Source organism: Oncorhynchus mykiss, chromosome 5, assembly GCF_013265735.2.
Source record: "Oncorhynchus mykiss isolate Arlee chromosome 5, USDA_OmykA_1.1, whole genome shotgun sequence".
Lineage (NCBI taxonomy): Eukaryota > Metazoa > Chordata > Actinopteri > Salmoniformes > Salmonidae > Oncorhynchus > Oncorhynchus mykiss.
In genome coordinates, this window is record NC_048569.1 from 28719181 (window position 1) to 28863359 (window position 144179).

At 42.5% G+C, this 144179-nt stretch overlaps 6 protein-coding genes across 15 annotated transcripts; 5 read left to right on the forward strand and 1 right to left on the reverse strand.

Annotated features, from left to right (window-relative positions):
• The first annotated feature begins 1096 nt into the window (after window positions 1-1096).
• On the forward strand, window positions 1097-13862 carry pip5k1ba (phosphatidylinositol-4-phosphate 5-kinase, type I, beta a). Of its 2 annotated transcripts, none has more exons than XM_021602345.2 (14): window positions 1097-1263; window positions 4838-4895; window positions 6355-6485; window positions 6856-6973; window positions 7175-7327; window positions 9420-9716; window positions 10420-10613; window positions 10759-10839; window positions 10925-10973; window positions 11048-11132; window positions 11238-11375; window positions 11487-11607; window positions 11810-11897; window positions 12855-13862. In XM_021602345.2, the coding sequence occupies exons 2-14, from the start codon at window positions 4839-4841 to the stop codon at window positions 12855-12857; spliced, it is 1515 nt and encodes a 504-aa protein (XP_021458020.1). In that variant the 5' UTR covers window positions 1097-1263; window position 4838; the 3' UTR covers window positions 12858-13862. The 2 variants fall into 2 exon arrangements, with proteins under 2 accessions (XP_021458020.1, XP_021458019.1); XM_021602344.2 differs by having other exon boundaries at window positions 12860-13862.
• Window positions 13863-18280: 4418 nt separating this feature from the next.
• Window positions 18281-61551, forward strand: LOC110523554 (tight junction protein ZO-2). Of its 6 annotated transcripts, none has more exons than XM_021602350.2 (24): window positions 18281-18467; window positions 26775-26913; window positions 38343-38396; window positions 42399-42523; window positions 42642-42744; window positions 42915-43626; window positions 43763-43866; window positions 44040-44193; window positions 44883-44994; window positions 45171-45313; window positions 48148-48232; window positions 48409-48559; window positions 48745-48853; window positions 48973-49192; window positions 49300-49484; window positions 49729-49824; window positions 51777-51856; window positions 52036-52246; window positions 54691-54791; window positions 58734-58958; window positions 59499-59600; window positions 59710-60000; window positions 60219-60304; window positions 60475-61551. In XM_021602350.2, the coding sequence occupies exons 3-24, from the start codon at window positions 38352-38354 to the stop codon at window positions 60638-60640; spliced, it is 3606 nt and encodes a 1201-aa protein (XP_021458025.2). In that variant the 5' UTR covers window positions 18281-18467; window positions 26775-26913; window positions 38343-38351; the 3' UTR covers window positions 60641-61551. The 6 variants fall into 6 exon arrangements, with proteins under 6 accessions (XP_021458025.2, XP_036833103.1, XP_036833102.1 ...); XM_021602346.2 differs by lacking the exons at window positions 18281-18467; window positions 26775-26913 and adding exons at window positions 33331-33459; window positions 34394-35869; XM_021602348.2 differs by lacking the exons at window positions 18281-18467; window positions 26775-26913 and adding exons at window positions 33331-33459; window positions 34394-35869 and having other exon boundaries at window positions 60481-61551.
• On the reverse strand, window positions 61282-72870 carry apba1b (amyloid beta (A4) precursor protein-binding, family A, member 1b). 4 transcript variants are annotated; one of them, XM_021602352.2, is made up of 13 exons: window positions 72438-72870; window positions 66672-68655; window positions 66121-66312; window positions 65371-65410; window positions 65052-65197; window positions 64527-64559; window positions 64314-64397; window positions 63865-64077; window positions 63534-63713; window positions 63045-63257; window positions 62645-62764; window positions 62399-62539; window positions 61282-62222 (listed from the first exon to the last, which is right to left on the reverse strand). In XM_021602352.2, the coding sequence occupies exons 2-13, from the start codon at window positions 68580-68582 to the stop codon at window positions 62151-62153; spliced, it is 3345 nt and encodes a 1114-aa protein (XP_021458027.2). In that variant the 5' UTR covers window positions 68583-68655; window positions 72438-72870; the 3' UTR covers window positions 61282-62150. The 4 variants fall into 4 exon arrangements, with proteins under 4 accessions (XP_021458027.2, XP_021458026.2, XP_036833106.1 ...); XM_021602351.2 differs by having other exon boundaries at window positions 63865-64080; XM_036977211.1 differs by lacking the exon at window positions 62645-62764 and having other exon boundaries at window positions 63865-64080.
• Window positions 72871-77267: 4397 nt separating this feature from the next.
• On the forward strand, window positions 77268-85531 carry LOC110523556 (MAM domain-containing protein 2). Its single transcript, XM_021602354.2, has 14 exons — window positions 77268-77577; window positions 77684-77794; window positions 79719-80014; window positions 80575-80659; window positions 81063-81197; window positions 81577-81860; window positions 82019-82112; window positions 82286-82432; window positions 82690-82955; window positions 84011-84107; window positions 84210-84365; window positions 84477-84730; window positions 84903-84987; window positions 85099-85531. Exons 1-14 carry the CDS (start codon window positions 77547-77549, stop codon window positions 85149-85151), a joined length of 2094 nt encoding a protein of 697 aa, XP_021458029.2. The 5' UTR covers window positions 77268-77546; the 3' UTR covers window positions 85152-85531.
• Window positions 85532-86045: 514 nt separating this feature from the next.
• smc5 (structural maintenance of chromosomes 5) lies at window positions 86046-110248 on the forward strand. Its single transcript, XM_021602355.2, has 24 exons — window positions 86046-86298; window positions 96505-96646; window positions 96824-96876; window positions 96968-97130; window positions 97251-97385; window positions 97516-97656; window positions 98133-98294; window positions 98703-98774; window positions 98894-99149; window positions 99288-99442; window positions 100225-100338; window positions 100514-100608; window positions 100690-100822; window positions 100971-101144; window positions 101446-101615; window positions 103343-103466; window positions 103579-103701; window positions 103786-103914; window positions 104015-104110; window positions 104190-104294; window positions 104609-104728; window positions 108915-109094; window positions 109194-109289; window positions 109359-110248. Exons 1-24 carry the CDS (start codon window positions 86144-86146, stop codon window positions 109488-109490), a joined length of 3225 nt encoding a protein of 1074 aa, XP_021458030.2. The 5' UTR covers window positions 86046-86143; the 3' UTR covers window positions 109491-110248.
• Window positions 110249-110534: 286 nt separating this feature from the next.
• On the forward strand, window positions 110535-118009 carry zfand5b (zinc finger, AN1-type domain 5b). Its single transcript, XM_021602357.2, has 6 exons — window positions 110535-110697; window positions 115258-115430; window positions 115565-115670; window positions 115851-115948; window positions 116089-116217; window positions 116390-118009. The coding sequence occupies exons 2-6, from the start codon at window positions 115277-115279 to the stop codon at window positions 116536-116538; spliced, it is 636 nt and encodes a 211-aa protein (XP_021458032.1). The 5' UTR covers window positions 110535-110697; window positions 115258-115276; the 3' UTR covers window positions 116539-118009.
• Window positions 118010-144179: the final 26170 nt, after the last annotated feature.

Sequence of the window (144179 nt, forward strand, 5' to 3'; positions counted from 1 at the left end):
CTATTAGCACTTTGTCTCCTGATAATTATTCCCTTATAGTAAATAACATCTGGATTGCATGTTCACTGTTTCCGTCTGCAGCCGAATGCCACAGAAAGAAGGGGTGGTAAGAGACTGAATCGTTCTATCCTCTATAAATCAGGTTTTATGAGTTGACATTGTGTAATTTCTGTGTTACTCTTACTTCACAACAATTCAAAGAGCGGTTTGTTGGTCTGTCCCCCAGTGACACAAAGCAGCTCTTCAGCACTGCTGTGTGTGTGGGAAGCAATGTTCTCTCTCTCTCAGGTGTAACATTTAAAAGGTTTTCATACAATCTTTTGAGCTTTAAAATGCTCGAAATCAGAAATATCCAAACTGTCAAGTCCTTTAAGTACAGTCTTTTATTCTCTCACCAGATCTTAAATTTACAACACCTACTATGACACACTTCTTAGGCGTCAGTATGCAAATTAAATACTGTAGTATTTACTATAGTTAAAAAGTGTCGTGTTTTTGCAGATTGTATTGTTTTTGCAGACATTACTTTAGTATTTACTACAGTGTTGTTTTGCAGATTATACTGTAGTATTTACTACAGTATTCTACAACATTCTATATAGTAAGTACTACACATGTTAGAGATTTACAGTGTGTAGTATAGTATTCTATAGTATACTACAGAATTTTATAGTAAGTAGCCAACTGTCATATTATATTGTAAAATGTATACTTTCTCACGTGGGGATGCTGAGCGTCAGAGTATAGTAGGCCTAGGTTATTATGATTCTGAACCAATTGCACCCCCTACTGACTAGGCTACACCTATACAACTCACAGTTCTGAACAAAAAATGATAATGGTTTATGGCTAATTATAGGCTACAGTCATCTCCCTGTCATAACCAACACAAAAAAATATATAGTAGTCTAATATTTAACACTTTTGTTTTGTGCATTTACTAAATAACAACTCATAATATGCCTATTGGTTGCAGGCTATTTGACTTCAATTCCATGGGAGTACCGGAATGCATTTAACTATAGGTTAAGTGTTTCAATTGATTTGTTCATTAGAGAACAGCTTCGAATATGTAGGCACCAACCTCCGGGTTGTAGGCCTAGGCTACTTAAAGGTACGTGACAGTAGGCGGAGAATGGCACGGAAGCACCGAGGATGCTCGCACGTCACTGATTACCACAAGCCTTCAGACGAGCCAGAAACGATGAAGCCTGGTTGCAAAGTTACTTGTCTTTTCATTTAAACACGGCGATAATATTCAAGGTAAGGACAAACATATTTTATAAGCGAAAAGACTGTGTTGTCTTGTCAACAATTACTTTTGCCAACTTGTCACCACCTGAAGATGTCGGTCATATTGTTGGTGCCGCCACCTGCCGACGTTTTGGGCGTCAATGGAATACGTTAACTTTTTTTTGTTTCATAAAACAACTTTTCTTGACAGTCGAAGTTCGCACTCAATCACTTCTCTTTGGCAGTTGTTGGTAAAGCCTATTCAAGCAGTCTTAGTAGGATTTTACTTGATCTTTGTAACGCAAACTATTGATGATGACACAAGACGCTGACTTGCTAACTTGCCGCGTTCAAAACAACTGAACTCGGAAATCTCCGAATGCCGACTTCAGTTTGCTCAAGACAACTGAACTCTGAAAAAACGAGCTCCGACTGGTAAAAGTCGAACATGGCCCTCTTTCTAGAGCTCCGACCTGAAGATCACTGACGTAATGATTTCACCTCGTTTTCTTTCAGAGTTCCCAGTTGTCTTGAAAGCACCATTGGCCGTAACAACAGGAGGAAATACATCTGGTTTGTCACTTCCCCATAACCTGACAGAAGGAACTAACTACACGTTGTAGAAGAACATAGGCTACCTACAATTGTTCACCTGTTCATGCATCATTATGACAGTTATGAATATGATTAGCCTGTGATAAAAGTATACACAATTCAGTAACCGGAGTTGTTGACCTGCACATGATATCATGTAATAACAGAACATGATGCCTGTACTATTTTGGCTCTGACTGCATTTCAGCATTCAGGCATAAGATACACAGTAAACCAGATATTTCTATGAACTTCTACTTGATTAGAATAGTCCCCATGGACCGCTCTTAATAGGCTTGCTTTCAGAGATTTCTTTGTTCAAATTTGGCAGGGTTCCTCCCTCTGATTAATCTGCTCTCCTGCCACCTATCCTACAATTCTTCCAGTCCATTGTTTGCTTAGGTGATCTCGTGCCTTATTTGCGTAATTTATTTTGTCCTCGCCCTCTCCACACACCAAATATTAACTTTGGAAAATGTTTATTGCATCCCCTCTCCGTCACTCATAAAGAGACATTGTCCCACGTGGCTGACTTGGTAGAGCATGGTGCTTGCAATGCCAGGGTTGTGGGTTTGATTCCCATGTGGGACCAGTATGAAAATGTATGCACTCAATACTGTAAGTCGCTCTGGATAAGAGCTTCTGCTGAATGTGTGTACCATATTTGTCTACAGCATGGTCAACGAATCTTCAGCTCACATAACAGAGAACCCTAGTACTAGCATTACACATCAACTCCTGAATGGCATTCAATCTAGCCTGACCAAGCACCACTTTTCTTTGCATCATTGTTTTTGATGGGGAGAGCCTTTCACGACTGGTCAACTCTGGACACTCAACTTATTCTAAGTAGAATAGCAATGACTACTCAAAAGTTGCTTGTGTTTACTCACGTTATGTTGTACATAATGTAATCCAGAGACAGGGTTATGAAGAGTAATTTGAGGGCAGAACAGGAAAACTACCACACTATAACTGATGCCCTTACCATAACCCCAACACTCAAATCCTAAATCTGACTATAGGTTCCACTGTAGTCCTGCTTCTGCATTGACATGATTTGGTTCTGGCGCATTATTTTATGCATTTAACAAGTTAACCAGTTTGAACTGAAACCCCATCATAATGAAGTGTTACCATTCACAGTACGTGAGCCCAGTACAGTGACAAACAAGCAGGGAACGTGAGCTATAATAAACCCATACCCACTAGGCAAAGGCATCTATTCAACATCGGTTTAGCGTAATTTCATTGAAATGACATCGCAACAACATTGATTCAACCAGTGTGTGCCCAGTGGGTATGAAACCGTCTGCTTTAGCTCTGATCACAATGATTGAGAATACAATGATTGTATTCTCAATCTCATCAGACCTCTCCAAAGAATAAAACACTGCGAACACAGTTTTGCACTTTGAAGCAGGTCCATTAGATGCATATTTGATGATGGGCCCCAGTCAACTTTATGAACATGGAGATGCTTGCCTGAGGCAGTCACTTATGTCAGCTCCTTGAGAATGTGAGTGGTTCATGGGTTGGTATGAGGCTAGCAGATGAATTGCATTCACATTGAAAACATGATAAAGCAGCACAATAAAATAAAAATTGTCATTTTTCTCAACACAATGTGGGTGTGTAAAATAATTATTTTCCAAGATAGGTGCGTATGGCTCTCAATCTGGGTAGTGCTGTGTTGTGAGGAACTGTGGGGCAGAAAGGGTCTATAACTCTACTCTGCTGACTGGACCCCTCAACACAACCCTTGATCCCAATTAAGGAGGGTTGAAAAACCAGTGGAAGCTAAATCTCCCCCAGGGACATTCCAAGAAGTCTGAAATTCAAAGCTCTTTCAATTAGGCTACCTCTGCCCAAAGAACCAAAACAACAAGTAGCTCCAGAGGTAAAGTTGCTTAGTGAAGTGGACATTGTTATATGGGCCTAATCATGATTTTAAGGTTATAGTTGTCAACATATAGGCAGAGACTTTAAATAATGAATTTCAGAATTCTTGGAATGTTCCTGGGGGAGATTTAGCCTCCACTGGTTTTTCAATCCTCCTTAATTGGGATCAAGGGTTGTGTTGAAGGGTCCAGTCAGCAGAGTAGAGTTATAGACCCTTTCTGCCCCACAGTTCCTCACAGCACAGCACAGCACTACCCAGAGAGGTGTGTATGTCTCTCTCTCATTCTAGACTACAAGATGCCATAGGTATTGGACATTATCAGAAACTATGGAACATACGCAGAAGAGTTTGGAGTATACTGTGTGGCTGGGAATGGAAGATTGTTTGTTATGGAAAAAGCCTTTTTCAGAGCTGAATAATATTCTCACAGTGAAGCCTCAGATGGATTTAGTTCTGGTGTACTTCTTTTGACTATTGATGTTGGCGTTAGGAGATATTTCAGATTTTTGGTCACCTGAATACTCTTGACTTTGTTTATATTTGCTACAGTACAATGTGTTTTCAGCAAGCTGATTGCAGAAACCTTCATTTTGTCAATGGTGTTTAGAAGATAAACTTCATGGCGAGTGGGATAGTAGATACAAACATCTGTATGGTGGTATACAGTGCTCAGAATGTTCTGGACTTGACTATCTCCTCTAGGAAGTGTGTAACTGGGATATGCAGTAATTGCAAAATATTTGCTGTAGATTCAACCCTCATATCACACAATTTTATTGTGTCATGGAATAGGAACTCTCCTGTTTCTTGTTTTTATGCTTAACAAAAGAACCAGAATGATTGCCTAGGGAGTTTTTCCTAGCCACTGTGCAATTGCCTCTTAGGTGGCATTGCTTGCGCTTTTAGAATTTTAGTCTGGATATCTGGAAAGCAATTTGACAACTTCTGAATAAAATAATTCGATTTTTATCATACATTTGATTGATGGTTAATAATGATATACCAGAACCATGATTATAATACATCTATTAGTACATCATGTTAAAGGGTGAAAAGGTGTATACTTGAACTTGCTTCTAAATTAATTGATGTTCTTTCTATCCAAAGGATGGCAACAACAACCACTGAAAGTGGAGGAACCAGTGGGTCAAAAGATTACAAAAAGGTATGGAGTCTTTGGGACCTGATAGTTTATTTATACTGCATAGCACATGTACAAATCCTGTATAAAGACCTTCTGAGAATGAACATGGTCCTATTGGTGAACTGAGCTCCAAGAAGAATAACTGCTATTCCTCTGAAATATTGGTCAATTCTTTGTCCTCACGAGACTAGAGTTGGTGGAGTGTTATAACGGTGCTCAGTCTGTTTGTGCTTGAAATCAAATGTTATTTGTCACGTGCTTTGTAAACAGCGTGTCAACTAACTGTGAAATGCTTACTTCGGGCCCTTCCCAACAGTGCAGAGAAATAATATTAAAGTTAATAACGAGGAATAAATGGACAATGAGTAACTAACTTTGTTATATACACAGGGTACCAGTACCAAGTCGATCTGCAGAGGTAGATATGTATAGTACAAGGGTAGGGATAAAGTGGCTAGGAAACAGGATAGATAATAAGCAGCAGTGTATGTGATGAGTCAGAACAGTTGGTGCAATGGGGGGGTCAATGCAGATAGTCCAGTCCAGGTAGCTATTTAGATAACTATTTAGCAATCGTATGGCTAGATGCTGTCCAGGGTCCTGTTGGATCCAGAGCAGCCAATGACGTGACTAGGTAGATCATCCACTGTGAGGATTTTTTTTTGGAATTTCCATCAGTTCAGGATTAACAACTCCGTGGCCTTGTGGTTAATGTCCACCCTGAGATTGGAAGTTGGGTTATAATGGTTAAGGTTCCAGAGGAAACATCATTTCTGTACATCTGATATGTCGGGACCACCTTCAGCTTTAACTGATTTGGGCTTTTCCATCCTATACCAATGTAGGTAGCCAAACACCTTTTGTAGCGTGAAGCAGCTTGAAGTACAAGTACACCCCCTGGACAGTACGCTAATCTATCGCAGGGCCTTACTTACTCCATCCCCCTAACGCGGAGTGCCAAGCAGATATGCAACAGGTCCCATTTTTACAGTCTTTGGTATGACTCTGCCAGGGATCATACTTCCAATCACATGGTGGACACTAACCACAAAGCCACTGAGTTGGTGATCCTGAACTGATGGAAAGGCAGAAACAATCTTCAGGGCAGTCAGCGTGCCTTGTGTGACTGAATGTAATCATGTTATCCGCCGCTCTAGAACCAACAAAACCCTGAACAGCTAGAGAACCACACAACTTTACCAAGTTTGTATTTTTATCTGTTTTAAAACAGAAACGGAAAAAAGTTCCAAAATAAATCTGCAACGGCAGCCATAAGACTGCTACATAGTCCAGGTAGCTATTTGGTTAACTATCTACATTAACTCTCCCTTCCATTGCACCAACTCTTTTGACTCATCACACACTCTGCTGCTACTGCTTATTATCTATCCTGGTTTATATGTACTGTATCTACCTCAATTACCTCTGCACATTGGACTTTTCACTGGTACCCTGTGAGAACATGTCTGTGTGGTCCCAGCCCACAGCGGCTGCCCTGAAAGGAGCCATCCAGCTGGGCATTGGGTACGCAGTGGGGAACCTGACATCCAAGCCTGACAGAGATGTACTCATGCAGGACTTCTACATGGTGGAGAGTGTCTTCCTACCCAGGTATAGTACACAGCACACAGCACACAGCACACATCACTAGTTAGTGACACTAATACAGCACAAACCCTCCCTGTAAAAGAAGCATATCTAAACCGCATTGGTCAAATTTTCCCATTGACACAGAAGTCCCTTTCACTACAAGTGTTAACTACAACATTTAGCGTGACCCTCTAAGCGTCACTGAAAGACGCACATCTGTTGTGGCATCTGTTAGGCACTGCGTGTCACCCAACTGATGCTTAGTGTACACTTCAATAACTTCCTTGCATCACTCAGTCAATATTCTCTGTTGCAAATATACATATTTTCAGTCCTAAATTAGTGTTTGTATATAGGTGTTGTACTAACACTAATCTGTTTGTGTCGTCAGTGAGGGGAGCAACATGACACCAGCACACCACTTCCCAGACTTCCGTCTCAAAACCTACGCCCCTCTCGCCTTCCGCTACTTCCGAGAGCTCTTTGGCATCAAAGCAGATGACTACCTGGTTAGTGTGGAAAGCCCTTCACAGAAAACACTCCTACATACCATGTTCACTGATAATGCAGCATACAATCGTGTAGTAATTCACCCTGTTGTCCATGATGTATCAATAAGAGCACAATTTAGTTTTGTTTGTTTGATACATCCTTGTTGCATTCCTGTCTATATGAATGTGTGATAATAGCTCATCCTGTATGAATTCCAGTACTCCATCTGTAACGAACCTCTGATTGAGCTGTCCAACCCCGGGGCCAGCAGTTCCTGGTTCTACCTGACCAGCGACGATGAGTTCATCATTAAGACTGTGCAACATAAAGAAGCTGAATTCCTGCAGAAACTCCTTCCTGGTTACTACATGGTGAGCCTCTCCCTTTACACAAACACCATTCCTGGCTCCATAAATGGGGCAATTCTTTATCTTTAGTACTTTCAGAAAATTCCAATTCATAGATTGTAAAGTATAATTTAAAGAGACATTTCGGAACATCTTTTTTAAACCTCCCTCTTTGGGCAATTTGTAGTTCATGCATGCATAATATGAGAATTACTGTCTTACTTCAATTAGCCATGAAATCCCTAGTTTGAAAGCAACTGTTTTCTGGAAGTTGTGTGGTGCTATTTTGAGTACTGCAAGTTTGGCCCACATGGGCCAGCTCCTTAGCAATTCGATTTCCAGCCAATGAGCTTCAGCCCCTCGCCATTTGAGTGACAGCTAGCAAGATGCACATCGAGCAGTCGCACAGTGAAAGGAGGCTGGCTCAGGCCTGCCGAGTGTTATCCAAAGAGGTTGCAGGGCAGGCTCAATGGCTTAGTGACACAGCAAATAGCAAGAGCAGTGACGTACTGCACATAGTGCCTTCAGAAAGTATTCAGACCCCTTTTCCACATGTTGTTAGGTTACAGCCTTATTCTAAAATGAATTAAATAAAAAAACATCTACACCACACAATCTACACAATACCCCATAATGACAAAGCAAAAACAGGTTTTGAATTTTTTGCTAATTTATTAAAATAAACAGATCACATTTACATAAGTATTCAGACCCTTTACTCAGTACTTTGAAACATCTTTGGCAGTGATTACAGCCTTGAGTCTTCTTGGGTATGACGCAACAAGCTTGGCACACCTGTATTTGGGGAGTTTCTCCCTTCTCTGCAGATCCCCTCAAGCTCTGTTTGGTTGGATGGGGAGCGTTGTGCAGCAACTATTTTCAGGTCTCTCCCGAGATGTTCGATCGGGTTCAAGTCCGGGCTCTGGCTGGGCCACTCAAGGACATTGAAACTTGTCCCTAAGCCAATCCTGCATTGTTTTTGCTCTGTACTGTTGGAAGATGAACCATCGCCCCATTCTGAGGTCCTGAGCGCTCTGGAGCAGGTTTTCAACAAGGATCTCTAGTTTGCTCTGTTCATCTTTGCTTCAATCCTGACTAGTCTCCCAGTCTTTGCCACTGAAAGATGCTTTGCATTCAGGCCACAAAGTTCAATCTTGGTTACATCAGACCAGAGAGTCTTGTTTTTATGGTCTGAGATTCCTCAGGTGCCTTTTGGCAAACTCCAAATGGACTGACTCCTCTGCCTTTTATTGAGGAGTGGCTTCCGTCTGGCCACTCTACCATAAAGGCCTGATTGGTGGAGTGCTGCAGAGATGGTTGTCCTTCTGGTTCTCCCATCTCCACAGAGGAACTCTGTCAGAGTGACCATCGGGATCTTGGTCACCTCCCTGACCGAGGCCCTTCTCCACTGATTGCTCAGTTTGGCCGGCAGCCTGCTCTAGGAAGAGTCTTGGTGGTTCCAAACGTCTTCCATTGAGTGATTAAATAGGCTGTGTTCTTGGGGACCTACAATGCTGTATACATTTTTTTGGTACCCTTCCCCAGATCTGTGCCTCAACACAATCCTGTCTCGGAGCTCTAAGGACAATTCCTTCGACCTCATGGCTTGGTTTTTGCTCAGACACTGTCAACTGTGGGACCTTATATAGACAGGTGTGTGCCTTTCCAAATCATGTCCAATCAATTGAATTTATCACAGGTGGACTCCAAGCTGTAGAAACTTCTAAAGGATGATCAATGGAAACAGGATTCACCTGAGCTCAATTTGCAGTCTCATAGTAAAGGGTCTGAATACTTATGTAAATAAGGTATTCATATGCAAAAAATGTCTAAACTGTTTTCGCTTTGTCATTATGGGGTATTGTGTGTAGATTGCTGATGTTATTTTTATTTAATTCATTTTAGAATAAGTCTGTAACAAAATGTGGAAAAAGTAAAGGGGTCTGAATACTTTCTGAAGGCACTGTATATGAGAGACCTGTTTTTGCTCGTTACTTTCAGAACTACTTGCTAAAGATTATGCAAATCTTCCAGAAAGTCTATTTTATTTAAGTGTTAGTAACACACTTGATCATATTCTCAAATATGACCGTTTATCTGTTTTTCCCTCTGTCAGAATCTGAATCAGAACCCGAGGACACTGCTACCTAAGTTCTATGGCCTTTACTGCATCCAGTGTGCCGGGGTCAACATCCGTCTGGTGGTGATGAACAACGTGTTGCCCAGGGCCCTTAAGATGCACTACAAATATGACCTGAAAGGCTCCACCTACAAACGACACGCCTCGCGCAAGGAGCGTGCCAAGTCCTCGCCCACTTTCAAGGACCTGGACTTCCAGGAGATGCTCGAGGGCCTGCACTTTGATGGCGACACGTACAGTGCCTTGATGAAGACTCTGCAGAGGGATTGCAGGGTGAGGCCACTCACAGTAGATTCCCTTACATATTGGTATTGCATATTCAAAACAAGAAGGCTAGTCAAATTGGTGTGACAGGAAAATAGTAGTTCCTTCAGTAGCATTTGGTTGGCTATATCGCTGATGTCACTGAACTTTGAACCCTCATTGTCGATTAATATTATGAAAGGATGACGGGCCTCTCCTCCACCTTAAGCTCTTCTGAATGATCTCATTAGTACTGTATGTTTGATTACTGGGAAAGCACAGTAGACCCCTCAACAGGGATTACTTTCAAGAACAGCCCAGAGCAGAACACCTGACTCATTACAAGGCTTAGGGACTGGACTGCGGCAGAATAACAGTCACCCAACCCAATGTGGTATGTAGGCAGCAACACAGTATAAGCCTACAGTAAATGTGCACTGAAAAGGCCTTTGTTTAGAGGAGTTACAGCTTCACATCAGTGTTTGGTCAGAAGACTGGAGGTTTGAGTATGTTTGGTTTGATAATCCAGCTCTTCCTTTTACAGCTTTCAGCATGGGTGGTTTTCAAAGGTCACGTGGAGATGCCAATTAAGAGGATTGTTTATTAAGTGGGAACAAAATGTGGTCATGTTTGTGCTTTGTTCACATGTAGGACCAGGAGTCCTTGACCAGAAGCATGTTGCGGCCCTTTTATGTTCCTGACATATTAATGTGTGTGGTTATGTCTCGGTCAGGTCCTGGAGAGCTTTAAGATCATGGACTACAGTCTCCTGCTAGGGGTGCATGTTCTGGACAAGAGTCTGGAAAGGGGGGCCAGGGGGGACAGTAAGCGCCTCAACAGCCAGAGGGTCCTCTACTCCACCGCCCTGGAGTCCATCCAAGGGGAAGGCGATGGCAAGGTTGCAGAGCCAGTGGCAGACGATGACACGTGAGCGAAGATTCCCCTTAAGGCCCTTAAACCAATGACATATCACTGAATACACAATGAGTCATTGTAAACGTTAGTACATTGCATTATTCACAACATGATTCAGTCATACACTGCATAACAAATGTGTTTTTGATATTATCAGAATGGGTGGAATTCCAGCAAAACACAAAGATGAGAAGTTGTTGATCTTCTTGGGGATCATTGATATCCTACAGTCCTACAGGTAAGAGCTTTTCGTGGAACCACTGTTGGCACTGCCATCAAGAAAAACACATCTATGTCACGTAACATCTGAGCTTCTTTTCAAGGTTAATTAAGAAAATGGAGCACTCCTGGAAGGCCCTTGTACACGATGGGGTAGGTTAGTATGCATGTGTGATTGTGTTCATATTCCATTTGTCATAGTGGCCTGACACCTGTTTGTGTTTCAGGACACCGTGTCAGTTCACAGGCCCGGTTTCTATGCAGACAGATTTCTTAATTTCATGGGTGGCACTGTATTCAAAAAGATCCATCGTAAGTGACTGACTCACACACGCACTCAACTGGTTGCCTAATGTCCTTTATCATATTTTCTCATTCATTTGCTTAGTCATTTCACTAATGCTCCCTTTCCCTCAGCTCTAAGAGGAGCATCCTCTAAGAGGAAGAGGAGCTCCATCCATGCGATGAGGTCAGCCTCCCAAGAGGTGCTGTCCCCCCAAAAGGAGGAGAAGGATGAGAGGAAGGCCCAAAGCATGGAGTGCCTGGACAGACCATGTAGTCACCCTTTATAAACTACACAATCTATTGGGCCTGTACACAAACACACTTCTCACATCATGCAATCTCTGCTTTATCTGTTCTTTATTTCTCTGTTTTGTTCAACAGTAAGTTCCTCCAAGCACCCTGACCTAGTCACTCTCCCTAAAAGTATAAAGCAGGCTGTTTCCTTCTCCTCCTCCGCTCTTCAGACTATCAAGAAAGACCTTGAGGAGCACCTGGAGAATAGGTACAATGTCAACTGTTCATATAATGTTTACACTTCAACACCCTGATTGTACACTGCCCCACTTTATATACACCTCATCCCTTCCTTAACCACCTTAGCACCCATACACAGTACCTTTCAAGGCTCATCCCTTGCTGGAATCAACTGTTTTTTCTGTAAGACCGTGATGGAGTTATTGTTTCTCTTCCCACTGTCTTCCCAGTGCCTCTTGTATGACTGTGGCCCTGGATGACACTGTCCCCTTTCCCCCTACCCAGGGCAGCCCAGACTCTGTACATGATGTCTACTTGGTGGGTGTACAAGATACAATATGTATTTAGTTAGTCAGAAATTGCTTAATAGAATATGTATTTTTCCATTCTCTATAACCACCGCTTGTTTTCTCTATCATAAATATTCCATGCCCTTTGAAGTCACTCATAGGGCCCAGTCGGTATTAGATACTACGTCATGACCTTGTTTACCTACGCGGTTACCTAGGTTATCGCATTGGCTCACAGCAAAAACACAATTTTCTTGTCTGTTTTAGTCAATTACAAAACTACATTTAAGAAAAATACAACATGTCTAAAGATTATTTTTCAACATTTTGCCTGCTCCCTAGCGTTCTCACTACTTAGAGAAAATGTAATATTGTAAGGCTTCCCTCATGCCCCTTTTCATGACGATGCTATCAGCCACTTGAGTGAGTGCTAGCTTACTACCGACCGGAACATTAAGCTAGCCAAGACCAACAACAAACAAACAGACTATACAACTTTGCGGCATGCTTTGTCAAGTTCTTACCCAAAATCTCATCTGACGCAAGCTAAATTGCATTTCGCTACACTCGCATTAACATCTGCTAACCATGTGTATGTGACAAATAAAATTTGATTTGATTAGCTATCTGAAAATACATGATCAATTGATGTTTACTGATCATGAAAAGCATGCAGTGACTTGCTGTATAACTCTGATAGAGGTAAATCTGCTCAATTGGAATAACAAATGTGTAGTTCAATAGGTAGCTAAAACCAAAAATTAAACGGCACATGGTTGTCAATGGTTTTAGCGAAGCTGGGGGTCTCCTATAACCTATTCCTGAAAATATATATATATATTTTTTTTTTGTGTCACTGACATCAGCATCACTTTTGTTCTTCTCTGCCCAATCCTGTGTGAAATCACTACCAAACAAATAATCAATGAAGTCATCCAACAATGCTCCTCTGTTACATCACTGATACTCAACCTCTGCATTCTAGTGAAGACTGGTGGCAGAAGATGACAAGTCCCATCCAACAGCACCACAAAATAGACGATGACCTCTAAGCATCAACTGCACAACAAATGCTATCATGACAGCACTCCTCTACAAACTGTATTGCCTTTTAATGTTGTGACCTGCACTATGAAGCTGCTTTCTCCTGCTACAGTACACTTTGCTGCTACTGTAACATCAGAGACAGCCCTAAGGTTTTGAGATGGAGACTAAGGCTGTTACAAAGGCAGCCCAATTCTAATATTTTTTTCACTAATTGGTCTTTTGACCAATCAGGTCAGCTCTGAACAATATCTGATGTGATTGCTCGAAAAACGAATTAGTAGAAAAAATATCAGAGTTGGTCTTTTTGTGTAAACGCAGCCCTTGAGGAGCATGTCAAATCACTTCTATTCATTGCTTCTCTAACAGAGATCTGTATTTGTATGCACATCCATGTGATTATTTTCTATTGACATCACTAATAATATAGTTCAATTCTCTGAGGCTGGATCCCTGGAAGATACATTTCATCAGGTTTTTATTTGAAGCATACTAAAAAAAAGTATATACATGCACAGAGACACTTTTTTTTTTGCAGAAATGAAGATAAATAATCTAAAGTAGGACCAGAAAATATTGCATTGGGCAAATGCTTCATTTACATGACATACCTCTGAGTCCTCAAATCAACCCATCAAGTCACTTCACAATCAGTGCAGCAGACCTTGGACACCAGGGGACACAAAGTAGAGGACATACAGGAGTTGCCAATCAATGTTCAATGACTTGGTCAAGATTTTAAAACAATGCCATGGTGAAGGAATACCATCCAAGGCGTATGTCATGTAGCTAACGCTTTGTGAATATACCATATCAATTGTCTTCCTTTCATGATCACACAGTTCATTATATATTTCATGTAGCTGTTGTCCTATTAATGATCAGTCATGATTATACATTTTCTTTGTAAAATTATGTATTTAAGATAATTAAATGTACAGTTGGCCTAGTGTATGTTATATTTATAGAAAATACTAATTGGCTCAGTTTATACAGGAAGCTTAATTTTGTTTCTGATGCTAAATTATTGACAAAATACCTAATCTGATTGATGAAAAGACCAGTTATTGGGCAAGAATCTGAATTGGACAGCCTGTCTGGATGATGCCAAAATAAAATCAGATTTTATGCAATAACGTGTTTTCATCTCTAAATTCTTCAGCCCTAAAAGGGCAGCGTAATCATTTCCATAAATGATCCGTAGGTGGCATAATGTGAATAGAATTACTAATCTTTCATTCATCTTCCAGGATTGTTATGAGTAGATGCAAATGCTATCAAAATTCCATATAGAAGAGGCTTTTTCAGTAAAAACTGAACGTAGAAAGTAACTTGAGTTTTTAAAAGGAGAACTGCTTTTGCAGTAAATCGATCAACTGTTTACAGCCTCAATCTGATTACTTATTTGAAATAATCATAAATCTTTGATTGGAAAACTGTTGGTGGAAGTCAATTGAGTGTTGTGCAATATCACCCATAGGGTAGTATTTTCCAAATGGTGAGTGAGATGGTGGTCAAGACCCCTGGTGATTCACACCCAAGTCCTCCTGGGTCACGGCTTAAGACTGGGCTGTTGTGGCTTAAAACATTGTTTTGATTATCTGGAGATGTATAGGCAAATTCAAAAGGTTTTAGGTGGATCACAGTTTGGAGCCCACTAAACCTACACATCAGGTAATCTCGCTATTACTCTCCTATGGATATTGTCGGACATAGTGCTGTCAATGTACCCTGTTTAAATACAATCAAGCCATGCATGCAGTGGTGTCATGCCCAAAGGGGGGCACAAGGGTACATGCCCCCTCAGATTTTCAATGTTAAATTAATTACTAAACTACAGTATATTTAAGGCCATGTTTTATCATAATTATTGATAGAAATTTGTGCAGTATTTTGTGGTTGGGTAGTAAATAGGATGCTATGATATATGCCTGTATTATGATCCCATGGACTGTTGCAATTTGGATGCTGTATCCTAAATATGTTAGTGCAGTAGTAGCGGTGTGTGAGTAAAGTCAATGGGGAAGCCAAGCCAAGAAAAAAGCCAAATTACGTAAGTTTACAAGTCGGAAGTTTACATACACTTAGGTTGGAGTCATTAACTCGCTTTTCAACCTTGTTAACAATGTTTTTGGCAAGTCGGTTAGGACATCTAGTTGTGCATGACACAAGTAATTTTTCCAACAATTGTTTACAGACATTATTTCACTTACAATTCACTGTATCACAATTCCAGTGGGTCAGAAGTTTACATACACTAAGTTGACTGCCTTTTCTGGAATTTTCCAAGCTCTTTTAGTTATGGTTTTAGAAGTTTCCGATAGGCTGATTGACATCATTTGAGTCAATTGGAGGTGTACCTGTGGATGTATTTCAAGGCCTACCTTCAAACTCAGTGCCTCTTTGCTTGACATCATGAGAAAATCAAAAGAAATCAGCCAAGACCTCAGAAAAAAAATGGTCTACCTCCACAAGTCTGGTTCATCCTTGGGAGCAATTTCTAAATGCCTAAAAGTACCACGTTCATCTGTACAAACAGTAGTACTCAAGTATAAACACCATGGGACCACGCAGCCATCATACCACTCAAGAAGGAGACGTGTTCTGTCTCCTAGAGGTGAAGAAGCCACTGCTTCTTCCTTGCTGAAAATTATGTGGATATATTGAAGCAACATCTCAAGACATCAGTCAGGAAGTTAAAGCTTGGTTGTAAATGGGTCTTCCAAATGGACAATGACCCCAAGCATACTTCCAAAGTTGTGGCAAAATGGCTTAAGGACAACAAAGTCAAGGTATTGGAGTGGCCATCACAAAGCGCTGACCTCAATCCTATAGAAATTTGTGGGCAGAACTGAAAAAGCGTGTGTGAGCAAGGAGGCCTACAAACCTGACTCAGTTACACCACCAGCTCTGTCAAGCGGAATGGGCCAAAATTCACCCAACTTATTGTGGGAAGCTTGTGGAAGGCTACCCAAAACATTTGACCCAAGTTAAACAATTTAAAGGCAATGCTCCCAAATACTAATTGAGTGTATGTAAACTTCTGACCCACTGGGAATGTGATGAAAGAAATAAAATCAGAAATAAATCACTCTACTATTTTTCTGACATTTCACATTCCCAAGGTCGAGACAATAAGATGGTGTCAGAATAAATTTAACCACACCTTTGTTTAATCACAAAACTGCAGAGCAACATTGTCCGGTGGAGTCTACAAAGCATATTGCAATTAAGAAACAGTTACATGACCTAAGGCATGGTCAATCAAGTTAATATTTACAACATTTTGGACTACAAAACAACTATTGATTTAGAACACCGTAGAGTTAACGCAAGAAACCAATAAAAATAAGCTGCCTCCACTATTCCAGCACCATTTAAACATCAAATCACCTATGCTTACTCTAATACAGGGACAAAATATTCCAAAAACTATTTAGTCCAACGTATGCTAAATATCGTGTGGCTGTCCATGGTACTGATTTATGTGCGTGTAAGTAGAAAACACATGTAGAAAAAGTAGAAAAAACACTCCCCCTACTCGTCGAGAAACACCAATGCCATCCTGCTCTCTGTCATGTTGCCGAAACGGTCTATGACTCTGTCATACAGTACAAGCTTTTAGTTTTTGTTGTCCTAGGCTACCTGGCTAAAATGCTTGCTCGCTAGCCTAACTTCCTTTCATGGGCAACGATTAGCCAGCTAGTTAACATTAGCCTACTACATCTATCTACATTTTGAACTTCCATCCTTTCTGGTCAGAGGCTATGAATATGGTTGGATCAGAATCACTGTTATAATCTTTGGCCAGTATGGAGAATTAAGTAAAAGTCCAAATCCCCATTTCCACCCATGGCTAATTTAGGAAAGGGCTCATTTTAGCTAGCTAGCCACCGGGGGACAACAACACAACAAGATGCAACAATTCAACTATCTTTTTCTGTCAATGAAGAGTGGCTTGATGTGAAGCCAAATCAAAACTTTTTTGACACTTTTCACAGTTGATCACTCAGTTTAGCTCAACACTGATTGGCTATTATTGTATAATTATTTATTATCAAGGGAGGCCAAATGCTCACTGGCTTCCCTTACATTCAATGCTACGGACGGCAATAATATAATTATATTTTTGTCCAGACAGCATCAAATAGATGGGCTACACATATTGAAGACAGTGGGGTGCTGTTTTAGGGGTGCTGTTTTGTTCGCTTGGATGCTTTCTCTGGTGAGATACATTCAGCCTCTTGCTAAAAGAGGCAAAATTGTATATTTTTTTCCTGGTAAATTGTTTGGGGAAGCCTGGCTTCTCTTAGCATCCTTGAATACACACCATTGTAGTACAGTATATTGAGATGTGTGATTTACAAAAGTCAGAATGACACCCTTAACAAAATGACAATTTAACAGGTAAAGAGGTATGCTTAGATAACATATGCAGAAAATATACACTTTTTTTGTATATAGAATTACAGTAGGCACAATGTTTATGGCTCTAGATTGCAGGAAAAAGCTGTTTCATCCTTACATACTTTGTGTCCCCTCTAAAATAATGGGTGCATTACAACCCCGAGTGCATGATTTTTATATGCAAAAAAACAAAAGCTGACATCTTGGGAACATAGCGTGCTGTATGCATTGTTTCAACTTTCCTGTGCATTACTTGATTCTCAACAACCCAAGTCAATGACTCGAGTAACAAAATAATAGTACAAGTCCTAACACATCCAGCTCAGGATGTGATTCAATTGAAGCCCTTATAACAATTGTCATGCTCATTTAGCACACTGAACTGGGTGCTATTTAAGCCATACATAGGTCTTCTGTCTGATAGACATTGGATATGCCACAGGGTCCTCCTCTTACATGACAAGTCAAACCAACTAGGCAGGTATTCAAATTGTAGCCTATTGATAAAAGGTAGGGGTTGGAGTGTGCTCATGGTTAAGTATAATTGGTTGTAGAGGATGTTTCCTTTCATGTTCCACTTCCCAGGTATGATTCATACAGTTTAAGTGTGGATTACTTTGAATTCAAAGGAGTGAGTAGTAGAGATGAGCGAATAGGCTTTCCCCCACCTCACAAATATGTATGAGCTGACATTCAGTTTCTGTACAATTCACTGGAGAGTGGACATCAAACGGAAAGTGGGCCATAAGTAAACATTTGTGGTGTGACTCATGACCTTAGTCGAAACTAGGGTGAAATCTTTACTCCAAACACAAAAACAAGCGTTTATATTGGTCATGTTCAGCAAACAGGGCGGGACCTACCTGAATCTGTCAAATAGAAACGTTAGTTTTCGTTTGGTGTAAGGATTACACCCCTGAACTCACCCACCTACGCTCATGTGGAAGTTTACGGCAGCGTGTGCGACTCACCTTCAGTTTCAACGCCACGCCCATACCTGCAGAAACCAGGAAATATACAGCTTTGATGGAAGACGAACTGCTTATTTTGTTACTTCAAAACTCACATTCTGTTGGTGGACTATCATATTCGGTATTTAATTGTGCATTTCCATAATAAACTATAAAATATCCAGAACTTCCAGTAGGTAAGTCAAACTTCGAAACTGACATGTCCTTTTGTAACCTAGCCTACTGTCTGCTTGCTTCTTTTGCCTTATTTGGGCATTGACCATTCTTTGCAGTAGCCTCTGTTGCTCTTATTTAGTAGACCTCTCATGCGCTTAATTCATAAGAAAAACAAAGTTTCTGAAAATAGAGTACAGTTATAACTGACCAGGCTTGGGCGGCTTCAAAGTTTGTCCTTTGTAGCCCACAGCGAAGTGCTATTCTGTTACAATAACGTTACGATTTGTCCTACATTCTGAGGTCTCAATGTTGTTGACCCTTCCCGCTCTAATAGTTGATGTATTTATCCACTCTGGCTTTTCTGTTTGGGCAACCAAAACCTATTTAATCTTTAAATAATGTATAACTTATGACCTTTTGGGGTTCACAACAAAGCTGTGAAACATTTTTGTTGTTGTTGACATAGTCAAATAACTCAAGCATAGATTGATAACTTTAAAAAAAAAATAACTACAGGACATGAGTAACTTTGGTAAAAAATATTGCCACTGCTATAGGTGGCGCTGTTTATAGGCAGACTTGCTTAAACCCTCAACTTGAAACTTTTGTATTTCAGTGTCTTTCCTCATGCGGAACAAATTTGCCAAATAATTTCCCCATAAGGTCTGTCAGGAAAGATTTTCCTCCATCTTGGAAAACGTTTGAAAACCTTATCATTAACCATTAGCCTAAATAACAACAAATTAGGTATTGATAAATCAAAAATCTGATTTCAGACATTACCATGATGAACCATGTTAAGTGTAGCATTGATATCTTAAAAAAACAAGGAAACTATCAACAATTCACTTTTTTGCCAATGTAAAACCTAATGCTTAATAAAAAATAAAAAAAGTATTCATATTTTTTGTTGGAGTAAAATTCACTCCAAATGTGTCAGATTCACTCCAGATGTGGTTTTTGGGCTCATCACAATAGTCCCTAAAGATTTTCCAAAAAATAAAGTTGATGCATTCAAAGATGGCAATGCTGTGCAGCGATGCTCCCCATCCATCCTGGCAAACATTTCTAAAAAACTGTTTTTGCTTTGTCCATTCTGAGTTATGTGTAGATTTATGAAGGGAGACATGTCAAAGGAAAAATTATGACCCCCCCTTAGAATCCCGAACTATCCCTAGCATTGTTGCTAATTAGGCCATGTTGGCCTATGTGAAAGCATTTTAGACCATGGTCTAAGCAAAAGTCATAAGCACAAGTATAGGCCCATGATTTCATTCTGGTACCATCATTCTGTTACCGGGTGTTGATTCACTTCACTTACTGTAGTTCAATAACCAAAATAGATTTTTTTCTAACTCAGTATCATTATAGCTGATGCCCCATTCTTTCTGCAGACATCTTTTAATTTTAATTCGGGGGTAATGTATTGTGTCATTTAGGAGTCACTTTTATTGTAAATAAGAAAATATGTTTCTAAAGCCTTCTATATTGATGTGGATACTACCATGATTACGGTAATATCTTGAATGAATCATGAATAATAATGAGTGGCAAAGTTCCAAGACATGCTAACCTTACCTTTATTGGTAATGGTTAGAGGTTAGCATGTCTTTGGGTTATGATCTTTGACCCTTTGACTTTCTCATTCATCATTATTGATGAGTTAAGGATTATCCAAATCATGTTAGCATCCACATTAATGTAAACATTTTTAGAAACCTTCTGTTCTTATTTACAATAAGTGACTCCAAAATTACACAATACATTATTTACCTTAAATATCTATTGGGCAGAAAATAATCAGAAACGCAACCAAAACAAACTGCAAATGCATTCAAGTTTGTAGTCAAAAGCTTGATGTAGTCATTACGTGCTAGGAGTATGGGACCAAACCAACTTTTAACTATTTTATTTCTAAGAATCATTGCGGGTGTCAGTAATGTTGACTACATTTTTTTTTTTTATCCGCAAAAAGGATGTCTTTATTGAACACACTGTGTAAACCTAAACAGTGCAGGTTGGGAAAAGTATGTGATCCCTTGGATTTAATAACAGGTTGACCCTCCTTTGGCAGCAATACACTCAACCAAATGTTTTCTGTAGTTGCGGATCAGACCTGCACAACAGTCAGGAGGAATTTTGGACCATTCCTCTTTATAAAACTGTTTTAGTTCCACAATATTCTTGGGATATCTGGTGTGAACTGTCTCTTGAGGTCATGCCACAGCATCTCAAATCGGGATGAGGTCAGGACTCTGACTGGGCCACTCCAGAAGGCGCATTTTCAGCTGTTGAAGCCATTTTATTGTTTATTTACTTCTGTGTTTTGGGTCGTTATCCTGTTGCATCACATAACTTCTGGTGCGCTTCAATAGGAGGACAAATAGCCTTACATTCTCCTGAAAAATGTCTTGATAAACTTGGGAATTCATTTTTCCGTTGAGGATAGCAAGCTCTCTAGACCGTGAGGCAGCAAAGAAGCCCCAAACCATGATGCTCCCTCCACCATAGTTTACAGTTGGGTTGAGGTTTTGATGTTGTGCTGTGCCTTTTTTTTCTCCACACATAGTGTTGTTTTGTGTTCCTTCCAAACAACACAACTTTAGTTTCATCTGTCCACAGAATATTTTGTCAGTAGTGCTGTGGAACATGCAGGTGTTCTTTTGCAAACTTAAAAAATGCAGCAACGCGCTTTTTTTGGACAGCAGGGGCTTCTTCCATGGTGTCCCCTCATGAACACCATTCTTGTTTAGTGTTTTACGTGCTGTAGACTCATCAACAGAGATGTTAGCATGTTCCAGAGATTTCTGTATGTCTTTAGCTGACACTAGGATTCTTCTTAACCTCATTGAGCATTATGCGCTGCGCTCTTGCAGTCATCTTTGCAGGACGGCCACTACTTGGGAGCAACAGTGCTGAACTTTCTCCATTTATAGAAAATTTGTCTTACCATGGACAGACTTTTTTTTAGAGATACTTTTGTAACCCTTTCCAACTTTATGCAAGGCAACAATTCTTCTTGTTTGAGGCATGGTTCACATTAGCAATGGTTCTTGTGAATAGTAAAGTCAAATTGAGTGTTTTTTTATTGGGCAGGGCAGCTCTAACCAACATCTCCAATCTCGTCTCAATGATTGTACTCCAGATTAGCTGACTCCTGAATCCAATTAGCTTTTGGAGAAGTAATTCGCTTAGGGGTGCACATACTTTTTCCAACCTACACTGTGAATGTTTTTATGATGTACTCAATATAGACAAACTGTGTTTGTCTATTGTTGTGACTTAGATGAAGACCAGATCAAATTTGGTCAAATTCATGCAGAAATCCAGGTAATTCCAAAGGATTCATATACTTTTTCTTTGCACTGTGTGTATATGTAGGTACACAGTACCAGTCAAAAGTTTGGATACACCTACTTGATAGAATGCAAAGGGTGGCTACTTTGAAGAATGTCAAATCTAAAATATATTTTGATTTCTTTAACTTTTTTTGGGGTTACTACATGATATCATGTGTTATTTCATAGTTTTGATATCTTCACTATTCTTTTATAATATGTAAAATAAAAACCCTTGAATGAGTAGGTGTCAACTTTTGACTGGTAATGTATAGAAGACAGAAGTTTTAAGGGGGGAAATGTCCACCAAAGCTGTTTCCAGAGAATTGAATGTTCATTTATCTAACATAATTCTTTGAGAATTTGGCAGAGCGTCCAAGACAACATGTAACCACTCCAGCCCAGGACCTCCATCTGGCTTCTTCACCTGCGGGATCATCTGAGACCAGCCACCTGGACAGCTGATGAAACTGTGGGTTTGCACAACCGAAGAATTTCTGCACAAACTGTCAAAAACTGTCCTGGGAAGCTCATCTGCGTGCTCGTCGTCCTCACCAGTCTCTTGACCTACTTCAGTAGACATGCTCCCCTTCGATGGCCACTGGCACACTGGAGAAGTGTGCTCTTCACAGATGAAACCGGGAAGATGGCAGACAGTGTGTATGGTGTCGTCTGGGTGTGCAGTTTGATGTCAACGTTGTGAAGAAGAGTGCCCCATGGTGGAGGTGTGGTTATGGTATGGGCAGGCATAAGCTATGGACAAAGAAAACAATTGCATTTTATCAATGGCAATTTGAATGCACAGAGATACCGTGACGAGATCCTGAGGCCCATTGTTGTGCCATTAATCTGCCGCCATCACCTCATGTTTCAGCATGATAATGCACGGCCCCATGTCACAAGGCTCTGTACACAATTCCTGGAAGCAGAAAATGACCCAGTTCTTCCATGGCCTGCATACTCACCAGACATGTCACCCATTGAGCATGTTTGGAATGCTCTGGAACAATGTGTATGCCAGCGTGCTTCTGCCAATATCCAGCAACTTTGCACAGACATTGAAGAGGAGTGAGACAACATTCCACAGCCCGATCAACTCTATGCGAAGGAGCTGCATCGCGCTGCATTAGGCAAATGGTGGTCACACCAAATACTGACTGGTTTTCTGATCCATGCCCCTACACTTTTTAAGGTACAGCATCTCTGACCAACAGGTGCATATATGTATTCCCAGTCATGTGAAATCCATAGATTAGGGCTTGATTAATTTATTTCAGTTGACTGATTTCCTTCTATAAACCATACCTCAGTAAAATCTTTGACATTGTTGCATGCTGCGTCTTATATTTTTGTTCAGTATTTTCATACTGAAGTTGGAATAATATTGTGAAATGTATGATATTTTTTTTTTAATGGAAGACATTTTTTAAAGGACAGCCTGAAGATTCAGACTGTTTTGGTGGGATTTAATTTTGGCCTGCCTACTAAATTTGTTAATAGACCAATAAGAAAGATACAGTATTTCCAAACCTGCCAATAACAGCTAGTGTTCAGTTTCCCCCTCCCCACTCAGACCATTCCCAAACAGTCCTACCAAACAGTCTGTTCTTGCTTGAGAAATTGCTCTTTGCTAAGAAGCTATTTCTGAACATTTTAATTTAAAACAATCACCGTAAGGTACTTAATTGTTACCCAGAAATTATTTGATATTGAGATTTAAAAATATAACCATATCCGCATTGGAGTAGGGTCCTAGAAAATCTGCGTTGTGGCAAAAGAGGATGGAATCATGGAATCCAGATATTTAAACGGAATTCAACAGTATTCAAAAATGTATTGAACTTATTAGGAAATCAAATAAATGTATTAAACTTATTTGTGAGTGACATGGCTCTTCGTCTGGCATACTGTATGCATTCCATAGGGACAATGCATAATCAAGTGAAAGCCGATTGAGAAAAACACAACAATAATACTGAAAGTGGTAATTGGTGAGAGACAAGGTCGCAATAAAAACAGACTACTTACGTAAAGCCATAAAGAACATGCAGAATAGGCACTGTGACTAAAACGTTAACTAGTATAAATAAATGTAGCAACCCAAACACCCATCACCACAAGAGACTTTGCATCACAATCCTCTAGTCAAATTGCATCACTTTGCAGCTTAGGAGATGCTGTTTTGATTTGAGGGAAATGTTATTTGATGTAAAAACATATTCTCATTCCCCCTGTTGTGGTGTCACTGCTTTTCAGATGCCCATAAAGGCTTATCTTAAACCAGTTTAATGCTGAATTCAGTGATTACATCACGTAGAAGACATATTGTGATATTTGGGACAGCATGGTGGAGGGGTGAGTGTGTGTGTGTGTTGTAATGTGCCATGACACGGGTCCAGCTGGTGAGATTTACAGTAAAAGACTGAACGAGGCCACAGGATTAATGCTTTTGTTCTGCTGACATCCACGCTCAACAAGAGAGAAGTGAGACACTTGTGTGCATGTGCCACTGACTACATGGATTAATACTAGAAATGTATTTTATGAGATGTTTTTGATTCTATGGGACCATGCCTTATTTATTAAGATGTTGTTCTGGGAGGTAGTGAGGGTTTTAGATTATAATCCTAGTCATCAATCAGCACAGTGGAAGCATCCTACATGCTCTTTGTCCCTATGTCCCTAATGCCCTTTAGGCGGTGCCTGCTGCCTGGATGATGCACAATGCATAGCCATTAAAGTTATTCCATTCTGTAGTGTTTTTGTTACCTAACTGGGTATAAATAGTCTGTTATTTATGGGTTTGCTGCTGGTTTGGGGCCCTTAGAGTTTTAAGGGATTTCTGTGCCCTGCTCTTTCACAGTAAAATCTCCTGCTCTCATGGCCCAGCCATATAGAGAGCAGTAATCCAGACATGCGAACTGCTGGGATATAATTCCTATCCAGAGGTTTGTATTGGCTGGCAGCTCTCCAGCTGCATTTATTTATTTCCCCCCTCACGGGACATGGCTGCATGCTGTCAGAGGGTGAGAGGTAATGTGGATGTTGAAGTGAATGGTCTGCTAGATGGAGAATATTTTTTTGGGGGATGGAAGAGGGTATGGTGTGATGATGGAAAGTTGAGTGTGTGAGATGATGATGGAGGCTCTGGGTTTTAATGGGGACTAAACCTACATAGGGATTTTGGGAAAATGGGGTGGTGTACATACATGATCTGTCAGGGCTTCGTACCACAATTATCCCGACGGCAGCAGCAGTGTTTTCATTAGTGTAATGTTTAGAGATCTCCAGAGTTATGTAACAGTGACGCGCTGTCATCCCCTCTGGGCCTGCCCACCGCCAGTAGCATGACTGTTGTCCATTTAGTTTCTCTGAGGGGAAAAAAAACATCTGTCAGAGCCGACGGTAGGGGACACAGGGCTCGTGATTGAGAACGTAGTAGCAAGTAGGCAGGGCTCAGTGGGTTCAGTGTAGTGTGTATGATGGCAGTGAGCACAGTGGTGGCAGAGAGGATTAGAAGTCAGGGCTGATTTTCAGAATATTGCGGAGGGAAGTGAGATGGTAGTGGAGCCGTTGTGAGTAGCATGGGGTTTATGTAATGCAGTTGCAAGTGGAGAAACAGCCGAGGGTTCAAATATGAAGTTTAAGAAGTTCATTACCATCATGCAGGCGGCCATGGGGATCGTCCCCCTCAACAAACGAGAGCTCCTACCACCTGGGAGGAAACTTTGGAGACCCCCAGGGTGAGTTAAGCTGAGGTGTGCATATGAGCTTGTATGCATGAAATGAATGTTTGTCTGTCTGTATGTAGCTGTTGGTCTATTCAAGTACAAGCATCTACTGTACCTCTACAATATTTGAATCCTATGCACAAGTATTCAAAATGTTGCCAATATCGCTAGGCGACTCAAACATTATTTGGAATGTATGTTTCTGCTTTGCTCACCAGATGGTACTAGCCTACATGCTACAGCATGAGCATGTTTGTTGCCATTATTTACTGCTCAGGTCATAGATGCTGCATTTTGATTGTGACTCTGCTATTGGAGCACAGCAGATGAATGAATGTAGCAGAGGTCCTTCCTGTGAGTAGCATGGCTCTCCTTTGCTGGACCAATCCAGCACACAATCACTATTGAACCATTCTTTAGTCCATGGCCGCTACTGTATTTATCGTTGCAAATAAAATTTGCAATGTATTGCCACTCAAGCGGTTACTAAGTTGTCAAGGAAGGTTATTTTGTTTGCGTGTGTATATTTATGTGACCCCCCCCCCCCCCCACACTCACTGAGGTTGATGTTGTGGATCAATTATTCAGTGTACACAACATTGCTCTTAGTAATTCTCCCAAGGTACAGGAATTCCACTTTGTACATGAATGTGTTCTCAGTTTGAAGATGTCCTAATTGTGTGGGTCTCATGCTGACAGAAGCTTGTCAAGAAGCTTGACAAGATGTGTCTTGTCTATCACTTCCCTGCTCAGCTATAACACGGCTAGGGCAGGGGAATGGGGAGTTCGTTGGGAAGGATAAGTCAAACAACACAAGCTGAGCATTTGGTCAAAGATCACAGCAAGGTCAATCACTTTATTTATTACTATTCTGACATGAGGTCAAATGGCTGCAGAGCAAATGTTTGGCTCAAGCGCAAACAGATTACAGCTGTGTTGAGGCCTTAAGTTTGTGTGTGCGCATGCCTGTGCATCAGACTGCCTTTGCATGTGTGAGTGTTTGTTTGTGTGGTTGTGACCAGGGCAAGGCTTTGTTTTGTTATGGATTGGTATTTGAACCAATAACTTTCACTGTGTTAATGTTTCACTTCAATGGCCCGTCAGCGTTTTAATTCTCTAATGTGGAATGAAATTCATTTCATACAGTTTCTACTCATTTCAGCTGACATTTTACCAATAACAATAATTTATATGAAGTTGAACTCTATTCCTAATGTCGAGTAATGGTTATCTAAAGCCCTGCTGTCTTTCCCAATAGGGACACACCCAGTACTGACCAGTCCAACACTGATCTGTTCAGGTCCAGCTGCTCCTGGGATAGGTTCTACTGGACCAAGGAAGCCCAGTACCTGTGTCTCCGTCGACTCTCTACACCCAGCTACTCTGCTATTCTGAGGGTACCTCATCCTTTCTGCCTACTTTGTATTCTTTACCCATCCTATTCTGCCCTAACACTGTGAGCGTGTGTGGTTGGACATATGATTAACAGTGGGGCAAAAAAGTATTTAGTCAGCCACCAATTGTGCAAGTTCTCCCACTTAAAAAGATGAGAGGCCTGTAATTTTCATCATAGGTACACTTCAAAAAAAAAAAAAAAATCCAGAAAATCACTTTGTAGGATTTTTAATGAATTTATTTGCAAATTATGGTGGAAAATAAGTATTTGGTCACCTACAAACAAGCACGATTTCTGGCTCTCATAGACCTGTAACTTCTTCTTTAAGAGGCTCATCTGTCCTCTACTCGTTACCTGTATTAATGGCACCTGTTTGAACTTGTTATCAGTATAAAAGACACCTGTCCACAACCTCAAACAGTCACACTCCAAACTCCACTATGGCCAAGACCAAAGAGCTGTCAAAGGACACCAGAAACTAAATTGTAGACCTGCACCAGTCTGAGAAGACTGAATCTGCAATAGGTAAGCAGCTTGGTTTGAAGAAATCAACTGTGGGAGCAATTATTATGAAATAGAAGACATACAAGACCACTGATAATCTCCCTCTGGGGCTCCACGCAAGATCTAACCCCGTGGGGTCAAAATGATCACAAGAACTGTGAACAAAAATCCCAAAACCACACAGGGGGACTTAGTGAATGACCTGCACAGAGCTGGGACCAAAGTAACAAAGCCTACCATCAGTAACACACTACGCCGCCAGGGACTCAAATCCTGCAGTGCCAGACGTGTCCCCCTGCTTAAGCCAGTACATGTCCAGGCCCGTCTGAAGTTTGCTAGAGAGCATTTGGATGATCCAGAAGAAGATTGGGAGAATGTTATATGGTCAGATGAAACCAAAATATAACTTTTTGGTAAAAACTCAAATCGTCGTGTTTGGAGGACCAAGAATGCTGAGTTGCATCCAAAGAACACCATACCTACTGTGAAGCATGGGGGTGGAAACATCATGCTTTGGGGCTGTTTTTCTGCAAAGGGACCAGGACGAATGATCCGTGTAAAGGAAAGAATGAATGGAGCCATATATTTTGAGATTTTGAGTGAAAACCTCCTTCCATCAGCAAGGGCATTGAAGATGAAACGTGGCTGGGTCTTTCAGCATGACAATGATCCCAAACACACCGCCCGGGCAACGAAGGAGTGGCTTCGTAAGAAGCATTTCAATGTCCTGGAGTGGCCTAGCCAGTCTCCAGATCGCAACCCCATAGAAAATCTTTGGAGGGAGTTGAAAGTCTGTGTTGCCCAGCAACAGCCCCAAAACATCACTGCTCTAGAGGAGATCTGCATGGAGGAATGGGCCAAAATACCAGTAACAGTGTGTGAAAACCTTGTGAAGACTTACAGAAAACATTTGACCTCTGTCATTGCCAACAAAGGGTATATAACAAAGTATTGAGAAACTTTTGTTATTGACCAAATACTTATTTTCCACCATAATTTTGCAAATAAATTCATTAAAAATCCTACAATGTGATTTTTCTGGATTTTTTTTCTCTCATTTTGTCTGTCATAGTTGAAGTGTACCTATGATGAAAATTACAGGCCTCTCATCTTTTTAAGTGGGAGAACTTGCACAATTGGTGGCTGACTAAATACTTTTTTTTGCCCCACTGTATATGGTGCCATGTGATCTAGTCTAAACAGGAAATCCAGAATGGTTTTGCGTCAGTTGGAAAAGCTCTGAAGGATATCTATTGCCTTAGATCTTCCTTCAGTTATTCATGTTCCCCATTCACAAAGTGTATGTATCCAAGGCCTTTGTCCCATTGCCCTATTTGGTAGTTGCTGGTTCTCTCCCCTCCCCCAATGCAAATTTAACCAGGAAGACAGGACTCATCCATAGAAGCGGTTCAAAGAGAACTCCGTGTGAGAGATTCAGGCCAACCATCACAACACGTATTGTTGTGCTACACTGAATAAAAATATAAACGCAACATGTAAAGTGTTGGTCCCATGTTTCATGAGCTGAAATATACGTCCAAGAGATGTTCCATACACACAAAAAGCTTATTTCTCTCAAATTGTGTGCCTAAATTTGTTTACATCCCTGTTAGTGAGCATTTCTCCTTTGCCAATATAATCCATCCACCTGACAGGTGTAACGTATCAAGAAGCTGATTAAACAGCGTGATCATTTCACAGGTGCACCAACTGGGGAGCCAGGCCCAGCCAATCAGAATGAGTTTTTTCCCCCACAAAAGGGCTTTATTATAGACAGAAAAACTCCTCAGCATCCCTCCCACCTCTCATCAGACAATCCTGCAGGTGAAGAAGCTGGATGTGGAGGTTCTGGGCTGGCGTGGTTACACGTGGTCTGTGGTTGTTAAGCTGGTTGGACGTAATGCCAAATTCTCTAAAATAGAAGTTGGAGGCAGCTTATGGTAGAGAAATTAACACAATTCTCTGGCAACAGCTCTGGTGGACTTTCCTGCAGTCAACATGCCAATTGCACGCTCCCTCAACTTGAGACATCTGTGGCATTGTGGTGTGTGACAAAACAGCACATTTTAGTGGCCTTTTGTTGTCCCCAGCACACACACAAGGTGCACCTGTGTAATGATCATGCTGTTTAATCAATTTCTTGACATATGCCACACCTGTCGGGTGGATGGATTATCTTGGCAAAGGAGAAAAGCTTACTTGGTAAAATATCCCTTACACAGCCTGGAGGTGTGTTGGGTCATTGTCCTGTTGAAAAACAAATGATAGACCCACTAGTCCGAACCAGATCGTATGGCGTATTGCTGCAGAATGCATTGGGAGCCGTGCTGGTTAAGTGTGCCTTGAATTCTAACTAAATCAGTGTCACCAGCAAAGCACCCCCACACATTAAACACCTTCTCCATGGTTTATCACACACACAGAGATCATCCGTTCACCCACACTGCCTCTCACAAAGACACGGCGGTTGGAACCAAATATCCAATTTGGACTCCAGACCAAAGGACAAATTTCCACCGGTCTAATGTCCATTGCTTGTGTTTCTAGGCCCAAGCAAGTCTCTTTTTATTGCTGTCTTTTTTAGTAGTATTTTCTTTGCAGCAATTCAACCATGAAGGTCTGATGTATCTGTTACTTGAACTCTGCGACGCATTTATTTGGCCTGCAATTTCTGAGGCTGGTAACTCTAATGAACTAATGTAACTCCTGGGTCTTCCTTTCCTGTGGCGGTCCTCATAGCGCCTGATGATTTTTGCGACTGCACTTGAAGAAATGTTCAAAGTTCTTTATTTTTCAGATTGACTGACCTTCATGTATTAAAGTAATGATGGACTGTCATTTCTCTTTGCTTATTCGAGCTGTTCTTGCCATAATATGGACTTAGTTCTATTTGGTAAAAGACCATCATCTGTATACGATCCCTACACAACTGATTGGCTCAAACGCATTAAGGAAAGAAATTCCACAAATTAACTTTTAACGAGGCACACCTGTAAATTCAAATACTTTCCAGGTGACTACCTCCATGAAGCTGGTTTAGAGAATGCCGAGTGTGCAAAGCTGTCATCAAGGCAAAGGGTGGCTACTTTGAAGAATCTCAAATATAAAATAGACTTTTATTTGTTTAGCACTTTTTTGGTTACTACATGATGATTCCATATGTGTTATTTCATAGTTTGTATGCCTTCACTGTTATTCTACAATGTAGAAAATAGCAAAAAACAAAGAGAAACCATGGAATGATTAGGTGTTCCCAAACTTTTGTGTGTGTGTGATGCAGAAATCGCTCCGCCATTTCCTGGTTGCTAAAATTTGAATAGTTCACCTAATTTCAGTTTGTGACAAAACAAGCAGCAAGTATAGTGTAGAGCAGCCAAACTCAACTGGCGGTCCAGTCCTGGCCCAGAGAATAGTCAATCCGGATGGGATAACATATTGCATTTTGTTATATAAAAGTCAATACATTATTTTTTGACAGCATTAAAAAAAATCTACCGGGCGCAGCGGCCTCTTCAACCTCTCACTCTCTCTCTGTTGCCAACTCTCCAGTAAGGAAAGTAGCTATTGACTGTCCTAAAAGTTGCTTGAAGTTGCTAAATGACGCCATCACCTAATTTGCATAATTGGCCATGTGCATGAAATTGTGATGGACGCTGTTAGGCGAGAGGAATAATGTTGTGGGAGAGACAAAAAATGAGTAAAAAAACACCCTAAATATGTTTAGAACTACAAATGAACTTTCTTCTGTTGATTCTTGTTCTTTTTTTATGTCACAATTCCACCCCTCCTCCTTTATCTGGGCTTGGGACCGGCAAAAGTGACCCAAAAGAGACACTTTGGCGGAGTTACTTAGTTTATTTTATTTTTTATTTTTCTTAATTTGGTTTTTAACCTTATGGTCCACTTAGGAGCCTACAACAAGTCACAGTAAAACATGACATTTTTTTATATATTTTTTGTATACAATCTAAATGGACCAAAAAGAGACAATAGAAAAAAATGGCAATGGCAATGTGAGAAAATGATGGTAAGTAACTAGTCTGGCCCTGATTCAGGTTAATTTTTAAATTTTTTATGTAAGCCAGAGTGGGATCAGCCAGCGGCGGCTTCTCCCATGCGCGATTCATTTGCAGTCTGGACGCGGAGGGGTGAACATCTCCTGCTCTGACTGCAGCTGGGAGGGACTGCTGCGTGAGGACTGGGCCGCCTGTGAGTGCTTTGGGACGGGGGTGGGGCCCACTGCAGCACCCGCTGCTTGTTGAGAAGAGTAAGAACGATACGTGCTTTCAAGTCAGTCTCCAATAACACCAGAAAAAGTCGCTAGATTTGTCGCTAGTCGCTTTTCTGAAAATGTGCCCGCTAGTGGTCTGAATAGTCGCTAAATATAGAGACAGTCGCTAAGTTGGCAACACTGCTCTCTCGATTGAAGCAACGCCCACCTCTACTAGTGCCGACTAATCCAATCGCGTGGCCACGTTTTACACAATCACATGAATTCAAATATCCTTTGTGTAACCTTGGGACAAGCAGGCAGAAAGAAGCAGATTTGACCGCAGTTCAACTGTAAATATGACATAAGGAGCTTTGTTACCAGTATCTTTGTTTAATATGGCTTGTTAAATAAAAAATTAAGTTAAACCATATTCAAAGACGAGTGGACGGAATAGTATTCATTCATTCTCCCTGCAACTAGCACAAAACCAATGTGTCCGTAGCTCTTGTGAAAAGTGTCAATGTTAACAGATTACCAGAGTAATTTACTCAAATCCCACACCAAAGTCCTTGTCCCTGACAGCCCAACAACATGCAATGGAGTGTTCACTGAGGATAGCTTGGGTTTTGGGAGAAAAACAACTTTTCCAGATGCTGAGATGGTAAAAGAATGCATGTGTGAAGTTGCTGACACTTTGCTTGAAGGTAAACTAAAAGATGAGCTCATGGAAAAGATCAAACTGATCCCAATGTCAGATTCCACAACAATGCGGAGAACAGAAATTTTACCTGAAGATTTAATTTAACAACTTGAGGCCATTCAGAGTTAAATGCATGGTGCATTCTGAATGCCCTCCTGTCGTGTAATCTGACAGTGGGATCTGTTTGATCTTTTCCATGAGTTTATCTTTTAGTTTACCTTCAAGCAAATGTTTTTGCATAGACAAATATGCAACCACTTTTGTTCTTCGGCATGTTTACATTCTAAATGAGTTGCAATTCAAATTCTTAGTCTCATTTAATGTACAGACCTGTTTGTTGCTATGCTGTACCACAGCGCCAATAAAGGACGATATCCATCAAGACCTTTGCCACCAAGGAAATTTGTCACTGGACCTTCTGAAATAGGAGTTGAGTACCCCTGGTGTAAAGCATCATTGTACTATCTAAACCATTGTGAAATTACTTTTCCATAACTACAAATATTGTATTTTCAGCTGTTTGACGCTTGTGTACAAAACTGATAGTAAAAAACAAAACTTAAACATGCGAACATTGAAGAGATGCCACTTCTTAGACTTGCTTTCTGTAATGACAGATCTATACCTCATATTTCTATGTGAATGTGGTTGCTTTCAGTAATCTGGAAGGATCCATTTTGCCAGAAAATGTACAGCATTCCAAGCAAAAATTAATGCGTGTTTACATTTTTTTTTGTAAAAGTAAAATGCACATTTGAGCATTGCATCAGTTATTTGATTCTTTGTTCAAGCAATGGACTGCAATTGCTCTACATATTTGTCGAGATGAAAATATCGAGACCACTTAGATTACCCCATCTTGAATTGGTACATCCTAATACGGTCTTCCCTTGCAGCGCTCTCAGACTCACTCAATTTGCTGGGTTGTTTTACTGATAATTTAAAAAAAACATGGGAAAAAATGTTAAATATGATATTGGATAGGCTGCATGTTACTTTTAACAATAGTCGTTGTCGAATTTCCTTTGTTTGAATCACAAGAAAAGTGGTCTCTGGTTTGAAAGTGCATGATGCCCGTAAATGGAGGGAGACTCTTCAGTCTTAGCAGATATGAGACACATTATTTCAAAGTAAGTAAAACTAGCGATTCTAAGGTCCATTATAAATGATTCCTTATTGTTTAATGATCTTGTTGCGATGTTAATTTCGCTGACACACACTAGAGAACAAATGTTTTACAAAGTTTCAAGTCTGTCACGGGACCCTTACTGGAACGTTTCCACCTGCTGCTGCTAACGTTACATAGTATCACGAAGGAATGAGTTCACTCGTCGCAACCATCAAAAGACTGCCTGTCAACTTTTGCATGCCAAGCCATGTTGTGATATTCCGTATGAAATGAAGATATTACTTAATATGGTGTTTGAAGTCATTGCACAATGGGAAATCAAAGGAATAATTTAGTAAAAAAATAATTAATGATTGCGTCTGAGCAAGGGTGGCAATATTTGGGAGTAAATATCCCCCCCCCAAAAAAATAAATCCTACTAGTGGTTTTAATGGATTGCTGTTGGTAGAAGTTACCTACCCTGAGGTGATATACAGCGTAGTTATGATCCTTTTTTAATGTTCCCGTGTATTTAATAGACAGTGCGTAGTCACTCCATGTAATGTGGCTGTACTGCAAGTAGAGGGCGTACTACAACCAAACAATCTAGAGTGGATTAGACTGATGGCTAGGATGGCTACCCTTCAGATAAAACCACAGTACTTCTCGGCCATAATGGGAACTATAGATTTTCATTGCCCGACTTCTAGCTGTCGTGTGTAGATTCGTTTTTTTTAGTATGGTTGGTTCCCTTGCTTGTGCTCTCTTTGCAGTTATGTGTCTGTGTTTATGATTGACAGCGCTGCATGCACTTTTTTGTTTTTGTCTGAGTGAGATTAAAGGATCTGTTCTTCTAAGCCACATCCTATGAGGGTAGCTCAGTGTTATTTCAGCCATTTCAATGTAGAAATGCTCATTCTCATCAGAGAAACTGTGTTCTCGTGTAATTCTCTCAGGAAGCCAAGACTCAGCCAGCTGACCTGCCAGTGAACTAAATGACATCACACAGCAGAAAAAGCCAATTTGACTCACTGTGCCACTGGGCTTGCCTGTACCCTGTTCTCATCACTGTTCAGGAGAGACAGATGTACAGTAGGAGCAAGCATATTATACACACTTGGTTCTCTCTCTGCCTCAATACTCAATACCACTGTCCTACCACTAGGATGTAGCACCACTCTCACCGACAGCTGGTCAGGAAGGATTTGTTAGGAGTGGTTTTAAGATGCTGTACTGTGGGAGATGGAATACGTGTGTGGTAAATGTTGGTATTTTTGGTGAGCTCCTGTCCTGTAAAATGTTCCCTCGCTGATCCAGAAGCTGGATACATTTTTCATAATGCTGGCTACTTCAAATATTTGGGAATGCACTGTTGCACTGCCCAACATTCCATCTCTCTGCCTGGAGGTATACATACTACAGACCCCCAGACTCCCACGCTCTGGTCTGCTAACTAGTATCCACACTGATTCCAATTATCTTGTCTCTTTTTTTTATCATGGTGGATTTTGCAATATCCTCCATCACGTGTGTGGCTATATCCTAATTCCTCACACTCAATCACAAGTGATTTACAATGTAGTTCTACTAGTCTGTAGAATACCTGTGTGTCAATCAATATATGCTCATTCTATATTGAGTCATAGCAATAGTCAAGGGGTTTATTCACTAGGAACCAAACACAGAGGACTAGCCTGTACTTTCCCAATAGGAAACGTTAATTTTCGCTGCAAAAGGTTTTCTGTTGCACAACGTTTTGCCACAGTTTGCTAGTGTGCACTAATGAATACACCCCAGTCCTCCCTTACCACTCCTTATCTGTCCTGTGAGTCCAAACTTCTAAAAGTGGATTATGATCTGTCCCATCCTCTGTCAGCCAGAGTGATGCCCCCATTTCCAAAAGCCTGGGCTGGAGATGTCAGCAGCACAGGGATTCGGCTCCACTTAATTTTAAGTAAAAAAAAAAAAAAAGTTATTCAAACCTGCGCTCTCAGATTGGCTGTGTGTGCCCCCGTGTGTTTTTTAAAGTATGTGGTAAAAGCGTTTGTTTTTCTGTATGTGTGAGTATTTGGGTTAAATGCTTACACACACAATTGCATACTCATTTGTATGTGTGTGCGATTTAGGTCGGTGCATTATTTTGTGTGTGTATTTTAATCATCAGCATGGTTGTGCGATTGTGTAAACACAGTCTGTGGATGGTGGGATTTGCGCTGAATGTAGGCCAGCAGAATCCAGCTTATGTCAAAGCTAGGCAGGCCAAAGCAGGGTGTTGCAGTTACCGCTGGTGCTGCTGTGGAAATGGAGGAGGTAGAGTCGTAGCAGCGCATCAGAGGAGGTAGAGGAGCAGAGGAGAAACCATGAAGACGGTCCTTCACCAGCACAGGAAATGGATCCACACCTACAAGGCCACTCCCATCCTCAAGGGGCTTGTGAGTGACTCCAGCTTGGCTCTAGATAGTTAGACAGGTGGTCTTTGGGTGGAAAGGTAAGAAGGTAGACAGGCAGTTGTGACAAGTGTTTTATGAAGGGTGTAGTAGTTTCAGTGAGTGAAGTTGGTAAAAATGTGCGTCAGTGGTTATTTTGGTAGAGTTCTGTTTTCAACTGGTGGTATGGGGTCTGTGTTGTAAGGCTGACGGTGTGTGGAATAAGTAGTCCATGTGTGATGCTGGTTAGTAGACTGATAACTCACACAATTCTTCCACTGCTCTGTCGTTTGCTACATACAGTGCCTTGCGAAAGTATTCGGCCCCCTTTAACTTTGCGACCTTTTGCCACATTTCAGGCTTCAAACATAAATATATAAAACTGTATTTTTTTGTGAAGAATCAACAACAAGTGGGACACAATCATGAAGTGGAACGACATTTATTGGATATTTCAAACTTTTTTAACAAATCAAAAACTGAAAAATTGGACGTGCAAAATTATTCAGCCCCCTTAAGTTAATACTTTGTAGAGCCACCTTTTGCTGCGATTACAGCTGTAAGTCGCTTGGGGTATGTCTCTATCAGTTTTGCACATCGAGAGACTGAAATGTTTTCCCATTCCTCCTTGCAAAACAGCTCGAGCTCAGTGAGGTTGGATGGAGAGCCTTTGTGAACAGCAGTTTTCAGTTCTTTCCACAGATTCTCGATTGGATTCAGGTCTGGACTTTGACTTGGCCATTCTAACACCTGGATATGTTTATTTTTGAACCATTCCATTGTAGATTTTGCTTTATGTTTTGGATCATTGTCTTGTTGGAAGACAAATCTCCGTCCCAGTCTCAGGTCTTTTGCAGACTCCATCAGGTTTTCTTCCAGAATGGTCCTGTATTTGGCTCCATCCATCTTCCCATCAATTTTAACCATCTTCCCTGTCCTTGCTGAAGAAAAGCAGGCCCAAACCATGATGCTGCCACCACCATGTTTGACAGTGTTCAGGGTGATGAGCTGTGTTGCTTTTACGCCAAACATAACGTTTTGCATTGTTGCCAAAAAGTTCAATTTTGGTTTCATCTGACCAGAGCACCTTCTTCCACATGTTTGGTGTGTCTCCCAGGTGGCTTGTGGCAAACTTTAAATGACACTTTTATGGATATCTTTAAGAAATGGCTTTCTTCTTGCCACTCTTCCATAAAGGCCAGATTTGTGCAATATACAACTGATTGTTGTCCTATGGACAGAGTCTCCCACCTCAGCTGTAGATCTCTGCAGTTCATCCAGAGTGATCATGGGCCTCTTGGCTGCATCTCTGATCAGTCTTCTCCTTGTATGAGCTGAAAGTTTAGAGGGACGGCCAGGTCTTGGTAGATTTGCAGTGGTCTGATACTCCTTCCATTTCAATATTATCGCTTGCACAGTGCTCCTTGGGATGCTTGGGAAATCTTTTTGTATCCAAATCCGGCTTTCTTCACAACAGTATCTCGGACCTGCCTGGTGTGTTCCTTGTTCTTCATGATGCTCTCTGCGCTTTTAACGGACCTCTGAGACTATCACAGTGAAGGTGTATTTATACGGAGACTTGATTACACACAGGTGGATTGTATTTATCATCATTAGTCATTTAGGTCAACATTGGATCATTCAGAAATCCTCACTGAACTTCTGGAGAGAGTTTGCTGCACTGAAAGTAAAGGGGCTGAATAATTTTGCACGCCCAATTTTTCAGTTTTTGATTTGTTAAAAAAGTTTGAAATATCCAATAAATGTTCTACTTCATGATTGTGTCCCACTTGTTGTTGATTCTTCACAAAAAAATACAGTTTTATATCTTTATGTTTGAAGCCTGAAATGTGGCAAAAGGTCGCAAAGTTAAAGGGGGCCGAATACTTTCGCAAGGCACTGTATTTTAGTCAGAGACTGCCATCATTGAAGTTGTTTGTGGCATGGGGGGGGGGGGGGGCCTTGTACAAAAGTAATCAGTGATCGGATTGTCTCTAACCAAGTATCAAAGCCAATGACACATTTTCAAACTGCCACTTTACCCACGTGTGTTCTGGCTCTGGCCCAACCCCTCGGTTTCGGGACCAATCGGACGGCTCCTTATGTGTTCACATTCTGTGACGGGTCGGGGAGGTATTCCGATCTAGACTCATTATGGAGAAGGAACTCTTCCGTGGGCGTGGCGTAGCGTTTGGCGGGTGCAAGGAGTCTGGTTAGCCAGGCAAAGTGATTAGTTGGTGTGTACTGTACTATGTGCTCAGAGAGCATGTGTTGGAAACATAAGAGTTTGTTTGTGCCAGGTATAGTACTGTTATCTTTTGTGTTGGCTATATGAGATTTGGAGTACGATGTTTTGATGTATTCTATTGGCATGGTCATTCAAGATTAATCTGACTCTGTATGTCTTGTTGAAATGAGAAACAAATGGTTAATATATCCTGTTCTAACCCTTATTATGGAATGTGCCCTTCTCCCAAAGAGCCCAGTCATGGAGGAAACCATGTGGGAGCAGTATACTGTGACACTGCAGAGGGTGAGTCTAGTTTTGCAATACACACACCGTACTGGATTACTACACAATACAATATATTGCTTGCCATTACTGCAACCATAACACCCTTTACTCCAACCATATCACATTTCAGTGCATAACATTACCCTTCTTGTAGGGTTATAGCCAAACCAGATATTAATTATAATTTCCATCTACAGCTACACCACCAGATTACAATGCAATATACTGTAGATCCTTTTAAGCTCTGTTTCTTTCAAAACATGTGCTATAATATCAACCCCAGGGGTACGTAGAGTGCCGTCGAGGGTACGCCAAATAAAAATGTGATCCACATAAAATTAAAATCTTCACATTTTGAAACAGTCCATTTATGTTTTCCAACGGGGCTAAACATTTGGGTGAGGTTTTTTTCTCGCCTGAATAGCCTCGTTTCACTGCCCAAAATTAAACCATCTAGTGTTCAGCAAAATCACAACACAATGTCAAATACAGGTAGCCTAGTCAAATAATTAACATCCAATCATATCAACTGTTAAATGCTGACCACACCTGTTGAGTCGTGTGCGCAAGCGTTGCAAAATAAATGTAAACATGCATGTTATTCAATTATTGCACCTACACTGCTTGCACGCCAACAAGCGTCTGCGTTGCCAAGCGCTAATACAGTCAGTTCTATTTGTGACCCTGAACGGGGTGCAAGTTCTGCCTCTCCTATCTCCTCATTGGTTTATAGAAGCAGATACCCAGATGCCATCTCCTTGTTGGTTATAACCACGTGGTTGATTGAAAGATGAACTGAGTTTGGTCGGTTGTCGTGATAACTATGAAAGTTCAATGCCAATCGCCATAGAAAGTCCAATGAAGAAATAGCCTGGAAGGAGAAGAGATGACTAGAAATGATTCAGTTGACTGTTTTTATGTGTGGATTAATTGTCGGAGTAGAGGACCTTGTGCATTTCAGGTAAAATAACAACTCAATGTTTATATCCCAGAACAAATTAGCTAGAAACAGCAAGCTAGCTAAATAGGATAAATTAGCTAGCAACTGCAAGCTAGCTAGCTAAATTGCCATAAATATTTAATACTTTTTGCCCTGTCCCCAAATTAATATATTTGGTTCAGAGTTTGTTTTTGAAATTTCAACCTGCATGTCGTGATTTCGTTTGGTGTGGGGGGGACAAAATCAATTGGCGCATGCGCAGCTGATTTCGATACGGTGTTACTCTCTCGTGAAAATTCCACTAACGGTCTGTATGTAGCCAAACGTAGCTGCTGCTCATTCCGTTTGCTCGAAAATGGATAAAGGGTAAAAAAAAAAAAAGTAAGGCCCACATCTATAGACGCATACATACCAGCTCTACTGGTAGTACTGCTACTACCAGCAGTGCTACTACACCTGCATCTGTCTGACAGATGCTTCCACGAGCACATCCAATGCCAGCATCAGTAATTCTACAATTGTTGTTAGCCCAGCTAGCATGGACACTGACAGTTGTGAATCTGATGCAGCTGAAGAGCTACTGCCCCCTTACCCAGGGAAAGCACCGAACCAGACATTGGCCCATCAAAGAGGCGCAAATATGATGAACTACATTGATTTGGGGTTCACTTATATTGGGAGTAGTGCCTTTCCTCAGCCACAGTGTGTTATATGTGTAAAAGTCTCACAACTCGATGAAACCTTCACTCTTGCACAGACATTTTAGAAACAAAACATGCCAATTTGAACAATAAGCCGCAGGAGTTTTTTGAGCGAGAATTCAGACTTTCGAGTAGTAAGACCTATAAAAGCAACAGATACCATTAATAAGAAGGGGCTAAAAGCATCTAGAATGGTGAGCTACCGAGTGGCTAGGACAGGCAAGCCCCATACATTGTACTGGACATGTTTGTGACATTAAATGGACTTTGGTGATCAAGATGTTTTGGTATCTGTACTGATGGCACAAAAGCCATGCCAGGGAAACATAGTGGAGTGTTAACGGGCGTGCAAGCAGTTGCTCCTGAAACCACTTGGGTACACTGTAGCATCCACCGAGAGGCTCTTGCTGCCTAGGGAATGCTTGACAGCTTGAAAGACGTTTTGGACACTGCAGTGAAAATGGTTAACTTTGTTAAATCAAGGCCCCTGAACACTCGTGTATTTTCTGCACTATGCAATGATATTGGCAGCGACCATGTAACACTTTTACAACATACAGAAGTGCGCTGGTTATCAAGGGGCAAAGTATTGACATTTTTTTTTTTAATTGAGAGACGAGCTTAAAGTTATTTACTGATCATCATTTTCACTTGCCTGACCACTTGCATGAGTTTCTCACATGACTGGCCTATCTGGGTGATGTTTTTTTCTCATCTGAATGATCTGAGTCTAGGATTACAGGGACTCAACTATATACAATGTGTGGGACAAAATTGAGGCTATGATTAAGAAGTTGGAGTTCTCTGTTTGCATAAACAAGGACAACACACAGGTCTTGCCATCATTGTATGATTTTTTTTTTTGTGTGTGTGCAAATGAACTCAAGCTTATGGACAATGTCAAATGTGATATGGCAAAGCACCTAAGTGAGTTGGGTGCACAATTACACAGGTACTTTCCTGAAACGGATGACCCAAACAACTGGATTCATTATCCCTTTCATGCCCTGCCTCCAGTCCACTTACCAATATCTGAACAAGAGCCTCATTAAAATTGCAACAAGCGGTTCTGTGAAAATGTAATTTAATCAGAAGCCACTGCCAGATTTCAGGATTAGGAGTATCCTGCCTTGGCAAAAAAATGTGCTGTTAAGACACTGATGCCCTTTGCAACCACGTACCTATGTGAGAGTGGATTCTCGGCCCTCACTAGCATGAAAATGAAATACAGGCACAGACTGTGTGGAAAATGATTTAAGACTGAGACTCTCCAATACAACCCAACATTCCAGAGTTATGTGCATCCTTTCAAGCACATCCTTCTCATAAACCTGTGGTGAGTTATTCACAATTTTGATGAACAAATAAGGTTTTATATGTAAGATGGTTAAATAAAGAGCAAAATTATTAATTATTATTATTTGTACCCTTGTCCTATAAGAGTTCTTTGTCACTGTCACAATCTGGCTCGTGGGAAAACTCATACTCATTCTTATGTTTTTAATAAATGTATTGTGTAGTGTGTGTGTGGCAGGCTTACAATGATGGCAAAAAAACATTTGAGAGTGCGCTGACCCTGGTGCTAGAGAGGATACGCAGCCTGAGGTTGAATGTTTGAAGGGGTATGGGACTGTAATAAGTTTGGGAACCACTGATCTAGAACATGTTCATTCATCTACAGCACACATTCCATGCATGCAGCACATCTGCCCAGCACTGTTAATCGTGTGTAGCTCACACTCATTGTCTCATAGCCTCACTCTATGCTCTGGATATGAAGCTGCTTTTAACAAATAGATTTTGTTGACCACCACATCACTGACCCTTCCACATCCAGCTGTCATATGCGCTCTCTAGACTCTCTTTCTTCATCCATCCTTCTACATCCCCTTAGTCCCAGTTTCTTTCATAATCCTCGTTCCAATTTACCCTTCCTCCCTTCCTCTTTCTTTAGCTTACCATATCACTCGCTCTCTAACAATCCATTGCCTCCATTGTCCCTGTCTCTCTCTGGTATTGAAAGACATTGGAGTGGAGCAATTTTATTTAAAATGAATTGTACAGATGGGAGAGGGTGGGGTGGGGTGGAGTCTTGGAGGACCATCAAATCTTTGCTCCAATCTCATCTTGGCAGCGCAGGGGCAGGTACACCACACAGACAACAAGGACAGGGACAGAAGGGTACACCCCCCCCCCCACACACACACACACACACACACACACACACACACACACACAAAGTAAACTTAGACTTACTTAAAATAATTAGATATATTCACTCCGAAACTAACCTGAACAGACACAGGCGCTTGCACGCACAGAAATCTAATCTAAACACCCATACAAACACATCTCTAATACATGTCTTCTCCACTTCAGGACCCCAAGATGGGTTTTGGTATTGCAGTGTCCGGGGGGCGGGACAACCCCAATGAGGAAAGCGGGGAGATGTCCATAGTAGTGTCTGACGTGCTTCAGGGAGGGCCCGCCGATGGCCTGCTATTGTACGTACCTCCTGTCTATCAATCATAATGATGCATCATGTGTTCTGTCATTTTAATCTGCAGTTTGAATATCTCACAGTGGATTTGTTTTCCCTCGCATGTTAATTGTGTTTTGTAGTGAGAATGACCGGGTGGTGCAGGTGAACGCTATTCCCATGGATGGTGTGCCACACTCCTTCGCTGTACAGACCCTCAGAAAGTGTGGGAAAGTAGCCAAAATTGTGAGTATAATATTTGACATCTGTTTTATTATGGTTGCAACAAAAAAAAAAGATGCTTGTGATTTTACATTTAGGACTCAAGTATAGGAGTTTTGGATCTGAGGGTTGGATAAGTGTCAATGATTCCTGACTGTTCAGTCAGTGCCTGATGTGGTCTTTGGTTTTGACAGACAGTCAAGAGGCCCAGGAAGGTTTCGGTCAACCTGCTGAAACACGGCCCTTCCCCTGACGACCGTGTCTTCAACAACAATGACTATGACCAGGACCGCCACAGTGTGTACAGTGGACGCAGTGGTCATCAAGATCGTGACCACAGCCAGGAGAGGGGAGGTTACACAGACGCTGGCTACCAGGGACAGGGCTTTGACCGGGATTACGGTCGAGATGACCGGGGCAGGAGTATGGAGAGGGACATTGATCCAGAGAGGCAGTACAGACGAGACGGCAGCAAAGGTCGGACTCTGGACCGCGAACGTAGCCCTGACCGCCGCTACAAAAGTGACCGCACTCTTGACCGTGACCACAGCCCCAATCTGCGTTACCGTAGTGATCTCACTCTTGACCGCGACCCCAGCCCTGACAGGCGTTTCCGTAGCGAACGTACTCTGGACCGGACTAACAGCCCTGACTTGCGATACAGAGCTGGTCACAGTCCTTCCCGCAGTCACGGTCGCGACCACAGCTTTGAGCGGAACCGCAAACGTGTTCCTAGTGACCGCGACCAGAAGAAGGAGCAGATGAAGAGGAGTGGGAGCAGGGAACGTTTGGACCGTTCACCCTCCCCCGTATCCATGCCAATCCCCATGTCCCGCCCTCCTTGGGAGCCGGAGCCCCTGGAGAAACCCGTTAGTGTGCTGCTACTGAAGAACAGGCCCAACGAAGGTCAGTATAGGTCTATACGAAATATTACATTATATTGATCTTGCTCCTCCATTTCTGTTTACTCTACCTACCCTCTCCAAGACTGCCTTTTTTTAAATGTTTGCTTAGTTTTTATGTTGACGTGTGTTTGTTATAGAGTATGGTCTGCATCTGGGTAGTCAGCTGTTCATTAAGGAGATGACCAGCACAGGTCTGGCCTGCAGGGATGGCAACCTCCAGGAGGGAGACATCATACTGAAGGTAGGAAGGGCCTCACACAGACACACCACTGTTTTATCTCTGCCCTGGGGGAAGTATTGTTTCACTGCTGCCTCTTCAATAATGATGTGTAGAGTTGGCCAAAAGCATGACAGCACTCTCTTAGACAGGTGGCTACAGATGTGAATGTGCTTTGACATCTCACCCTGTGTCAGATCAATGGTACGGTGACAGAGAACCTGTCTCTGAGTGATGCAGGGAAGCTGATCGAGAAGTCTCGTGGGAAGCTGCAGCTGGTGGTGCAGAGAGACAGAAGACAGGTCCTCATCAGGATTCCTCCCCTGGTAGACAGTGACTCTGAGCTCGATGGTGAGAGACCCGCCACTCTGTCTCTGTTGCAGCAGCTCCTTTCCTTTTTAAGGAAAACACTTTTTATGTGGACAGATTCAGAACTGTCCCCGTGCTTTTTTCTTTCATTGACCTTCTGTATAATCTGCTGATTTGAACATGTACGTTTTCTGCTGTTCATTGTTCTGTCCCTGTCTGGTTTATTGAAATGTCTGTTTAGTTTTTGTTTGATTCTCGCAGAAAGCACTTTCCACCTTTTTGGGATAATCCTTTATTTTATTTTACTTTACTCACCCTCCACATGATCATTGGTATAGAGATGTCACATGACCCAGAGGCTTCTCACCCACAATGTTCCATTCAGGGATGTGGTGTGTGAGCACTTACCTCGGGAATATAATACCCCTCATAGTCCACCTATTGAATATGACAGAGTTGTATTATCTTATGGTCTGAAATGTAGCATATGTGCTGTCTAAGATTGGAACTGCAGCTAAGTTATTGAGTACAGGAGTGCATGTCTGTGTATCACTGCCACAGTGTAATAACTGTGTGAGGTTTGCTGTGTCTGTTTCACTCTACTTATAATATGTTTCATGTTTCTTGGGTAAAAAGTTGAGTTGGTGTTTCACTGAGGCTGTATGTATGAATCATGACTTGGGTGATCTGTCTGAAGATGAACTAGATGTTGGTGATATTTTGTGTTCCAGATATCTCAGAGATCGGGTCGTACCGCTCCTACTCGCCACAGGATGACCGACGGGCCCCCACCTCAGACCTGTCTTCCCATTCCTCCAATGAGAGGCTCAGAGACAAACCCAGGTAACCTGTCACCCTCTGGTCCCACCTGCACTATGGATCACTCTTATGTACCGGTAACAAGTTCAGATATTTACAGAATTACTGTTTTTACTCCATCACTATGAGAAAAGTCTACTTTGACTGTAGCTGTGCTGTAGAGTTTGAGAATCATAGGATTCTGTGTGCGTTAACATCAGGGAGGACCCACCAAGCAGGCTGGCTAAGATGGGCGCCATGCCGACACCGTTCGCCATGCCAGCACGAGTATCGGATAGAGTTATGGAGGACACGCCCCCTCTGCAAGCAGAGAGGGAGGAGTCCCGCCCAGAAACGCCCCCAGGTAACTACAATGCCTTGAAACAAATGAATACGATAGATACTAATTTTTTCCTGTTATTATATAACCAGCATCGGGTAAATTACACCTAGGGCTGTACCTTATTACCGGCAGTTATGTCATAAACACAGTCAAATTCCACGTGACCATTGCATTTGATTTGATACCTGCATTTGATGGTAATGGTGCTTTTAAGACACCTGTTCGGGATGTTCAAGTCCGAAAATCGGAGCTCTAGAAAGGTGCCAGAGTTTCCGTCTTGGAATTCTGATTTGGACGACTGCTCAAAACGGTTTTTCCCAGGCAATCCAATTTTTTTCAGAGTTCCCAGTTGTCTTGAATATACTAAAGTCGGGAGATGTCTGAGTTTCCAGTTGTTTTGAACATGGCATTAGTCTCTGCGGAGGGAGGGAGAGAGCAGCAAAGGGTCAGCCTCTCAAAGTCCCTGCTCTCTCATTCCTTTCCTCTGGTGAGACTGACCAGAGAGAGGGGACACAGTCTTCCACCTTATGACGTAACTTGAGTCGTACCGCATCATCAAGCACAAATTCATGTTCCTATGACCAGAGAAAGTGAAATATTCCTTGATATTAAAATAGACACGACGAGCTGCTAATAATAATACAAACGCAGGGCTATCGATACACTTGGCTACTCATTCATTGCTGTTGCGGAGCAAGTGGGAGGGAGAAGGCCTTTTATTTTTTGTAATAAAGACTGTTGACAGTGCCAAGTAAAACATTTAACATTAACTCACTCATGAAAACAGCAGCTCTTTGCTGTATTCTTTGACGTCTCTCTCTGGTCATGGTTTTAAGTTATGAAATCTCACATAGGCTAGTATCAAACTTGTAGGTGCTGTGATTTGAGCTTGTTTGCTTCCGACAAATAAAATGGTTCAAAATGGGAACACTCAGGGCTTCTGAATCAAGTGCACCTACCGCTAACAGTACAACGCAAACAATAAAGGAGCGCAAGCATTTATCGTTGGCTTTTCAACAGCAATGTTTGGCGATCGACTAGGAATGCCTTGAAGATCCACCAGGTCTGTGCAGGGCAACAGTTAGCCTACAATTATAGTGTATTTGATTTGGAGTAGCCTAGTAATAGGGCATTTTTTTATATTTTCATAATTAAATGAATAATGACATTTTTAGCTACAGAATATCTCACCACTGTGCGTTAACATCGCTCTCTTTAATTCCTTTCTCCAGCGCAGAGTTGAATTATGTTTTATTGTGGAAACATGTTAGACCTACTAGAGGGATACCTAGTCAGTTGTACAACTGAATGCCTTCAACTGAAATGTGTCTTCCGCATTTAACCCAACCCCTCTGAATCAGAGAGGTGCGGGGGGGGGGGGGGGGGGGGTCTGCCTAATCGACATCTGTTTTCGGCGCCTGGGGAACAGTGGGTTAACTGCCTTGCTCAGGGGCAGAATGACAAATCCCAGCTCAGGGTTTCGATCCGGCAACCTTTCGGTTACTGGCCCAACGCTCTAACTACTAGGCTACCTGCCAACACTACTATTGATGTTCCCGAACATATTTAATTTGGTTTCCCAAATTAAGCACTGGGTAGCTGCAGGAACGGGGTTGGAGAGCCAATAGCATACAGAGTTTGGGTGGAATATTACCTGTCACGCAGCAAGAGGCTGCATGCTTCTCAAACAGGAGTTGATGCATGGAGTGAAATAAATGGAGTAACCTACCTGCATGATTGAACGAACCGGTGGGAAAGCAGCCTCCGTTGGCTATTGACTGCATTAAATGTCATTTTTCCCCCTGCCCATTTGATAATGGGCTGTTCTATATCAAAACTAATTTTACAAGACAAGATTAAATTGAGAATAGTCTGATGGGTAAAAATGTGACCTCTTGATGTGAGAACAGCATGTGCAGCCTGAAGCAAGAAACCGAGTGCAATTTCTTAATTTTTTTATGATATCAAATCATCAATAGCTTGTAGTTGCGTTATGCAGCCCATATGTTTTGATTTCTAAGACATTAAGGTTTGTATCCGTCACAACTAAATGAGCAAAATAACTATAAATCTAGAGTATAGGACCTGTTTCAAATGATCACTTTTACGCTTCAATGCTCACTCGCTCCAGAATGGGAAAAATATCCTTTATATTTTATTCAGCATAGTTTAATTATATTCTTCTTACTATAAAATCATATAAAATAATCACACTGGACTGATAGGCTTGTTCATTTAGCAGACAAGATATGCTATGGCATAGTGCATAGCCAGATAACATTCAGTAGGCCAACTCATATTCTGTTCTTCTGAAATACATGTTCATCATATCATAATGTTTCTTCATTCCTGCATAAAATAAGTAATGGATTTGTGATAGTGTATATTACTTTTTATTATTTAGATTTTTTTTATGTAGATGTTCAAAAAGCACACCCGTGGCTTGTATTTTTTTATTTTTTTATTTTACCTTTATTTAACCAGGCAAGTCAGTTAAGAACAAATTCTTATTTTCAATGACGGCCTGGGAACAGTGGGTTAACTGCCTGTTCAGGGGCAGAACGACAGATTTGTACCTTGTCAGCTCGGGGGTTTGAACTCACAACCTTCCGGTTACTAGTCCAACGCTCTAACCACTAGGCTACCCTGCCGTATGGGTGGAGGCTTGGCGATGCTCAACATCTTTATGTTAATTACCGGTGAATTACAGAGAAACTGGCTGGCAGTCTTTTGCATGACAATAACCAGCAGACAAAACTTCATGACTGTCACAGCCCTACTTACACCTCCATCATAGTAATGCTAAAAGAAGCACACAATCACTGATCTGTCTCACTAGGATTTTCTTTTTACAGCATCGGTAGTCAATGTTGCCCCAAAAGTCCACGCTTCCCCAAAGCTGCCGCTGAGGCCAAGCATAGAGGACCAGGACATATACGGGTGAGTCATCGACTTTACATGCACAGTATGTGTTGGTTCCTCATCTACAGAGAATTTGTCTAGGGTGCCGATTCTGTTAACTCATCAGTGTAGTATACTCTAAAGTAGATTATGTATAGAAATGTACAAATGTTATTAACTTGTCATTAGTCTTAAATGTATTATGTGTTGTCCAGCCCCAGCACGGGGATGGTGCGTTTCCAGAAGGGAGATAGCGTGGGGCTGAGGCTGGCGGGAGGAAACGATGTGGGAATCTTCATTGCAGGCGTTCAGGAGGACAGCCCTGCAGAACAGGAGGGCCTTCGCACCGGGGACCAGATCATGAAGGTAGGGGAAGGGTTAACTCTTAGTCTAATGTCATTGTTTGATCTGTGTCATTATATGAATATTTGTCTGATTATGTTTGTGTGTCTCCTGTGTTTTTAATGTGTGTCATATTTGAAACCCCTTAGGTCTGTTCATGAGTGCTTTACGTGATAGATCTAATGTTATGTCTTTGTCTGTTTGTCCAGGTGAATAACATGGACTTCAGGGGCATAGTGCGTGAGGATGCTGTCCTGTACTTGCTGGAGATTCCAAAGGGAGATGATGTCACCATCCTGGCTCAGAGCAAACCTGATGGTGAGCAATGCCTTCACTCTATAGATTTTAAGGCAAGTCATATTCATATAGTCATATTATTTCAGGTCATGTTGCAGGTCAAGTAATTTGAAGTTTGTGGTGTGTGTTGTCTGTTCTAGTCTATAAGGACATCCTGGCATCGGGTAGGGGGGACTCTTTCTTCATCAGGACCCACTTTGAGTATGAGAAAGAGGTTCCCCAGAGCCTGCCCTTCTTCCGGGGGGAGATCTTCAAGGTGACGGACACACTCTATGACGGCAAGCTTGGCAACTGGCTGGCCAGCCGCACTGACAAAGACAACCAGCTGCTGGAGAAGGGTATCATCCCCAATAAGAGCAGGTATGTGTGTGTGCTGGTATGTGTGTCAAGGATTATGTGTGTGTCTGTGCGTGCAATGATTGGTAGTTGGTGCCAATTTATGATGCATGTTGTTCTCTTCTTCTCAGGGCTGAACAAATGTCAAATGTGCAGAACGCCCAGAGAGGAACAGCCAATGACAGAGGAGACTTCTGGAGGTTGAGAGGTCAAAGAGCGGTGAAGAAGAAGGACCTCCGTAAGAGCAGAGAGGACCTGACTGCCATCTCTGTCACCACACGCTTCCCTGCCTATGAGAGGGTGGTCTTACGAGAAGGTAGGTCACCCAAGGCAGAAGACTCCTATCTCATGTTGTGGTGTGGTCTAAGAGCCACTTGACTGCAAAGAACAGAGTAAGATCAAAAAGGACATATCAAAACACTAAACCTTTGTTTGAACTTCATAACTTCAACTGAATGTTTCTGAAATTATTATTTATTTTCCCATAATGGTCTGCACTAGACCGCAAGTAGGAAGTCCATTCCAGATGTGAGATACTGTGTGTCTGTGTTGATCCTCAGCTGGCTTCAGGAGACCAGTGGTTGTGTTTGGGCCCATCGCAGACGCAGTCAATGAGAAACTGGGAAACGACCTGCCTGAAGAGTTTGTCATAGCCAGTAAGTATGGTGCTCCTAACTAATGCTTGTGAATGAATTTGCATCATGTACAGTGCCTTGCGAAAGTATTCGGCCCCCTTGAACTTTGCGACCTTTTGCCACATTTCAGGCTTCAAACATAAAGATATAAAACTGTATTTTTTTGTGAAGAATCAACAACAAGTGGGACACAATCATGAAGTGGAACGACATTTATTGGATATTTCAAACTTTTTTAACAAATCAAAAACTGAAAAATTGGGCGTGCAAAATTATTCAGCCCCTTTACTTTCAGTGCAGCAAACTCTCTCCAGAAGTTCAGTGAGGATCTCTGAATGATCCAATGTTGACCTAAATGACTAATGATGATAAATACAATCACGCAAAATTATTCAGCCCCCTTAAGTTAATACTTTGTAGCGCCACCTTTTGCTGCGATTACAGCTGTAAGTCGCTTGGGGTATGTCTCTATCAGTTTTGCACATCGAGAGACTGACATTTTTTCCCATTCCTCCTTGCAAAACAGCTCGAGCTCAGTGAGGTTGGATGGAGAGCATTTGTGAACAGCAGTTTTCAGTTCTTTCCACAGATTCTCGATTGGATTCAGGTCTGGACTTTGACTTGGCCATTCTAACACCTGGATATGTTTATTTTTGAACCATTCCATTGTAGATTTTGCTTTATATTTTGGATCATTGTCTTGTTGGAAGACAAATCTCCGTCCCAGTCTCAGGTCTTTTGCAGACTCCATCAGGTTTTCTTCCAGAATGGTCCTGTATTTGGCTCCATCCATCTTCCCATCAATTTTAACCATCTTCCCTGTCCCTGCTGAAGAAAAGCAGGCCCAAACCATGATGCTGCCACCACCATGTTTGACAGTGGGGATGGTGTGTTCAGCTGTGTTGCTTTTACGCCAAACATAACGTTTTGCATTGTTGCCAAAAAGTTCCATTTTGGTTTCATCTGACCACCTTCTTCCACATGTTTGGTGTGTCTCCCAGGTGGCTTGTGGCAAACTTTAAACAACACTTTTATGGATATCTTTAAGAAATGGCTTTCTTCTTGCCACTCTTCCATAAAGGCCAGATTTGTGCAATATACAACTGATTGTTGTCCTATGGACAGAGTCTCCCACCTCAGCTGTAGATCTCTGCAGTTCATCCAGAGCGATCATGGGCCTCTTGGCTGCATCTCTGATCAGTCTTCTCCTTGTATGAGCTGAAAGTTTAGAGGGACGGCCAGGTTTTGGTAGATTTGCAGTGGTCTAATACTCCTTCCATTTCAATATTATCGCTTGCACAGTGCTCCTTGGGATGTTTAAAGCTTGGGAAATATTTTTGTATCCAAATCCGGCTTTAAACTTCTTCACAACAGTATCTCGGACCTGCCTGGTGTGTTCCTTGTTCTGCATGATGCTCTCTGCGCTTTTAACGGACCTCTGAGACTATCACAGTGCAGGTGCATTTATACGACTTGATTACACACAGGTGGATTGTATTTATCATCATTAGTCATTTAGGTCAACATTGGATCATTCAGAGATCCTCACTGAACTTCTGGAGAGAGTTTGCTGCACTGAAAGTAAAGGGGCTGAATAATTTTGCACGCCCAATTTTTCAGTTTTTGATTTGTTAAAAAAGTTTGAAAAATCCAAGAAATGTCGTTCCACTTCATGATTGTGTCCCACTTGTTGTTGATTCTTCACAAAAAAATACAGTTTTATATCTTTATGTTTGAATCCTGAAATGTGGCAAAAGGTCGCAAAGTTCAAGAGGGCCGAATACTTTCGCAAGGCACTGTATTTATGTTAGGTGCGCTCTATTTTAGCATTTTTAATTTCAATGCAAATTTCTCACCCTTTGCTGACCAGGCAAGCTAAATTGAGCTCTGCCTTATTGCTTCTATGAGCGTGTGTGTTTGTGTGTGTCTGTGGCTTTGGTGAGAAGCTGATGTGTTTTTGTTTGCCCACACAGAGACTGAGCCCAAGGATGCAGGCACTGAGAAGTCCTCCGGTGTGGTGAGACTCAATACCATTCGACAGATCATAGAACAGGTAAAGACAACCACTGATCATTACCATCCTCTTCATCACCATAGTAATATTCCTCATTCTTTTGAACACTGCATTCCTCATTTTCAATTCCATCATACTCCACCTCACCTTACTCTTCTTTCACTGTCATCATCTTTTCCAGCCTCCCCTCACATTGACACTCTTCCCTGTCTCCCCAGGACCGCCATGCCCTGCTGGATGTAACTCCCAAGGCGGTGGACACCCTAAATTATACCCAGTGGTACCCCATCGTGGTGTTCCTCAACCCGGACAGCAAGGGTGGCGTCAAGACCATGAGGAACCGCCTGGTGCCCGGCTCCAACCGCAGTGCCCGCAAACTCTACGAGCAGGCGGTCAAACTGAGGAAGACCTGTTCTCACCTCTTCACCGGTCAGTCACACACACTCACACACCAGTGGCAGTCGGTGCCGTTTGAGATTAGGGAGGATTTTTAAAAAATTATGAGTGTGGTGTTATTTCTTTTACAGCATATTAGATGATTGGCATTCATATTCCATTCACCCAGCTCAATGTAACAGCGATAGGTTTAGGCTGCTACATGATACTCAGATTTACCCTATACCCATCATGAGGTTGCTACAACCTAGCCTATGAATGAAGTTTACAACGACAACAGGTCGAGAGAAAATTGGAGGAATCAAGGTGACAGACAGTGAAACATTCAATACCGCTTTGCGCACTCCATACCGCTTTGCACACTCTTGCCTTCATCTAACTGATCAGGGGTGTCATCATTAGTCCAAACAGTTGCAAAACGAGTTTCTATTTGACAAATTCAGGTAGGTCCCTCCGTTTTTTTCCTGTATGCTTCCATTTAAAATTTGCAACAGAATTGGTGGAATGAATAAACCCACACACAGTTCACTTTCATAGCAACAACATACAGCATCATCACTTTGCTAGTTGTATAATTCCTTCTTGCATATACGCGCTCTCCTCCTCTCACATTTTCCCTTCGCTTGTGGACTTCAGTCCACACCACAACAGCTGAATGTGACCAGGCACAAAAACCTCTTCAAGCCAAACCCTCATACCATAACCGTTACACTGCCTACATCGTTGTCACCATATTAACGTTTTTGTCAACAAACTATAACTAATGCGTTAGTAAACCCACAATCCAATTCATGTGTTCAATTATAGAGTACAGTGTACAGCAAGCAGTATTGCAGTTAGAGGTCGACCGATTAATCGGAATGGTCGATTAATTAGGGCCGATTTCAAGTTGCTAACATGAATTTCTTTTAACTAGGGCAATTGTGTCACTTCTCTTGCAACAGAGTCAGGGTGCATGCAGCAGTTTGGGCCGCCTGGCTCATGGCAAAATAATTTGCCAGAATTTTACGTAATTTATGACATAACATTGAAGGTTGTGCAATGTAACAGGAATATTTAACTTATGGATGCCACCCGTTAGATAAAATACGGAACCGCTCCGTATTTCACTGAAAGAATAAAAGTTTTGTTTTTGAGACAATAGTTTCCAGATTCAACCATATAAATAACCTAAGGCTCGTATTTCTGTGTGTTATTGTGTTATAATTAAGTCTATGATTTGATAGAGCAGTCTGACTGCGTGATGGTAGGCAGCAGCAGGCTCGTAAGCATTCATTCAAAAAGCACTTTCGAGCGTTTTGCCAGCAGCTCTTCGCTGTGCTTCAAGCAATGTGCAGTTTTTGACTTCAAGCTTAGGCTGGTGTAACTGATGTGAAATGGCTAGCTAATTAGCGGGGTGCTTGCTAATAGCGTTTCAAACGTCACTCGCTCTGAGACTTGGAGTGGTTGTTCCCCTTGCTCTGCATGGGTAAAGCTGCTTCGAGGGTGGCTGTTGTCGATGTGTTCCTGGTTCGAGCCCAGGTAGGAGCGAGGAGAGGGACGGAAGCTATACTGTTACACTGGCAATACTAAAGTGCCTATAAGAACATCCAATAGTCAAAGGTATATGAAATAAGAATGGTATAGTGAGAAATAGTCCTTTAATTCTTATAATAACTACAACCTAGAACTTCTTGGCACATATTGCACTGAAAAAATACTGTACCCCTTAGTAGCTACTAAAAACAATTGGATACCACAAAATTGGGGAGAAAAAGGGGTACATTATTTTGTCTCATCGCTACAGAGGGTCATGCGTCCTCCGATACGCAACCCAACCAAGCCGCACTGCAGCCAACCCGGAAGCCAGCCGCACCAATGTGTCGGAGGAAACACCTTGGTTAGCGTGCACTGCGCCCGGCCCGCCACAGGAGTCGCTGGTGCACGATGAGACAAGGATATCCCTACCGGCCCTAACCCGGACGACGCTAGGCCAATTGTGCGTCGTCCCACGCGGCCGTCCCACGCGGCCGGTTGCGACACCCGAGCCTGGGCGCGAACCCAGGGTCTCTGGTGGCACAGCTGCAGTAAGCGCCCTTAACCACTGCGCCACCCGGGAGGCCCTACATATTGCACTTTTACTTTCTTCTCCAACACTTTGTTTTTGCATTATTTAAACCAAGTTGGACATGTTTCATTATTTGAGGCTAAATTGATTTTATTGATGTATTATATTAAGTGAAAATAAGTGTTCATTCAGTATTGTTGTAATTGTCATTATTACAAATTAATTTTAAAAATCTGCTTTTTTTGGTCCTCCAATAATCGGTATCGGCGTTGAAAAATCATAATCGGTCGACCTCTAATTGCAGTTACACTGGCGGTCCCCGGTGGCAGTGTTGGATAGCCAGGGTGGCAGTGTTGGATAGCCAGGGTGGCAGTGTTGGAAAGCCAGGGTGGCTATTGCGCCAATCTTTCTGCTTTGTTTCCATGCACAGCGACCGTTGACCTGAACTCAGCCAATGATGGGTGGTACGGGAGTGTGAAGGACTCTATCCGGGCACAGCAGGAGCGGGCCGTGTGGGTCTGTGAGGGCAAGGTAAGCTCTGGTTGTGCATAATACATGTATACAGTATAAACAGTGCATTTGGAAAGTATTCAGACTCCTTTTTCCACATTTTGTTACGATAGTCTTATTCAAAAATTGGTTGAATGATTTTTTTTTTCTCATAAATATACACACAATACCCCATAATGTTGAAGTGAAAAATGCTTTTTAGACATTTTTGCCAATGTATTAAAAATAAAAAACAGATTATTTACATAAGTATTCAAACCCTATGCAATGAGACTCGAAATTGCGCGCCGGTGCATCCTGTTTCCATTAACATTTCTAGGGCAGCGTTTCGCTAACGCAACCCCTCTATAACATTCCGCTGAAAAGGCAGTGCGCGAATTTCTAAAATATTTTTTTGAAATATGTCACTTTCACATATTTAACAATTCCAATACAGCAAATGAAAGATGCACATCTTGTTAATCTACCCGTCGTGTCCGATTTCAAAAATGCTTTACAGCGAAAGCACAATATATGATTATGTTAGATCATAGCCAAGTCCAAAAAACACAGACATTTTTCTAGCCAAAGAGAGGAGTCACAAAAGGCAGAAATATGGATAAAATGAATCACTAACCTTTGATGATCTTCATCAGATGACACTGATAGGACATCATGTTATACAATACATGTATGTTTTGTTCCATAATGTGCGTATTTATATCCAAAAATCTCAGTTTACATTGGCGCCTTACATGCAGTAATGTTTTGATTCCAGAACATCTGGTGATTTTGCAGAAATACTCATAAAAAACATTGATAAAAGATACAAGTGTTATTCACAGAATTAAAGATAGACTTCTCCTGAATGCAACCGCTGTCAGATTTAAAAAAAACTTTACGGAAAAAGCATAATCTGAGAACGATGCTCAGAACCCAAAACAGCCAGAGGAATGTCCGCCATTTTGGAATCAACAAAGTTAGAAATTACACCATAAATATTCACTTACCTTTGATCTTCACCAGAAGGCACTCCCAGGAATCCCAGTTCGACAATAAATGACTGATTTGTTCCATAAAGTCCATCATGTATGTCCAAATAGCCACTTGTTGTTAGCGTGTTCAGCCCAGTAATCCATCTTCATGAGGCGTGAGCATTTCGTTCAGAAAAAAAACTCAAAAAGTTCCGTTACAGGTTGTAGAAACAAGCCAAACGATGTATGGAATCAATCTTTAGGATGTTTTTAACATAAAACATCAATGTTCCAACCGGAGAATTCCTTTGTCTTCAGAAAAGCACTGGAACGAGAGAACTCTGTCAGGAGCGCACGTCATGAGACCAAGGCACTCTGCCAGACCACTGACTCAGAGGTCTCATGAGCCCCTCTTTTATAGTAAGTTTCTAAAGATGGTTGACATCTAGTGGAAGCCGTAGGAAGTGCAACTTGACTCCATAGACACTGTATTCGGTAGGCCAAGCTTTGAAAAACTACAAACCTCAGATGTCCCACTTCCTGGTTGGATTTTTCTCAGGTTTTCGCCTGCCATATAAGTTCTGTTATACTCACAGACATCATTCAAATAGTTTTAGAAACTTCAGAGTTTTCTATCAACTACTACTAATAATATGCATATATTAGCATCTGGGACAGAGTAGGAGGCAGTTCACTCTGGGCATGCTATTCATCAAAAAGTGAAAATGCTGCCCCCTATCCCAAAAAGGTTTTAATCATCCTTGAGATATTTCTACATCTTGATTGGACCTGATTTGGAAAGGCACACACCTGTCTATATGTCCCAGTTGGCAGTGCATGTCAAAGCAAAAATCAAGCCATGAGGTTCAAGGAATTGTCCTTAGAGATAGGATTGTGTTGATCTGGGTAAGGGTACCAAACCATTTCTGCAGCATTGAAGGTCCCCAAGAACACAGTGGCTGCCATCATTCTTAAATGGAAGACGTTTGGAACCACCAAGACTTTCTAGAGCTGGCCACCCGGCCAGGTGACCAAGAACCCGATGGTCACTCTAACAGAGTTCATCTGTGGAGATGGGATAACCTTGCAGAAGGACAACCATATTTGCAGCACTCTGCCAATCAGGACTTTATGGTAGAGTGGTCAGACAGAAGCCACTCCTCAGTAAAAGGCACATGACAACCTGCTTGGAGTTTGCCAAAAGGCACTATAATGACTCAGACCATGAGAAACAAGATTCTCTGGTCTGATGAAGCCAAGGTTTAACTCTTTGACCTGAATGCCAAGGCGTCACGTCTGGAGGAAACCGAGCACCCTTCTTACAGTGAAGCATAGTGGTGGCAGCATCGTGCTGTGGGGGATGTTTTTTCAGCGGGGGGGACTGGGAGACTAGTCAGGATCGAGGGAAAGATGAACAGAGCGAAGTACAGAGATCCTTAATGAAAACCTGCTCAGGACATCAGACTGGGGTGAAGGTTCATCTTCCAACAGGACAACGACCTTAAGCACACAGCCAAGACAACGCCGGAGTGGGTTCTGGACTGGTCTCTGAATGTCCTTGAGTGGCCCAGCCAGAGCCCAGACTTGAACCTGAAAATAGCTGTGCAGCGACGCTCCCCATCCAACCTGACAGAGCTTAAGATCTGCAGAGAAGAATGGGAGAAACTCCCCAAATACAGTTGTGCCAAGCTTGTAGCATCACACCCAAGAAGACTCGAGGCTGTAATCACTACCAAAGGTGCTTCTTCAAAGTACTGAGTAAAGGGTCTGACTACTTATATAAATGTGATATTTCAGTTTAAATTAGCAAAAATGTAAAAAATAAAAAACTGTTTGTTTTGACATTGAGGCAGGAGGGGTCGGGAGACACTGGCCCAGTCCAACGATACCCCCGGACAGGGCAAACCAGTAGGATATAACCTAATCCACTTTGCCAAAGTACAACCCCCACACCACTAGAGGGTTATCTTCAAACCACCAACTTACTACCCTGAGACAAGGCTGAGTATAGCCCACAAAGATCTCCCCCACGGCACGAACCCAAGGGGGGCGCCAAACCTGGATAGGAAGATCATGTCAGTGACTCAACCCACTCAAGTGACGCACCCCTCCTAGGAACGGGATAGAAGAGCACTAGTAAGCCAGTGACAGCCCCTGTAATAGGGTTAGAGGCAGAGAATCCTTGTGGAGAGAAGGGAACCGGCCAGACAGAGACGCAAGGGCAGTTCGCTGCTCCAGAGCCTTTCCGTTCACCTTCAAACGCCTGGGCCAGACTACACTCAATCATAGGACCTACTGAAGAGATGAGTCTTCAGTAAAGACTTAAAAGTTGAGACCGAGTCTGCATCTCTCACATGGATAGGCAGACATTTCATAAAAATGGAGCTCTATCGGAGAAAGCCGTGCCTCCAGCTATTTACTTAGAAATTTTAGGGACAATAAGGAGGCCTGCGCCCATGTAAGGCTTTGTAGGTTAGCAGTAAAACCTTGAAATCAGCCCTAGTCTTTACAGGAAGCCAGTGTAGAGAGGCTAGCACTGGAATAATATGATCAAATGTATTGGTTCTTGTCAAGATTCTAGCAGCTGTGTTTAGCACTAACTAACGTTACTTTAGTGCTTTCTCCGGGTAGCCGGAAAGTAGAGCACTGCAGTAGTTTAATCTAGAAGTGACAAAAGCATGGATGCATTTTTGGGCAAAGTTTCAGATTTTTGCAATGTTACGAAGATAGAAAAAGCTGTCCTTGAAACAGTCTTGATATGTTCGTCAAAAGAGAGATCATGGTCCAGAGTATCGCCGAGGTCCTTCAGTTTTATTTGAGACTTCTGTACAACCATCAAGAATCATTGTCAGATAAACAGAAGTTAATCTTTGTTTCTTGGGACCTAGAACTAGCATCTCTGTTTTGTCCAAGTTTAAAAGTGAAACATTTCCCACCGTCCACTTCCTTATGTCTGAAACGCAAGCTTCTGAAACACCAACCTGCATCTCTCTGTCTCTGTGTTTCTCAGTTGGACGGCTCGGAGGAGGACCTGGATATCCATGACGACCGCATGTCATACCTGTCAGCGATGAGCGCTGACTACCTGAGCATGGACAGCCGGCTGACCAGTGACTACGACGACACGGCCGATGAGGGCGGGGCTTACACCGACAACGAGCTGGACGAGCCAATGGACGAGCCCCATCAGCCGGTGTCGGCAATCAGCCGCTCCTCAGAGCCCGTACTGACAGAGGTGGGCTTTACTACTGTCAATCACTATCACGCTCATTCAGTGTCCGAGATAGACTGGCATTTCTCTGTCCATCAACCTCCCTGTTAAAGGTGCACTGTACAGAAATTGCTCTGCCATTTCCTGGTTGCTAAAATTCTAATAGTTGGCCTAATTTGTGTGTGACATAAGTACCATCAAAAATGCTGGGAATCTTATTCATAACCAAAACGTTGCATTTTCAACTGTTTGAAGCTGGTGTACAAAACTGAAAGTAAAAGATGAAAAAACTAAAGACTTGAAAGCATAGAAATAGCACACAAAGAAAAGATCTACCGCTTTGTACTTGTTTTTAATAATGACAGATCTATAACTGATATTTCTATGTGAGTTTGGATCGCCCCAAACATTCCATATTGCAGCTTTAAGTATACTCCAATAATCTGTGAATCTCCCATTGTCAGTCAAATATCTTGACTAGTTGTGTTGAACTAGTCTGGTTTTTGTTGACATGCGCATGTATGTCTGTTGACACATGTATATGTACATCCCTCCCCTCTCTAGAGACCCCATCTTGCCCCCATACTGCATATGAGGAGATCAGGGAGCAGAGAGGGGCTGAGAGACCCCAGTCCACCCCCCTCCTTCGTCCCTGAGCCCCCCAAGGTGAGACCCCTTGAAGCCCACCATCACCTCTCAATCCCCTGAACCCTGACTCTGACCCACATCTTGCACTTATAAGACTTACTAAGGTTACTATCCTCTTCTATTGCAGCAGGTGAGGGTGCAGTCTCGCGGGGGCTACGACTCCCACTCCAGTAGCACCATTAGCAGCGACACTGCCGGGGGGACCAAGCCAGCCCCACCTCCAGTTGCCCTCAAGCCCACCGTGGCCCTTAAGCCTACTCTGAGGGCACTCAACCAGTCATCTGAGGACCACGCTGTCCCGGAGGGAGAGGACCCGGCCAACCGCTCCTTCATCGGCAAGGTGAAGGCCTTTGAAAAGATGGACCACCTGGCCAGAGCCCAGAGGATGCTGGAGCTCCAGGAGGCTGAGCACGCACGGGTCAGTACTACTGATAGTGGAAACTAAGTATAGATGGTAATGCTTCATAAACAAACTAATAGAGCTACAGCACCATGCATTCTGAGTGTAATCATGTCATATTCTGGTCAACTTTGCATTGCATATACCCAAAGGTATATTCAAGTGCGGATGTTGCCTTATTAGTTTAATGTATGTGCTTTGACTTAACTGGGCTTCCTCCTGATCTCTGACTGTAGCTGGAAATAGCCCAGAAGCACCCAGACATCTATGCAGTCCCAGTGAAACTACCAAAGCCCAACCACAACCGCCCACAGCCAATAGGGTAAGTTTGTATATTAACCTTGTCTGTCACCACACAAATTAGCCTTTTTACTGAACTTTCCACTGCCTGTCATAGGTTGGGTTCAGGATGTGTTAATGTTTTTTTTACAGACTTGATGCATAACAATCAGAATTCATGAAAATGTCTCTCTCTCGCTCTCCTGTGTCAAGCTCCAGCTCCAACCCGGAGCCCCAGACCCCATCCTCCAGGCCACCGTACTCTGAGAGCAGGGGTCATTTCGACGATGATGAGGAAGAGTACCGCAGACAGCTGGCTGACCAGACCAGACGAGGCTACTACAGTAACCCCCAGAAATACAAAGACACTGAGCTGTAGGACAGACAGACCCACCTATCGCACCCTTTCGTTCTCACCCAATCAGCGAGGCCCTCACTGTGCTCACTCAAACAGCCTAGTGTTACGGTTGCCTATCCGAATCTTTGGCCCGACCTAGTGGCAGGAGGATATATCCCGTTCCTTGTGACCACTAACCAAGTATGTGTCCTTACCTTGACTGTTTGTTTGCCTCACTATGTGGATGGTGAATCTGCATTTTTAACCTCCCAACCTCATGTGTACCCTGATGGGTAGTGTTTGATCTTCACCCTCAACCCCTCAGTCATATCTGCCCAGACCAATGGAGTCTGAGTACCCTGTCTTTTAAAAGAAATGTAAATCTTACATTTGTGTATATATTTATCTTTATACATGTTATACATCGCATTCTTTGTTACATTAATAGAAATGTATTTGGACGGACAGAATATTTTGTCTACTGCTGCTCTATGGTCTGCTAGTGGTGGAGAATCTAGCCTGTATCCTTTTAAATCATGCATTGTATACCCTTTTGATTTACTCTACACTTGGACATTTTGTCTCCTTAAATACTAGAGATCAGCACATACAAAGTGCCTTTAGCTCTGAAAGTGTAACAGTGTCAGATCACTGAAAGAACAAACAAGCAGTCAACACTTGGCTCTCAGAGGTGATGGGCAAAACATGCCAGTTTACTTCTGTATTAGCTGCATCCATACAACCTGAGACGATCACATTTTTATGGCATATACAGTATATACGTTTTTGTTTTTTTTACCAGTGACTCTTACTGTCTTTAACATGTCTGTTGCTTTGCTCTACATGTCTGTATTCCTCTACTATTTTTTATTCATGTTCCTCAGGCTGCTGAAATCGACTGTAGGGAGTTTTACTTTCTCAAACAAATACACAAATAAATAACTTAACTTTCACTTGTGTCTTAGTTCATTCTATAAATAAAGGTGACAGTGCTGTGTGTATTTCTAATGCTGGCTCAAGCAGGATGGCTTCTGGGAGTTTATTCAACTCGGTGCAAATTATAGCATAGCTGCAACATCTAAGGACATTGCCTTTGCGTTGCAGTTACATATTTGTACATGCAAGCCTTAATTTAAGTGTTGTTTTTTTGTTGTTTTGTCCAATGGCAAGCTCACATTTTGGTTTCCATGCCCCCATGGCAACTGTTTGCATGTGTAGTATTATAGTACATTCATAGGACCCTGAAAGACCAAATGTATTCCTTGCTCGTTGTTTTTCTTAAATATGCACATTAAATTCAGTTCTTTGGTTATTGATCAAACGCATCACATTTATACTGGTAAATTAATTTGTGCCTTCAGCGATGCACTTGTCATTCATATGTATAATGAAAATGGATTCAGATTAAGGCAAGTCAGTGCTGAGAAATGGGGAAGAACAAAAACATTTCAAGCATTTCAGTGAGAGTGAAAATCAATGAATACATGGTTAATAAATAAATGCATGTAATTAAATACAATGGAAGTAAATCCTCTTAATGTGGACAGCATTTTCAGATGTAGACTGGCTGTTCCTGGGCAGTCAGCAGACGGTACATGGCTGCAGGCATAGTCTTCATGTGGATCTGCAGCACAAAGAAACAACACAGGTTGCATGATCAGACACATGCTACACAGCCGGACATAAGGCTTCCTACCGTTCTCAACTCAATAAAATCCCAGAAATTAATTGTCTGAGTTCAAATAGATTGACTCAACCCTGGACTGTAGTACATTCTAGCTGTTAAGTGTCTTCTCATACCTCTCCCACTGCATTAGACAGGATGTCAACAATCTTCTCATGAGGCGTGGCCACCACACTCTGGCTGTTGATCTCAATGATGCGATGACCGACGCGGACCCCCCCTCTCTCAGCAATGCCCCCCCTCATCAGGCTGCAGATCTGTAGAGGGAGGAGAGAGGGACAAACGGCTGATAAAGAACTACAATTATGTAAAAAAAAATATAAGGGGACATCTGTATTGGTTTCTATTGTCATGGTACCCACAATCCCATTCTGTACGCTGAAGCCCAGCTGGTATCTGAGGTCTGGTCTGCGGATCAGCACCATGGTGACGGGGGGACACCTGACGATGTTCAACTTGATCCTGCACTGGGCCTTCAGACCCTGGAGAGTAGAGATGGATATTTAGGGGAGGATTGTAACAGGAGTTAACAGCCAAGACGAGGGAAAGACATGCAGATGCTTTCAGAACTGCCTGGTCAAGGAGTCAGTCAATTGTTTTCAATGTGTGCTGGCTTGCAGAGGGGCAGACTAGATTAAGGTTGACAACCATGTATCTGATTTTCAGCAGAAATGCCCAGTTGGGCTCCAGTGACACAGAAAGGGAGAGGATACCGTGGAAAAAGACTTAAGGAAACACAAAAAGAGAAAGAAAAACACTGACCTTAATGATACTCTGGCAGGTGGAGAGGGGCAGTCCAACCAGACTTGTTCCATTGATGGTCATAATCTGGTCACCAATGTTGAGTCGACCAGACTTCTCTGCTGGCCCAGAATGCATCATGCTAGCAATGATGACGGTGGGCAGGATAGAGCCCCAGCCTGATTCCACTATGACCACCCCCAGCATCTCTCCCTTCTGCTTCTCGATGTTAACCTGAGGTAGGATACACAGAACAGTATGATATACCACTACTTACGCAATTATGGTCAATGCAACTATGTTCACTTGAATGCCTTCATGGTTCTAGTTAGCTTTCTGACTGCAATAAGGATGAAATTTGTGCATCTATTTGTTACATTAACAAGAAAGGTTGCGTGTATTATAGGTCTACCTCGTACTGTATTAAAAGTAATTGACATATCCACTATAGATCGAAAATCCCATATCAATCAAGCACAACACTGGCCTGCCCCCTAGTGGTTGACTCACGTCTCTGCAGTTCTCTGACTTGGAGAAGTGGATGAGGTCATCGTTGTACATGTCCTGAGTGTTGAGCAGGTCGCTGTACTCCCTCTGACTCAAGTCCTCTGGGTCGATTCCATTGGCCCGCAGGAACTCCTGATATGCCACACTGAATGCCTGGCCAATGGACTGGGCTATGAGCTGGGCCTGGACAGAGAGAAGGAGAGGCATCATACATGACTGATGAATACAAAAATATGTACATATCACATTGGTCACACAATTCCTACATCGACACACTTGTGTCTGAGTCAAACAGATAATTTGTAAACACACACATACACACACACACACTTACATCCTCTGACTCAAACACGTGGCAGACCATCCTGTACTGGGGAAGGTCGTCACGGGCAGGGCTGTTGGTGTGGTCAGAGTGGTCAGTGGTTTGGTTCAAGTTTTCCTGAGCGCTCCTGGAGCGCACCATCTTCCCCCTGGCCATCAGCACCACCATGTTGCCTATGTCAGCAATGTAGGAGATGGTCCTCAGGGGCAGGTCCATCATGGACTCCTGCTAGGAACACAGGATAAGGACATGGTTATGTGGCTGCAGAGGGAAAGAGAGGTGTTTGGCAGTATAGTATGTGGGTGTAGTTTAGGTGTGTGTGGTAGCAGTGACTACTGGTGAGAGGTAAGTTTGATAACTTGTAGTGTTGGATTTACTAATATTATAGATTGTTTGGTACCTGCAACATAGTGTTTGCTATCCTTGAGTCGATGTAAAGGTGAATAGTATACAGTATTTACCTGAGTGTCTGCGTTCAGCACTTTGATCCTCTGTGTAGACATGAAGAGATCCACTTCAGTGGAGGAAGGAACCTCATCCTCAGTCTGCACATTTAGGGAGAGAGGAGAGCCGCATTTAAACAACATGAGACTTTATTCACAACAATAACAGACAAGACTTAGTTATAATAATAAAAAGACACAGGACAAACAGCCGTAACAATGTCACTGTACCTTCTTTCTGTGTTTAGCTTGCTTTTGGGCGGTCTGCCGTATGGAATAGCAAAAGCAATAGATCGAGAGAGAGATAGAGAACCAGAGAGAGCGATAAAAATAGTGCTTAGTAAAGAACAGTAAGATGGGGCATGTGTGATGTCAGCTGTCTATCACATCTGACAAAAGTTACTGGTCCAGAGGTTATAAGGCAAACATCCTCAAAAGTTGCCCCTTTATCAATGTGATATGAGCATCCCTCAAGAAACAGACTGCATGTGTTAACAACATACACTAACTGACAGATGGCCTTGGCATTCTTCAATGCTTGTTTATGGACATTAAATAATGTTATTTGGCAGATCTATCAATAACTATTCAGTAAAAATGTAATGCACATAATTATATGAATCTAAGGACATGAGAATTGTTATCTATGAAATTCTTACCTCCTTGTTAGTGGTCATTTAAAAGATTGAAAAAGGAAAAGGAAAATTAGGGAAGAGAATTGGGTCCTAGTTGATTTGACCCCCATGTGACTCTCACCCTGACACGGCTCATAGCCTCCTGGGCCTGCTGCATGCGGGCACTCTTAGTGGGTGTCCTCTCTGACAGCAGGTGGGTGGAGCCCAGGTAGCTGGCTGCAAAGATGATGCCATCGATCAGGTCCTCTGGGTCACATGGCCCTGGGACTATAGACAAGACGGTCATTGAGGCTGGGTACAATCAATAGTCATCAGAAATTACAATGTCTGTACATCAGATTTGAGTGAAAACATACCACTGCTCCTGACTTGTTCCATAATGTCATTTGAATTCCTTTATACCACAGCAAAGCTTTGTCTCCAAGAACTGAGACACTCACCTTCCACATATGAGGGAAAGAAGGGCATACTCCTCCGGATCTGAAATTGGAATATTACTGTTATACATCAGTAATGGTGTTGACAGTAACTATAGAATAGAACTTCCTTAAACCTCAGTCATCTCTTTTCAGAGTAGTGTGTTCATCATGAATCATGTAGAGGCAGCTCTGCAGAGTGGTCACTAGCTGGCACAGCCACAAAGTCATAAAATCTGATTTAAACCTAACCCTAACCTTAACCACACTGCTAACCCCAATGTCCAACCTTAAAGGGATACTTTGGGATTTTGGCAATGAAGCCTTTAATCTACTTCCCCAGAGTCAGATGAACTCGTGGATACCATTTTTATGTCTCTGTGTCCAGTACGAAGCAGAATTAGCTCGATGACTGGAAGTCTATGGGTATCTGAGAGCACACAGACTTGCAGCCATTGCGCTAATTCTGCTTCGAAATTGCACTAGCGCTAGTTAGCAACTTCCTTCAAACTGCACACAGAGACATAAAAATGGTATCCACGAGTTCATCTAACTCTGGGGAAGTAGATAAAGGGCCTCATTGCCAACATCCCAAAGTATCCCTTCAACCTTAAATTAAGAACAAAAAGTGATTTTTGTTCTCATGACTTTTTACAATATAGCCAATTTTGACTTTGCAGCTGGCCTAAGGAGAAATCGCTCGGTTCTGCCTCCAGTACAAGACTCATGATAAAACGTCAACCGCATTTGAAACAGTGCACGGCAGTCACTTACCTCCTCAATCGATGGAGGCCGAGGCGGTTCCTTCTGCTCTCTATGCTCCCTGTGCTGTACCTGGTGTGTTCTGGAGGACTCTGCCCTCACAGGACAGATGGGCTCTGGGACTTGCGCCAGAACTTGGGCTGGGGATGGGACTGTGTCGCGAGCTGGAACTTGGGTATAGTGTGAAGGTGACTGAGAGACAGGCTGTAGGAAAGATTAAGAAATACATATAGAAAACTTCAGTTAATGATATTATTGATGTTTTCTGGTGGCACATTTAAACAGATCAGAGTAAATAACATTATTGCCACTGAGTTGTTCACTATAATTTTTTTGTTGTAAGATTTTATTTTAAACAATACAAAACATACACATACAAACGACATCACACAAACAACTATATCACACCTGGCCAGACCCCATTCTCACACACCCATAGAGTTGTTCACTATTATCAATGATGCAACTTAACTATGTAAACACTTCAAACAAATATGTAAACAACTATGTAAACACTTCAAACCAATGATTTCCATAGTGATCCAGAGCTGCCTCATACTCACACTCACGTTGCCTCCCGGTGGCTGCTGTGGGGAATACTCCTCTTCAGTAGGACTGACTTCCTGTCTCATCACCCACACAGGCTCTGTGGGCTGGTCAGGAGTGTAGGGCGATCTCACCGTCTTAGTCTTCACCTCCTCTATGGCCTCTCGGATGTCCCTGATGGCCAGAGAAATGGCATTCCCTAATCCTCTGACACTGTCCTCTGAAAGGCCTTCCGCTGGAAGCCTGAGCTCCATCCTGGCCTGCTCATCCTGTAACTTGCCTGAACTAGGCTGCCCAGAGCTGGGATACTCTGCCTGGGTTTCACCCTGCACGTACCTGGGAGGTGGCCCCAGGCTTTGAGAGCTGGAGCTTTCTTTAAGGCTGTCACCCTCCCCATCAGACGTAGTGTCATCGTAGTGGTGCAGTCTTGCGCCAACTGAGCGACCCTGCCAAGGGGGGCTGGTCTGTGGTAACCCTACCTCCCTACGTGGCCAGGAGGCATGTGGTTGTGGATTAGTGGGTGGCTCAGTGTCTGTAGCTCCCTTATAAACATGCTCCCTCTGTCTACAACTATAGGGCTCTGGGTAGGGTTCTGCATATGGCTCATCAAGGTCGGCCTCAGATCTCATGTGGAGCTCTCTATCTAAGTCTGGATAATTAATTAATTTCAAGGGTTCGGGGAAAGACTGGGGGTAAGATTTTGCGTAGGGCTCTGTGTAGGATTCTGTGATAGATTCTGACTGTGGGTAGGACTCATAATAAAATTCTGCATAGGTCTTTGGATACGAGTCTGTAAAGGTGAAAGATTCGGAATGGGACAGTGGAGAATCAGTGCAGCTCTCATCGTCAGGCATTATGTCAGTGTCGTGAGTGGGGCTTGGGCTAAACTCATCACTACATTGGTCCGAGAGCTCAGACTGAAGTGGAGGGGGCGAGAATGGAGATGGAGAGGTAGGTGGTGATTGGCGAGGAGGTGGGCTCAGGGACGGAGCCTCCATGCTTAGAGAGGCAGCACTATCAGTGTCAGAACAGTGGCCATTTGTTCCATCTTCCTGGTTGTCCTCTCCCAAATCCCTCTCTCTTTTGTCCTCTTCTCCAAGACTCGTCTCTTTTAGGTCCCCTTCTCCATGGCCCCCCTGCTCCTGGTTCCACTCTAGGTCTGTCTGGATGTCAAATCCACTCTGAGCACTAACATACTGAGTTATGGATGAGCTGCACCCTTCCTCCTCCTTCTCCTCATCCTCCTGAGGCTGGGGAGAATCTCTGTTGGTAAGGGGTGGTAGCAGCTCTTGAGGGGGTATATCAGGTGCAGGGGGACATGGTGTGTGGTGTGTTGGCGTAAGAGTACCAGCATTAAGGTCAGGTGCTCCACTGTCCTGTGTGTGGTGGGGTTGAGGGGAGTGCATGAGGTGCTGCTGCTTCATTGTTGCTGGACCAGTCATGTCACTCTGCTCAGTCAGAGAAGCGTCAGATGACCAATGATGTGGAATCGGCGGGTCGTGGATCTCTTGGATGTCTCTCGCCGGCTGTCTCTGTCTGTGAACTCTGACCCTGGGCTCCCCCTGGCGGCGGTAGCGGGCCACGCCAGGGCGGGGCGGCTGGGTGTGGCGAGGAGGCTCCATAGCCACTCCCTCCCCCTGCCTGGACAGGCCCTGCCCTGAGGGTGAACGCCTATGGTGCCGTGGGGGGCCGCGGCCCGAACCTTGGTGCGGAATAGAGGGATGATGATGGTGGTGGTGATGAAGATAAGGTTCCTGCCCGTCCTGACCGAGCATTTGGCAGGGTCTCCAACTTCTCCGGACAGGGACACCCTCTCCCCCGCCTCCTCCTGCTGTGCCATTGGGATGCCTGTTTCTGGGAGCAGCTGGAGACTTCTGCTCCTCCCCCACAGCATCACCTAGCCGCTCCCCCTGCTGCTTGTGGATCATCACTCTGCTGTAATCTTTTTACATATAGAACATGGTCCTTCCGTCTCCAAAGAAACACCACTCACAGCACTGCCTGAAGGGAGACAGGAAATTCATGAGAACAGATAGATCATAGTTCAGGGGTCTGGATGAAACAGCAGGGTCAGGAAGGCATGTCTACAAACAGGAGAATGGGATTGTGTTTTGAGTGATAGAGTGATAGAGCACCACTGTGGTTATGAAGTATGTCTCACTCACCCAAAATCCATTTTAATGTAAATTCTATCCTCAATTTCGGTCAAATAAAAATATTGAGATTGAGATTTGCCAATAGCACACACATCTACATAGTACAACACACACACACACACACACACACACACACACACACACACACACACACACACACACACACACACACACACACACACACACACAGAGAGAGACACAGACACACACACAAACACAGACACAGACACAGACACAGAATGTACACTGACAGATAAGAAGCTGCAGGTCTCCCTATTCTCCAGGGAAAAACCAAATCTCATCCGATTCATCTGGGTGTGTTTAATCTCAGGTATATTCTCCCTGCCCCAGCAGCAGCACCACACCACACCACCACAGCACAGCAGCTGGCATTAAAGAGTAGGAAGGACAAAGCCCCAACACCACCGACCTGAAAGAGAGGAGGCTGGGCTGAATCCTGAACTGTATGCTCAATGTACAGAATATTGATGTCTGGACTCTGGATAGATTATGCAGTATACTCAGCAGCAGTATATTGATTTCAAAGTATAGTATACAGTGCCTTGCGAAAGTATTCGGCCCCCTTGAACTTTGCGACCTTTTGCCACATTTCAGGCTTCAAACATAAAGATATAAAACTGTATTTTTTTGTGAAGAATCAACAACAAGTGGGACACAATCATGAAGTGGAACGACATTTATTGGATATTTCAAACTTTTTTAACAAGTCAAAAACTGAAATATTGGGCGTGCAAAATTATTCAGCCCCTTTACTTTCAGTGCAGCAAACTCTCTCCAGAAGTTCAGTGAGGATCTCTGAATGATCCAATGTTGACCTAAATGACTAATGATGATAAATACAATCCACCTGTGTGTAATCAAGTCTCCGTATAAATGCACCTGCACTGTGATAATCTCAGAGGTCTGTTAAAAGCGCAGAGAGCATCATGAAGAACAAGGAACACACCAGGCAGGTCCGAGATACTGTTGTGAAGAAGTTTAAAGCCGGATTTGGATACAAAAAGATTTCCCAAGCTTTAAACATCCCAAGGAGCACTGTGCAAGCGATAATATTGAAATGGAAGGAGTATCAGACCACTGCAAATCTACCAAGACCTGGCCGTCCCTCTAAACTTTCAGCTCATACAAGGAGAAGACTGATCAGAGATGCAGCCAAGAGGCCCATGATCGCTCTGGATGAACTGCAGAGATCTACAGCTGAGGTGGGAGACTCTGTCCATAGGACAACAATCAGTCGTATATTGCACAAATCTGGCCTTTATGGAAGAGTGGCAAGAAGAAAGCCATTTCTTAAAGATATCCATAAAAAGTGTCATTTAAAGTTTGCCACAAGCCACCTGGGAGACACACCAAACATGTGGAAGAAGGTGCTCTAGTCAGATGAAACCAAAATTGAACTTTTTGGCAACAATGCAAAACGTTATGTTTGGCGTAAAAGCAACACAGCTGAACACACCATCCCCACTGTCAAACATGGTGGTGGCAGCATCATGGTTTGGGCCTGCTTTTCTTCAGCAGGGACAGGGAAGATGGTTAAAATTGATGGGAAGATGGATGGAGCCAAATACAGGACCATTCTGGAAGAAAACCTGATGGAGTCTGCAAAAGACCTGAGACTGGGACGGAGATTTGTCTTCCAACAAGACAATGATCCAAAACATAAAGCAAAATCTACAATGGAATGGTTCAAAAATAAACATATCCAGGTGTTAGAATGGCCAAGTCAAAGTCCAGACCTGAATCCAATCGAGAATCTGTGGAAAGAACTGAAAACTGCTGTTCACAAATGCTCTCCATCCAACCTCACTGAGCTCGAGCTGTTTTGCAAGGAGGAATGGGAAAACATTTCAGTCTCTCGATGTGCAAAACTGATAGAGACATACCCCAAGCGACTTACAGCTGTAATCGCAGCAAAAGGTGGCGCTACAAAGTATTAACTTAAGGGCGCTGAATAATTTTGCACGCCCAATTTTTCAGTTTTTGATTTGTTAAAAAAGTTTGAAATATCCAATAAATGTCGTTCCACTTCATGATTGTGTCCCACTTGTTGTTGATTCTTCACAAAAAAATACAGTTTTATATCTTTATGTTTGAAGCCTGAAATGTGGCAAAAGATCGCAAAGTTCAAGGGGGCCGAATACTTTCGCAAGGCACTGTAGGATTAGCTTTCACAATTTTGCAGGTACAGTATTCTGTAGTTTTAAGAGCTATAGGCTTCTATACTTTATGAATTAATGAGAGTAGCTCAAATGCAAATTGGATGGATACAGAAAGCAGAGAATGTACAGATTTAATAACGGCTGGATAGCTGAGTGGAGACTAGGGGCAGAGGTTAATGCAGAACCTCAGGATGAAAAGTAATCTTAGTGCAGGCAGAAACAGACAGAGAGGAGGACAGAGTGCAGATGATATGTTTGATTTATGCCCTTTCCCCGGTGCTTGGTGCTGCTGACTGGGCGGGCACCTGGGGGGCAGTGCCCGGGTCACAGATGGTCTGGCTGTGGGCAACATGGGCCAGGCAGCCGGGCCGACGGAGGGAGCTGTGACCTGTGTACTGCTCGTCCATCTGTCAGGGCTCCAGTGAAAGCCCCAGGGAGGGGATTAACCAAGCCATTAACTCACTGATTTTACACTAGCCTAACACACACACAAACACACACACACACACACGAGACAAGGCCAATGTTAAAACAGTGTTTACATGTAGCATCAATAGGTCTACTGGTTACATTTTGATGACATGTTTGTTGTTTCAGCAGGATGGGATTAATGTATAAGCAAGGTGGTGTGATGACTGACTAAAGCTTATCCAAGTCCCACGTTTCATGGCCGCAGGCAGGACATTTTTAAAAAGATGCCTGAACGTGAGGAAATTGAGGAGTATTTATGTCTGTAATAAAGCCCCTTTGTGGCGAAAACCTCATTATGATTGCTGACTGTGTAGGAGCGCAGCAATGAGTGGGCCTGGGAGGGCATAGGCCCACCCACTGGGGAGCCAGGCCCACCCATTGCTGCGCTCCTGCACAGTCATGTGAAATCCATAGATTAGGGCCTCATGCATTTATTTCAATTTACTGACTTCCTTATATGAACTGTAACTCAGTAAAATATTTGAAATTGTTGCATGTTACGTTCATATTTTGTTCAGTATTAGTTATAGGCCTATGTGCAATAAAGTGGCTTTTCAACCGCGATATGTCCGGAGTCCGGACAGAACAGTCACTATTCTATGGGATGAGAAAGCGCTTTCCCGATTCTGTCATCCTGTGTCACAGCCCAAAAGGAAAGCAAGCAATTTATGCGCTCGATCCTGTGGTTGAATAATACATTTTTGTTATTGACAACTGCACTACGAATGGACTGTCGTCATATTTAAAAAACAGGCACCTGTCTGAATGTCCGACGACGATGAAAGGCTGTACAATGTGACACATCTAATGAAATTATCCATCTGCCAGCTGCTTTTCGTGGTCAAATAATCGGCGCAACCGGCTACCTTCATTCATTCCATTCCATTCTATATACTACCGACGGAATGCGGTCGACATGCCAGTCGCTGTCATGTTAATCGTTGCCCTATATGCTGGATGATAAATATAATCTTACCTGTTCGTCAGTATGAATGGGTTGGTCGCGTAACAATTCGTTTCACCATTTTTGCTGGTCCCTCTGTACCTTCAGACAATTTGCATGGATTAGGCCTGAGCGGTCAACTCCTCCTGATCGTGACATCAGAGCGGATTACCGACGCACAAAGCGCCTTTAAAAGACTGCTGTGTTTCAACATAATATTTACGGAGCTGCACCCGCCGTATTCCGCCTCTTCGTAGGCAACACTGCTGTGTGCTCTGCACCACTTTTTCGTGAGCACAGTGAGATATCAGAGCCCGCCAATTCTACCCCTGGGTCTGAGAAACACCTGTGTAAACTAAGCAAAATATCCACACCACGTTGTCAACCACACAAAACAAGCTATTCAAGGACACTCTCTCCCTGCTCTTATCAGAATATACTAGGCTATATATAGGCTGTGGGCTACGTTATCTAGGGAGAACATTATTCCCTAGAACGCACTCCCACCTCAGTCACATGACTCTCTTCACCGTAACAGAGCTGTCGTTACCGTGACAACATGTGACTGAAGATACTGATGTGAGTAGTAACCATGGTAATGGTATCCAATCTTTGATCACCACCCCTCCCCCAGTAGCAGTGTGTGGGTAAAATCACTGGCTTCCCAAGCCAGGAAAAATGTGCCATATTACAACCTATGTGTTGTGATCATTGTATGTTTGCTCTATAACCTGTTAGTTCATATGCCTTGACACTGTGATATTTAGGGCTAAGGCTGAGAGACATTAAGAAGACACAGTAGCAGAATAAATTCAACCACATCTGTGTTTCATGTTTCAAGCAAAATATGGTGTGGCTGTCCATGCCACTGATTTCTGTGTGTGTGTATGTGTGCGTGCCGAAAAACATGCTGACTCACCCTAACTGTAGAGAAACACCAATGCCATCCTCCTCTCTTTCATGTTGCCTAAACGGTCTATCACTCTGTCATACAGTACACACTTTTCGTTTTTGTTGTCCTACGCTACCTGGCTAAAAGGCTTGATCGCTAGCCTAACTTCCTTTGATGGGCAACGATGAGCCTGCAAGTTAACATTAGCCTTCTACATTAGCTACATATTGAACTTCCATCCTCTCAGGCAAAGGGCACAATGTATGAAATAATGGTTGGATCAGAATCGCCATTATAATCATTGGCCAGTACTGAGAATTAAGTCAAACCACAAGTCCAAATCCCTATCTCCATCCATGGCTAATTTAGGAAAGGGACCATTTTAGCTACCTAGCTAGCCACTGGAGGAGAAAAACAATGAGATGCAACAATAATATTTTAGGCTTAGGCTTTTGATATGTTAGGCTTTTGATATGATGTGATTAGTGTGAAGCCAAATCCAAACTGCCTTCCCTTGACACTATTTTTGGGGGGGTGTGCCAGGACCATTGAAATGTGTGCTCACTCAGCTGATTGGTTATTATTTAATTGTAAAACAAATTCAAGGGAGGCAACAACATCATACTCTTTTTGACCAGACAGCATCAGAAGACCCTCAATATTTATTGGAGAGGAGCATCAAGCTCATCATCTTGCATATTCACCCCCCTGTGAAGTTCATCAAAAAAAAAGCTGTAAATGAGAATCTGTAGCCTAATAAATTGCATTGTTTTCTGAATCGTAGTGGGAGGACCACACAACATATCATGTCGTGTGACTCCAAATTTGCTTTGATGTGATGGTTATAATAATCCTCAGTTTACAATTGGCTCATTCATCCCCCTCCTCTCCCCTGTAACTATTACAGTCGTTGCTGTAAATGAGAACGTGTTCTCAGTCAACTAACCTGGTAAAATAATGGATAATAATAATCATTATTATATCAATATTTGCTCATAAAGGCATTTCCACCATCATTTCTCACATCGTTCATTTTACCGACACAAGATTATCCCACCATGTCAAACGAACAAATTGTCTGTCGGCATTTATACAACTGTCCAGGCATTTCATGTTTTTCAGCCCAGTCATCACTTTTTTCATGTGTCAGGTAATTCATCTGCATGAATGGTTAGATGGAAACTTGGGCTTCCGAGTGGCACATCGGTCTAAGGCACTGCTTCTCAGTGCTAGAGGTGTCACTACAGACCCATGTTTCCGTGAAGCAAAGAACGTTACAGTCTCTGACTGGCTAAGAGCATGCTTAAAACCCATCTCTGAAAATACCATTCATAAATGTTTGATCAGGCTCATTACAGTGTTGTCACGCAAAACCCATGGGCCACATGCAATACCTCCAGAATTGTTCATGCAGTAGCCTTTTTCCAGGCTTAAACTACACTGAAGAAAGCAAGGGATGGATGGTGTAGTATTGCCTGGGCTGGGCTGCAGGTGGCACTGTCCAATAGCTGAACTGTTCTTAATCTTCTGATATGAGTTGACCAACCACATGGTATCTCCTGTGTTTATAGAATATATACTGCATGGCTTAAACCATTTCCATAACAGTCCACTCCCATAAGCAATGTGTGACATTTGAATATATATTAAAGGTTAATGTCCTATCTCTTGCATTATTACAGTAATAATATTATTACTTTGATGATCTTTGGTGCAGTTCAAAAACAGGGAGTTCATACAAACTCACACTGGTAACTTCTGGTTGAGAGACAAATGATTTTGGGATTCTGTCGTTGATGATTGTTCTGAAAGGGGGGAAAGGGGGGACTAGCTATTATCCATCTGGGCTGGGCAGACCCCGCGGATAGGTGGGGCCCAGAAGGACCAGTCCTCTGGCACCTTGCCACATTCTGAACAGAACACGTCAGGGTATCAGCTTACACACAAATGCACTGTGTGGACCCAAACTAGGCTACAGATGTCGTATTTTTAAACCACACGTGGGTGTTAATGAAACCATTGTCCCAAGGTGCTTGAGAAATGGCATGCTGTTATTTATACTGTTTTTGTTGATTGGCATTTCATGACGATTGGGGTAGTTTCCGTAAAAATGGATTTCTGTGTAGCATGCTGGTTCAGTTCTCTCAATGCTTGGCCTTACATTAGAAATGACCCCACTCTTCTCTCTTAGCAAATGAAATGGATTGATTGCTCAAGTCTGGCCCTCCTTCACATTATCAAGTGTATATACTGTAATATTTCACCCAGAATGGACTCCATCTGTTTTTCTCTCATAGCATTTCCCTGCACCTTCATGAAAGAGGGAAAGACAGACCAGGCAGTTAAAGTACATATGGAGAACAAATGTGGGATAACATGTGTCTTATGACTAGCATCAGACCCTCTCTGCACAATCCATCACCCTGAAGCCTGTTTACTTTTACCTCCCTCTGACATTAATTTGCTTCAGTTCTGAAGAAGATGACAAAATATAACAGAGAACCATCTTATTATAAAAGCCACTCTAAAGCTGGCTGTCCTCTTGTGATTTACTTCGGATACTTTTTACACATAATTCCTTCCAATCAGGCCACTTTTTCAGCTACAAAGTTTCCGTGTGTGTGTGTGTGTGTGTTTTAACAGCAAGGAATTAAGGTCTAGTTCGTGATGTTCATTTTTGCATGTCATGGACATGTACACAAACCTACAACATGCATCACAGACCGGCCAGGCAAAAGGAATTGCAGCTTACAAACGTTTCAGCTTTTATTGGTAGCATGTCTTACTTGCTGACATTTTTTGTGTTTTGTATTATTATTATTTTGTTTCCTGTAGACAAGTTGCGAGCCATAACTGAACATCATATTCTTGTGAACTGAGAGCCAGTGATTAACGTTCTGGAGAACCCAGCCAAGAACAGCTGGAGTCCAGGTTACTTGGGGACTGACTGGTCAAGAAATACCCTGGGGTAAACACACCGATTTTTTGTTATTCATCAATACAATTGCAGTGATGACCAGCATTATTAGACACAAATAAAAAATAGAAAATAAAAAGAATTGCCATTATACTGAACAAAAATATAAACGCAACATGTAAAGTTTCATGAGCTGAAATAAAAGATCCCAGAAATGTTCCATTCACACAAAAAGCTTATTTCTCTCAAATGTGGTGCACACATTTGTTTACATTTCTCCTTTGCCAAGATAATCCAGCCACCTGACAGGTGTGGCATATCAAGAAGCTGATTAAACAGCATGATAATTGCACATGTGCACCTTGTGCTTGGGACAATAATAGGCCACACTAAAATGTGCATTTTTGACACAACACAATGCCACAGATGTCTCAAATCTTGAGGGAACATGCAACTGGCATGCTGACTGCAGGAATGTCCAACAGAGCTGTTGCCAGAGAATTAAATGTTAATTTCTCTACAATAAGCCGCCTGCAACATCGTTTTAGAGAATTTGCCAGAACATCCACCCGGCCTCACAACCACAGACCACGTGTAACCATGCCAGCTCAGGATCTCCACATCCGGCTTCTTCGCCTGCGGGATCCTCTGAGGAGGGGTGGTGCTGAGGAGTATTTCTGTCTGTGATAAAGCACTTTTGTGGGGAAAAACACATTGTTATTGGCTGGGCCTGGCTCCCAAGTGGGTGGGCCTATGACCTCCCAGGCCCACCCATTTCTGCGCTCCTGCCCAGTCATGTGAAATCAATAGATTAGGGCCTAATGAATTTATTTAAATTGATTGATTTGTTTCTATGAATTGTAAAAGTAAAATCTTTGAAAGTGTTGCATTTATGTTTTTGTTCAGTATAAATACAAAAGCAGTATACCTCAAAGGCTCCTTCCCACAATGTAAATGAAGACAAAATCTTGGGGAATCTGAGGTGAGGGAAGTGAGAGAGAGTTCTGGAGCTCTGTAAGAGTCTGGTTCAGATTATTACCAGAGTCTCCCTCCTTCCTTCCCTCCCTCTCTCTCTCCTCCTCACAGCACTGCTGTCTGGACAGAGTCTTCTTATCTGAGACTGTACAGTGTGCTGGCAGTTTGTGAGCTTGAGATATTGATATTGATTGACAGACACAGACACAGACACACAGGACCAGACAGAGAAATACTGACAGTGTGGACCTCGAGCTGGCTTTGATTTTGGTTGGGACACACAATCGCTCGTGCATTAGTTTGAAGGTACTTCCGCTTGTCTCCTGTTTTTGGATTTTTTTTAAAATTTAAGACTGCAATGCTTCCATTCTACCTCTTCACCCTGTTTGGTGAGTATAGAAAACAAATCTACAGTGAATATGTGCATGTTTTTATACATGCAGTGGTGCTTGTTTTAGTGTCTGTATGATTCATCCATCTTCTCTCTTCTTCCAGCCACAGTCCAAGCCCAGATCCAGCATTTGCCAGGCTCCTGTAGCTTTGAGTCCAGCACCTGTGGATACACGTCAGACCCAAACTTTTTAAGCTGGACGCTCAACAAAGATGGTAGGAGACTTTGAAAAAGGTTGAAGACTATCCCCTTTAATAACACTGACAAGTGCCTATAATACAGTAGCTTCCCACTGCACACAGACATCAATTCAACGTCTATTCCACATTGGTTCAACTAAATTTGATTGAAATTACATGGAAACTACGTTGATTCAACCAGCATGTGCCCTGTGGGTTATCCCCCTTAAAGTGCTTGAAATATATGGCAACTTGTTGCTTATTGAAAACATGAGAAGACTGTCCTCTCTTCTATACAGCAGAGATGATAGGGGCTTATTACAAGGATTTTAAGTTTCTAGTAGTGTCTGTGGTAGTGTCTGTGGTAGTGTCTGTAGTAGTGTCTTTAGTGGTGTCTGTGGTAGTGTCTGTAGTAGTGTCTGTGGTGGTGTCTGTAGTGGTGTCTGTGGTAGTGTCTGTAGTTGTGTCTGTGGTAGTGTCTGTAGTAGTGTCTGTAGTGGTGTCTGTAGTAGTGTCTGCAGTAGTATATGTGGTAGTGTCTGTGGTAGTGTCTGTAGTAGTGTCTGTAGTAGTGTCTGTAGTGGTGTCTGTAGTAGTGTCTGCAGTAGTATATGTGGTAGTGTCTGTGGTAGTGTATGTGGTAGTGTCTGTAGTAGTGTCTGTAGTAGTATATGTGGTAGTGTCTGTGGTAGTGTATGTGGTAGTGTCTGTAGTAGTGTCTGTAGTAGTGTCTGTAGTAGTGCCTGTACTAGTGTCTGTAGTAGTGTCTGTAGTAGTGTCTGTAGTGGTGTCTGTGGTAGTATATGTGGTAGTGTCTGTGGTAGTGTCTGTAGTAGTGTCTGTAGTAGTGTCTGTAGTGGTGTCTGTAGTAGTGTCTGCAGTAGTATATGTGGTAGTGTCTGTAGTAGTGTCTGTAGTAGTGCCTGTAGTAGTGTCTGTAGTAGTGCCTGTAGTAGTGCCTGTAGTAGTGTCTGTAGTAGTGTCTGTAGTAGTGTCTGTAGTGGTGTCTGTGGTAGTATATGTGGTAGTGTCTGTAGTAGTGTCTGTAGTAGTGTCTGTAGTGGTGTCTGTAGTAGTGTCTGCAGTAGTATATGTGGTAGTGTCTGTAGTAGTGTCTGTAGTAGTGCCTGTAGTAGTGTCTGTAGTAGTGTCTGTAGTAGTGTCTGTAGTGGTGTCTGTGGTAGTATATGTGGTAGTGTCTGTGGTAGTGTCTGTAGTAGTATATGTGGTAGTGTCTGTGGTAGTGTCTGTAGTAGTGTCTGTAGTAGTGTCTGTAGTGGTGTCTGTAGTAGTGTCTGCAGTAGTATATGTGGTAGTGTCTGTAGTAGTGTCTGTAGTAGTGCCTGTAGTAGTGTCTGTAGTAGTGCCTGTAGTAGTGTCTGTAGTAGTGTCTGTAGTAGTGTCTGTAGTGGTGTCTGTGGTAGGCCTAGCTGTACTAGTTGTTGTACTTGTTGATGTGGTTTATGCAGTTGTTGCTCTGATGGAGAGAAAGTGGGGAGAGAGAGCCATCTGGACTGTGTTTCCAGCACACATCTGGAAACAGTGAAATAACAGATTTAGGCATTCAACGCTCTCAGATTTGGTACTTAGTAGTACTATTATATCCCAGAATGATCAAAGGACACATAAGAATGCAGATTTGATTTTTTATGACAACTACTATATGTAATCATTATGTTTGCCTTAAGACGGGGACTACTATATTTAAACTGTAAGAAGAATGTGTCTCTTCCTGTTTTTGTCTATTACTTGTGTCCTGTTGTGGCAGACCGTCCACCCTCCTTCATCTTCATCATCTGTTTCCTCTCTTCCTTTTTCATCCATCCTTCCCTGCCACTGTCACCCTAGGCATCCTTAGAAAAAAAGCCTAATGACAATGGATTAAGTAGGTCCTGTTATACTCTCTTCCTCTCTTGCTCTTTTCATAGAACCTCTATTCAAACTGTTTCTCTGTTCTCAGGGTCTTTCATCTCAGTGGACCCAGGCCTAGAGGACCAGGATGGGCAGGATGAGAGGTCGGAGGGAGAGGAGAGGTCAGAGGGGGAGGGCAGGGCAGTTCTGCTGGGCCCATCCATGGAGCAGGAGGACTGGAGCTGTCTGAGGCTGGTGTACCAACTTTCCGGGTCGGGCTTTCTACAGGTCCAACAGCGCAGAGAGGGCGAGAGCTTCGACCGGGCCCTGTGGAGCACCCAGACGGCCTCCGACAGCTGGCTCATCTCCAGCATTGACCTCCAGAACAGCACCGAGCCGTACAGGGTAAACAACACACCCTCAGGAACATGGGAGGCACATACACACTGTTAAAATGTATGGGCTAATATAAACACTGCCATACTTAGGTGGAGGAATGTGGCCTGGAAAATATTCTAAAGACCCCCCCAAAAGATAAACATTGATAAGTCCAAACATGAAATTACATGCATGTACTGTATCTGCTGCTCAATCTCAGGTCTGGTCTGATAACTGCTGCTATGTTTTGCATGTGACATCTTAATGGTGCTTCCTGCTGCACTCAACCTGACTGGTTTGATAGAAATAAGGGAGCATGATAGAAACATGCACTGCACACAGGCAGTCAGGCACGAGCATTACAGTAACTAACCATGCACTTGACCTTCAACCTGCCTGGGGGGACCTGCCTTAGCAACACTCACCTGGGAGCTGGGAACTGTACCATTAGCCTATGGTGGTATAGTCTATATGTCGTACATTCCCACCCAACATAATGGGGCACAGACATACTGTCCAATACCTCCATATCCCCTCCTCATTCATTACCTATTGAGGGCTATTACTGAACATCTGTTTCCCATCAGATTGCCATTGACGGCAGACCTGGTGAGAGCAAAGGTAGTAGTGTGGCCATCTTTGAGATACGCATCAACCCTGGATACTGCTTAGGTCAGTGAGTCACACCCATATCATATACCCTTGAGATTTGTAAGACTTTGAAAGTGACTGATATCATGCACAAACACACAGGTACGCATGAATGCACACACACGCGCGTGCGCAATGACAACACAATGACTGATTCCGTATCACTTTTCATCCAACAAAACATGTTCATTATGTGACAATAACATTACAATAGTCACATTTATATTTGATCTAGTGTATATGAAATGTTAATGATATATAATGTATGTGCTTTCCTCTTTTACTCCTTTTATCATCTGCCTGTTTAACTTGCTCTATTTACTATAATAAAATATAACAAGAAGGTTTTAATGAGAGAGGCCCCTCGGTCCGCTTCCTCACAGGGAAGCGTTGTATTAATGGTTTACTGTCCTGTTGTCTCAAGAGTGTGACTACGAGGAGTCGCACCTTTGTGGCTACAGAAACCAGTGGAACACCAATGTCAACTGGTACAGGGGAGGAGGAGCTGCCCGGGACACTCAGAGCAACATACCTTACGTCCACACGCACAACGGAGCAGGTGAAGCCTTAGCAACTCACACATTTAAATGCTAGTAGATGTATAGCAGATATCGCAGCTCAACACTCAAAAAGAATATACCACTGCTCAACACAGGCCACAAGCAAATGACACAGTCAAAATGAACAAGAACCAAAACAAATAACTCAATAAAGTATTAACACTCAACAGAACAAGGGCATTTCGTACGTTCAGCAGGGGACACTCAACTGGCCTCCTGCTAAGTTCACAATATATATATATTTTTTTTCATATGGCAGCAGAATGCCAAAATATTGTAGCTTGAGGTAGTACAATGGACAATAGAATCTAGGGAGTTTGGTTGGTATCATCCATAATGGCTTCAAGTTGAAAATCAAAGCTGCCATTGCCCTCCCAGGTCACTACATGTATGTGGATTCTGTGCACGCCAAGACATTCCAGGAGGTAGCCAAACTGGTGTCCGCTATGACAACGGTGCCCATGTCGGGCTGCCTAAGCTTCCAGTACCAGCGGGGTGAGGAGCGAGGGAACCTGTTCTCTGTCTACACCAGGGACCAGGCAGGCCAGTACCAGGAGCTGTGGAGAGCAGACCCAGAGGACCAGAGCCTTAATGACTGGACTGCTACCACCTTGGAGTGGATACCTGTGCAGGTGGACATCAAGGCCCCTTTCCCTCTGCAGGTCAGTGGGGTGCAGATGTTTTCACAAGGAGTGCACATTGGATTTACATTCTGATTGAATACTGAGTACAGTGAGCAGCATGTTCACTTCTTCATGTGTTTGCCTGATCTGCGGATGTTCGATGAGTGTGATTGTATGTGTACACCGGCTCTCTACAGGTGGTGTTTGAAGTCACCTTCAACAGCCCCAGAGGGGGTCACGTGGCACTCGATGATATCGCCTTCTCTCCTGAGTTCTGTAGTGCAGAGACAGGTGGGTCTGTTTGGTCTCTCTCCTCCTGTTTCCATCACACAGTAGATTTACATTTGACTTTACATTAACTCTCATGACTGATATGAATGGAGTTGAAAGGTAAAAGAGGAGAAAAGCATTATGTTAAAGAGTATTTGGCTGCAGCGTCCTAATGTGTCCCATCTGTGCTACAGAGCCAACATTTGATCCCTCCATCGCCAACTGTGACTTTGAGGTGGGTTTCTGCCACTACACCCAGGATCAGATGGAAAGATCCCCATGGAAGAGAGTGTCAGTCAAGCCCAACATCTACAGGACTGGGGACCACACAACAGGGGCAGGTCAGAAATTATACAATGTTGATCACACAAAGATCACACAAAGATACAAGAAGCAATGAGTAAACAACAGATTGTTTCTCTAGCTGCTCCTGCTGACCATTTGCAATGCATTCAATTTGACTTTGGTAAAAACCTGAAGCGTTTTAAGTGTCAGAAAGACCAGTGCCTGGTGCAAAGTGAAAATGTTCCATGGCAAAACGATAGACAGGAAACAGAGCTGCCAAAGACAATATTAAGAGTTCTTTCTCTCCCCACAGGGTCCTTTCTTCTAGCTCACTCTCGGCTGAGTCCACGTGCTGGCTATATTAGCCGCCTGCTCGGGCCTCCTCTGCCCGGCAACATGAAGTACTGTCTGAGGTTCCACTACTCTCTCCGTGGATTCCTACAGACAGACCAGGCGCTCACCGTTTACCTTCAGGGTCAGAGTGGAATCATACAGGACAGGATATGGACCCAGAACGACAAGTCCAGAGGTGTCTGGATAGCAACGGACATCACCTTCCAGAGTCCACAGGCTGCAAAGGTAAAATGTATTAAAATATATTAACCCTCTAATGCACACATTTTGGTTTAAAAAATATATAACCCCCCCCCCCCCCCCCCCCCTACTTTCACTGATAGAATGTGTCCATTGCCTGTGAATATCAGTATGTTCAAAAACTATCAAATAGCATATGACAATAAAACATATGTCCTTGTGTAGGGACCTCTAAATTAGCATCATTTAGAGGTCCCTACACAAGGACATATTTTTTATTGTCAAGTTCTCTCTATTTAAACATGCAAAATAATGAAATAAATGCATTGCTCACACCATGCACTCACATCGCTCTGCTTCCTGAAAGAAGGCCCCTGCCCCAATTCATACATCATACCAACTTCTGCATCTCATTGGAACTTTTGGAGACATGATATCACATATTGTCATGAATTTCAAAATAATGCCTGATGGCAATGATGTGCCATAGAGGGTTAAGCAACCCCAGTAGAGGGTTAAGTAACCCCAGTAGAGGGTTAAGTAACCCCAGTAGAGGGTTAAGTAACCCCAGTAGAGGGTTAAGTAACTCCAGTAGAGGGTTAATTCCCTCTTTAGTTCGTCAGTTGTTTTCCTTCCTCGTCACAATTGATATCCTGTGTATGCCCTGCCTATAATGTTTTATATGTAACTGAAACTGTTGTGTTGGGGGCTTTGAAGTTTGTTCAGCCTTACATAGCTCATATCTTTGACATATCTTTTTAATTCTCAGTCCTTTGGTTTGGCTCCAGCTTTGTAAGCAGCAGCAGTTAGACGACCAGGTTTAATACGTTTGACATAAAATGAAACAGGATGCCGAAGTCAGTAGTCAGAGATTCTCCTCACTGGATTTTCTTTGTAAACTCTTTTGCCCTGATAAAACAAGCATTATTTGTTCAAAATCTAAACATTACCCTATCACAGTTAATTACTGTAAATAGGTGTAACTCTGTCTGCAAATGCATTATGCAGTTAAATTTTTTCAGAAGCTATATCCTCTGAGAATGTATGTTGTTGAAGGCTTTGCTCCTGCAAAAAGTTTGCTAATTGCTCCTGCTGTCCAGGTGGTGTTTGTCAGCACATGTACAAACTTCTGGGACTGTGGTTCAGTTGCTCTGGATGACATCAGTGTGAGCCTCGGGGACTGTGATCTTACAGCAGGTAACTTCATCCTCACTGATGCCCACAGGATCTCTGGGAGTTATAGTGTCTCTATGATAAACACATTGTCCCTTGAGAGTCATTTTGGGTGTCCATCTGCAGGTTTACTCCTGTCTGTCCCTGGGCATTGTAACTTTGAGATGGGTCACTGTGGGTATATTCAAGACAAGGAGGATGATAAGGGTGACTGGGTACTGGTGAGAGGACCTACCCCTACCTCCTACACCGGGCCGAAGGGGGATCACACCACAGGAGTCGGTGAGTATCCAATGCCCTATAACATTCCTTAAAAAGAGTAATTGTGACATTGTAGTCTGTTTCCATGTTATACTGTGATAGTTGGAATTTGACCCTGTGAAACTCTGTTAGGGTACTACATGCACATTGAGGCATCTAACATGCTGCCTGGTCAGAATGCCCGGTTACTCTCCAGTCCTCTGAGGGGGTCCAGTGGTCCTCAGTGCCTACGTTTCTTCTACCAGATGTACGGCTCAGGCACAGGTGAGCTTAGCATCCATCTGAGACAGGATGGAAAGGATGTGTTGCTATGGAAACACACTGGAGAGCAGAGCATCACCTGGCTGAAAGCAACTGTGGAATACCAGAGTGACCAACAGCATCAGGCAAGTGGTGAAAAACGTCACTTCTCCTCCACACACCACCCCCAAATTACAACAATATATTCAGGCAACGATTTGAAGAATTAAAGCACCCAGTCTTATTCACATGTGCTCAGGCTAAATACTTTCTTTACTGAGCATTACATTTGTTGTCCTTTTTCTCCTATTGTTCTAGGTTGTTTTTGAGGCCATCAGGGGTTCCTCAATAAGGAGTGACATAGCCATCGATGACATTGTGTTTGAAAGTGGACCATGCCCAGGTATCTGTTGCTCGATTAATGTTATACAACCTCTACAAACAAGGATTGTGTTGAATTGTTTTGCTTTGTGCAATCTTTTAACTCATGGCTCATTTTATTTTTCATCCACAGATATTGAAGTCAAAATGACCCATTCCCCAGGAAACTCAAATGACATTGAGTGAAGGAGCAGAGGACAGGAAGAGTGCTGAATAAGATGCATGCATCAATACTATGTTGCACATACGGACAAAAATGTACACAAACATTTTATTTTTGCAACTGTACTAATAGCACTGAATCGTTTTGCACATATTGAGGTCATACAAAAAATGCCTTGAATTGAGTAAAAGAGATTCTGCATTTACAACCAATCAAATTATATCACTGTACACGTTTTTAATTATCAGTCACACCTGACCCTACTTGCTCTTTGTAGAGAAATTGGTAGTAGTCAGTCAACATTTTCCCAGTAATAGAGGCTGTGTTGTATTCAAAATAATATGCATTAGATTAATGCTGAAATAAAGAGGGATGCTTATTCAACATGTGTGTCCTTGTCAGTTAGGCAAGTCAGTTAAGAACACATTCGGTATTACAATGATGGCCTACCAAAAGGCAAAAGGACAGGGGCTAGGATAAACATTTTTTTAAATAAAATATAAATATAGGACAAAACACACATCATGACAAAAGAGACAACACTACATAAAGAGAGACCTAATAAAACAACATAGCATACAGCAACACATGACAACACAGCATGGTAGCAACACAACATGCCAACAACATGGTAGCAACACAACATGAGCAGCAATAACAAAGCATGCCTTTGTCTTATGACTTTGTCTTCATTTTAAAGGTCTACAAGAGTAGTGGCACATATTTTCTGGAACTATAGCTAATATTTTAAGAATATTTGGTATTGGTGCACCTCTTACTGTATATGACTGACACTATCTGGCAGACATACTTCATTACTGTAATAAACTATCTTTGCTGTAGGCATGAAACATAGGGCGTTACTGACACCTAGTGGACATGAGCTGCATGTTGTTGGTGAACTACGCTACACGTGACCCACTTTCTCCAATCATCAATCGACAACCGTCCATACTGGGCGCGCGAATTCCACTGAAAGACTGCTAGCACATCTTCGAAGTTTTAAGTCAGCATCATGGCTTCTGCGGGCAAGAAAAAACGAATAAGTAACGTAACGAACACACAACCTTCAAATAATGGAGCAGGTTCGTCCTCTGGTACCGTTGGAGATGGCCAGGTGTCTGGATTTGTCGAAGGATCCATAATTCGCATCACAATGCAAAACTTCCTGTAAGTCAACTCAACTGTAACATGTTTCTAAACACTCTAGCTAGCTAGAAAAAAGCTAGCTAGCTATTACGGCGTGATAGCAATTTACCTAACGTTAGATAGTACCCCCATTCATAGACGCTGCTATATGCTAACTAACGTTACCTTTAGCGCCAATTGACTCGTATCTTCTGGCCGTGAGAGTCGTAGAGCCCCGACGCCTGCGCTAATTAAACGCGTTGACATGCATTGCTTGCGGTGTGGTTTTGTAAACATCTGGGACGTATGTTTTATATCGTCGAGAAATCATTTCCCCCAAAAAAAGTTACCTCACCTTTTAACATTACAGGGTTAGGGTTCCGACACGGCCATGTTAAAGCTCCTGTTTACGGAAAATAGGTCGGAAGATATTTGACAACCTGTTTGACGCGACGATGGTGTTGTCAAATTCACATCTCTAACGTTAATATCCTATCTAAACCGATATGACACCAATGTCGATACATTCGTAAATCAACTTGTAGTGAGTGACACAACACACTTTTTCGACATGAGCCGTCCTTTACCGAGAACCTCATACCGGATTTTAACAGGGTCGTTAACAATTTAATTTTTAAATCGGGTATTTTTTTGCGCCTTCCTAGCTCAAATTCTAGACGTCCGATTAAAAGGAGACTAGAGTAGGCTGGCCACATGACATTTTTAACAAAGCTTTTTTATACTAGTTAATTGCATCTGCCATGGAACCTTGTTTCATAATATTGCCGTATGTTCCAACTGCTTGCCGTAGTTTCGAAGTAATCGCGAAAAAGCAGGCCTTATTTTATGATATTTTTCATCCTGTCAACAACTACTTAGTTATATTGAGCACGGTGGCACCAACACTCATTCCGAAAATTATATTCCGAGCAAATGGTTCTGTTTCGCTAATGCCGCTTTCGCTATTGTTAGCAATTAGAATTACCCACATAAACCTTTAATGTTTACCTCAGGTAAACTCACAGCGTTTTGCAGTTCTTAATCTTAAAATCTCTTCATATACTCCCCCAGGAAGAAAATTACACTTTAAAAAGCGACAGTCATTTTCATACATTTTTGGAATGTTTGGTAAATATGTATACTAAGGCATTTGTGAAAATTCTATAGCAATATAGAGTGGGAAAGTGACCTTGAGTTTGGCCAATTAATAGGCACTGCCATAAATACAAATGTCTGTCTTGACCAGGACCAGTCAGATCAGAGCTGCAGTAGGCCTTTATGCAAACAAGCTATTTGCTACACAGGCCTGCCATCATTCACTTTCAAGTGGACTGTGTGTTTACAGGCAGTTGTGACTTTAGATCATTAGAAAGCATCCACCAAACTACACCTCAATGGATTTCTGTCAATACCATGGGAGTCCTCTTACATTTGAACTTTAGTCCTATTGATCAAACAACCATGAAAAGGTAGGCTCTCTCCCTTATTTATGCACATCAACAAGATAAGCAACTAATGCTAGCCAGAGCAAGATGTGATGATTAAATCTCATGAAGGAACATTAGAGAAACTTCTAAATCTTTTGCAGCTAGTTGGCCATCAACATTTCACTGATAAACTATGGGGAATTCTAGCCTACTCGTCCTGCAGCTTGCCTGCCAATGCATCCTTGTCCCAACCAACCACCGAAGCTGACTGGTTAAAGTTCAAGCTAGCCACTTCCAAACATAAATGAGCAAACCCCTCACTCTGACCATTTTACATTCCCTAGGAGTGCTTGTTAGCTAGGCTGTTTACAACTTATCTAGGGCGTTCATGACTAACTTTTTTTTGTGCCTACGTTTACAAACACCAGTAATATTCAGCGGGTGTTGCATGTTTGTAAATTCATCAGTTATTCTGCTCTCTGGCACAATGACGAGTGCTCTGAAATCGGAGTAGATAGCCAGAGTGAATTTGTGAAGGCAAGAGATGCTAACTGGATAATGTTCAAGTTCTTGCTTGCTAACCAAATGACACCTGCATCTAGCTGTGTTTAGCCACCAAAAAAATGAGGGGGAAAAATTCTGTCACTCACTCCACTCCTCCAATTACATGACATCCTCGTAGCAGCTAGCTATCTAGCTAACGTTAGGCTCTGTGTTTTTAGCTTGCTACATAAATGGATACGCTAGCCTATTAGCAACGTTATGACTGACTTGTGATCATTACCCTTGCTAGTTTGATTGTATTGCCATTCCCAGCCTTAGTTATATTTATCAGTTGTTGTCCAAAATATCGAGTCATTGACACTGAAATGGTGCATCCCGAATGGAGGCAGTAAACAATGTACCAGGCCAGCTGTGATATACAACCTGTTAGTAATATTTTCTTTGACTACCAACAAATGTATTTGAGTTAAACTACGTTGCAAACTGGATGCATGTTTTGGATTAAAAAATATATATTGTACTGGCTTCTCTTTTCAATCTGCCATTTAGGTTAGTATTGTGGAGTAGCTACAATGTTGAGCCATCCTCAGTGTTCTTCTATCACATCCATTGAACTCTGTAACTGTTTTAAAGCCACCATTGATCTCGTAGTGAAATCCCTGAACCGTTTCCTTCCTCTCTGGCAACTGAGTTAGGAACGATGCCTGCATCTTTGTAGTGACTGGGTGTATTGATACACCATCCAAAGTGTAATTAATAACTTTACCATGCTCAAAGGGATATTCAATGTCTGCTTTTATATTTATTTTACCCATCTACCAATAGGTGCCCTTCCTTACGATGCTTTGGAAAACCTTCCTGGTCTTTGGTTTAATCTGTGTTTGTAATTCACTGCTCGGCGGAGGGACCTTGCAGATATTTGTCTTTGTGGTACAGAGATGAGGTAGTCATTCATGTCAAGCACTATTATTTCACACACTTATGTGACTTGTTAAGCACATTTTCATTCCTGAACTTATTTAGGCTTGCCATAAAAGGGGTTGAATACTTATTGACTCAACATTTTGTTTTTAAATCATTAAAAACAATTCCACTTTGACATTATGGGGTTTTGTGTGTAGGCCAGTGACACTAAATCTACATTTTAAATTGGTTGAACACAACAAAATGTGTGAATACTTTCTGAAGGTGCTGTGTGTGTATACTTTTGGTCACGTAGTGTATGTGGAGACCTGCTCATCAGACATCTTATTCTAAAATCATGTGCAATCATATGGAGTTGCCCCCTCCCCTCTGCTATAACAGTCTTCCAAGAAGAGTGGAGGCTTTCTTTCCACTGGATGTTGGAACATTGCTGCTTGGACTTGCTTCCATTCAGCCACAAGCGTTAGTGAGGTTGGGTGATTAGGGACATTGGCATGTTTAAACAGGAAAGGGCCTTCCCCAAACTGTTGCCACAGTTGGAAGCACATAATTGTCTATAATGTCATTGTATGCTGTAGCGTTAAGATTTCACTTCACTGGAACTAAGGGGCCTATACCGAACCATGAAAAACAGTCTTCGATCATTATTCCTCCTCCACCAAACTTTACAGTTGGCACTATGCATTGGGGCAGGTAGCGTTCTCCTGACATCCACCAAATCCAGATTAGTCCGTTGGACTGCCAGATGGTTAAGCGTGATTCATCATGCTAAAGAACGTGTTTCCACTGCTCCAGAGTCCAATGGCGGTGAGCTTTACACCACTCCAGCCGACGCTTAGCATTCCGCATGTTGGTCTTAGTCTTGTGCGGCTGCTCGGCAATGGAAACCCATTTCATGAAGCTCCCAACGAACAGTTCTTGTGCTGTCGTTGCTTCCAGAGAAAGGTTGAAACTCTGTAGTATTCCAATTATTACTTAAAGAACACTTAACGCAAGGAACTTAAGTGTTTTAAGTAAAATCTTAAAATAAAATATTCAATACTCAATTGTTAAATTAAAGTGCAATATGAGGCACGAAACCTTCTTCCGAACAATAATGAATGAAAAAATTGCCTGTCAACATCATAAAAAAAAGTAAAGTAAGCAAAGCAGACCTGAGCTTATAACTTTAAATTATTTTTCAAAAAGATGAGGATGTCTACATTGTCTGGGGAGAGGTGTAGAGCCCCTTTGCAGTCACTATGTCCCCTGCCCTCTCGCAAGTACCTGAAGTGCCAGGCTCAGCCAGGTAGCGTCTTGCCATCATGGCAATGTGAGGGTATTTACACTCATTGCTTTCCACCATGCCAGTGGATCACCATCCACTAGAATGCCGCTTGCTGCCTTGTAGGATGCCTCTGCATCTTTGATGTAGTTGGCAAACGTCTTGCCTGTGTCCTTGTTCGCAGAGGTCTCCCCGAAAAGCCCCTTCATGGCCAAATTATTTTGTGGATATGATGCCTCTTGAGTCTGCTCCTGTGTGCTCTGTGGCTTGACCCTGCAGAAAAAATGACGATCTAATAAATAATTAGTTTAATTTCATAGAACTATAATTGTGGCAATAACATTTAATAAAAAGCCATTATTCCAAATAAAAAATGGATGATTCTAATAGCAATAGCATAGACTAAGATTAGACTGCAGTATATTTATTAAGGTATTCACTTTTATTTTTTTACCTCCTCAGTGGCCACAATCTCAGTGGTGAGATCACTATGTTCTCTGGTGTAGGACAGGGACTTGAACCTTGGATCCAGTGCAGGTGATTTATGAAGGTAGTCCTGTACGTTAGGGGGTTATCTGGGGTTCAGGTCCTCTCTAATGGCAGCCTTGACATCTCTAGTGTTGGTGCTGTCTTCCTCACTTGGGCCCATGGATTGTAGAATCCTTGTTTTCAGAGATTAGGATCATGGACACAGGCGGTGGTGCAGTTTCAGTGCTCAATTTGGATATTTTCCTGTCCGTAAAGATCTGGCATGATACTGAAGTGGGTGTGCGATGGGATTTCCTGGCGTGGCTCAGCACTTTCACCATATTTTTAAACCCTTTGTTTTCCACAACAGAGTATTGCCTCATGTCTGCAGCGATAAACATCCCAATAGATTTGGAGATGGCTTTAGTCCGGTCTGATTCTGCAGCAAAGGGCTTCTTAAATTCTGCGGTGAGAAGTTGTCTCTTGGCTGAGTTGCCTCCCGTCACTGACACAACGGGGTGATGATGCTTTAAATGGGTGTCCATGCTCGATGTATTTCCATGATTTATGCGGCTTTCTTGTGGCGCAATGCCTACACACCTTAATGGTGTTGTCTACCACCCTTCTGTCATGTTTGACAGGGAAGCCAAAATGCTCCCATATGAGACTTAAATCCGGCAGGAGGCTTTTCCAGTTCTTCAGCTCCTCCTCCTTTTTTCCTTTGCTTTTTGCAACGTGAGCATCCAGGATTGATTCGGTGGGATTCAACATGCCCCGTTCACGTGAACAGTACACAACTGTTTTTTAAAAACAATCAAATCAGGCTAGGTATACTGGCCATATACCACACCTCCTCGGGCCTTATTGCTTAATTATCCCTCTGAAGAGTATGAATTAGGCTGTTTTGAGAAGGGTTTGAATCCTAAGCAACTACACATAGTTAGAAGTCCAATACCAACATAGCTAGTAGGTCAATTATTAAACTCTAAAAGGTATTTTACCTATCACATCTATAAACAGTCAACTTATTAATCATAACCTTGTATCATATCATTCTGAACAGTCGTAACCTCCTTGCAGCTGTAAAAAACGTAGCCTTACGATTCAGTACTACACATTGGTTTAATTATTTATTTATTTATTAGCTAACCTAAATGGAAACACAAGATTAACCTACACACTTAATACGTTAATAGGTCCCTAGCGGACTGATAACAATATGGCTGCTTGTTACAAAAGACAGAGGGCGAGACACTTAACGTTGGTACATTTTAGAAACTACTCTCACTTACAGCACTCCTTTACTTTACACACAAACCGCCGCCCGCTTGGAGTAAGAAATCATGAATGTATTTACGTGAAAATGCCTTGGTTCGCTGTGTATCTCTGAACCGTGCCACCTCTCTGAACCGGGCCTTTTCATAGCATGCTTCATGCTTGTAAGGCTCTTGATTGTCCAAAAGGGGTCCCCACCCGTCTTCTACTGTTTTTCTCTGCAGTCGTCCGGTACCGGGGATTTGTCGTGTAGTCCTGAACAGAACTAGTTTATTCTACTTTGAAAAGAGTAGTAGAATGGTCCCTGTGGGTGGTTTGAAAAGAGTAGTAGAATGGTCCCCGTGGGTGAGGGGGTCTGGTTGAAGTTACTTATTGCAAAGCTGATCGGATCTATTTGGATCCTCACTGGACAGTCATGACATTGTGAATGTCCTTTTCTTGGCTTCAGACCAATTCCTATTCTCACTTTAGCTATCTGCCTGTGACTGTGTAAACGGAAGACTGACACCACAAACCTGTTGTCACTACAAAATCGGTCTGTGCTATCTGGAAACCCTTGACGTATGTCCAATATTACTTTACCTTTGTGCAGAACTACTGGCTCTCTAAAGTCGGGTAAACAATAGTTTCCTGTTGATGTTTTGTCTCATTTCGAGCAGCTTATTCAACGTTCGGACTTGTAAGGAACATATACACGATTTTGCAGACATTCGTTTCAGGCTGTATAAACCAATTCATTATATATTGCAGCCTGATTAATCAGACTAGCTAGCTGTGAGATGTTGCTGTTTTGCAGACGCCTGCTTGGACATGGAAAACCGAGTCAAAGATTATAATAATCTGTGACCGAGTCTTGTAACCATCTAGCTAGGTAGCTAAATGTTGCTGAATTTGCATGTGTCCGACAGAGGTTGTTTTATTGTAGCCAAGGCTAGTTACAAATCTTGGTTGTGAGGTGTCCTGTTCTTTCGACCAATCGATTGGTCAAAATGTTTAACCTTATTCTCCATATATAGTTTGAATAAAATCAACTGCAGATGCAGTCTGATGCTTTAAGCACACTGTTTGATTAAGTAATTACGACACAAAAATGACTAAAGAACCCGATGGTTACACTGTTTTAAAATAAATGACAGCACGTGCCTGTGTGACTGGTGCAAGTTCTCTCCTTCCTACTGCAATGAAAAGGCACCACACCACAGCAAGTGTTTATTGCCCGTGCTGAAGCAACATAATTTCAGCCATTTAGTTTCTTACTTATTTCTGACTAAAGTTCTCATACCGAAATCCCTATTTTGTTTAGGAAAACCTTCCCAGCCCTTGCTCTCTTTACATGAAACATGTGAGCATCGCATGCATGTGACCAATAGGGCCTGACCTATAGCCTATCATAATCACATCAATAAATTGGTTATAACAAACTCCGAACACAGTAACACGTGACAGCAAAATGGATACGGCGGATGTGGAAACTTGAAACTGGCAAATGTTTACTGGTTGCTCAAGAGGAAAAGGACAAGTCAGATCTGTGGAAGACATTTGCCTTAGTTGCGGAAACTACTGGAAACCAAGAAAAAGGAGGGTATATGAGCAAGCAATGCGTGAGTATTGTGTGCCAAACAGTTGCTGTTAGATTACAGTATAATTTTGGGGGGGACCATTTGGAACAGTAAACAACACCAAATAAGTGTACCAGGGAGTCTGTTCTAACGGGGGAAAATATATAAAAATCCTTTATTACAGCAGACTAAAAATGGTTGCATGCATTCGTGAATTGCAGTTTATTTGTTTAGGCTAATTATTCAAAGTTACCTTTGAAATAAAACACTTGATTGCATTTCAAAGCATGAATGTGTCGTATGCTGTGTGATGGCATGAACAAATGATTTAATGATATAGTAGCCTATATATATTGAAATATAGGCTTAAGACTAAACCGGTTGCGCTCTTAGTGGTTATACAAGGCTACAATACAAAGCCTACTGATGATAACATTACTTATTATAATCACTATCATAATTGTAATAATGAGCTCAATAAAATGGAGGGTATAGGAGCGAGAGCTGTGGTACATGTTTTTGTTATTTTATTAGAATCGCTGTTGCAAAAGCAGCAGCTACTTTTCCTCTGGTCCACATGTGACAAACAGGTGCTGTTAGATTACAATATTATTTTTCTGCCTGTTTGGATCAGTGTAAACAACACTAAGTAATACCAGTCTGTTCGAATGAGAAATTGTGAAGCCTTTATCACAGCATAGCAAAGATTAAAAACAGACTAAAATGGCTTTATCCAACATTTTGCCGTTGCATGAGGCTCGGCGCACATGGAATCAGTAGGTTATTCAACAGGCACCCAAAGCAAGATCTGTCTTATTTCTGTAGATACAGTACCAGTCAAAAGTTTGGACACCTACTCATTCGTGTTTTTCATTTTTACTACTTTCAACATTGTAGAATAATAGTGAAGACATCAAAACTATGAAATAACACACATGGAATCAGGTAGTAACCAAAAAATTGCTAAACAAATAAAATATTTTATATTTGAGATTCTTCACCCTTTGCCTTGATGACAGCTTTGCACACTCTTGGCATTCTATCAACCAGCTTCATGAGGTAGTCACTTGGAATCCATTTCAATTAACACGTGTGCCTTGTTAATCTGTGGAATTTCTTTCCTTAATGTGTTTGAGCCAATCAGTAGTGTTGTGACAAGGTAGGGTTGGTATACAGAAGAAAGCCCTATTTGGTAAAATACCAAGTCCATGTTATGTCAAGAGCAGCTCAAATAAGCAAAGAGAAATGACAGTCCATCATTACTTGAAGGTCAGTCAATCCGGAAAATGTCAAGAACTTGGAAAGTTTCTTCAAGTGCAGACGCAAAAACCCTCAAAAGCTATGATGAAACTGGCTGTCATGAGGACTGCCACAGGAAAGGAGGACCCAGAGTTACCTCTGCCGCAGAGGATAAGAGGATTCATTAGAGTTACCAGCCTCAGAAATTGCAGCCCAAATAAGTGCTTCAGAGTTCAAGTAGCACACATCTCAACATCAACTGTTCACAGTAGACTGCGTGAATCAGGCCATCATGGTTGAATTGCTGCAAAAAAATCACTACTAAAGGACACCAATAAGAAGAAGAGACTTGCTTGGGTCAAGAAACACGAGCAATGGGTATTATACTGGTGGAAATCTGTCCTTTTGGTCCAAGTCCAAATTTGAGATTTTGGGTTCTAACTGCCATGTCTTTGTGAGATGCAGAGTAGGTGAATGGATGATCTCTGCATGTGTGGTTCCCACTGTGAAGCATGGAGGTATGGGGGTGCTTTGCTGGTTACACTGTCAGTGATTTTTATTTAGAATTCACGGGCACACTTAACCAGCATGGCTACCACAGCATTCTGCAGCGATACGCCATCCCATCTGGTTTGCGCTTATTCCCACTATCATTTGTTTTTCAACAGGACAATAACCCAAGACACACCTCCAGGCTGTGTAAGGGTTATTTGACCAAGAAGGAGAGTGATGTAGTGCTGCATCAGATGACCTGGCCTCCACAATCACCTGACTACAACCCAATTGAGATGGTTTGGGATGAGTTGGACCACAGAGTGAAGGAAAAGCAGCCAACAAGTGCTCAGCATATTTGGGAACTCCTTCAAGACTGTTGGAAAAGCATTCCAGATGAAGCTGGTTGAGGGAATGCGAAGAGTGTGCAAAGCTGTCATCAAGGCAAAGAGTGGCTGCTTTGAAGAATCTATAAAATATTTTGATTTGTTTAATACTTTTTTAGTTACGACATGATTCCATATGTTATTTCATTGTTTTGATGTCTTCAATATTCTACAATGTAGAACATAGTAAAAATAAATAAATACCCTTGAATCAGTAGGTGTCTACTTTTGACTGGTACTGTATATGGATGATTTTATAAAGCCAGGCACATTAATAAGAGTTTTGCTATTGATTATAGACCTAATTAAGTTGGTTTCCTCGTCTCTGCTGCTGTTGCACTACCCCATTGTTCTCAATCCCAATATGCTGGTTAACTTTGCTATTATGCACATGGCAACATAGGGAAAGGTGCTAATTCTACAGTGACCATATCCAATGTGAGAACTTATTTGCTATAAAATAATATCTGATTGATTAGTGTTGTACCATTATTTTTACATAATTTATATATACAATTTCGGTATCCCATGTCTTAGTGATGGACTGTGCCATCCCCGTGGCCTCCGCAATAGATTAATCCACTGAGACGGGTGCGAAATATTGCGACTGCTCAACTAAAGTAATGCTGTTAACTGAATGTGCTAACATTGGCTAATAAAGTTGCTGTACTTAAGTTAAGCTGACACACTCCCCTCTACTTCCCCCACAGGACCTATGACCACTCCATAGTTCACCCTGGACCAAACCTAAACATGATTGTGGGGGCCAATGGAACTGGCAAGTCCAGTATTGTCTGTGCCATATGTCTGGGTCTGGCAGGAAAGACTGCCATCCTGGGCAGAGGGGACAAGGTAGTTGGCTATTTATTATTAACTGTCCTAGCTAGCTACACTTAGGATATGTTGTCAAACTTTCCTTTGAATGATTTTTCATTATTGCATATATGACACTATATTGACTTGTATTTTTATTTATTTAAAAAAAAATATTGGCGAGATTATATTTTAACTTGGATATATTCTGACTAGGTTGGGCTGTATGTGAAGCGTGGGTGCAACAAAGGATCGGTTGAGATTGTACTGTAAGTTTGTTTTAGATTATTCAGAAATGCCAATATGGATTCCCTCTGTCTTTGTATAATAACATTGAGGGAACCCTACCTGTGTTTTCAGGCACAAGGCCAAGGGGAACCTGGTGATCAATAGAGAGATCCATGTGGAGAATAACCAGTCGACGTGGTTGCTTAATGGGAAACATTCCAGCCAGAAGACTGTGGAGGAGGAGGTGAAGGCTCTACAGATCCAAGTGAGCAACCTCTGCCAGTTTCTGCCACAGGTGAGTGTAAACTTGGAGGTTGTCTTTCCTGCTCATTTACTTGTTTTTTTTTTCTTACTCGATCCACTCATGTCAAACTTCAAATTCTCTGACCACCGTTTGTGCCCTGTGACTTTGCAGGAGAAGGTGGGTGAGTTTGCCAAGATGACCAAGATTGAGCTGCTAGAGGCCACAGAGAAGTCAGTGGGACCTCCAGAGATGTATGAGTTCCACTGCGAGCTCAAAACCTTCCGCACCAAAGAGAGGGAACTGGAGGTGAGAACAGTTTTAGTTCTAGCTCTGGATAAATGAAGATTAGTCGTTTTTTCTTTTATAAAGAAGCTTTTGCTGCAGTGTTAATGGCTCAGGGAGAGTAAGTTCTAAGGTAAGCTGTTTTGTTTGGTAGAATGTGTGCAAGGAGAAGGCCAGCGCCCTGGAGAAGTTCAAGCAGAGGAACGAACGGAACAAGCACGATGTGGAGCGCTACTACGAGAAGAAGAGACACCTGGACAACATAAAGATGCTGGAGAAGAAGAAACCCTGGGTGGTGAGTGGTCATAGAGAGATGTGACACCTGGGTCATATTCATTAGTTCACACCAACGTAAACAGTTTATTCACTCTACAACAGGGGTATCAAACCCATTCCATGTAGGGCCTAGTGTCTGCAGGTTTTAGTTTTTTGCTTTCAATTAAACCCTAGACAAACAGGTTAGGGGAGTTCCTTACTAATTAGTGACCTTAGTTCATCGATCAAGTACAAGGGAGGAGCGGAAACCTGCAGACACTCGGCCCTCCGTGGAATAAGTTTAACGCCTGTGCTTTACAATGTGGGGGAAACGGTTTATTGCAAAACATTTTGCTACAGTGTGCACTTACGAATACAACCCTATAGTAATTTATAGCTTGTTAAAAGAGCCTGGACATGGATAGATACTCCTCCATTTAAAAACAAAATGAATATGTAAGTATGTTATGTCAGCATTCATGTTAACAATCTTTGACAACCCTCTGTTCTTTCCAGGAGTATGAGACTGCCCGTAAGGAGCTGGAGGGGGTGAAGAAATCAAGGGAGGACGCCAAGAAGCAGCTGAAAACCGTGAGGGAGTCCCAGGCCCCCATGCTGAAGAAAATCCAGCACATCGACAGTCAGCTGAGGCCCATCGAGAACCAGATGAAGGACAAGGTCAGAGACTGGCTCCCTGGGCTTTGTAGCTGGCCTGGATGGAGGGAGAGGGAGGTCCATTTAGCTCCAGGCTCGCAGCTTATGCCTTTTGAGACTGGGCCTTGGGGAAAGCATGTGTTGTATTTACTTGGTGGGTGATACTGCAAAGACATTTGGGAACCACTGTGTTGTCTAGCCCATAGACAACACAGTGGGGTGGCAGGTAGCCTAGTGGTTAGTGTTGGGCCAGTAACCTAAAGGTTGCTGGATCGAGTCCCTGAGCTGACAAGGTAAAAATGTCTTGCCCCTGAACAAAGCAGTTAGCCTACCAGGGAACAGTGGGTTGTCATTGTGAAAAAATAATGTGTTCTTAACTGTCTTGCCTAGTTAAATTTAGACTGGTGCTGGTGATGCATCCTTGTGTTCCAGACGGTCAGCATCAGGGAGGCCTCTCAGAAGTGTAAACAGAAACAGGACCAGCTGGACCGGAAGCACAGAGAGGTCTGGCACTACTTTTTTTTTTTTTTTCTTAAACACATTTTTATCTATTTCTGCCTTATTGATACCAATGGAAATAGAATGATGTTTTAAATAAGTTTGATCCTCCCCTATCCCTCTAGATTGAGGACATCAAGCAGGCCTTCAGCCTGAAGCAGACCGAGGCAGCGGACCGGCAGAAGCGAATCAGCAACACCCGGCGCATGATTGATGACTTGAGGGCGGAGCTGGCCAACGTAGGCGACCAATCAGACGTGACGCCGCGGATCAATGCAGTGAATGCAGAGCTGAGGCGCATCCAGGAAGAGAAAGCAAAGATGGAGGGAGAAAAGGCTGACATGCGTAGGGAGAAGGACAACTTGAACGGAGAGTGTAGACGTAAGACACATACACACAGGGTCTGGGGAGTTCTGGGTCTCAAACTGTCTTGGCACTGAGGCTCACTGCACCATTTTAACCATGGTGGAGCGTTGCACGTACCATTTGACTTGGTGTAACTCTTCTTGTTTCCTGTAGTGTTGAAGAACAGGCTGAGGAGTCTGGATGACATGATGAAAATCAAGGAGGAGAAGCTGAGAGGGCGCTCCAAGGATACCTACGCTGCCGTCCAGTGGCTGAGGCAGAACAAACACATCTTCAGTGGCAATGTCTATGAACCTATGATGCTAGTGGTGAGGGCACGCTACAGGAATTAAGGCTATATGGGCCTAATTCTCTCCATATACTTTGAAGTGTCATTGTCAAGCGCCCTCCTACTTTTCTTTGTTGGCTGTTTCGTGGAGACCTATCTGAACTTTCAAGTTTTCTTTGATATGTTATCAACTAACGCTTCATTCTACACCCCAATATCCTAAAATGGCCACAGTAGAGTACCACAGTATGAGTCATAATACCCATTAAACCTAGCAGTCCAAGGAAATGGTTCCAATTGTTTTTTCCACAATAAAATCTTTCCCATAGGGTATTTTAGAAACACTTAAAATAAGGCCTGTGTTTCATGCAGGCTTAGCCTGGTGTGATGTTTTGAAAACTGGAAATCTCTCTAGGACAAGGGGACTTGTCCTAATCAATATATTCACCAGTATTTACACCCCCCGAAAATCAAATGCTAATGTGTCTATAATAAAGATCTACAAATGCCATGATGAGCTGGACAAGCCTGCCGAATCGAGGCAACTATAAGAATCTCTAGATGAAGTGTTTGTTGGCTAAATGTAGTAATTAATACATTGGCTACATTTCTTTTAAAATTCCCTAGGTGAAAAATGATTGGAACCATTCCCCATTTGTCTGCATTGTTTTAAGGGTATTATGACACCTCCAATGTGGGGCTCAATTCCTGTTGATCTTTTTATTTTTTTTAACTTGGTTTGAACAGCATGTATGGCTGATATGTAAACATAATTTGAAAGCCCATATGTAGCCTTTGAAAGAAATGTTCTGCTCTTTTCAGATTAGTGTCCGCAACCCTAACCATGCTAAGTACGTGGAGAACCACATTCCATTCAATGACCTGCGAGCCTTTGTCTTCCAGAAGAGGGAAGACATGGAAAAGTTTATGATGGAGGTGAGGCGGGCCTGTTGGTAAAGAATAGAAAAAGTAATGCTCAGTCATTGCACTATGCTATGATATAGGACCCTGAGTTTTTAATATATGACCCACCTAACCCGGCCATTGTTATAGGCTCTAATTAAAGTAATAAGTGCGTCAGTAAGAGTTCTGATGATGGATTTGTCCTCAGGTGCGTGACAGCCAGAACCTGAGGGTGAATTCAGTCTTCGCTCCTGAGGAATCCTGCGCCACCCGCGCTCCCTCCCGACCCATCGAGTCTCTGAAGTGAATAGTCTTCTCGTACTGTCCCAAGATGGAATGTAAAGGTATCAACCCTATACCTAACCCTTTTTGTCTTGTCTGTAGGCGTTTTGGATTCTTTGCGTACCTGCGGGAGCTCTTTGATGCTCCAGAAGAGGTTATGAGCTACCTCTGCAACCAGTACAAGGTGCACGATGTTCCCGTGGGAACGGACCAAACCAAAGCCATGATCAAGACGGTACGTTCCATACCCTAGAGTGCCTGAGAGGATTGAGAGTCCTAAATGTCAATGAATTACTTCATTTTCATAGCTTATTTAATTTCTGAACAGATTGGTATCGAAAGTAAGCTGATCCAAACTCTAATCCTTCGACCATATGTCTCAGGTGATTGAGGAGCCCTACCTGAAGGTGCTTTACACAGCTGAGGAGAAGTACTCCCTGAAGAAGTCCTTTTACTCAGGCAAGACCAGTACCAGTAACTCTGCCGTGCGGCCCTCCCAGTACCTCACCATGGCCGTGGACGCCGAGGAGAAATGCCAGCTGGAGGAGCAGATCAGGGTGAGGCCAGAGACACCTGTCAAGCACCTCCCCCACTTGGATAAAAAAAAATCCAATAAGTGATGAATTTGAAACGACACCTTTACACTAGCAATAAACTACACTTGGCCTTTTACACCAAAGAGGAACTTTTCAAGAGTTTGACTTAACACCTTAGAGATATCAGACACTCATAGATGCATAATGATGTAAGTTGACATGCATAACCTGCAGTGATGTTGTAGTAATAACCAGATGTTTAGCAAAGCACTGATATAGCACTACAGCTTGGAAATTAAGTGTAACTTTTGGCTATGCATAGACTGCTGAAAAGAGCATGCAAGCCATTGATGTCCAGATGAGTGCCATGCAGGAACGTACTGCCAAGCTGGATCACTGTGACAATGAGCTACGGGCCCAGAAAAAGGGGCTCTCGGAGATGAAGGGTAAAAAGAGACAGTTGGAACAGAAGATCAGTACCAAGCAGGACAGGTGGGTGGCACACACACACAGGCCGTGTCCGAATACCCATACTTGTGTCCTAAATAGTAGGTTGTTTGGGTATGGGGAGGGGGTAACATTTAATTAACTTCTTGGGGATGAGATGGGATGAAATCCCATTAACGGGATCGATTAGACAACAGCCAGTGAAAGTGCAAGGCGCCAAATTCAAATTCTCATAGTTCAAATTCCTCAAACATACAAGTGTTATACACCATTTTAAAGGTAGCGTTGTTGTTAATCCCACCACAGTGTCCAATTTCAAAAAGGCTTTACGACGAAAGCATACCATGCGATTATGTTAGGTCAGAGGCTCGTCACAGGAAAAACACAGCCATTTTTCCAGCCAAAGAGAGGAGTCACAAAAAGCAGAAATAGAGAAAATTAATCACTAACCTTTGATCTTCATCTGATGACACTCATAGGACTTCATGTTAGACAATATATATATATATGTATGTTTTGTTCGATAAAGTTCATATTTATATCCAAAAATCTGTTTACATTGGCATGTTATGTTCAGTAATGTTTTGCTTCCAAAACGTGGTGATTTTGTAGAGAGCCACATCAATTTAAAGAAATACTCATCATCAATGTTGATGAAAAGACAAGTGTTATACATGGAATTAAAGATGTACTTCTCCTTAATGCAACCGCGGTGTCAGATTTCAAAAAAACTTTACGGAAAAAGCACACTATGCAATAATCTGAGAACAGCGCTCAGGCACCAAAACAAGCCATACAGATACCCGCCATGTTGTGGAGTCAACAGAAGTCGGAAATAGCATTATAAATATTCACTTTGGTCTTCATCAGAATGCACTCCCAGGAATCCCAGTTCCACATGAAATGTTTGTTTTGTTCGATAAAGTCCATTTGTGTCCAAATACCTCCTTTTTGTTTGCGCATTTAGTTCACAAATCCAAATTCATGAGGCGCAGAAACGCTTAGTCCAGACAAAGTTTTAAAAAAGTTATATTACAGTTCGTAGAAACATGTCAAACAATGTATAGAATCAATCTTTAGGATGTTTTTAACTAATCTTCAATAATGTTTCAACCGGACAATTCCTTTGTCTTTAGAAATGAAAAGCAACGCCGCAGCTAATTGGACAAAAGGTACACTATCTTGGATAGGAAAAGACCTAACCTACAAACCTCAGATTTCCAACTTCCTGGTTGGATTTTTTCTCAGGTTTTTGCCTGCCATATGAGTTCTGTTATACATCATTCAAACAGTTTCATAAACTTCAGTGTTTTCTATCCAAATCTATTAATAGGAGGCAGTTTACTCTGGGCACCTTATTCATCCAAGCTACTAACATTTAATATACTGAACAAAAATATAAATTCAAACTGTCCGAATTTCAATGATTTTACTGAGTTGCAGTTCATATAAGGAAATCAGTCAATTTAAATAAATGAGGCCCTAATGTATGGATTTCACATGACTGGCAGGTGCACAGCCATGGCTAGGCCTGGGAGAGCATAGGCCCACTTGGGAGCCAGGCCCAGCCAATCAGAATTGATTGTTTCAGAATTATGTTTTATTAGACAGATACTCCCAGTTTCATCAGCTGTTGGGTGGCTTGTCTTAGCCGATCCCACAGGTGAAGAAGCTGGATGTGGAAGTCCTGGGCTGGCGTGGTTACATGTGGTCTGCTGTTGTTTTCTCCTCTCACACACCATTTCCTCTTGTGTGTGTGTGTGTGTGTGTAGTCTTCGGCAGATGGAGCAGGGGGGCATTGACCTACAGAAGGCTGAGGAGGAGACCAAGGCCCAGATCTCAGCAGTCAACTCCCAGAAGGTGGCCATTGTGGCTGAGTTCATGGCCCACATGAAGGTATACAGTCACAGGTTAATGCTGAAGGCTCCAGATATACAGAACCTGGGTGGTGTATACTGACTGCCTTAAGTCTCTCTCTCTTTATCATTCTCTTTTCCCTCGTCTCTAGCTGAGGGCTAAGTTGAGTATGGAGAAGGTGTACATGGCTCTTGAGACCGTGGGCATGACAGCAGAGAAGACCAAGCTGGAGACTGACTGCAGGGAGGGCTCGGCCGAGCTCAGGATCCTAGAGGTCAGGTCACGCACTCATACAATTTCACACATTAAGTTGTAATCTGTACTCACTGTGTGTGTGTTTCCTCTTCTCCCCTCTCAGCAAGCGTGTGCCATGCTGGAGCAGCGCAAGGCCCGTCTGTTGGAGATGTGTAAGGGCCTAATGAGGAGGGCCAGGGAGATCTGTAACATGGACCCTGGGGAGAGTGCTGTACCCCCAGACCTACACACGGTCAGTATAGTACTGCACAACTCCACACTGAGTCCTCCATTCATTCTACCAGTTTTAATGCATTCATTAATTTGTGAATTTCTTCATTTGTTTTCTGTAGGCCTTCAGCCAGCTGCCCGACACTATGGATGAGATAGACGCCATGTTGAATGAGGAGAGGTCCAGGGCAGAGTGCTTCACTGGCCTCAGTGAGAATGTAAGTCAGAAGGCTCCTCAAAGCGTGTGCACGTATTGATTCTGCCTCACCATGTAACAACCCCCCCCCCCCTCCCCAGGTGGTGGATGAGTACAACAGGAGAGAGCAGGAGATCAAGAACCTGGAGAAAGAACTGGATGAGAAGAGCAATGCCCTGAAAACCTACAGACAGAACATATCAGAGGTACTCTAATGACAGATTAGTGACTCAGTCTGTGCCAATTCTATCATTTCAATGCTTTAAAAAAAAATTCCTTCTGAAAATGCCTAGCAAATCAGTGTTGGATAGTGCATGTTTGAATTCATTATGCCAATTCTGTTGCTAAATGGAAGCCAATGGAACCAAGTGGGGAAGGACTTACCTGAATTTATCCAAAAGAAACTCTTGTTTTTAAAACTTTCCGTTTTTCAATTTTTTGGACTAATGATTACACCCTAGGTTTGATGTCATCTACAGAGATGTTTCCCTCCTGAAGACTTCTCTCTGTGTGTTGACAGGCAAAGGAGCGCTGGCTGAATCCTCTGAAGCAACTGGTAGAGCAGATCAATGACAAGTTCAGTGATTTCTTCCGCTCCATGCAGTGTGCCGGGGAGGTGGACCTGCATTCAGAGAACGAGGTAAGGCACGCCAAACACCTGCTGTATCCTCTGTCTGGACTAAGGGGGAGGTGCCCGAGTGTCGTCTTAGATGTTTGTGGGAGCTCTAGTAGCAGTCACATAGGGTTGTCACCATACCAGTGTTAACTCGAAATGACACAACAACAAGGTTCCAGTTTAACAATGTTTACTAAAATGTATTAGCACACTACGTGGTTGCGATTGCACTCAGGCCAGGTTCATCAACAACGAGAACCCTACGCAGGCGCACTAATAACAGAGTGATAGCCCCGTAATAACAGAAATATAGGGATACTTAAAACATCAACTTAACAATCTTCCACTTTTCTTTAAAGACAACATCAACAACATAATTAAATGTCCAAGTATTATTCAAGTCCCCCATTACAAATGGGTTGTGTGACAGTTATTATTTGTATTACTCAAGCTGCCACTTTCCATTACGGAGTGCCTGTAGGCGCACAAGACTGCTGGATGCGCCCTTTTTAGTCAGTCAGCAAGCTGTTTCTTTTATGGTCGACCACAGAATCCACTGGATTCTCTGTGTAAATTCCTTGATGTGGCTAATCTCAAGACAAAGTCTTTTCTCTGTGACAGACTTGGTTGACTTCACAGCATCAACTAAGGAGTAGTTGTCAGTGACACAAACTACAGGTAGAATGTGCCGTTTTGTCTCACCAGTGGTGAGCTCTGAGAACAGAGTTGCAAGAAAGATCGCATTGTCAATTCCATCCGCAAGAGTAAGTGTTTCTCCAGCCAGTGTGTTTCAGACAACCCTTCTGATCCTTTTTGACTGCCAACGGATGGGTGAGAATCTTCCTCCTTCACCCATTAACACGATTAGATGTCCACCTTGTGTGCCTCCAGTGATGCTTCCCTAGGGCACCTTACAGATGAAGACAACTAGTTTCAGTGTTATCTTTTCCAACATGCTGAAACTTGAGTTACATGTTCATAAACTGTAATCACAACAACTGTTTGCTTCATGAATGATTTGTACAGTGGCGTGTTGTTGGATGCCAAGTTGCAGCCATCAAACATTACATCAGGTCTACTCTGTCTAATAACCCATAGAATTTGACCTATCTTTGACATCAATTGATCAGCTTCAATTCCACAGAGAGGGGAATTCCTTTGTACGGCTCTTGAAGAATCCATGTGGCTAGGTTAAATTCTTGATTTTGCTCTCCTGTTATATCAGTATCGTTCCATCAACTGTAATAAACTCTATGCCAACATAACAATTATCATGCTCCTCACGGCCGACATGGAAAACAGCTTTGAGGTGTGGAATCACAGTTGTAGCAAAGGTCTTTGAGCCACCCCAGATGAAGTCATCAACATGACAAGCAAGTACTCCAGTCACATTGCAGTCTTGATCAAGCCAATAGAAGACTGCAGGATCCACTTGTGACATGTTTCCACCTGTACTCAGAATTGTTGCCTTGACTTTGTTGTACCGGTAGAGTGATGCATCTGCGAGACCATGCATACACTTTTCTAATTTCCACAATGTTCCTTTGCGCTTAGCTTCAGACGGTGGCCGGATGTGAATGTCCCCTGACAGCTGTTCCCTGCAAAAATGCAGATTTGATATCTATGGAATGACGGTTCCATTTTTTTCTGGCAGATCACTGTCATCATCATGACTGAGGCAAATGTCTAAGTCTTTTGGGAGTTGTTTAGCAGCCAGCTCCTCAAAACCTCTAACCACTAGCCATGCTTTTGCCACTATTCCAGTTAAGGACTCTTTTAAGGGTACACACCCACCTTGATGAGACACATTTTTGGCCAATATCTTTGACTTCCTCAAACACATTTTTGTTCCTCCAATTACTGAGCTCATCAAGCTTAGCTGAGTCAAATGACACGTCCTTTGTTTCAAGTACATAATTTTCAATGTCATTCTGTTTTTTGTGTATGTTTTTTTTCTTCCATTGGTTCAATTCTGAGATCTACAAGTGACAGGTCAGCTGACCCTGTTGTACCAGAAAGTGTAGCTGGTTCAGAGTACTGCAAGTTGTACCAGTTCTGCTGTTTTCCTTTGGCTTATCCTGCTCGTCCAATGACGGTTGCTGTATGCGGAGTACCACTTTCTCTGTCCATGGATTTAAGTTTGTCCAGTTTTCAGATTGGAACAACCATGTTGTCTTAACACATGTGGCTGTTGAATGTTTTCCTCATTTGAACGCGCAACAGTATTACCTGTGGCATGGTTGAAGGTGTCTGCTCCATTTCCTGTGTCAGTTTGTGTCCATATCATTGGATGTGACATCTGGTAGGTTTGTGTCTGTTAATGTGTCCTTTGTGTCATTTTTCATTAGCAGGCTGATTCTCAGCAACAGACCTCTTGTTGATCGTTTACTTTCCTTGAGTGACGCACCCTGACACTGGTGCCTCACAAATATCACCACACCATCTTGGCCAATGACTACTCCCGGTCCTTTCCACTCTTGACAGTCAACTCGTTTGTTGTACACTCCATGTGCTCCGTGTCTGTCAGAATCTAATTTTTACATGGACTCTGATGTCTTTTGTCTAAAATGTTTACACAATAGTTGCCTGAGGTAGTAAGTTTAAGGGTCACTGGTTGTTTAAACATCACTGCCTTGTCATTTTTTATTCCTAGTACATCCCCTGCCTTCTTGAGGGAAGCTTTACTTAATAGTAAGGGGATATCTGTAGGGACCACCTCTGTTTCAATGTGACACTTAGTCTGACCAATTTTGCTGGTATTGACTCTTGGTAGAATGGACGATTCTCCCATCTCCAAATTTGAAAGCTCTATAGCTTAGTGTGCCAATCATGTTTTGTACTACTTTCATGTTTAGGTCACTGACATGGCGATCAAGCCATTTTGCACCACACACTGTGTGTGCACATGTAGTATCAATCACAACAGATCGTAAGGATTCAACTATAAAGATCTCCGTATCAGAAGCAGATTTGTTTGAAAACAGTGTAATGTTACACTGCTCTCTCTGTTTACATTTTCCTGTTAGTTTAAATTGTTAATTTTTTTAGGGCAGTCTTTAACCCAATGGTAAGTGCTTTGACAAATAGCACATTTTGATCTCCTTCCATATTTGTCTAGTGGATTTGTGCTGGGAAATGGTGCCCTCTTCTGGTTGTCTTGAGTATGTGACTTGTTGGTGTCTTTACTCTGCTGCTCAGTGTAATATGCTGCGTCACTCACTTGCATTCTATCTGTTATTGGCGTGACAGACGTCTTTTCACCCAAAAATATTTTTAGTGCCGACTTCATTGACTCAAGTCAGCACAGTACAAGCAGTCAAAGCCAACTGTTTCTCCCTACCATCCAGACAGGCAGTATCTAGCAACTTGAAAGCTAACACTGCATCCGGGAGAACCATGTCGTACTTGCGCATCCTATTGTACCTCTGTTCAAAATCAATGAGGTAGTTCGTCATTGCAAACAAAATATCTCTAACACTGTCCGTTTGAATATGCCTCGTAGGCACAGTCTTTCTCTTTAAGAAACACCTAATCCAGTGCTCTAATCAAAGTTTGCATACCGTCATCCTTGTTCAAATCCTCAAGGGATATTTCCAGTTCTGTCTCTCTCGCTCTTCCATCGAGCGATAATACCACAAGTGCTGCCTTTTCCCGTTCAGATTAGTAACCCGTGTCTAGATTCCATGTTAATTTTTCTTCTTGTCAAACCGAGGTGGCAATCGAAATGACACAACGTTAAACTGGAACCTTGTCAATGTTTACTAAACCGTATTAGCACACTACGTGGTTGCCTTTGCACTCAGGCCAGGTTCATCAACCACAAGACTCCTGCGCAGGTGCACTAATTAACAGAGCGATAGCCCCGTAATAACAGAAATAGAAGGATACTTAACATGAACTTTAACAACCAGTATCGTGATATTCAGGGGTATTGTGGCAAAGAAACAACATGAAGTGGATTGAATTTCATGAGGAAAACAGTCCTAATGCTGGAAACAAAAAGCCTTATGTTGTCACCCAGAATCACGTATCTTTTCCAAGCTATAGCACACAATATTTTACATACAGTAGTTTTTTTATTTTTTTTTATTTTTTTTTAGGACCAAATAGTTTGTCTCCTTTCTTTTCCTTTTTGCCAAGGAAAATCCAGTATCGTGACAACCCTAAATGTAGTAAGTCTGTCTGTCTTACTGGTGTCTGCTCCCTGCAGGAGGAGTATGATAAATATGGGATCCGTATCCGGGTGAAGTTCCGTAGCAGCACGCAGCTCCACGAGCTCACAGCACACCACCAGAGTGGAGGGGAGCGCAGTGTCTCCACAATGCTCTACCTCATGGCCCTGCAAGAGCTCAACCGCTGTCCCTTCCGAGTGGTGGATGAGATCAACCAGGTATGTAACAGACACCAACTGCTGCCTGCTTAAGTGGTAAAATCACTTGCGCATCCAGACTGTATTCACACAGGCTTTGTTTCTTCCTATTCTACCCAGGGTATGGATCCAGTCAATGAAAGGAGAGTCTTTGACATTGTTGTACGGACAGCCTGCAAGGAGACAACCTCCCAGTACTTCTTCATCACACCCAAGGTAAGTGTCACTGCAGAGGTGGTGACTTACTAGTGATTGTTGTGAATTAATGTTTGTGTTTTTCTCCAGCTCCTTCAGAACCTCCAGTATGCAGATGAGATGACTGTCCTGTGTGTCCATAACGGACCTCACATGCTGCCCCCCAACAAGTGGGACGAGAAGGCCTTCACGAGACGCTGCCTCCGCCGCAAGGGCAAATAGTGAAATGACCAGTTCATGATTTTCTGAGCTCTCATTTTTGGTTTGACAGAAAAGATTTGTTGACACAATCATTATTTTTTTTTATACACTGTTTAAATAGATACTTTGTAAATACTGTTCGATATGCATTGTTCAAATGTTATCTTTGAGATTGGAATAACTCCTTTTCACGGAGTCATTCCAATCTCAAAGATAACATGCTAATTGTAAAGATTCAAGTGCTGTTCTATTTTGGGTTGAGCAAATTAATAGTGGATTAAATGTTCTTGATGTGAAGCAGTCAGCAGGGCATGAGATTTGTTTGTTTTTTAATCTAATGGTCTTTGCCTAGTTCTTAGGACATCATCAGTGTGAAATCAACAAGTTTCACCCCCCTCCCTCCCATTCTATCAATGGTCCTTTGATCAAATTAGATACCTTTAGACAATCAAAGACCATTGAGGGAAACAAAATACTTTTTTGCTCATCACCTCAAAATGTGATCACACAATTGTACTAGAGTTGACAACTTCCTATGCAAATGGGCCACGGTGTAACAGAGTACCATTTGATTTGTTTAACCCTTATCTTTAATATTGTAATGTTTCTGTGCTTTTCATTTCTTTTTTTTTTCAACATTTCAGAATAATGATCAATGACAGGAGTGATATTCAGTCTGCATAGATGACACTTTTTTTGTTTATGCTACCCAAGATTACTTCTATTATTTAAGGGTGTTCTAGTAAACTATTGTGCAAAGTAAACAAGTTATTACTCAAGTGACTTAATTTACTCCTGTTGTGTGTTGTTGGGGCACCATGTCCAAGCCTACGAATGATGACAGTTGTTTGTTTGAGGTGTTTACTACTCAAATTCACAGCTTTCCAAAACATCCGCAATAATTATTCAAAATGGTTACATTGTAGCTAATACTTCGGGTATGTGTTGCATACTGGTTACATATCAGCGACGACCGAAACTAGGTGCCCCCTACACTCCTGTCTTCCAATCAGAGGGTCGCTATTTTCCATGACGTGTGTTACCACTCGTACTAAAGAAGGCAAAAAAAAAATAAAACAGAAGCGGAAAACAGTCAGGAGCTTCTCTAGCGGGCGTACTTTTAGACGGAGCCCTTAGTATCTCAGGAAGGGGAACGGAGAGTCTGCCAGGACTTTTTGTACAGCGAACGACCAACTAACGTTACAGTGCAAAAACACTAGTTCTGACGGTAAGTTAAACTCCTTTACAAAATATTTTCCAGCGAACTAGCTTGCGCGTTATGAAAAGCAAAGTATTGTTGATGTTTAACGAACGTTACTGGCTGTTGTGTGGCTTTGAAAGGGCATCGATAACGGTAGCTAACGAGCTAGTTTTACCGTTAAAATACAACTTAAATTTGTTTAACTAGCTATTTAAACCTAGTTTCATTACTTTACGATTACACAATGAGGGTCAATAGCTAGCTAAATACAGATATGTACTTTTTTCCCAATAAATGATGGGTTAAGTTACGCTAGTTAACGTTAGCTGGCTGTTTATTTGGGGGGGGTCAAACAATTCTGTTTTTTTTATTACACCGCGGAAAACAATTGTTAGAAAGTAGGACTTATCGTCCAAAGGCTTCTCGTGAGCCAGCGCCGACCTAAAACGGCAACTATCTGATTCCGTATGCGTCGTCGTTAGCTAAGCTAGCTTGACTGTGATGTGGATCAACTCGAGGCCACCTGCTCAACCTTCGAATATTTTACATGATTAACGTCCCTAAAGTCTGTTTAAATTGACATCCGTTTTATTTGACTGTCGCTACAGATGTTTTGGTATACATCAATTACTGGAAGAACTACATTTGTTCATGTTGAATTGACAAAACGGGAACAAAAGGAAAAGACAAAGCGCTAACCTTCGCTAGCTAACGGTAATCGTCGTGACTTGTATGAACCACATTTCACTAGTTATCTTGCTGGATCATAGTAATTACTGCTGTATGATCATTTGTAGTTAGCTGAACATCTATCACGACGTTGTTTGGTAGTACAGTGATGGTAGGCTAACTTAGATGTCGGAATTACAATCTTCACTAGCTACGTAGCCTAGCGTGACTCAGTGGATTTAAAGAGCAATCGAGGCCTCTACTCCATCTGTACTGGTATTGCAGCGTCTGATTCGTTCCCCGGAACTGTTGTCCCAACTAGCTTGCCAGTCTGTGTGGGGGATTTATTAAATGTATAATTTTAGATCCATTGTAGTTTTGTATAACATTGTTAGTTGATTAATGGGGGGGGGCTCATCGGTATTGCAGACATCAAAATAAATGTGTTAAGAAGTGGGACTGTTGGCTTATAATGTAGCTACCTAGCAACACACGGGTTATTATATATGTGTAAGGCAAAGCCACCGCTCTTGTCAATACAATTCATGGCGTGTGTGTGGCATTGCAGCTTGTATGTAAACATTTACCATATCTCAGTCAAACCGTGAGCGCCCTACATACGTTTCTGTAGAAACAAATTACGAACGGACCCGTCTCACTGTGAGCAGGCGCTACGGTTTGGTGACGTAACCAAACTTTAGTGGGGCTTCCAGGGTTACCTATAAATAGCGTAGCGAGGTCGTGTGGGTGCGTTTTTGAGATCAGCCTGTCACATTGCACCCTTGTGACAGGCGAAAGCTAATACCCCGTCCATGCGAGTTTGGGGCAGCAAAGAGCACTGCAGTCAGCAGGCATACACGTGATGCGGCGATTGAAGTGCCTTTCTGGGGGAAACCTCTGACGCATTTCGCTAGAAAGCGTGGCATGGGCTTGTGAGTCTCCCCACCCCTGCGCGGCACTCCTCGGTTCCTAGAAGACTGATACAAGTGCCTCAACTTGCTTTTCGTTTTCTTCCATGAACAGACTAGTTGGCTACGGTTAAGCTAATGGAAACTGGCTACTTAATTTGGGGTATTTATCAACCTGCCTTAAGACTGTTACTGTACCACTATCTATCCCAGTTGTTTGTAGCTGATCAGAACGCTCTGGGTTGGGGAAAGGTTCACACACCACTGTTCATCTCTGGACATGATAGTGAGTGAAGCAACCAGAAGGACTGGTTGCTTCTTGCCAATGATTGAACACTGTTTTCACATCCCGCCATCTGTTTAGACCCCTGTCTTGTCTGTTGACGATAACCATGCAGGCAGCCACACATTTACTGTGATGAACTCACCGGTGATGCTATCAAGGTTTAAATTCTAACTGGGTCTAAACCCCAACTGATAAACATAGTGCTGAAAGAGTGACTGACAGATGGTGCTGAAATGAATGTTGTAAAAAATATATATATATATATATATAAAAACTGCCTACAGACAGCGAGGCTATTAAAACCCTGGGATTATCAAATCTCTGTTTAGAGAACATTCAATGTGCCTCCAAATAAACCCACTGTGAGCGAGTTGAGTTGAACCCGTAGATGGAGGACCCTAGTGCCCAGAAGCCTGCTTTAGCATGGGCAGCGCCATTGAGGACTCATCATTTTAAGTAATTAACTGAAGGAAATGACACTGAATTATACTCATGAGGAAACCTTCCATAACTACAGATTGCGGTAAATCGCCATCCTTTACTTACTACAATGTAATTGGAGATCAACAATGTCTGAAGTCGTGATGTGACGGAAGCAAGTAGAATTTTTAACAGACGCTAGTTTAGCTTGTTTTAACTTGGCTGGTACAGCTGGAGTCGGGCAGCACTCAACAGGAAACATACCAAATGACCTACCTATTCTTATTTGCCATAGTCTATTTTAATGAATGTATATGGTGCCAAAAGCTGTGCAGAATGTCTGACCATTTCTCTCACCTCTTCAATGTCGGATGATCATGGGCCTTTTGCAGCGGACACTCCATTGTCTGGCTTGTTTTAAAAGCTTACTTTCCCTTTTTCCCCCAATCATCATTCTATTTGAATGTGACTTGTTGGCTTAAGCATATAGCCTACTCTTTCATGATCAACCTTCAAATGAATGTAAGAAGCCATTAACTGAGTCAAAGTTTTATGTTTGTGAATAGCCTAAATAAAAACATGGTACAGTAATATTGACAGAGCGAGAACCATCTATTACAAAATTGATTAATCAAATGAGAAGTTTAAGCAAACATGCATTTCTGGCCTTCACCTGACCAAAGCTTTAGGAAAAACTAATTGTGTGCTGCTGGAAAATCCCTCCTTGCAAACCAAACAGTCAATTATATAGGCCTACACCAGGCTGTCAATAGCACTTCCAGTGCACGTTACTTGTACAAGTTAAACATATAAACAAATGTTTCTAATATTGTCGAAGGGTTTATTCATAGCCTTGAATTGAGCAAAGGGCATTGCATAAGCTCCTACAGCAGCGCTTTCGATAAGTGGTAATAAAACCCTTCTGCCTATTATTTTAGCCATATCTTGCTAAAAGGTTTCTGACAAGGAACACAAGCATTTTATATTTTTCTGGCTTTAACCACCTAGAGTCGATTGACGCACCGGTACGGACTACCAAATTCTCTGAAATTACATTGGAGGCAGCTTATGGTAGAGATGGACATTCAATTCTCTGGCAACAGCTCTGGTTGACATTCCTGCAGTCAGTATCCCAATTGCACGTTCCCTCAACTTGAGACATCGGTGGCATTGTGTTATGACACAACTGCACATTTTAGTGTGGCCTTTTATTGTCCCCAGCAAAAGGTGCACCTGTGTAATGATCATGCTGTTTAATCAGCTTCTTGATATGCCACACCTGTCAAGTGGATGGATTATCTTGAAACAAGGGACCAACACTTTACATGTTGCATTTTATATTTTTGTTTAGTGTGTCTCTGTCTAGAACTTTCTTGTATCTCCTAGATGTAAGCTAAACACTTAAACCTGGTTTCTTATGATTTGTTTTTGACTGTTTTGCCATTTATGAATGTGTCATGCAATGCATTTCTCTGGGCTATAGTAGTAGGCCAAATTCAATATTTTATTTATACCCAAAGGGGTCCTAAAAATCTAATTGCCAAACGATCCATAATATGACCATCTTAAAACAATAATTAATAGAGTTTGATTGGGGAGTGTTGAGTGAGTCTGAGCTCATCACGCAGTTCTCTTCTCGGCTAGCTTTTTGGAGAACACACCATTGATAGCTCGACGGACACCAAATGCTCTGTCAGTGTTGGCCTTTTCCTGCTTAAGAGAATTGTTTGTTTTCCTGCTTGAGAATGTGGCCGAAACAGTTCAGCCATGGCCATTCCAACAACGTTAGCGCCATTATCAGTTGTGATGCAGGATTCCAGACATCGCCCAACCCTACTTTATATCTGTTCAAACAAGACTCTAGGTGGCAGTGTGCATGCACCCTTTCAGGTTGTTTGCCAACGTAGTCTTAGTCTTAGTAGTGGTCGTAGTAGTAGTCTTAGTTCAAAGTCAAAAGGAAGATGGCCTCACTGGCGACGCTGTGCTCTGACGCCGTAATGGGACAATGGTCGGGTATATATGGTTACCTGAATTAAGTGGCAGGGATTTTTTTTTAATGGTGGCAAGCAGCTCAATGCTGCAGTGATTACAGGACTGCCCTGAGAATGCTGGAGTAGGCATATTGCTTCTTAGGTTGTGGGTTCAGTATCTTCTAATGGCAGAGGTCACATTAGCGTTCAGAAATCTGCATTTTCAAAACTCAAAAGCATAAAAAAAAACTTTTGACCAGCGTTTTTATATTGAAAGTGTTATTAAAAAATGTATTCCCATTTTCTAAGGAATCTCTATTTTAATTATGTCCAGGACAATTCAATCAGCAGAGATGGCACAGGAGACCAATCAGAGCCAAGCGCCCATGCTTTGTGCCACCGGCTGTGGTTTCTTTGGAAACCCCAGGACCAGTGGCATGTGCTCTGTCTGCTATAAGGACCACCTGACCAGACAGAACAATGGAGTGAGCCCCCTGAGTGCAATGGGTAAGATCTGCCTTTCCTCCATAATTGGTTTTGTTAATCTTTATCTGTTTGAGAAGCAGATGCCTTACAACTCCATGTTTTTGCAGTCAGTGTATTTTCTCTTAGTTAATCTAATCATGTATTGTTTCATTTAGGTGGCAGTGTGTCCAGTAGCCCCACAATGGAGACCTCGACCATCCAGAGAATTGAGGCATCCTTGAATAATGCTGCTGCTGCTGAAGCGGAGGCCGAAGCTGCCAGGTGAGGGTCTGTTGCTACTCTGAAATGACCATGGAAACCATTCTTTAAGACCAAGTATCACCAAATGACTCACTTCTCTCGCACCACGTTTGTTATATTGTTACATCTGAATGAGGTTGCTAGTATGAAGTGGATGATTTTTTTTAGCCTAATACACCTGTTCGCTTTCTCTCACTGTAGTGGGGCAGCAGCTCTTCCTGTTACCCAACAGATGACCGAGATGAGCATTTCCTGTGAAGAGGAAGGAGCGTCGCCTAGAGCAGAGCTTGCAGAACCTGGTGCGTGTCTGATTCATATGGGTGTTCAGTGCCTCATTGGGTGGGGGTCACGTGAGTGGTTACAGGCCTGTGATGGGAGGTGGTTGTGAATAGTCTCTGGGCTCTGTTGTTTTGATGTCTTATTTTTCTGGTCTTTCCAGTGGTCACTCAGCCCACCGCCTCAGCTTCCCCTCCTAGTGCTGCCGGCAGTGATGAATCCAAATCACCCGACTCCGCCAAACCGAAAAAGAACAGGTGCTTCATGTGCCGCAAGAAGGTTGGCCTTACAGGTGAGGACAAACAATCCAGTACTGCCTAACATTGTTGCTTATTCAGTCAGACCTCAGTCAAGACTATGGCTTATGTGCCTCTCTGTGATTGAGTATAGGATACACTGCGCAGAGGTGATATGAGCTGGGTCTATTAGTGTGACTGACTCACTGTGCCTTTTTGCTCTGTCAGGTTTTGACTGCCGCTGTGGGAACCTGTTCTGTGGACTCCACCGTTATTCAGACAAGCACAACTGCCCGTATGACTACAAAGCCGACGCCGCCGCCAAGATCCGCAAGGAGAACCCTGTGGTGGTGGCTGACAAGATCCAGAGAATATAAGACCTTCTCTCACTTTGACCTTGAACACTTGGAGTGATTGGCAAAAAAAAGGACTCGCGCTTGACCTGCGTTCTAAAGGACTAGTTTTTTTTGTTTTTTTTTACAGTATGGGGGGAATCCAGTTGTCTGCAATGCATGAACGATCACATTTTTCTTCTGTTTTCTGTCTGAGCTTACGATTTTACAAAAAATTAAAGACAAAAGAAGAACTAAAAAAAATCAGCAGACTAGGACACTCTTTTCCAGGGACGCCTGGACCTGGCTTAATTCTTAGTGTTTTTTGGGAATCTGATTGTTGTCAAGTAGGCGGTCTGATGTGTTGTGGTTGTCATGAGTTTACTACTTTGACTCTGTATTTATGAGATTTTTCTGAGGAGATGGGGGACGTTGTAGCCTATAAGACTGTTACAGCCCCGACCGGATCAGTCCATTTATATGTACTACCAGACATGTTTGTGTCTGTGCTGTATGGGGCCTCAATTCAGGGGAGACCCCCAAGCACATTCTCTATTGTGAGATCAGATGTGAAGAAGTGACTTTAACAAATGAAGTCTTTTATTTTTTTTATCACCTAAAGAACAACCTGTTCAAGATGCTTATGAAATGATCATCCAGTATGAATGGTGAAAGCGGCACTGACACTTGGAGGATGGATGTGTTCTGTTCCAGCCCTATAGGTTCTCATCAGATTCATCTGAATCAAACAGAATATCAGTGTACTCATACAAGCCTGCTCCACTGGTTCATTCTTCCTGCAATGTGTGCTGCACTAAAAACCATTGCTTAGGTTTACTTGTATCCGTTAAAGATGGGGTTTCTAAAAAGTATTTAGGTCTGATGCTGTGATGTAATGTGTATTTGAAGGGGAAACTTGGCGCTGCCTTTGTCTGGCTGGATGGGAGACTGGCGGAAGACCGTTCACTTCCTGCAATTGAGATCGGGTCATGTGACCCCAAACTGTTGTCATGTGACAGTGCTGATGCACATTCTGTGATCTTATTTGAGGATATGGGATGTTTTGCTTGGGTTGTTGTATCAATGACAAATAGCCTAAATTAACCAGATTGCTGAGGTTGGAAGGGTTAGGTCCACTAATCTTTTGATCAATATTTCCCAGAAAATGTGTGAATAATCAGAAATATATATTGTGTAGTGCGAATCACATGCTATGTATTAAACACATGTCTAATGTATGCCATTTGATGGATGGATGGTGGCTGAGTATTGTGTGCAAGTACCTGTGTTCCTCAGTAGTCAGAACTGATCCAGTGGACTTTTTTTGTGTGTCTGGCTGCTCAGCTCTAGTCTCTCGGTAGGGCTGTGAGATTTCACCTTTTTCATTTTAACCCTTTTTAGTTATGCAAGTTTGTACAAACCATCTTTATATTTATGTACCGCACATATAATCTTGTTACCCAACATTACAGCAAAATTGTACCATGTAAATAAAATTATGTACAGAGATATAGAATCATGTACTCTGGCAATTTATTTCACTCATATCGTGGCTTGAGAGTTACCTGTCTAACAGAACGCAGGGTGTTCTTTTAACTTCCTGTTGAATTGAGGGAAAGCTCGGTTTGTTTTGAGTCTCAACTGTTCTATTGAAAAAGTTTCTAGCTAGCTACCTTTTTTTGGGGTCCCGCGATGCGGTTTGTGTCAGCAGCGGTCTCAGCAACTAACTGTCCATGGATCCTGCCAACCAAGGATCTGGGGAACTGCTTGGCATAGCAGCTGGCCTAGCTGCCTATCAAGCTAGAGGGGTTTTCTTGACTTGAATGCCGCCTGCGACGGGATTATCCCTTGTAGCTGGGATAACGGATTGTCCCGGGTTTGTGTCTCTCTAGATCCCTGCTGTTTCAATCTTCCTTGTGACCTGCCCTTTCTGGAACTGCGAGGAGTAACAGTGTAGCCTACGTTGCTATATGACAAAGACCAAAGCCAGTGGGAGTACAGTTGAGGACTGTGATGTCTATCACCGGTGAATGATCTTTTAAACTAACAAAAATTGTTCTACAACCAGTTGTTACAACAAGAAAATGGCTTCAAGTGTTGTCTAAATACTGGTGGATTCAACTAATAAAAGAATGAACTACCTGAGGGGTACAGGACCCGAAGAGCAGTTTGCAGTTATCCCAGGGTCAGCTCAATGAGTTTAAACAAAACTGCAAGGTGACAGCAATCTGTAAGTCATTGAGAGAGGACTTCATTTCTGTATGTGAATCCATGATTACAATGACTGAGAAATCAGATTCTCGAGGGACAATCAAGGTGGAACAACATTGTTGGGGAAGGAATTGCAGAATCTCGACATAAGACCTGAATGGCGTCTAAAGACAAAGTGAGGGAAGTTATCTCAAAGAAACTGAAGATTGATCACAGGAAGATTTGAGGTTGAGCGCACCCACAGGACTGGAAAACCCATCACCAGCCCAGGTGACGGGCCCAGGTCGATAGTGGTCAAGTTCCTGAGGTTAAAGGACAAGACAGCTGTTCTGGAAAGTGCCAAGAACTTGAGAGGAACTTATATCTTCCTCAACGAGGACTATCCTGCAGCTGTGCGCCAGAAGAGGAAAGAACTTATCCCAGCCATGAAAGCTGCTAGAGCACTTGGTGACATTGCTTACATCCGCTATGACAGGCTCATTGTCCTCCCTCCCAAAAGCCTGGAATGGATGAGGGAGCCAAGCCTATAGGTTAGTAGCTTCAACCCAGCAGCACACGAACAAACTTACCAACACCAACTGATTAATCGACTGCTGAATGTTTCATTGCTTTGCTCTTTTCCATGTTATGTCTATCACTGGTAAGCTACCCAGGAAAGGGCTGAAAATAGCCCATATTGACAATAGATGTAGCCTTAGAAATAAGGTTCATGAAATCAATAACTTGCTAACATCAGATAACATTCATATATTAGCCATTTCTGAGATTAATTTAGATAATTCCTTTGTAGCAATCAATACAAGGATATAACATATATAAAAGATACAGGAATTCCTATGGGGAAGGCGTTGGTGTATATATTCAGAGCCATATCCCTGTAATGCTTACAGTATATCTCATGTCAATTGTTTTTGAAGTGTTGTGGCTGCAGGTTCACTTGCCTCATCTAAAGCCTATTCTTTTGGGGTCTTGCTATAGACCACAAAGTGCTAACAGTCAGTATATAAATCATGTGTGAAATGCTTGATAGTGTATGTGATGTAAACAGAGAGGTCTACTTTCTTGGGGAGCTGAATATTGACAGGTTTTCATCATGATGTCTGCTCAAGTGGAAGCTTTTCACTGTAACCAGTGACTGTAATCTGGTTCCGGTTATTAATCAACCTACCAGGGTGTTTACAAACACTACAGGAACAAGATCATCCACATGTATCAATCACATGTTTACTATTACTGTAGAACTTTGTTCTAAAGCTGTATCCGTACCCATTGGATGCAGTGATCACAATATAGTGGCTAAGTCCAGGAAAGCCAAAGTTCCAAAAGCCATTAATAAAATAGTGTGTAAGAGATCATACAAAAGATTTTGCTGTGACTCTTATGTGATGATGTTAAAATATTTGTAGGTCTGATGTGATTAATAAGGAGCATCCAGACACTGCACTTGAAGAATTTATGAAATTACTTCTTCCAATTATTGGTAAACATGCACCTGTTAAGAAACTGACTGTTAAAATTGTTAAGGCTGAAAGACGTGGCCAACGGAGTGGCTAATACGGCTGGCTGCACATCTGACTGGCTGACTTACTGCAAATTGACAAATCATGTGACTAAAGTCAACACAAAGAAGAAGAAACTGTATTAAGAAGCCAATATATATGATATAAAGAAAGATGGAAAAACACATTGGAATACTTTAAATGACATTATGAGCAGAAAGAGAAATTCAGCTCTGACTTTCATCAAATCAGGTGGCTTATTTATCACAAACCAACTTGATGTTGCCAATTATTTGAATGATTACTTCATTGGCAAAGTGTGCCAACTTAGGTAGGAAATGCCACCAACGAATAGTGTGCCATCGTACTCATGCATAAATAAACAAATAATTAAATAAAAGCATTGTAAGTTAGAATTTTTTAAGTTAGTGTGGTAAAGGTGGAAAAATTGTTATCGATCAATCATGACAAACCTCTTGGCATTGACAACTTAGGTGGAAAGCTACCGAGGAGGGAAGCTGACTCTATAGCCACTCCTATCTGTCATTCTTTAATCTGAGAAGGAAGTCAAATTCATTCCGCTACCCAAGAGTGGTAAAGCTGCCTTTGTTGGTTCTAAAAGCAGACCTATCAGCTTGCTGCCAACTCTTAGCAAACTGTTGGGGGAAAAATGGTGTTTAACCAAATACAATGCTATTTCTCTGTAAACAAATTAACAATAGACTTTCAGCATGCTAATAGAAAAGGGCATTCAACATGTACTGCACTGACACAAATGACATGATTGATTGAAAGAAATTGCTGAGAGGATTTCAGTGCAGCCTTTGATATTATTGACCACAACCTGTTGTTGAGAAAATGTATGTGTTATGGCTTTTCAACCTGGATTCAGAGCTATCTAATAGAACTGAGGGTTTTCTTTAATGGAAGCTTCTCTAATGTCAAACATGTAAAGTGTGGTGTACCGAAGAGCAGCGCTCTAGGTACTCTACTCTTTTCTATTTTTACCAATGACCTGCCACTAGAATTAAACAAAGCATGTGTGTCCTGAGGATTCAACCATATACATGTCAGCAACCACAGCTAACGAAGTCACTGACACCCGTAACAAGGAGTTACAGTCAATTTTGGAATGGGTGGCCAGTAATATACTCATCATGCACATATCTAAAAATTAAAAGCATTGTATTTGGTACAAACAGTTCTAGACCTCAGCTGAATCTGGTAATGAATGGTTGAACAAGTTGACGAGACAAAATTCATTGGTATTACCTTAGATTGTAAACTGTCATGGTCAGAACGTATAGATTCAATAGCTGTAAACATGGGGAGAGGTCTGACACCACACTACACAAAGCAAGTCCTGTAGGCTCTAGTTTTTATCTTATCTTGATTATTGTCCAGTCATATAGTCAAGTGCTGCAAAGAAAGACCTAGTTAAAATGCACCTGGCCCAGAACAGGATTTATTTTTTAATTTCCTAGGCAAGTCAGTTAAGAATTCTTATTTACAATGACAGCCTAGGAACAGTGGGTTAACTGCCTTGTTCAGAGGCAGAACGACAGATTTTTACCTTGTCAGCTCAGGGATTCAATCTAGCAACCTTTCGGGTTACAGGCCCAACGCTCTAACCACTAGGCCGCCCCAAATTGTTCTTGCTCTTCACAATCAGAGGGCTAATATTAATACTATGCATGCCACCCCCCCAACAGACATGCCACCAGGGGTCTTTTCACAGTCCCCAAGTCCAGAACAAATTTAAGGAAACATACAGTATTATATAGAGCCATGAGTGCATGGGACTCCCATCGCATATAGCGCCACTGAACAGCAAACCTGGTTTTAAAAAAACAATTAAAGCAACACCGCAAGGCACAAAGGCTCTGCCCCATGTGACCTGCTTGTTGTGTGTACGTACTGACATGTATGTGTAACGGATAGATGCGTGCACACATGCTGACACTACATGTTCATGTTTTAAATTGTAAAGTCTTTTATCTGTAATGTCTTTTTCGTTATGTGTCGGACCCCAGTAAGACTAGCTTTCGCCATTAGCGTCGGCTACTGGGGATGCAAAAAATATACAAAATGCCATCATCAGCTATTGTAACCCGTTTTCACATTGTGAGTCTTTAATACATGTTGTTGCAACATTGAAGGTGATTTATTTCCCTATGTCTCTGAGACTCCAATGTCTTATATTTGCTAGTATCACTATATAATTGCAGTGGCTTGCTACACTGCCATGCTATTTTAATATGACCATAGGGACAAAACCTACATGACTGATGTTCTTCCTCAGTGCTGTGACAACTGTGGCGGTTCTGCTTTTTTATAGTCTGTGTCTCTGCCTATGGGTAAATATAGAGACTGGCAACCTTCAGCTGCATGGCCTTCTCTCACATGAAATACTCACCCCCAACTTCCACCAGTACAGGACACCTTTTCCCAAAGTCATTTTAAGGCTAAGTTCATCGTTGGAATCTTGGTAGGAGCATCATTAAATCTCTTCACTATTTCCCAAAACCTTTGTTACTAAAGTTGCACTTGAAAACGCTCGTTCAGACCACTCGTATAACAATGAAGTGTGCCGTTATTTTTTTCCTTTCACTGTACTGGCTACACAGGTCTCTGCTGAACATAATCAAGATGTTTATCTGTCACAGACCACAGATAACTTCACAACGAAGTTGACTACAAATCATTTTCATGTCTTTGCAAATGTTACAGTCAAGGGAATGATACAAAATATTATTGAAATTAAAATTGTATCGGTCTATATAATTCAATAATATTGAAATCAATTTCCTATTTTGCTTAATTGTAGGCAACTGTATTTTGTCTCAATATATTTCATGATGTGTATTGTGCGCAATGTGAATACCTTTGATTTAGTGCATTATTGTAGAGTAAGCATTAGAATAAGCCTCATCAATATTTGCAGCCATAGGTGATAAGCTATTATCTTTCTAGAAGCTGATCTGTTGTCAGTGTTGTGGAATAATTAAGGTCGGATTTGAATGGAGAAAGCTGATCCAAGATCAGTGCTGCCTTTCTTTCGATCCTATTAGTATCCACACCTGCTCTAACAATGACGTTCTCCCTACATGGAGTTTTCAGGAAACACTTTTTAAGTCTTAGGCCGTTGTAGGAAATATTCATCTTTAAAACACTTGTAAGCCTAAATTCCATCGCTATTGGGGAAGCAGGCCCAGTATGCTATGTTTAGATGCACACTGTCAGTCGGGCAGGCATACTCAGCCAAAAACAAGCAGCACGTGTTCAGCTACAGAACAACCCACGGTTCACAGTCACATCTGGCACCCAGTGGATTACTATAAAAGGCCCCCAAATACCACGTGTGGGAGAAAGAAATCTCTGGGCAACAAGTTGAACCTCATGTTATTGCCAGCTCTCTGACAGATGTCAACACATACCTACATGTACTTATATTAGTCCAATAACAGGTTTATTTGTCTACTGGCTTGTAGGCGTAGTTCCTAAGTAATATGCTTAATATAACATTGGTGAGAAACACTGTTAGGGCATGTTATGTGACAGTCATGTCAAGGCTAGGAATAACATGCTGTAGAGGGAGGCATGAGACACAGCAAGGTACTTTTCTTTGGCACATCGTTCAATTGAATTTCCTCACACCTTCATTTTATGGGACATTATTTTCTTTGATTGTGAAACCATCTGATGTTAAATGTTCACCACTCATTGGTCCTTACTGTATGGATTATGCTCAAGCAAAACACCTCCTTTATTCACAATACCAATGCTAATGTCCCTATTGTCCAGTAGGTGACAAGCTGGAGACGGCTTTGACTGGATCCTTTGTTTTTGTCGCCCCCTTATCAGATCAAGGTTCAATGTGGATTTGTGCACAAAATGTACTTGTACCCACATTGAAAGACATGTTAGACTAGGTTATTATAGCCTACATGATTGTAGTGTTTTTTTGTTGCCCAGATTGTACATGAAGTGGTATTACTTCACATTTAATTACACATGCATAATTCATGGGGAAAATGCATTAAATAGATTTACAATCATCTGAGAAATGTTTAAACAGGAATGTGTTCAGAATTGTATGATGACTATATTTGCATGAAAGCTGTTGATCATGATCTGAGGTTTACTTTTATCATTGAAGGTGGAATCATTTCAGGAATATTATTGGTTGGAATAATGTGATTGTAATAACATGATTGCACAGTTTAACAAAAAATATATATACTGGTGATAGATGCAATGTCTTATACATGTGTGTTTTCTACTTGCCGGTGCTGATGACCGTAGTTTATGCTGTGGAAGATGAGCTCCCCTCCATTATTTAATGGGGACCAACAGGTGTGTGTGTTCTATATCTTTGTGAACAGGTTCAGAGGTGTGTGTTCTATATCTTTGTGTGTATGTGTTACTACATATATTCTATATTCTCACTCATTCATGAAACTATTTATGGACAATATAGTCCTCCAATATTCTGCATGTAGTGTATCAATTGCACATTGAATATGTAAAATGTGCATAATGTGTTTGTTTTACCTAATGGGTCTTGAAAAGGAAACCTAAACTTTCATTAAATCTTTAAGGCTGTTTGTCTTGGTCCGTGTGTGGTCATGGTGTCTGGTGTCCAGATGAGTGAGAGTGTCTCTGTTTGAACAGATGAGTGAGAGTGTCTCTAACTGTTTAAATGTCCTGGGACCGGTTTCCCGATAGCGATGGAACTTAAAACAAGTGTTTAAACGATGCATCGTTCCTATAACGGCCGAAGAACTCACATGCATTTCCCAAAATACCACATAGGGAGAACTTTGTTGTTGGAGCATGTGTCGATACTGATAGGATCGAAAGAAATGCAGTGCTGAATTCAGATCAGCTTTCTCCAGTCAAATCTTACCTTAACATTAGAATTATACTGAATACAGATCAGCGCCTATTATCACCTACATGGCTGCAAATATTGCAGCTTATTCTAAAGCCTATATAAGGGCACAATGCGAGACCAAATGCAGACGTAGGAGGTAGATGGTTGAGCTCCGATATTTATTATGACAAAAGGGGTAGGCAAAAGGCAGGTTGGATACAGGCGAGAGTTCATAAACCAGGTCAGAGTCCAAACGATACAAGACTATGGCGTCCTACCTGGGCGCATACCTGGCGATGAGGGCTGGATTCAGGATATCTCTAGCGGGAACCCAGCACCTCTCCTCTGGACCGTAACCTTCCCAAAACTAAGGACTCTAGAGATGGGAAAAGGACCAATGAAATGAGGGGACAGTCTGCGGGACTCCACCCGAAGGGGCAGGTCCCATGTGGAAAGCCATACCCTCTGCCCAAAGCGGTAGCGGGGAGCTGGAGTCCGGTGGCGATACCTGGACTTGGTCTTGAGAAGTGCAGCCCGAGTTCTTCTCCAAGTACGTCGACAGCGGCGGATGAACATCTAGGTCGTGGGTGACTTCCTGCTCTTGTTCTGGGAAGAGTGTAGGCTGATACCCCATGGAGCACTCAAAAGGGGAGAGTCCCGTAGCTGAACAGAGAAGGGTGTTCCGGAAATACTCCACCCAGACCAGTTGCCGGCTCCAGGGAGTGGAGTTAGTTGAGAGCAGGCATCGTAGGGTGGTTTCCAGGTCCTGGTTAGCTCGTTCCGACTGGCCGTTGGATTGGGTATGGAATCCGGAGGATAGGCTGGCTCGACGACCCAATAAGAGTGCCAAACGCCTTCCAGAACTGAGACGAGAACTGAGGATGGACCCCGGTTGGGCCTGCCTGGAGACGTGGCACTTGGCTGTACGGAGTTATTACACATTTTTATGGTCGGTCCAAACCAAAAATGGCTGTTTTGCTCCTTCCAGACAGTTTTTCCACTCTTCCAGCGCCATCTTGACAGACGGAAGTTCTCGGTTACCAACATCGTAGTTCCTTTTTTCAGGATTGAGACGATGAGACAGGAAGGCACAGGGATGGAGCTTTTGGGCAGATCGCTGGGACAGGATGGCCCCCACTCCAACATCAGAAGCATCAACCTCTTACCACAAATTGGCGAGACAGGTCCGGATGGATGAGGATGGGTGCTGTGGTGAACCGATGCTTCAGGTCCACAAAGGCTCTGTCAACAGCTAGAGACCATGTGAACGGTACTTTGGGAGAGGTGATTGCAGAGAGTGGGGGGCGTAGGTTGAGGCCAATCTGGACGTAGGTTGAGGCCAATCTACCACTGCTTTCACCTTTTCAGAATCCATTTGGACATTTCCATCAGCGATGACATATCCCAGAAAGGAGATTGTCAGGCGGTGTAACTCACACATCTCGGCTTTCACAACCAACTGGTTCTCCAGAGGCACTGAAGGACTTGTCTGACTTGGAGAACATGTTCTTGGACAGACCGGGAAAAAAAACAGGATGTCGTCAAGGTAAACGAACACAAAACAATTTAGCATGTCCCGGAGCACATCGTTTACCAGGGCCTGGAAGACAGCGAGTGAGTCCAAACGGCATGACCTGGTACTCATAATGTCCGCTGGCTGTGTTAAATGCTGTCTTCCACTCATCTCCTTGGCATATCCAAACCAGGTGGTAGGCATTCCGAAGGTCCAGCTTGGAAAAAATGGTGGCCCCCTGGAGAGGTTTGAAAGCTGAGGAAAGGAGTGGTAGGGGGGGTAACGATTTTTGATCGTTGTATCATTAAGACCCCTGTAGTCAAAGCACGGACACAGGGTCTTGTCCGTCTTCTCCACAAAGAAAAACCCTGCGCCGGCAGGAGATGCAGACGGACGGATGCCTCCAGTAGCCAGAAAATTCTCAATGTACTCCTCCATGGCCTTGGTCTCCGGGCCAGATAGAGAATATAGCCGACCACGAGGTGGTGTGGTGCCCGGGGAGGAGATCAATGGCACAGTCATAAGGACAGTGCGGGGAAAGAGAAGTAGCAAAATCCCCGAACAACAGGAACATGGGGGGAATCGATGAGGAGGAACTGTATGGTCTCACTGTGGTTTGCTGAAATCTGAATGTGCACTGTTCTATGGGTGACTCTTCCAATTGAGCACCTGTCCAGTGCCCTTGTGTCCATGGGGACAAAGAGAGGTTGAGTGGGAATACCTCATTCAGAAACCATGGTAGCATCCATAAAACTTTCATCAGTCCCAGAGTCAATGAGCACCCTGAGAGACTTAGACTGGTCTCCCCACAGCAGAAACACTGAAAAAGGTGTACGGGTGATTGGAATTAGGGAACTCCCAGTCTGGCTCACCAGAGTACTTGAACTCACTACAGAAAAGGGTTTCTTGACAGGGCAGGTGGCTATATAATGTCCTACACCTCCACAGTACAGACAACATTTAGAACTCAGCCTACATGAGCGTTCCCCAACCGATAACATAGCTCTTCCCAGTTGCATGGGCTCTGCACTATCTAACTCACCCGTCGCCGATGATTCTCAAGGAACCTCAGGTGTTTTCGGCTCTCCTTGGAAATACACACTTCGGGGATTTCCTGATTCCTTAGGGCGTGTGCCAGCATCAACAAATGAACAAGTGTTCCCATGGCCTGACTGACCTCTCACACCGGCGTTCTCGTAGGCGCCCATCGATCCTAATCGAAAGGGCAATGAGGGAATCGAGGTCCATTGGTATTTCCTGAGCTGGGAACTCATCCTTTTTCCCCTCCAACAGTCCGTGGAGGAAGGTGTCGAACAGAGCCTCCGGATTCCAGGAACTATCGGTGTCCAACGTGCGAAAATCTACTGCGTAGTCTGCCACACTATGAGAGTTCTGACGTACCTGCAGTATTTTGAGCCACCTCCCTCCCGGGCACTGGAGAATCTAAAACCTTTCTCACCTCTGCCATAAATTCCTCCAGGCTATGGCACACCGCAGATTTCTGCTCCCACACAGCCGTTGCCCAGGAGAGCGCCCTTCCAAACATGAGTGTGATTAAATACGCTATCTTCGATCGGACCGACGGGAACGAAGAGGGCTGGAGTTCGAAAATGAGGGAGCACTGGGAAAGGAAAGCCCGGCAGGTGCCAGGATCAACTGCATAATGCTCCTGAAGAGGTAAGCAGGATTCTCGGGGAGCCAGGGTAGGTTGAACCAATCCACAACTAGAAGAAAGGTTACTGAGTGGTTGGGAGGTCTGTGATGTGGCATGCTGCCTATGAGCTACTTCATGGATTTGCGCCATTATCGCCTTAAACCCTTGGTCGTGGCGTTCTGTCAGGGAATGAAGCCCTTCTAAAAGGTCACGATGTACTGTAGCTCCCAATGGTGGTTCCCTGCAGGGAGACAACGTGATGGAGCTGGTCCAAGCCTGCTGGGTCTGTCATGGCCAGCTCGTACTAAACGCAGCAAAAAATGAAACATCCTCGCACTGTCAACTGCGTTTATTTTCAGCAAACTTAACATGTGTAAATATTTGTATGAACATAAGATTCAACAACAGACATAAACTGAACACGTTCCATAAACATGTGACTAACAGAAATGGAATAATGTGTCCCTGAACAAAGGAGGGGTCAAAATCAAAAGTAACAGTCAGTATCTGGTGTGGCCACCAGCTGCATTAAGTACTGCGGTGCATTTCATCCTCACGGACTGCACCAGATTTTCCAGTTCTTGCTGGGAGATGTTACCCCACTCTTCCACCAAGACACCTGCAAGTTCCCGGACATTTCTGGGGGGGAATGGCCCTAGCCCTCACCCTCCGATCCAACAGGTCCCAGACGTGCTCAATGGGATTGAGATCTGGGCTCGTCGCTGGCCATGGCAGAACACTGACATTCCTGACTTGCAGGAAATCACGCACAGAACAAGCAGTGTGGCTGGTGGCATTGTCATGCTGGAGGATCATGTCAGGATGAGCCTGCAAGAAGGGTAACACATGAGGGAGGAGGAAGTTTCCCTGTAACGCACAGCGTTGAGGTTGCCTGCAATGACAACAAGCTCAGTCCGATGATGCTGTGACACAACGCCCCAGACCATAACGGACCCTCCACCTCCAGATCGATCCCACTCCAGAGTACAGGCCTCGGTGTAACGCTCATTCCTTCAACGATAAAGGCGAATCTGACCATCACCCCCGGTGAGACAAAACAGTGACTCGTCAGTGAAGAGCACTTTTTGCCAGTCCTGTCTGGGCCAGCGACGGTGGGTTTGTGCCCATAGGCAACGTTTTTGCCGGTGATGTCTGGTGAGGACTTGCCTTACAACAGGCCAACAAGCCCTCAGTCCAGCCTCTCTCAGCCTATTGCGGACAGTCTGAGCACTGATAGAGGGATTGTGCGTACCTGGTGTAACAGCAGTTGTTGTTGCCATCCTGTACCTGTCCCGCAGGTGTGCTGTTCGGATGTACCAATCCTGCGCAGGTGTTGATACACATGGTCTGCCACTGCGAGGACGATCAGCTGTCCATCCTGCATCCATGTCTTAGGCATCTCACAGTACGGATGTTGCAATTTATTGCCCTGGCTACATCTGCAGTCCTCATGCCTCCTTGCAGCATGCCTAAGACAAGTTCAAGCAGATGAGCAGGGACCCTGGGCATCTTTCTTTTAGTGTTTTTCAGAGTCAATCGAAAGGCCTCTTTAGTGTCCTAAGTTTTCATAACTGTGACCTTAATTGCCTACTGTCTGTAAACTGTTAGTGTCTTAACGACCGTTCCACAGGTGCATGTTTATTAATTGTTTATGGTTCATTGAACAAGCATGGGAAACAGTGTTTTAACCCTTTACAATGAAGATCTGTGAAGTTATTTGGATTTTTACTAATTATCTTTGAAAGGCAAGGTCCTGAGAAAGGGATGTTTCTTTTTTTGGTGAGTTTATAAAGGGCACAAGGCAAGACCCTAATACAGACACAGGAGGCAGATGGTTGAGCTACAATATTTATTATGACAAAAGGGGTAGGCAAAAGGCAGGTTGGGTACAGGCGACAGTTTATAAACCAGGTCAGAGTCCAAATGGTACAAGACGATAGGTAGGCTCGATGTCAGGGGTAGGCAGAGTGGTCAGGCAGGCGGGCTCAGAGTCAGGACAGGCAAGGGTCAAAACCAGGAGGTCGAGAAAAGAAAATACAAAATAATTTAAAATAAAAGTTAAACAATGCAAAGAAAAAAGAAAAAAAAACACAATTGTATAGGAACATGTAAAACGTCAGCCTTCTTCTCCGGCGCCATCTTAACTGTATGGAGCCACTAACTAAAAAGAGGGGTTCTACTAAGCTAACATTGTGAATTGTTTTAAGATGGTCATACCATGGATCATTTAGCTATTTAATTTGGAATTTTATGACCCCTCTACGTGTAAAAAAAAATCTTTACAAAATCTTTGATATATGGAAAACAGATATTCCTTATGATTTTTTGGGACTAATGTTTTGAAGTGTCTGTCTTATAAAGTGTCTGAGATAAAAGAAAACTCAGGAAATAATTGTGTTTTTTGGACACACCCCTTTTTTTGGGCACAAAAAGTCCATTCATTTTTTTTTACCGGTACCAGGCGAGGCCCGTGGCAGTTGTGGGTGTGTAGAATAATACAGAGAAAGTCTTGTGTTCGTGATAGTCTCCCCATCCCATAGAGTGGTCATATTAGTTTGTAGGCCAAACCATTCTAACACCACTTTCGTGAGAAGACTGATTTTCGGGATGTCTCCTGGTCTGACAAACAGTGCTGTAGCTCTGCCACTTTATTGAGATATCTATCTCTAGAGTAGCCCTTTCCTGCAGTCATAGACGAAAATTCAAAAGGCACTCGCACATCTGAGCAATCTTATTTGCAGGTGCATGGCAACAATTGAACAAGATGAAGGAAAAAGGAAACCGCACACTGCTCTTGATAGTATCACTGATATTTAATAAGCTTACGTATCGTCAGAGCATTTGTGATTTTTTTTTAAATGTGCACCCCTATGTAGACCTGGCCCCACCCACATCCGTTCTACACATCGAAGGGGGTTGGAGGCAAAGGAAAAACAAATAAGTGCTACCAAATATAACAATATGCGTTTCATTAATATTACAGAAGTGTATAAATAAGGCGTATTGAACACGTCTGTAAAATCTCAATGAGGACATAGTAAGTTTTCATTAGTCACTGGGTACATCGTTCGAAAAACGTGAGAATAATCTACAAGCGACACATATTTCATGTTCAAATTCACAACATAACATACATAGGCATTTCATAATTAAGTCCTTTAGGAAATAATGTCTGGAGGGTGAAAATACAAAAACATTCTCTTTTACTCAGAGTATTATTAATATCTCCTCCCCTGTCTGATTTCTTAACTTTCTCTATGCCACAAAATCTAAAAGGTGGAAATGTCATGCTTCAGGTCATTGAAATGTACTGCGACTGGATAATCCCTGTCATTTCCCCTGATTGAACTTTTATGTTCACTAATTCTCTGTTTGAGAGAGTGGGTGGTTTTCCCGACATAACATAGCCCACATGGACATTTAATAATGTAAATAACATGGGTGGTAAAACACGTAATAATGTCATTTATTTGGAACCGTTTTCCTGTGTGTGGGTGGCAGAAATATTCACACTTCATCATATTGTTGCACTGTGCGCATCCTCTGCATTTATAGCTACCATTTGGTAGAGTGCGTAAAAGAGCCTGGCTAATTTTCTTTTGTGGCTGGCAGTTGGCATGAACCAATTTATCACGTAAATTGCGACGTCTCCTATACACAATACGTGGTGGATATTTAAATTCAGCCGGCAAAGCTGAATAAAATATACCAGTCATAGACCAAAAGGGCACTCTTTGGCCTCATGGGTGGAATGTTATGAATATTTTTCATAATTTCATAATTAATAAATATTTTTAGAAAATCACCAAAGAATATCCGGTGTTTCTATGTGAAACAGTTTTGTTATATTTCTGTCTTCTGTGATGTATAGAAATTGTAATATTGGGATGCAAACTCAAAATTGAATACATTTAAACTCTATATCTGACATGGTACAGGTGTCATATTTTTTTAAAGCCCATAACCATGTAAGTAAGGTGTATACTTTTGTTTCAAAGTAGATTTGTTTGAGATGATCTAGAATCACAATGTGTGATCCTGATTTAGCCCACTGCTGTAAAAGGTTAAACTGACCGATTTCAATTTTTTATTACATTTTTTTTATTACATTGATGCACACGCCTATTGACTCTGAAGGATTTTACACTTTGTATCTGTTTTAAAGTCACCATTGGCCTCGTAGTGAAATCCCTGAGTGGTTTCCTTCCTCTCCGGCAACTGAGTTAGCAAGTGCGCCTGTATCTTTGCAGTGACTGCGTGTATTGATACATCTTCCGAAGTGTAATTAATAACTTCACCATGTTCAAAAGGGATATTTTCACATCTGCTTTTTTTTACCCATCTACCAATTGGTGCCCTTCCTTGCCAAGCATTGGAAAACCTTCCTGGTCTTTGTGGTTGAATCTGTGTTTGAAATTCACTGCTCGACGGAGGGACCTTACAGATGTTTGGGGTACAGAGACGAGGTTCAAAAATCATTCAAAAATCATGTTAAACACTATTATTGCACACAAACATATGTGACTTGTTAAGCACATTTTTATTCCTGATAGTTGTACATGGAGTGTACAAAACATTAGGAACACCTAGATAGACTAACCTAGATAGTTTCCCTTGGGTATCAAGAATGGTCCCCCACCTAAAGGACATCCAGTCAACATCGGCCAACATCCCTGTGAATGCTTTCAACACCTTATAGAGTTCATGCCCTGACAAATTGAGGCTGTTCTGAGGGCAAAAGGGGGTGCAACTCAATATTAGGAAGGTGTTCCTAATGTTTTGTGCATTCAGTGTGTGTGGTGTATAGAGATTTTATTTTAATTTTTATTTTTTATTGAACCTTTATTTAACTAGGCAAGTCAGTTAAGAACAAATTCTTATTTACAATGACAGCCTACTAAAAGGCAAAAGGCCTTATAAGGGTACGGGGGCTCGGATTAAAAATACAAATCAATTAAATAAAAATATAGGACAAAGCACACATCACGACAAGAGAGACAACACAACACTACATAAAAGATCAGGTAGTCTTTCAAAAATCATGTTATTGTGTGATTTATTCAGTAAAGTTTTACTCCTGAACTTATTTAGGTTTGCTATAACAAAGGGGTTGAATGCTTATTGACTCAAGATATTTCAGCTTATCATTAGAAAAACACGAGTCGACTTTGATATCTTGTTAGGGCTAGCGGAACCGCTCGACAACATCCGCTGAAAAGGCATAGCAAAATTCCAAAACATTTTTGGGAAATATTTAACTTTCATACATTCACAAGTGCAAAACATCAAATTAAAGCTTAAAACCAGTTATGCATTAGGGGGCGCTCTTAATTTTTGGATAAAAAAACGTTCCCGTTTTAAACAAGATATTTTGTCACAAAAAGATGCTCGACTATGCATATAATTGACAGCTTTGGAAAGAAAACACTCTGACGTTTCCAAAACTGCAAAGATATTGTCTGTGAGTGCCACAGAACTAATGCTCCAGACGAAACCAAGATGAAATTTCATACAGGAAGTACCCCAGATTTTGAATGCGCTGTGTTCCAATGTCTCCTTATATGGCTGTGAATGCGCCAGGAATGAGCCTACACTTTCTGTCGTTTCCCCAAGGTGTCTGCAGCATTGTGACGTATTTGTAGGCATATCATTGGAAGATTGACCATAAGAGACTACATTTACCAGGTGCCCGCATGGTGTCCTCCGTCGAAATTATTGCGTAATCTCCAGATGTGTGCATTTTCCCATTTGGTTCAGAGGAGAAACCAAACTGCCAGGAATGATTTATTATCGAATAGATATGTGAAAAACACCTTGAGGATTGATTCTAAACAACGTTTGCCATGTTTCTGCCGATATTATGGAGTTAATTTGGAAAAAAGTTTGGCGTTGTTAATGACTGAATTTTCAGGTTTTTTTCTTAGCCAAACGTGATGAACAAAACGGAGCAATTTCTCCTACACAAATAATATTTTTGGAAAAACTTAACATTTGCTATCTAACAGAGTCTCCTCATTGAAAACATCCGAAGTTCTTCAAAGGTAAATTATTTTATTTGAATGCTTTTCTTGTTTTTGTGAAAATGTTGCCTGCTGAATGCTAGGCTTAATGCTATGCTAGCTATCAATACTCTTACACAAATGCTTGTGTAGCTATGGTTGAAAAGCATATTTTGAAAATCTGAGATGACAGTCTTGTTAACAAAAGGCTAAGCTTGTGAGCCAATATATTTATTTCATTTCATTTGCGATTTTCATGAATAGTTAACGTTGCGTTATGCTAATGAGCTTGAGGCTATGATTACGCTCCCGGATACGGGATTGCTCGAAGCTAGAGGTTAACTTCTTGTTAATCTACCCATCGTGTCCGATTTCAAAAAGGCTTTACAGCAAAAGCTGAGACCTGTTAGGTCAGAGCCTAGTCACAAAAACACACCCAGCCATTTTCCAGCCAAAGAGAGTCACAAAAAGCAGAAATAGAGATAAAATGAATCACTAACCTTTGATGATCTTCATCAGATGACACTCATAGGACTTCATGTTACACAATACATGTATGTTTTGTTTGATAAAGTTCATATTTATATCCAAAAATCTCAGTTTACATAGGCGCTTTATGGTCAGTAATGTTGTGCCTCGAAAACATCCGGCAAATCTTCAGAGAGCCACATCAATTTACAGAAATACTCATAATAAAACTTTGATAAAAGATACAAGTATTATGCACAGAATTATAGATATACTTCTCCTCAATGCAACCGCTATGTCAGATTTCAATAAAGCTTTACGGAAAAAGCAAACCATGCAATAATCTGAGTACGGCGCTCAGACACAAAAACAAGCCATGCAGATACCCGCCATGTTGTGGAGTCAGTAAAAGTCAGAAATAGCATTATAAATATTCACTTACCTTTGATGATCTTCATCAGAATGCACTCCCAGGAATCCCAGTTCCACAATAAATGTTTGTTTTGTTCGATAAAGTCCATAATTTATGTCCAAATGCCTCCTTTTGTTAGTGCGTTTAGTAAAACAATCCAAACTCACGAGGCGCTTGCAAGTCCAGGCAAAAGTTCAGACGAAAAGTTCAAAAAGTTATATTACAGTTCGTAGAAACATGTCAAACGATGTATAGAATCAATCTTCAGGATGTTTTTAACATACATTTTCAGTAATGTTCCAACCGGAGAATTCCTTTGAAATGCAATGCAACGCAGGTCGCTCTCACGGGTGCGCCCGTGATCAGCTCATGCCACTCTGCCAGACCTCTTACTCAATCAGCTCTCATTCGCCCCCACTTCACAGTAGAAGCCTCAAACAACATTATAAAGACTGTTGACATCTAGTGGGAGCCTTAGGAAGTGCAATATGACCCCATAGACACTGTATATTCGATAGGCAATGAGTTGAAAAACTACAAACCTCAGATTTCCCACTTCCTGGTTGGATTTTTCTCAGGTTTTTGTCTGCCATATGAGTTCTGTTATACTCACAGACATCATTCAAACAGTGTTAGAAGCTTCAGAGTGTTTTCTATGCAATACTGCTAACAATATGCATATATTAGCTTCTGGGCCTGAGTAGCAGGAAGTTTACTCTGGGCACGCTTTTCATCCGAACGTGAAAATGCTGCCCCCTATCCCAAACAGGATATGATGTGCTTTTGTGTGCATGCCAGTGACAAAATCAAAAAATTCAGGCGGTAACACAACAAAATGTGGAAGAAGTCAAAGGGTGGGAATACTTTCTGAAGGCACTGTAAAACTAGCTGAAACGAGCCACCTACGATTCCCCACAGGGCAGCTTCTTGTTATTATTTCGAGCTATTTGGCCATCCAGAATCATAACATGGAATTTTACTCCATTGAAGCGTGCGCATCGTTTTCGAGACGTTGTCAGTTAAGCCGTATATTAAACCGTTGATGAACCTTTTTCTGCTATGTGGACTACAGAGAAGGGTCCACTCCCTTTTTTCTGACACAGAGGCTGTCCTTTGAAATGGTTCCTGGTTCTAGGGGTTCTCATGGGTGTAGTTCAGAAAACTACCACCAGAACATTTAAAAAACCTTCCTTACCCTCTTTGAGGATAATACAGTGCCACCGACGCGACCCGCTACCATGGATTACGGGCCCCACCCCCCCTTCTCCGTGGACATATTCAATTGCTCCCTATTGCTGTCCCCACATGCTTCAAGATGGCCACCATTGTTACTGTATCCAAGAAGGCAAAGATAACTGAACTAAATTACTATATTCCCGTAGCACTCACTTCTGTCTTCATGAAGTGCTTTGAGAGACTAGTCAAGTATCATATCACCTCCACCTTACCTGCCATCCTAGACCCACTTCAATTTACTTACCGCCCCAATAGGTCCACAGACGATGCAATCGCCATCACACTGCACATTGCCCTATCCCATCTGGACAAGAGGAATACCTAGCAATGTAAGAACGATGTTCATCGACTACAGCTCAGCATTCAACACTATAGTACCCTCCAAGCTCATCATTAAGCTTGAGGCCCTGGGACTCAACCCCGCCCTGTGCAATTGGGTCCTGAATATTCTGACGGGCCCCCAGGTGGTGAAGGTAGGAAATTACATCTCCACTTCGCTGATCCTCAACACTGGGGCCCCACAAGGGTGCGTGCTCAGCCCCATCCTGTACTCCCTGTTCACCCATGACTGCGTGGCCATGAATGACTCCAACTCAATCATCAAATTTCCAGAAGAGACCGAGTCTGCGTCTCTCACATGGGTAGGCAGACCATTCCATAAAAATGAAGCTCTATAGGAGAAAGTCCTGCCTCCAGCTGTTTGATTAGAAATTCTAGGGACAATTAGGAGGCCTGCGTTTTGTGACCGTAGCGTACGTGTAGGTATGTACGGCAGGACCAAATCGGAAAGATAGGTAGGAGCAAGCCCATGTAATGCTTTGTAGGTTAGCAGAAAAACCTTGAAATCAGCCCATGCCTTAACAGGAAGCCAGTGTAGGAAGGCTAGCACTGGAGTAATATGATCAAATCTTTTGGTTCTAGTCAGGATTCTAGCAGCCGTATTTAGTACTAACTGAAGTTTATTTAGTGCTTTATCCGGGTAGCAGGAAAGTAGAGCATTGCAGTAGTCTAACCTAGAAGTAACAAAAGCATGGATTCATTTTTCTGCATCATTTTTGGACAGGAAGTTTCTAATTTTTGCAATGTTACTTAGATGGAAAAAAGCAAAGGAGATGATCATGGACTTCAGGAAACAAGAGAGGGAGCACCCCCTTACCCACATTGATGGATCAGCAGTGGAGAAGGTTGAAAGTTAAGTTCCTCGGCGTACACGTCACGGACAAACTAAAATGGTCCACCCACACAGACAGTGTGGTGAAGAAGGCGCAACAGCACCTCTTCAACCTCAGGAGGCTGAAGAAATTTGGCTTGTCACCTAAAACCCTCACAAACTTTTACAGACGCACAATTGAGAGCATCCTGTAGGGCTGTATCACCACCTGATACGGCAATTGCACTGCCCACAACCGCAAGGTTCTCTAGAGGGTGGTGCGGTCTGCACAACGCATCACCGGGTGCAAACTATCTGCCCTCCAGGACACCTACAGCACCCGATCTCACAGGAAGGCCAAAAAGATAATCAAGGACAACAACCACCAGAGACACTGCCTGTTCACCCCGCTACCATCCAGAAAGTGAGGTCAGTATAGGTGCATCAAAGCTGGAACCGAGAGACTGAAAAAAACTATTCTATCTCAAGTCCATCAGACTGTTAAACAGCCATCACCAACACAGAGAGGCTGCTGCCTACATACAGACTCGGCATCATAGGCCACTTTAATAAATGGATCACTAGTCACTTGAATAATGTTTACATATCTTGCATTACTCATCTCATATGGATATGCTGTATTCTATACCATCTATTGCTTCTTGCCTATGCCGCTCGGTCATCGCTCATCCATAAGTTTCCCACAATAAGTAGGGTGAATTTTGGCCCATTCCTCCTGACAGAGCTGGTGTAAGTGAGTCAGGTTTGTAGGCCTCCTTGATCGCACACACTTTTCAGTTCTGCCCACACATTTTCTATAGGATTGAGGATTTTCTATAGGATATAGGCTTTGTGATGGCCACTCCAATACCTTGACTTCGTTGTCCTTAAGCCATTTTGCCACAACTTTGGAAGTATGCTTGGGGTCATTGTCCATTTGGAAGACCCATTTGCGACCAAGCTTTAACTTCATGACTGATCTTGAGATGTTGTTTCAATATATCCACATATTTGTCCATCCTCATGATGCCATCTACTTTGTGAAGTGCACCAGTCCCTCCTGCAGCAAAGCACCTCACAATATGAGGCTGCCACCCCCATTATGTTTTTCGGCTTGCAGGCCTCCCCCTTTTCCCTCCAAACATAACGATGGTACTTATGGCAAAACAGTTCTATTTTTGTTTCATCAGACCAGAGGACATTTCTCCAAAAAGTATGATCTTCTTCTATGTGCAGTTGCAAACCGTAGTCAGGCTTTTTTATGGCGGTTTTGGAGCAGTGGCTTCTTCCTTGCTGAGCAGCCTTTCAGGTTATGCTGATATAGGACTTGTTTTACTGTGGATATATATACTTTTGTACCTGTTTCCGCCAGCATCTTCACAAGGTCCTTTGCTGTTGTTCTGGGATTGATTTGCACTTTTTGCACCAAAGTATGTTCATCTCTAGGAGACAGAATGAGTCTCCTTCCTGAGTGGTATGATGGCTGCGTGGTCCCATGGTGTTTATACTTGCGTACTATTGTTTGTACAGATGAACGTGGTACCTTCAAGCGTTTGGAAATTGCTCCCAAGGATGAACCAGACTTGTGGAGGTTTACCATTTTGTTCTGAGGTCTTGGCTGATTTCTTTCGATTTTCCCATGATGTCAAGCAAAGAGGCACTGAGTTTGAAGGTAGGCCTTGAAATAAATCCACAGGTACACCTCCAATTGACTCAAATGATGTCAATTAGCCTATCAGAAGCTTCTAAAGCCATGACATCATTTTCTGGAATTTTCCAAGCCGTTTAATGGCACAGTCAACTTAGTGTATGTAAACTTCTGACCCACTGGAATTGTGATACAGTGAATTATAAGTGAAATAATCTGTCTGTAAACAATTGTTGGAAAAATTACTTGTGTCATGCACAGAATAGATGTCCTAAATTTGTGGAGTAGTTAAAAAACAAGTTTTAATGACTCCAACTTAAGTGTATGTAAACGTCCGACTTCAACTGTATTCTTATTCCATTCCTTTACTTAGATTTGTGTGTATTAGATATTTGTTGTGGAATTGCTAGATTACTTGTTAGATATTACTGCACTTCTGGAACTAGAAGCACAAGCATTTCGCTACACTTGCATTAACATCTGCTGACTATGTGTATGTGACCAATAAAATTGGATTTGATTTGAGACCTTTTTTGAAGTTGTGATAAAGTTTCCCACTCCCTGATGTCTTCCAGCAAGGATTGACATTGATGCTCATCGTGTTTTTGTTTCCAGAAACTAATTTGTCTTCATTATAATACCTATGAAGGCAGGTCACATAGTGTAGTTGTCATAGTGACGGGGAGTTAGTTACTCGAGAGGGGTACCGGTCCAGGTATGGCTCTGGCTCTGTGCACCTGAGGTGGTGTCGGTGCGTTCATTCCAACGTTACAGAGCACAGCCAAGGAAGATGAGAGAGTAAAGTATCTTCAGAGAATACCTCATGTCACCATGCCTAGGAAGAGTGATGTAGCAGTGATGATGGAGGATGGTGAGTTGAGATTCAGAATGTCAGTGGTAAATGTTTTAATGCTCTGGCTTTGAGGTGAATTAAAGCCTTATATGGGATGCAAATGGATGACAGGTGTCTTAGCGGTTGAGCAATTGGCTAGTAACAGAAAGGATGCTGGGTCAAATCCCCGAGCCGAATAGGTGAAACATCTGTTGATGTGCCTTTGAGCAAGGCACTTAACCCAGACTGCTCCATGGTCACCGTCAATAATGGCTGATCTCTGGCCGTCACCCCAATCTCTGAGGGTCTTTCAGGGAGAGTAGGATATGCAAACAAAACATTTCGCATTTACGTGTATAATACACACTTGTGAAATAGGACAAATGTAAGCACCCACCTAATTATTATTAAATGCTCAAATCCGTGTAAACTCAGCAAAAAAAGAAAAGTCCCTCTTTCAGGACCCTGTCTTTCAAAGATAATTCATAAAAATCCAAATAACTTCACAAATCTTCATTGTAAAGGGATTAAACACTGTTTCCCATGCTTGTTCAACGAACCATAAACAATTGATGAACATGCACCTGTGGAACAGTCGTTAAGACGCCTAAGCGGCACTACAGGGAGACAGGACGGACAGCTGATCGTCCTCGCAGTGGCAGACCACGTGTAACAACACCTGCACAGGATCGGTACATCCGAACATCACACCTGCGGGACAGGTACAGGATGGCAACAACAACTGCTCAAGTTACAGCAGGAATGCACAATCGTGCTCAGACTGTGCTCAGACTGTCTGAGAAGCTGGACTGAGGGCTTGTAGGCCTTGTTGCAAGGCAGGTCCTCATCAGACATCACCGGCAACAACGTTGCCTATGGGCACAAATCCACCGTCGCTGGCACAGACAGGACTGGCAAAAAGTGCTCTTCACTGACGAGTCGCGGTTTTGTCTCACCAGGGGTGATGGTCGGATTCACATTTATCGTTGAAGGAATGAGCGTTACACCGAGGCCTGTACTCTGGAGCGGGATCGATTTTCATGTGGAGTGTCTGTCATGGTCTGGGGCGGTGTGTCACAGCATCATCGGACTGAGCTTGTTGTCATTGCAGGCAACCCCAACGCTGTGCGTTACAGGAAAGGCATCCTCCTCCCTCATGTGGTACCCTTCCTGCTGGCTCATCCTGACATGACCTTCCAGCATAACAGTGTCACCAGCCATACTGCTTGTTCTGTGCGTGATTTCCTGCAAGCCCGGATTGAGATCCCATTGAGCAAGTCTGGGACCTGTTGGATCGGAGGGTGAGGGCTAGGGCCATTCCCCCCAGAAATGTCCGGGAACTTGCAAGTGCCTTGGTGGAAGAGTGGGGTAACATCTCACAGCAAGAACTGGCAAATCTGGTGCAGTTCATGAGGAGGAGATGCACGGCAGTACTTAATGCAGCTGGTGGCCACAACAGATACTTATGATTTTGACCCCCCCTTTGTTCAAGGACACATTATTCAATTTCTGTTAGTCACGTCTGTGGAACTTGTTCAGTTTATGTCTCAGTTGTTGAATCTTGTGTTCATACACATATTTACACATGTTAAGTTGCTGAAAATAAACGCAGTTGACAGTGAGAGGATGTTTCTTTTTTTGCTGAGTTTAGATACATTTTGGGTGATTTGTGTCAGCTTAGAGATGTCTGAATGAGTGGTGGAAATGTATTTGTTTGTGTTGTCATTCAGTTGGAATCGAGATTGACGGGGACGTGGGTGACAGTGAAGGTAAGTGGAGATGAGTTCTCACCCTCCCCGTATAACACGGAGCTTATAGTTGTGTCTTTCTCTGTGAATAAGGCAGACAACTATTGACACTGGTTGTTAGAATTGAACTGATATTTTTAAAAGCTTCAGCTCTAACTGTATTAGCGGGTTTTTTTACTTGCTGAAAGTGTATTTTTGCTTGTGTGTTTGAGCTGTTGTGTTTGTGTGTGTGTATATATACAGACGACACCAGTTGAAGGGGTGGGAACAGAAGACCGGCGCCTGACAGAGGAGGAGACCGCAGCAGGGGCAAAAAATCCAGCCAGCGAGGATGAGGATGATGAAGAGGAGGCTCCCAGAAACCGCAGAGGAGCCAATGAGAAGACGGCCACTAAGTCACGTGACGGCGACGATAATGAGGATAATGCCCCCAAGAGGAGACGAGGAGAAGCAAACAAAAAGAAAGGAGGAAAGGCCCAGGACAGTGACGGTGAGGAGGAGAAGGGGAACAAGGGAAAGAAGAAGGGAGCCGCAGGAAAGAAGGGGAAAGAAGAGGAGACCAAAGTTAAGAAAGGAGACGCCAAGGGGAAGTGCAAAGGAAAGGAGAAGGAAGATGAGAAGGAAAAGAAGCGATAGTGTGATGACCTTAGAGAAGATACTAAACGTAATACTACACAGAGCAGGAATCAAAGTAATGGGTCAAATACATTATTTAAGCGTATTATACAGTATGTGCCAGAGGTGGGACCAAGTCATTGTTTTACTAGTCACAAGTAAGTCTCAAGTCTTAGCACTCAAGTCCCAAGTCAAGACAGGCAAGTCAGAGTCAAGTCTCAAGTCAAGACCATCAAGTATCAAGTCAAGTCTCAAGTCCTAAACTTTGAGTTTCGAGTCCTAAACATGTCATAATGTGCTCTTCAACAAATGTAATACCATTTCATATTTTTAACAAGAGTAATAGTATATTACATTTTTGCAAATGATGAATGCTTTTAAAATATCTATATATTTATTGCTTTCCAAATAAACGTTATATTTCCATGGAGATACATGGTGATCGACTATCGAGGATCGCTATGGTACACAATCTCCCAACACACACACACACTGTGTGGTTACAGTAGGCTAACGTATGTCAATGGTTTTAGGAACAGCAGTAACATCAGGCAGGATTTAGGCTACCAACTGCCTAGCCAGTTGTAGCTCAATCTTGGGTGCAATGATCACGTTCCCACACTGATTGAGTGGAGGTTTATTGATTTAACGTTATCCTACATGATACACCAGTAAAGTAATAAAATATATAGCTGTCGGCTATATTAGCCACGACTTACCGTTCTTTGTGCAGCTTCAAATGTTGAACAAAGTTGGAAATTGTTGCGCCTCCGTCCAATTTTCTTCCAGCATGTTTTGCAAATTGCAATCAGTTTTTTTGTTGATACAGCGTTGTCTTTATAGCCGAAAATGATCATCTTTCCAAGTGCTCCATCTGAATTCACCCGCCGATGTTCCTCTGCACTGCCACGTACAACTTTTTCTCAGCTGGCACAATTTGATTGGCTACTGTCCGATTCAAACTGTAATCGGTTAAATGAAGAGTTGATGCGCTGCACTTTTAATATAATCATTTTTAATATTTGGGCTTGGGGAGGGTATCAAGTCAAAGTCAAGTCACGAGTCATTGGTGTTAAAGTCAAAGTCGAGTTGCAAGACATCATATTTGTGACTTGAGTCCACACCTCTGGTATTTGCTAAAATAGGATACAATCTGAATTTAAAATTGATTAAATGTAGATTTTTTTTGTCACTCACAATACCCGATAATGTCAAATAGGAATTATGTTTTTCTAAAAGTTGACAAATTAATGAAACATTTCAACTGGAATGAGTCAATATGTGTTCAACCCATTTGTTATGGCAAGCCTGTCATTGCCGTCGAATGAAGAGGACCAAAGTGCAGCGTGGTGAGCGTACATATTCCTTTTATTTAGGATGACGCCGACAAAAACAATACAAAACAACCGTGAAGCTTAAGGGCTATGTGCCACAAACAAAGTTAACTACCCACAATCACAGGTGGGAAAAGGGGCTGCCTAAGTATGGTTCCCAATCAGAGACAACTATAGTCAGCTGTCCCTGATTGAGAACCATACCCGGCCAAAACAAAGAAATACAAAACATAGAAAATAGAATGCCCACCCAAATCACACCCTGAACAAACCAAAATAGAGACATAAAAAGCTCTAAGGTCAGGGCGTGACAGTACTCCCTCCCAAAGGTGCGGACTCCGGCGGCAAAATCTGAACTATAGGGGAGGGTGGGCATCTATCCGTGGTAGTGGCGCGGGACGTAGACCCCGCTCCACCTCTGGCTCACCCCGCTTTGGTGGCACCTCTGGTGTGGGGACCCTCGTTGCGAGCCCCAGACTGGGCACCCTCGC

Excerpts from the sequence above, each read along its gene's own strand:
- smc5 (XM_021602355.2), top strand. The coding sequence starts at position 86,144 with ATGGCTTCTGCGGGCAAGAAAAAACGAATAAGTAACGTAACGAACACA. Across the intron at positions 100,609-100,689 it reads CGACCCATCGAGTCTCTGAA|GCGTTTTGGATTCTTTGCGT; the intron begins GTGAATAGTCTT and ends TCTTGTCTGTAG. Across the intron at positions 103,467-103,578 it reads AGTTCATGGCCCACATGAAG|CTGAGGGCTAAGTTGAGTAT; the intron begins GTATACAGTCAC and ends CCTCGTCTCTAG.
- pip5k1ba (XM_021602344.2), top strand. The coding sequence starts at position 4,839 with ATGGCAACAACAACCACTGAAAGTGGAGGAACCAGTGGGTCAAAAGAT. Across the intron at positions 10,840-10,924 it reads GATATCCTACAGTCCTACAG|GTTAATTAAGAAAATGGAGC; the intron begins GTAAGAGCTTTT and ends CTTCTTTTCAAG. Across the intron at positions 11,608-11,809 it reads GAGGAGCACCTGGAGAATAG|TGCCTCTTGTATGACTGTGG; the intron begins GTACAATGTCAA and ends CTGTCTTCCCAG.
- LOC110523554 (XM_021602346.2), top strand. The coding sequence starts at position 35,798 with ATGAAGACGGTCCTTCACCAGCACAGGAAATGGATCCACACCTACAAG. Across the intron at positions 42,745-42,914 it reads GTGGGAAAGTAGCCAAAATT|ACAGTCAAGAGGCCCAGGAA; the intron begins GTGAGTATAATA and ends TGGTTTTGACAG. Across the intron at positions 48,560-48,744 it reads CCGGGGACCAGATCATGAAG|GTGAATAACATGGACTTCAG; the intron begins GTAGGGGAAGGG and ends CTGTTTGTCCAG.
- apba1b (XM_021602351.2), bottom strand. The coding sequence starts at position 68,582 with ATGATCCACAAGCAGCAGGGGGAGCGGCTAGGTGATGCTGTGGGGGAG. Across the intron at positions 64,560-65,051 it reads AGGCTATGAGCCGTGTCAGG|ACCGCCCAAAAGCAAGCTAA; the intron begins GTGAGAGTCACA and ends TCCATACGGCAG. Across the intron at positions 63,714-63,864 it reads ACGTGTTTGAGTCAGAGGAT|GCCCAGCTCATAGCCCAGTC; the intron begins GTAAGTGTGTGT and ends CTCTCTGTCCAG.
- LOC110523556 (XM_021602354.2), top strand. The coding sequence starts at position 77,547 with ATGCTTCCATTCTACCTCTTCACCCTGTTTG. Across the intron at positions 82,956-84,010 it reads AGAGTCCACAGGCTGCAAAG|GTGGTGTTTGTCAGCACATG; the intron begins GTAAAATGTATT and ends CCTGCTGTCCAG. Across the intron at positions 84,366-84,476 it reads GGATCACACCACAGGAGTCG|GGTACTACATGCACATTGAG; the intron begins GTGAGTATCCAA and ends AAACTCTGTTAG.
- zfand5b (XM_021602357.2), top strand. The coding sequence starts at position 115,277 with ATGGCACAGGAGACCAATCAGAGCCAAGCGCCCATGCTTTGTGCCACC. Across the intron at positions 115,671-115,850 it reads GCGGAGGCCGAAGCTGCCAG|TGGGGCAGCAGCTCTTCCTG; the intron begins GTGAGGGTCTGT and ends CTCTCACTGTAG. Across the intron at positions 115,949-116,088 it reads AGCAGAGCTTGCAGAACCTG|TGGTCACTCAGCCCACCGCC; the intron begins GTGCGTGTCTGA and ends TGGTCTTTCCAG.